We start from the raw sequence: 121,040 nt of genomic DNA on the forward strand, positions 1-121,040 counted from the left end.
TCAAGTCTCGGAAAAGGACAGGCTGAAATTAACGCAGAGGTCTGCTGCGAGTTTTAACGATACTGCGAGTGTCCAGCACACGGTCCGTTCTTATTGGCATGACATATTTTTGCTTCTAATGAGTATTAGGCATGGCAGCCTGTCTGTTCTAGCTGTCTTTTTCTTGTCTTCAATTAAGTGAGCATTGTGTATACTGGGGCCCTATTCTCGACATTTCGCCATTTTGTTCAAATTGTGACGTAGGCGTGACGTACCCATCAAGGCGGTGCCAGGTTACGTACCCACAGAATCTGATTACGTGATGAGAGAAAAAAAGTAAAAACTGATCTAGAAATAAATACCGTCGTCTGCTACTATTGGCGCCAAGTACGGAACAGAACGCCGCTTCGGGAGCTTGCGCTGAGCCTCTGCCACCTCTGCGTTGCAATCTTCGGTGCGTAGAGGGGCAGTGCGAAGGAGTGAAATATGTTGCGGCCTCTTGAGTATCATGTCGGATGTCCGGCAGCAGCTAAGGGCAGACCGACTTAGGCTACTGAGTGCGAAAGACTCGCACGTCGGTTGTCAAAGGATTCATCGAGTTCGATGCGGCGGTGCGAGCGAGGGCGCAGCCTAGACGACTTTTCAGTCGAGGTGAACTGATGGCGTACCCGCGAGTCACGAGCGGCGCTACACGCGTGCGTACTGTTGCCCAGAGAAGCTGGCGAACATCAGGAACGGGGCCAGGGTATTCGTAATGGCGTGCGTGCCGAATGGGAGCGGAAAGTGAAAGCTTTGGCCGGCATGATGCCTTTGTGGCATTGCTCCTTATAACGATCGACGACAGCTTCGCGCATTTGCTTACCAGCCACAGTTGAATGCAGGAACTAAGGCAGTTTTCTGGGGGAAAAGTCATCTCGTCCGGGCCAGGAAAGGAAGCAACGAGAGCTATATCTTTAGAGTGGTGCCGCCACTGCTGAAAAGGCGCCCAAAACGGCGCCTAAATACGCGCAGGCCAGCATGCAGTCCCTGTCTGAGGACAACGCTCGCATACTTAGCGTTGTAAACTCTGCGGAAACCCACTGTTTCTTAGGCGCCGCGTCAGCTACCGTCAGGTCAGCAAAAGTGCTAAAGCTTTTAATCGCTACGTATCGGCTTTAACAGAGAGCGGGGTGCAGCGGAGTTGTATCTGTGTGCGCTTGGAAGGCCTCCAAGATGTGTTTAGTGCTGAAATGCATGCTTGGCAAGGCAAGCCGATGTGCACATTTTAGGCAACGCGTTGCACCAGACTCTGTTGTTAGTCATGTTTGCATGCACCCGCGCACGAAACGAAACTGCAAAGCGCGGAATATCGGAGTAAATCGCGTCAAGGAGAACACACCGAGAGCGCATCCCTTATTATCAACTTAAATGTGCAAAGCCGGGGAAAAAAGATTCTTTTCTGGCATTAATAACAAACAACATAAAACAAAGGGAAAACTCCCCCCCCCACACACACAACATAATTTGAATAGAGTGTACCCTCACAAAATTCAGTGATGTACTCATATTTTGCTTCGCAAGCCTGCACGCATGCACTTTTGTGATGTAAGTGGCACATATATTACTTCATAAAAATTACAAATGTTGTCAGCAATTTTGCTTGTTTTTCCCTTCCTAGAAAGGCATCAATTTTTTCTACTTGTTCAAGTGAATGCGTAACACTCACGACCACCACACAGAAGCAGCTACACTATATGTGCGATGCAAGTAAGCGCAACATTCTGTGAGGTGGGGCAAAATTATTTTCTTGAGCACTTACAGGCCGCCTCACCTCCCTTGCTGTCCACACAAGCAACACGAGTCAGGCAGCGTCTTGAAGTTTCTTCGTTGTAGAATAACAGTTATGCACCTACCATAAAATCAAGCAGCTCCTTTAGATGCCTGATCAAGTACAGTACAGCAAGCTTCCAAGTAAGAGAGAAAGATATATGCCAGAAAAGGTGGAGAGGTCGGATAAGGAAAAGTTCCTTCACCTGTTATTCCACAAAGGGGCAGGGGAGGAACATAGAGGTAGAGAGTAAATATCGGTGACGACACCATATTACGGTAAGACACATGCAATGTGCAAGATACTTGCTTTATTTGCTTTGTTTTATGCGGTTTATGATCCCAAAGCGACTCAAGCTATGAGAGATGCTGTAGTAGAGAGCTCTCGATAATTTCGACCCCCTCGGGTTCTTTGCCGTGAACTGTCATCGCACAGTACACGGGCCTCTACCGCTGCGGCCGGGATTGAACCTGCGTCTTTCGGGTCAGCAGCCAACCACCATAACCACTGAGCCACCGCGGCAGCTTTATTTGTATGATGCAAGAAACTTAATTTAATGTTCATGTATGCACACTCATTGCCTAGTACATGTCACACAAAGCCCGAACATGTGTTTTGGGGCCAAGCATTCCGGTTGGTCTTGCACGCAGTATTTAAAGAGACAACTAAGCGGCACCATGAGCCGAAGAGCTGAAGGAGAACAAAAACATGACAGTAAACTTGGGAGCACTACAGACAAGGAGGAAATTAATTTATTTCCATACTCTGAAGGCCCGGAAGTATACAAAGAAGAGTGGGGGAACACATAAAATTGGTAACTGCTTTTTTGAATTTAATACAGCCAAATATTGCAGCAATAGAGGCAGGAACATGGCAGGAAAAACAAAAGCGTAAGATTAGACAGAAAATAGGCAAGACATTCAATGTTGATGTCGCCCTCAGGACAACATATGGGAGGCACCAATACAGACAGTGGTAGTGTTCTGGTTAGGGTACTATTAAGATAAAAGTCTCCAGGATGCACAAAAAGCAATCTAGCCAGCGACGGTAGCCACTGGCTTTCGGTAGGTTTTTTAATGTGTGCACCACATAGGATGTATTCATGATAATTAATAAACCACAGGAGATTGTTCAACACGAAATAAATTATCCTCACAGCACTATACCATACACAGCTAAAAGGAGAAGTCAGCAGTAGGAATTGCAACGATACGGTGCATGTAGACCCCTACGTGAAGACTTCACGCCACAGGGTTCACTTTTTAGCTGTGTAGTGGAGTATTCAAGGCACCCATCATGCTATAAACTTCTGCAAGGTGAGGAAAACCCTTGTTTTATAGCCTTTCAAGGCCCTTTAAGCTTCAAGAATACTGAGTTTTTCACTTCGGGGATCAAAAGCAGACCATGTGGCCTGAAGACTTGACTACAACCCTGCAATTCATTACAATTGAAGACAGCTGGCGCACCATTAAAAACCAAAACAGAAATGCCAAATACAAAGCAGAACAAGCATTCCAATTATTGATCTAGGCATTGTTTACAAACATACATACTGGAGCAGTTGCTATGCTGTTGTATTCTGCCAGAAAAATTGTGCTGCAACCATAAAAAGCACCCTATTTAGAGGATGATGGATGCTAAATGGGATTGAAATGAATAAATCAGTGACAACTAAAGCAAACCACGAGAAAAATTATTTCGCAATGTACGCAGTTGTGTAAAAAGTGCCCTAAAGGGTTGAATGCAATTTTCTCATGCATTTAGTCATTTGCATCTTTTTTTTGCCGAACATCAGCACAGCCACGCATGCATAGATAATTTTACACAGAGGTGGGATTAGACATTGGTGGCACTGACACAGTTAATCGCAAGGGAAGGCCTGAGTACTGGGTAAAGTAGACAATAAACTGGTGATCAGGATAGATGTAAGTGAAACTGGTGTATTTTATTGACTAAACAAATCAACTGTAATACAAAGGCAGAGAAAACTGCAATATGTTAGTGGAAATTGAGTGCACTGGAAGATATATTGCACAAAATTTGAGCCCCCTGAAATATTAGCTTGTTTTAAAAAAATAATTGCTTTGCTTCCAATTTTCTTTTGAAGCTCAAGCAAAATTTCGGAGCACGTCAGCTGTAGAACAAGCTTCCTTTCTGCAAAGTATCGCAACAAACACATTTGTTTTTGATACAAAAGAAAATTTCATGACTGCTGCAGGACATGTGATGGCAATGACAGTAATGAGCCGATTGCTGCTGCCACACAGCAAAAGTGGTAAAATCCCGCACACATCAGGGTCACAGAGGCAGATTTCTCCGGTAACAAGACAAGTTGCAATGTGTGAAAGAAGTGTGATGCGGTATATGTGCACATTGATAATGCCCATTTCACGAAGTGCCAAATCCAATAGATTCCTGTGTTGAATCAAAAAATAGCAATGCATCCATTGATGCCCCAGTTTTACCAAAGAAACAGGTTGAACAGATTGTCTGGAATTTTTGTCAAATTCGCCTAACAGCATTAGCAGCAGCCAAGAAACAAAGTGCCAGCAACAAGGTTGGTAAAAGCGGGGCGTTACACAGCGAAACTAATCGAACTAGCAGACAGCTGCCTTGTCTTTCATTCATACAAGCTTGGCAGATGGCAAACATGAAAGAGTTGCCTTACTTTTTGCTCAGAGGAAAACTAGTGGATTGCTGTATCACTACACATAGCATTTAAAAGCAACAGTAGAAAACAGGCACAGAGGCAAAGAAATGTCAGGAGACAAAGCTTGCATTGCTCTGTGAGCACACACAGATGACACATTAGGGGCCTCCTATCGGACGAACAGTTGCCTACAAAATCAGACTGCGCCCTGAGCAAGATGTGATAAATGACTGCATACACATCCCTATGTTTCGTGCATGTCAAGAAATTTCAGTGAAGCAGTAATCACGTCATGGAGCACAAACTTTAAACAGAAATCAAAGAGAAGTACTGGTTCAAAGCTCTGCTGGCAGGAGAAAAACATTTTGGTGACTTCCTCTGTTTCACTGCACTAAAGCACCAACATGCACATTCTGCATAAAGAGAGCACACAGCATTGCAGTACATTAAGAATTAGCAACTGTTCAGTAGCGTTAAAGCATGTGTATAAGCACACATCCGGCCAATTTGCAGATGGTAGGATTAAAGTTTCTTCTACGCTTCCTGTCACGTGAAGAACTGCAGTATTAGAGAAAAGCCTAGTCTACACATCAAACACACCTGTCATTACACACACTAGTGACAAACTGAAAGGAAAATTTGGTCCTGTTTAAAGAGCAGCACAAAAATCACAGACTTGAACAGCTTTCTTGCTGTGTGCAATGAAACTTGAAGCACAAAAAATGTTTACATAGACTGATCATAGCATGACTAGAGGTGAAAACTATGCCAGTGAGTCCTGCAGCTAAGTGCGGATGAATGCAATGTGTCGCACAGTGCAAGTTGTGATTGCCTTTGAAAAGAATCCTGTTCCATATGTACAGCACTTGACACCTGTGAAGACATCCAATGCAACCCTTCCAAAGAATGATTCTTTGCTTGAGAAGCACTCTAGCTGAGAGGTGAACGATGTTGAACCTTGCAGCAGCATTCCTCAGCACATGACTTCCTAGGATAGCAGTGATGCATCGAAGAGGCACAATATACACATGTCACCTGGAAGGCAATCAACACTGTCTTTAGTGCGTGAGCTTGAGTGCAATGCAAGTTTCATACACACAAGAGAAAAGACTTTCAAATACGAGACATCACAGGGCTGTAATTATCAAACTAAAGTTTCATGTATGACTGTAACTACTACTCACATAAACTGCTTTTGTAACAGTTATATTTTATTGGTCATCTCTATCAAAATGATGGAGGAAGTAAAACAAAACTGTGAAAACAGCTTGACTACAGCCAGACTGATGGGTATAAATAATTATTACATATTTATTTTTATTGTGTTGCAGTGAAGGCAACTGCTACACGGCACATTGTAGGGGAAGTCCAAGGTTAACTTTACCTCAGAATATTGAACTGCATTAAAATCTCACTACACGAATGCTTTTGCAACTGCATTTATCAAAATGCAGATGCCAAGCCATTGCATTTGTGTGCAATGAAAGAAAACCATAGACATGCAGACGCCCTACGAGTCACCCACATCCGCATATTGTAGTAATCTGAAAGCTCGTTGTGCGTTTTACTTTACAGAGAAGACTATTTTGAAATGCTGTTTTTATTTGCGCAAGGGTTCCTCGCTTAATAGGCTACAAATAAATATGCCACGAGATTCACAGCTGTTTGCATGTGACCAAAAAAGGGTAGGAACATAAGGGACTTGTTATTACACACCCGAAGAAAGCCACCAGCCATCAATATGAACTTTGCATGCAGCCATCTGAAGAAAGTCAAAAGCAATTTTTCGTTGCTGTTTCCCTTACCTCATCGATACTCGAGACGATGTACCTGGCACATGTACGCTGCCTTGCTGACACCGCTGTCTTCAGAAACTGCCCTTATGCACACAGACACTGATGAACACAGATGATGCACTGATGAGCACAGTCCCGCCGACAAGCCGAACACATTCTGGAAGCATGTTGCTCAGCCGGCAGACAACCCTTTGTGCCACCCTCTCATCACTCACGCAGTTGAATATCAGGTCAGTGACAGCGTGTAAATAGAGGCAAACACTGAACTAATTGGTGTCCAGACGTTCACAGCTACCGATCGCGCCTTGAAACACAGGATCAGAGTAACGGCCGGAGCACCTACAATACCATGTTTAAGGCAGACCAGTGTGCTCACGAGCTGCCCCTTGCCGCAAATCTTCTTGCACAGCCACCACACCATATATCGCTGGCCAGGCAGTCACACTCACGAACCGGGCAGTCCTTCGAAAACACTGAGGCGCACTCACGAATGCTTCGCTTCTCGCAGCCCGTGACAACAAACGGCAGCTACGGACTCAGCACCTACAATACCATGTTTAAGGCAGACCAGTGTGCTCACGAGCTGCCCCTTGCCGCAAATCGTCTTGCACAGCCACCACACCATATATCGCTGGCCAGGCAGTCACACTCACGAACCGGGCAGTCCTTCGAAAACACTGAGGCGCGCTCACGAATGCTTCGCTTCTCGCAGCCCGTGACAACAAACGGCAGCTACGGACTCAGCACCTACAATACCATGTTTAAGGCAGACCAGTGTGCTCACGAGCTGCCCCTTTCCGCAAATCTTCTTGCACAGCCACCACACCATATATCGCTGGCCAGGCAGTCACACTCACGAACCGGGCAGTCCTTCGAAAACACTGAGCCGCACTCACGAATGCTTCGCTTCTCGCAGCCCGTGACAACAAACGGCAGCTACGGACTCAGCACCTACAATACCATGTTTAAGGCAGACCAGTGCGCTCACGAGCTGCCCCTTTCCGCAAATCTTCTTGCACAGCCACCACACCATATATCGCTGGCCAGGCAGTCACACTCACGAACCGGGCAGTCCTTCGAAAACACTGAGGCGCACTCACGAATGCTTCGCTTCTCGCAGCCTGTGAAACAAACGGCTGCTACGGACGCCGCCATATCCGTGCTGTAGCAACCGCGACCGCGCGGACCGATAATTTCTTATCATGAGAGAAGCGTTTGAAACGGGAGCGCAGCTAGAGTCCTCACGCGGGTGTAAAATTACGCTCTGATAATTAAGGCTCTAAAAGGCTGCTTAATTAAGAGGTACCATTATAACACCGTTTCAATGCTTCTACATTCAAAACAACTATGTTTCGGAACAGTTTATTACTTCAAATAAGCGCCTACCAAACTACGGTGAGCTAACAGGCGTATAAATCAGTGTGGTCATTATTCGACTATGTCCACCATAATTCGACCATCTTGCGGCCGTCTCAAATTATGGCGGCTAAATGGGGCATTTTTCATCAATGGCAGCATTTCCTTTGCGTCACTAAACGTCATTTTGACCTCACTGAATTATGCTGCGTATCACGTGAATCACGTGACATTCCTCCAGCCAATCACATTCTAGGAAGCAACCCTCACAGTACGAACTTTTTTTTCTCAAAATTGCTAAAACGAGCCAAGTGTTTTCTTCCATGCCAGCTGTAGCTTCGTTTTTCCTCCACAGATATTTAAATTTACCAACCCGGCACAAAATATAACTGTGCTAAAAATCAGTCTTCAAGGACACGTCATTTTGACGTCACGGCAGAAAGCTACTTCGAAGCCTGATAGTTTCGCGCCACAAATTTAAAACTCGTGACTTGCACGTGATCGCCCAATAAGCCAATCAGAGAGACAATATGGCGGCGAACGGCGGCCATGCGTGTCGAGAATAGGGCCCCTGGTTCGCTCTGTACAGGTTGCCACACTGCTCATTAAATTTGGTCTGGTGCATATGAATAGACACAGCTACATTCAAAAGTATTTTCTGTGGAATAAGCCGTAGTCATAGTAATGTGCAGAATTCATGCACTTTCAGTATACTGATGCGAGGTGCCACGCCACTCCAGTGTGGCATCAAAATCGATCTGTAAATCTTGCTCTCAGGCCCCGTCAATCTTGTAGGCTGTTGCAGAAACAAATAGAGGCTAGTTTCTCTGCGGTTCGAGCTGTGGTGACGAGGTCGTAAAAAGCTGTTTCTTTTTGTGGAAATCGTTTGATGCTTGTCCTGTGGCATTGCTGCTATCGAAAGGGATGCCAGAGTGTGCCTTCATTGGAAAGGCAGTAAAAGGCAGTGCTTCTCAGTGATGAGCAAACCAACCTTTCAGCCCTCTTGTTCAAGGGTTCCTTCTTGAAAGCCTGAAGTATTCTTTTGCAGTACAATGAGCAGTGTATGGAGCCCCTGAAAGCATGCAGTGTGTTCCGTTTAGAAATTTTCCAGAATTTTTTCAAAGTAGAGTTGTTTGTTTCTTTTGTGAAAGCACATGTAATGTCAGCACATATGGCCACCACTCTTATGAACCATTAAAAGAAAGCAAGAACTTGTGAGCATAATTTTAACAGACTTCCAAATCTAGGACTCCGGATCGCCCAGGCACTTTTCATCTAGTGAGAAGGGAAACAGCTGCTGAAATTCCTGCACGGATTCCTAGTTGAAATGTGTCAGCATCTCTGGGTCCTACGGCCAGGGATTCCAGTGTGGTGAAACCCATGCACAAGAGTTAAGTGGGCCATGTCCCATCAAGAATGCTGCATCTGGGGCAGCATTCCACAGCTGGAGGTGTCACAAGGGAGAGTGGAAGAGGTCGTCTTGTTAATGCTCTCACTCTTGTTGTAGCTTAAAGGGACACTGAGAAGAGCTCTATCAATTTTTTTTGTTAGCAAAATCTGATAGCAAAATCTAACAGCACTAGGCCGTCAGCAATTTTTCTTAACTGCCTTGTACCTTATCTCCCGTCCCTAATAAACGATTTCCGTTAAGTAGTTTGAAGTTGCCTGGCACAGCCGGGAATGTTTCGCCGAGCGAGCGTGCGAAGAGCACAAGTGCTCTTTATACTGTGAACGGCCTTCTACGATCACCGACCATCGTGCCATCATAGTTTTTCATCGGCTGTGGCGATCACCTGACCAGCCTTAACAAGCTCCTTCAAAGGTTAACTAGCACTTGGAGTTCCTCTGCTGTTCGGCGCTTGTAAATCGAGGCACGTCAAAAACAAAGCCTCGGGGCACGCAAAGCGCATAGACGCAAAGCACCATATCAAATCGAAACTCTCCTGGCTGCCTGTGGCGCCGCCAAGCATCAGTTTTCTTTGCTTCCAACATTCAGGTTGCCTTTTGTCTGTCTTCCTTGTGTGATAAAAGTGCACTGTTGGTTTTAAAACAAAACTTACTTTAATATTGAACCGTGCAACCTTCCTTCGATAGCCTCAAAGATTCGCGACCTCCATGTAGGCAGGACAATTCCTCCAAGGTGGCGTCTCTTGTCCTATGACGTCAGCACGCTTGTACTTGCGAGATCGACCTGTGGCGGCGATACCTGTATTTTGGTTCTTGCTATTTTCTACCTTACAAGAGCTTTGTTTTCAGTAAGAGTGGCGTTCTTGTGATCAGGAGCTGGTATTTTATCGATACAAGCCAACTTCAATTTCTGCTCAGTGTCCCTTTAAGCTGCTGTTCATCGATTTTTTGTGTCATTAATGTTTCTCAACAATGCCACATCACGTCATACGCCTTTTCAGTGTCTGAACTGTGACAAGAGCATCTCCACCGCAGCCGTGGGCTCGTGCTTGAGTGCTCGCCTCGACTATGGGAGGTCGTGGGTACGATTCCCGCGGCCTCCGGTCCACCAGCCAATTAATCCAATGGGAACAGGCGGCTCCCGGCCTAGTGCTCGGCTCTGCAGGGGTGCACTGTGTAGGAAGGATAGCCTGCGCCTCAAAATTCCCGTCAAATGCGGACACAAAAATGTCACCACGTGGTTAAAACCCGCAGTCCAAATCTCTCGCCTTGTGCCAGTTACAAAACTTAACGTTCACTTCTCTAGCCTCAAGACAGATGTGCCATAGCTCTCTCCGCTCACAAACCTCCTTCGAGCAAAGTGCAGCGGTATTTTCTTGCTACCGTTGTGGCTGGCTCACACGCATCGGCAGGTGTGCATGACTGGTTTAAAAAAAAAAGATGGGACTTCTACCGCACCAGATGGATTTAGGGTTGTTTGACGCCGGAACTTATCTCTGATCCGTCAAGGCAACGGTTTGGTCGAAGACCCTTCTCCCAAGCATCTCACCCTAGATGAGCTGAGCACCATGGCGGCGAAATCTTAAAACCGGTGGGTACCCGGCGGCACTGGGAATCAAACACAGCACCTCCCGAATGTGAGGCGGATGCTCTACCACGAGGCCGCGCTTCAGTGCTATGATCTTTGCCAAAAGGCCGAGAAATGAACAGTCGAAAGATTGTTGTTCAGCGACTTACAAAGTCAAGCTGTCATGTTTTTTCCTGAACACAGTTATGGCTCAGACTAATTGTACCATTCTACATGATTTTTCCTCATTCATTGAGATGCTCAATAAGCTTTAGGATGCGATAAATTATGAAGAGGAATGACATGTGTCTTTTCATCACTGCATTTTGTGGAAACATGTTTGCGTTGTAATTTCAAATATCTGTTTTATAATTTGAACTAGTCGAAAATAAAGCATATCGCAGTACTGGCCGGCATTTCGAAAGGCCCTGATATGCACAGCATGTGTACGAGACCAGATGATGCAGCGGTTCCTGTGTCACTACTTTTGGAGCCCACATGACCAGGGTTGCTGCTCTTCCTTGGGAGTGACGTCATAATGCACCCCGACACTCAGAAACCGAAATCGCTCAGTATAAATAATGCGATAATATTTAATGTGCATATTTGAATTGCAGAGCACGTATCACATGCTGGGTGGGAGTATGCAATGTTTGAAACTAAGAACACTCCAACCAAAAATTTGATGTCTTCGCCCCTTTAAGGTTTTGGGTTTAACATATGGAGCTTGTGACCTCCTGTGTGCCAGCTTCAGAAGCCTTTCAGAAACTCTTTCATTGTTTGTCTTGACTATTTTTATTCATTCTTGGTCTCTGCATTGTACACACTTCTTTTTGTGTGTGGTTTCTCTGGCACATCTTGAACAATGTTCCTTTTATCCTTTTTTTTTAGGATCTTTCTAGTGTCCATACGCAAAGCCACTACAGGAGTGCGTGGGCTGCTGCTGTAGCCTGTTGGGAGATGTCTTTATCTTTTTTCCTTCATATGCATTCCATTACTTGGGTATTTGTTTGTGGGTTTCTCTTAGTGGTTTATTAGTTGCATTTTATTGTTCTGAGCTTGCATACTTTTTCTCTTTTCATGGCATCCAACCCTGTGTATGACTGATACTAGTGGAGGGACTGCAGCAGCCGACCTTGCATGGCGCGGCATTCTCTGGTCCAAGGCTCCTATTCCCCGTTCCAGGCTACTGGCTCAAGAATGTGCCCACAAGTCTGCACCTTGGCGTACAGGCAGTCGCATTAGGCCCACGTCGGCCAGGACTTCCTTGCCAAATAAAGTATTCTTACTGACACGCCTTGTTAGTAATTAATGAAGTGTATGAATAAATGAGTAACAACTTCGTTGGCCGTATGGAAAAACCGTTTTACAAAGCAATTTTATTTTTTTAAGATTATACCCAACCACCACATTGTTTCCTCTGAGTAACCTACTCATATTTGAGGTAAGTGCTTGCCGTGTGTCGCATCACAGTCTGAAGTGTTCCTGCAGAACCGCATAGTGCCTTCCTGTTTATGCCATTGCAGCAGAAAATGCTCCACAAAGCTAATGAAAACAAAGAAATTTCACTAACATACTGCTTTGAGACAACTTAAACGGCTGCTGAAGCCCACTGAAAATGTAAATCAGGGAATGAACAGGATGATTGTGGGCACTGCATGTGCCTACTTTTATTGCATAGGAGGGGCCAGTTTCAACTTTATTACAGGAGGGTAGTGACTTTTCTAATTGCATCATCACTGAGTGGGATGCTTGTACCCATACCACCACCTCATTCAGCACTTGAGCGATGACAGTGCTAGAGAAGCTCTTGCTGAACATTATAATCTAGGCCCTTTGAATTGAATGTTCATCGTAGGTATTTTACAAAGATAACAGCCCTAGCAGTGCTACTGGGATTGCAACTCGCTGCAAACGAGGCGGATTCTGTAGTGCTGGGCTCTTGCTGGCAGTTTGTGAAATTGGCATTACCCGAAACTGCACTGTAAAAGAGCATAAAGAAAACGATGTCTTCCGCAGTAATTCATGCCATGCAACATGACATGGAAACCATCACACGGCCAGTTAATTTATTGCCTTCAGGTTCAAGACGTCTGCCAGTTTCTATACGGTAGCTTCAGACTGTTGGACTGGAAAATTACATCCTCTTGAAGGCACTTTTTGAGCAGGAACTGGACTTGACCTGATTTTCATGATTAGTGCTTCGGGTGCACAAACTGGGTAATATCAAGCTTTTATAGTCTTTTTTATATTATAGTCTTCTCTTATTATAGATTTATGGTCTTCTCTTACTGTTGTGTCCTATCTTTCCTCAAGCAGAACTGTGGCTTGAGCTATGTGGTTGAGTGAAGTTGCATCCCCTGTTAATGTCAGATTAATTTTTTTTCATCTAACTTATCTCAGCTGCTGAGGGCCATTATTGCCAGAGGGGTATGTAAGGTGTGTACTGTACACAGACAGGGAAATCTCTTAATTCCAACCTGCGGTATTTACAAACTGGCACTTCGCTTCCGTCAAAATCGCGTATTTCAGTGCGACAAAGCTGCCCCTTTACCCTTTGTTTCTAATCAGCATAGTTTGAACAAATTTTCGGTCACTTAATAGTTTGAAGTATCGAGACGTCGAATGCCTGACCAGAGCCGCCGCGGTGTCTGAGTGGTTACGGCGCTCGGCTGCTGGCCCGAAAGACGCGGGTGCCATCCCGGCCGCGGAGGTCGAATTTCGATGGAGGCGAAATTCTAGAGGCCCGTGGACTGTGCGATGTCAGCGCACATTAAATAACCCCAGGTCGAAATTCCCGGAGCCCTTCACTACGGCGTCTCTCGTAGCCTGAGTCGCTTTGGGACGTTAAACCCCCATAAATCAAACCAATACCTGAGCATTGGTACGTGGCCATATACAGTATTGTGCGTTTTTATCGCTGACACTTTTAAAAATTTCCCCGCCTCAACCGCTGGCTCGTTTGCGGTGAAACTGCACACAGAGCTTGCGTATTATGGTAACTTTTGTATCGTAGCAAGTTTGACAATGGTACTTACTTAGTTCAGGCGCACATGATGCGAAAACGTAAGCGTCTACGTAGAGATCGGCAACCAAAACCCGCAAACGACGCTTTTTCGCTGAAGGGCGGCAGTGGCACCATCTGTTCGCGGTAGCGCAAAGCGTCACGACAAGGCCGTCGAGGAAAGCGTTGCAAGGAGCGCGGGCCGTTTGAATATGCCGTTCCTGTCGTTTCGTCTGCTTCTACTGAAGCGCTTACAACATTTTCGACCAATTAAGCGGAAAAATATCAGAACAAATGATTTAACGAGGCTTTACCTTTTAAAGAATATTGTTTGCAATGCTCGCCTCGGCGGCCTAGTCGTGACGGCTTCCAGTGCCCAAAACAGATGGCGCCACTGCGGCCATTCAGCGAAAAAGCGTCGTTTGCGGGTTTTGGTTGCCGATCTCTACGTAGACGATTACGTTTTCGCATAATGCACGGCCCAACTAAGTAAGTACCATTGTCAAACTTGCTACGATACAAAAGTTACCATAATACGCAAGATCTGTGTGCAGTTTCACCGCAAACGAGCCAGCGGTTGAGGCGGGGAAATTTTTGAAAGTGTCAGCGATAAAAACGCACAATAGCGTATATATTTCCCACCCTTTGCGCGCGCACAATTTGTCCCTAAACGTAATAACCGTTGGATATATTGTCTTCATCTTCAATACACTTGTCGCGAATCTCAAAAGTTTATTATAACGACAAATTTATATATAAGACTGCTCAAAGGGAGCACGGCTACAAAACCACCGCCGTACACACGCGCTCACTCTTCGCGCTCTTAATGCAGTTCTAATAGACTGACCGAAAGTTTGAGCTATAAAAGCGAGTACGAAGCAACGAGAATTCACTGTGTGAGCGTGTGTTCGAGGAAGGATCGCGCATAAAAGGTTTTGTCACCAAATGCACTGATCATAGTGCTTGCATGCGGCACAGCGAAACAGTGATATCGATATGAGATGGAATTCCGCATCTGGCGCTTCTAGCCCTCGCAATGAAAAGAGGCAGGATTAATTTTACCTTTGCAGAACAAACATTCCGTAGAACCCGCTGTTACGTTCGCGGTTGCTCCGTTTTTCCCGGTACGTTTTTTTTTTTCATATGAGCCAGATAGTCCAGCTGCCACAGAAGCCCCTACAACTGAAACTCGATCGCCTATATCTGTTGCATACTGCAATTGTTGCATAATTCCCTGGTCGTACGTCGCGATAGTCATCTCACGATGGTAGTTTACACCCTCCCGGAATTCGTTCAATGCGCGCGTAATGGCGACGCCGACCAGAAAAAAGCGAGACTATACACGTACTCTATATAGGCACTTGTTCGCAGCTGCGTTCGGCGACTTCTGGAAGCACCCAGGCCAACGCCAACACACTTACAAACCACTTGATTTTTTGTGCGTGTGTTGGCAGAGTTACATCGACGCTTGCGCGAACGATAGCACAAAAACGAAACCATGCCGGGGCAGACGGCACAAACAGCGCTGTACGAAATGCGCTTGCGTGGGTTCGCTCCAACAATTTTGTTTCTGCCATCCGCTTTATTCTTGTCGCCTGCACCTTAAAATACACAATTTCTAGATTCAAATACAGCGATGATTCTATGGGATTAATGAGGCCACCGCGATAGCAGCGAAGAAGCGCGCGCGCGTACCGCATCTTCGCACGCTAGAGGCATGCTCCCCTTTCATTGCTAAATTCCTTCCACAGACAGCTGCTCAGGCTAACCGAGACTCATCGCAGTGCGTTTCTGAAGGACGGTATTTGCATACGTCCGCTTTGTGCCCTTTTCCCTTGTATATCATGTTCATTCTACTTGATCGCCATTCATTGGGGGCTTTGCCATCCACTACCATTTTGTTCACTACCTCTATTAATGTTTGCTTGGGTTTTGGTCCAAGCTTTTTTATTAATATAATCGGAATACCATCTGGTCCTGTTGACGCGTCACTAGCAACTTTCTTCTCTTGTAACTCGAGCGCATGGTTGCGCTCTCTGGAGGGCCACCGCGTCCGACACGGCCGCGCATCGAAGCGAAGTGGCAGATGACGCTAAGCGTTCAACGCGTTTTTAGCGCTCGTTGAAAGCTGCCAACCAGCAGAGGTGTCCCAACTTCAAGATGCATTTTGACAAGCTCGGTATTGGCAACAAGGTGTACATTTATGACGGTGTCTCCGAGTCCGTGCAAGAATTAAAAGCATAGCAGTCACCGCGAACGAACCGGCGCCCGGTCCTGGCGTTGTATACACAAGTCCAAGCTCCCATCAGTGCGTCCGCGTATCTATTGAACAATGCCTGTAGTGCTCGCTGACGTTCGCGGTTTCATCCCAAAGAAGGAAACTGTGGAAGCTCTTTTAAAAAAACAATCAGAGTGATATTGCGGTATTCACCGAAACATGGCTGACTCCGGACAGCAGTAATGACGAACTGCTTGAAGACATGTCATCTTTCGCCATTCATAGGCTCGATGGGGCTGGTCGTAGGGGCGGTGGGTTTCTCGTGTTGGTAAAATCGGGTTCACCTTCCTTCACTTGTTGATATTGGCTACCGCAGTGAAGTCCTCTGTGTAAATATTTCGCCTCCTGGAAGCACAAATATACTGATTGCCTCTTACCGCCCACCGAATTTTGATGCCTCTTTCACCAGCGATCTGCACCAGGTCTTTCTTGAATTTAATTTTTGCTTTCCTCACGACAATTATATACTTTGTGGCGAATTTAGCTTTCCTGATATTGAATTGATCAGCTTATCTGCATCCCCCTGCCGGTCCAAAGAATTTTTTGCCCCGCTTTTACTTTTAACTTTTCCTGAAAAGTCAGCACGCTAACTCGCAATAATAACACATTGGATCTAGTCTTGTCCACCACTCCAGATTTGGTACAGTCAGTGCAATGTGTCAGTGGTGTGAGCGATCACAAAATGCTGTTATTCGACTTATCCTTCCCCAACCCTGTCCGACAACCGTCTGTCCGAAATACATGCGCGACTACAAATGGGCAGACATTTCTGGTATCAACTAACAGAAATATTTTCTCATTCTTTTCGCGAACCTGCCACTAAAATCTGTGAACAAAAACTGCTTGTTATACAAGCACAAACTTTTATCTCTGATTCACAAGTACGTCCCTCTCGCTTCTATTGATAGCAATACAGGAAAAGCCTGGTATGCGAACGCTTTGAGAAAGCTATCCCGAAAGAAAAGAACGCTTTTTTCTTGCAGCCAGGACATCACATTGTAAGCCCAAATGGGAAAAATACTTGCGTGAGGCAGTACACAAAACTTTTAAGACGCTCAAAGGAAAAGTTTCATCAGCAGGACCTACTCTGCGTCCTCCGTACCAACCCCCTAAAGTTTTGGAATATACTTACTCCTCACGAAGTAAAAGCCACAACATTTCCTTATTTAATCATGACAGCTTTCCTGTACCAAACGATCAGCGTTCTGATGCTATGAATTCATAGTTCTCTTCTATTTTCACACCTGAACCTGCCCTCAGCAGACCTACCCTGCCTCCTTTAAACTTCGCCCAGATGCCCTCCATTGATATCAGTTCCGAAGGAGTCGTAAAACGTATTGACAGCCTTAACTCTCAAGTAGCCCCGGCCCCGACAATATCCCTGCAAAGGTACTTCAGTCTACTAAAATTATTTCCAGCATTATCTTAAAGATCATATTCATCCAGTCCTTAGCTAGCAATTCGATTCCGGAATACTGGAAACTAAGCAGACTAGCTTCTGTGTTCAAATCGGGAATCCATCCAATCATCGCCGTATTTCATTAACTGCCTGTAAGATCAAGGAACACATCGTTTACTCCAATGTTGCTAACCACCTTGAAAATAACTCTCTTTTTTTGCAAGTCAGCACGGTTTCCGCACAGGCCTTTCATGCGAGACCCAACTTTGTTAATTCACTTCTGACCTTAACTTTAACCTTGACTCGTCTTTCCAAACCGAAGTAATTTTTCTGTAGTTTTCGAAAACACTCGATGATGTCTCCCACTAAAGGCTAATGTTTAAATTGCCTGCGTATTCTTTGAATGCCTGTGTATTGGTCCACTAATCTTATCCTGGATTAACTGTTTCCCCACAAACCGCTTCCAATGCACAGTCTTCGGAGAGTATCATTCCGCCACTGACGAAGTAACGTCGGGCCGTTGCTTTTTCTAATCTTCGTAAATGACCCCTCCTAAGGCATATATAGCATCATCCATTGGTCTGTTCGCCGTTAACTGCATGTTGTACCGCCACATTTCTTTTCACGATGACCAGCTGGAACAACTTACGTAAAATTGAAAATTGGTGCTCAGATTGGATGACGGAACTGGACGTAACTATAAATTAAAATTTATGCACGTCTCAGGTAAAGGTTCCAACGTTTCCTATGCATATTCACTTAACTCAGCTATCATATCACAACTTGAGTCTAGGCGACCTGATCGTCAATAAACTAACATGGAATGAGCATGTCACAAAACTAGCTGCGGACACTGCTGACACGCCGGGCTTCATAAGAAGGTCACTTTCACAATCACCGCCATCCATAGGTAAACTTGCGTACGAAACTTTCATTCGCCCGAAGCTCCAATACGCATTGACAATCTGGTCTCCTAATCAGGCGCACCTCATTAATGAAATTGAATCCATCCAGAATCGCGCTGTCTGTTTTAAATCTTCAAACTATGACATTCGCTACAGCATCAACAGTATTAATTTAAGTCATCTCTCGGTATCAGCCCACTAGCCCTTAGATGCAAATTTCCTGCCTCTGTCTGTTTCATAAACTTTACCACAACTGCCCCAATCTCTGTGATTCTTTACTAGTGCCACCAGTGCACACGTACATCATCTCGTCTGTTCAACTTTATCAGCATCCGGCGCTTACATGGATCTACACACGCATTTAACAAATATTTTTTTACCAGGAGATATTGCGACATGGAAATAGTTTCCTGAACATGTTGTAATCGAACGTATTCCTGTTAGATTTAAACAATGCCTGATGTGTCATCTGAAGTCATAAATTGTTGCTTCCTCTTCGTTTTGATTGCAGCGCCTGCATCATTCGAAGTGTGGTTTTGTACTTGAGCGTTTTGAGTTTTGTGCTTCTATTTTGGTCATCAATTTTTGTGTTCTTTTCATTCGTAACCTCCCCCCTCTTTATCTAATACCACACCCGAGTTAAGGGTATAATAAATAATGATGATGATGATCTGTTTACATTTGTGTTCCCGGCACAGTAAGCGCTTTAAGGGAACTAGTGGAAGCCTTTCATATTTATGAGGCTTACACCGCGTGCATTAGTGAGCTATCCATCGCGCTGCAGGAGCATGGGATTGGGCCCTAGGTGAGCATTTTATGAGCATAGCCACATATGACATCATCATTGTAGCCTGTATATACTGTTAAATCTCGATATAACAAAATATTCTCGTTTTCTTAACTTCGCATTCATAGAACGTCATGTATATTCAGATTCAGTATAACAATGTAGATTGTACTGCACTTTCAATGTGACGAAAGTTCATTGCTGGCTGAAAACGAACCTGCCGAAAAATTATCGCAGGCGCTCGTGGTTGAGCGGAGCCTGTGGTGAAGCGCGAATCATCAGAGCGTGTACGCAATATATGAGACCTGCATGCCCGGATTTCCCATACAGAGTGCATAGGCAGACGCACTGCTGGCCACGGCATCTGGGGTAGCCGGAGCAAGGCTGGCCGAGCATCTCCGCAACCTCGGCAGTCTGACAGATCAGCCTGTGGCCGTCACTGTCTCACCCAAAATTGAATAAAGAAGAAAGACTGGCTAATTGGCGCTATTGATTCACTGGCTGAAACATGGTAAATAGCGCTAGAAAATGCAAGGGACAAGAAAAAAATTAAAATGAGACATGCTGGACATCAACTCTATCATCACGTTGATGTCTAGCATGTGCCCCATCAGTATCTTTTCGTTGCCTTTGTATTTTTTAACGCCAGTTACGATGTTTCACCCCAAAACTGGCACCGAATGCAACAAAACGCTGCCGGTGCTCAATGGGAGCGCACTGCGTTTATCGCGTTTACAGCTGCCCAAAGCTTGGGAAAAAGGACTGGAACGGTTAGTGCTTGGCACACCCGTCAGCTGTAAAGCCAGTTGTGTGCTTCACACCTGCCAACCTCGCTGCTCACTCACATGATGTGCGTATGTGCAAGACACACACACGCGGTTACGGAGGAAAACATAAGGAGCAGGATCAGCCTGATTTTATTTCAATTGTTGGTGATTCAAGGACAGTCTTCTCGCTCTTGGCGACATGGAGAAAAAAGGAGAGTAAGGAGTGGTGGGGGTAGTCGACTTGGCCTGCCGCAACGCTCCCGTCACCGGCAGCGACTGAAGACGTCACTGTGTCCGTGGTGTGGTCGGAGCACTTACAAGATGGTGATAAGAGCAAAATTCGTTGGAGGCACTTAGATATAGCTTAAGTGCGGGAAGGCGAAAGCTGTTTGCGACTCATCGCGCTGGTTTGAATTTGCCGTGCTTGAATTCATTTCACGACAGAGGAGATGAGCAGCTGGCGCTCTCTCACGTGACCTAGGCGGCGATGTAACGAACGAACGGTAACAGCAAATAAGTCACGTGGCCCAGGTGGCGATGTAATGGACGGACGGTCACCGCAGTATGCGCCACTAAAGGCTATTGGCTTATAACCAAAACTCAAGACGGGTGCGTCGCCCTCTTTGGCCATGCTACGATGGCAGGCGAGATAGACGTGCTGAGACGGCTTGGGAACTCGCAACATAAGCAAGACGCGCATAACGCTGTTGTTCCTGGTGAAGAAATGGCAGAAATAAAGGACCATTTTAATCACAAATAGTTGTTTTCCCGTGAGCTATCCTCAGCGCGTTTTTGGCAGATTCTTAGCATGCTAAGTGACTAATTTCGATGTAGCGAAATTTCAGTACTACGATGTAAACTGCCAGTTTTACCCACTTTGATAAATCGAGGTTTAAATATATTTCTTTCTCTTATGGGTAAACGTTCTGCTAAAAGTTAGCGCCCATTCTACCTTAATTTGTGTTACCCTCTTTCTTCTGTGCTATGTTCTCTAAGCAGAAGGAACTTGCCCAGATTTGCATTATTCTTCAATGCACAACCAGTCTTCTCAGAGGCAAAGCGAAGTTTTAGGATGTACCTTCTTTGCCCAAAGTAAGCAAGCTGTCTTTACCACCTCTCATTTTATCAGGAGGCTAGTTTTATTGAGAGCAGAATAGTGGCAGCACAAGTTCACGTCACGCAGGTTATCCTCGCAGATGCCAAGGGCTGACGACCACTGCAGGGAGTATCCGCTGGTAGCCAGCTGCTTCCATGGCCACAGCTTCCTGGTTAATTTTAGAAGAGAGGGTACAGTTTGTTAATACTGGAAAAATTAAGGTAGATTTCATGAGAAGTTCTAACCTTGTGTGCATTCTTCGTTTTTAATGTTTGCCAACCTAAGGAATGCTTAGAGTTGGATGGTACTTTGTAAATAGCAGTCAATAAAGACAAATTGTGTGGCACTATTACCCTGGAAGTTTTGAATTAACTCTTTTGCAAATGGTGAGGTCTTTTACAAAAAAGCCGTTCAGGCGCCTTGCAATCATTATTGAAATGATTATATGCTGGCTTCGCAGTTCTTCAGCAATGAGCTCACTAAATTGAGAAGTGTCAGCTGCTGCAGTGTGCCTTCTTCTGATGAAGAAAAGAGTGGAGGTGAGAATGGCTGCCACTAGAATGTTTTACCCTTACCGCTACAAACACCAGCATGAAGCACTATGCGTGGTGTCTGTGCAACAGTAGTTTCATTTCCGCGGCGCCTCGGCTGTGGTTTGTACTGAATCTGCCTCCTGTAACCTTGAGCAATAGTGGTTAGGGCGCTCGACTACTCATCCGGAGTTCCCAGGTTCGAACCCGACCGCAGCGGCTGCGTTTTTATGGAGGAAAAACGCTAAGACGCCCGTGTGCTGTGCGATGTCAGTGCACGTTAAAGATCCCCAGGTGGTCGAAATTATTCCAGAGGCCTCTACTACGGCACCTCTTCTTCATTTCTTCTTTCACTCCCTCCTTTATTCCTTCCCTTACGGCGCGGTTCAGGTGTCCAACCATGTATAAGACAGATACTGCGCCATTTCCTTTCCCCAAAACCTATTATTATTATTATTATTATTATTATTATTATTATTATTATTATTATTATTATTGAGCAAACACCGTTAGCGATTTCCTCTCATGTGCTTCTTTGGAACGTTAAGAAGCCACTGTAGTACTGGCTGTGTGCTCTGTAGTCATTGTCAAGAGTAAAGTTCCAGTAAAAGCCCGAAAATAATGGCTGTTGTAAAGGGGCACATTATCTAATGCCACTAGCTCCTACATGTGGTCATCCTTGTGATGCAGTACGCCACACTCACAAGGGCTGATCGATGGTTATTTACCGGAGCCGCAAGCACCACCACTACCACTTCTCGGTGGCCACTGTCTGGCGGTGCGGTGTCTATGCCACACCAGCCATGCCTGGTAAATGTTAGTTTCTTTGTTTTGAAAGGATGAGAAAGAGATGCAACCATGAGGCAAGCTTGCTCTGTGTGAAGGGGTTTCTTTCTAGTTGTTTCTTTGACCAGTCTGGAACAATCAGGTCTAGTCTTGGACCTCACTTTCTTGTCAGGCAGAAGGAAGTCTGGCACAGGATCAAACCCGCATTTGTGCAACATCTCTGGGTGGCTGGCACAATCTGGGGAAACAGACCAATATTTGCGATCACTTACATATGTGGTTGCTACTCGATAGCAGGCTAGGAAAGTATGAAAACTTAATGCACCGTCTTCATTTCGACATCAAGCAGTTCAGAGACAAGGCAAAGGCGACTCTGTCAAGTGATATTTTCATACAGCATAGATGGCATTAAGTCAAGGGGCATGCAGATGCATTAAAGAACAAATTGTTTACTTAGGCAAACGTGTGCCCTTAGAATAAACTGGACTTGGCTGCAGCAGTAGCAAGATGCATGCTTAGTGGTCTTTGGCCAAAGAATGGCCAAGCTTGTTGGCCCTGCCATGTTTAAAATGACAATCATGGGAACATCTTGTGCTTGCTTTGTGTTCGGACATTGAATCATCAAATGACCAAATCTCATGCAGTCAGAACATTGAACGGCCGCAAACAGGATCTTGCCATCAGCTTTTGTTCCCTGGTTTAATTTAAGTTGCATCTGTGTAAGCTTTATCTTTTCCAGCTGAATTAGGAATTTCAAATTCTCGATTTCAAGCAGCTTTTCTGCCTCCTTCTGCTGTATCTTTACACGTCGAATCTTTCCTCCTGATCATCGTGCGGCAGTCATCTCCGTTTTCCATGCTATTGTTTCTAGCATGTAACTGTTACCCTGACATGGTGAATTTTAGAAAGCAGACAGGTCTCGTACCTCACTGGTTGCTCTCCTCCGCCATGGCGATCTCGCCGTCCTGAGTGACAACGACAGGCTTCTCGATGTGGGTGAATTAAGCCCTGGCTTCCAGCAGGTCTCTCATTTGAACCTCCCCGATGGTGCCGCCTTGTTTTTCCAGTAGTTCTTTAACTTGAACTTTCTCGATGCAACAGGCTGGTTCCTTCAGCAGCTTGCTAAATTCTGCCTCTTTTGATTTGTTGGTTGCTTGGTTCTCGCCTTTAACCTCCTCAACTTGGACACCTAGTTCCTTCCGTTGCTCACTGACTTAGCACCTCCACGACTCACAGGTCACCTGTCTTCTTCAGCTGCTCGCTGACTTGAGCCTCCTGCGTCCGGTTGGTCTCGGCCAGCATTCTCCGAAGCTTTCCTGCGTCAATAAGAACAGAAAGTTGGGCTAGTTGGTGTGGATTCATACTTGACTGCGCAAAAAACCGAGGACAACAGCGAACGAGGAGACACAACACAAGCGCAGACAATCAACTGAACTTTTATTCACTGAAATGAAGCTTTATAGGCGTGACAAAACACAAAAACAACAAAAGGAACCGCCACAACCAATGTACAAAGAAATCTTTCCGCTCTCCGTCGGATGTCTCGAGCAGAAAGACGTAGCAAATCCTGTCTTGACCGTGGCAGTTGGTTTTCCCTATCGATCCTATAGAGGGAAAGGGAGTTTTTCATTATGGTTAAAGGAGGCTTGTAATCTTGCAGATTCGATATTGCTCAATCACATTGTTCAAGGACACTTCTGGAAAGGTTAACTTTTTATTAATAAACAAAGAAAGAAGCAAGCAAGGAGAAAAGTTGTTTCATTCGACTGACTCGTAGTGTTACCTGAAGAAACCTGCCCTTTATTCCCACCGAAACACCTGGTTTTGAACCTTACGTCTCCACCCTCGGTGGGGACAATAACCACTTAGGTAAATTCACAAACTCCCACCCAATAAATTATTGGGGAACGGAAAACATAACCAGTGAACGATTGGGGAAAGGAAAACACAGCCAATCAATGGTTGAGAAAAGAAGATAAGTAATATCGACAAGCACTGTACAAGTATGTGCACTCTTCACCACCAAGATTTCAGAGGATTCTTTTTCCTCCCTCGAGCTTTGCGAACGCTCTTGCTTTCCCATGGGTGCAGGTTGCTTCAACCTCTAGTAAACTCAGTTTTGAAGAAACGCAACCTTCAAGGCCCATCTGTTAGGCACTTTCCCTCACATATACTGTCATCATGTACAATGGACGCATGGAGAGCATCTCTTGTACAAAGCACTGCTCGCATGTTCCTTCCCTGTGCCCGTGAGCTGAGGTTGACTCCTGCTAACGAGCAGTCATTCTTCATATCTGCAGCTAGCGGGGCAATGTCTTGTTGAGCGCGTTGTAGGCTATCAACGAGCTCCGTCATAGACACCCTATGTTTTGAGCAAAGACGTCACAGACATGGGACAAAAGCCACGTCAAACGACACGAATTAAGGTGGTTCGTCGCCGCCCGTGTGTACCCGCCTCGCCGCAAGAACGTGCGCAATGAAATGCAACCTGACGTACACACCATTCTACGAAGAGCACGCAGGAGAGGGTGAAATACTCTCACACACGTGCACTGCACGACACTCCTCTGTTGGCACCCTCCCCTGGACTGTTAACCCCACGCGTGGAACAATGTCCGGCTGCTTAGCCACCGCTGAAGTCCGTGTTTGTGTGTGCATAACACAAGCTGCAATATTGTAAGCAATGCCAGCGTCCTCTAGACATCAATGTTGTATTGCCGGTTGCGGCAGTAGTCGACGAAAGTAGATAAAAACGGCACAGGTATGTACGCACACCATGTTCTGCGAAGGTCTCAGTGCGTCTGCGATGTCTATTTCTCCACCTCATTGCCGGCTCCGAGTTGCATTAGCAGTTTGCTTATTTGGTGAACAGAAAATACTTGCGCCAACAACAATCTTATGCGTCAACGCACTTTGTAAATGAAATGCAGACAGAAAGAAGCCTACTACCTATGCTTAATTGCAATGTGGAATGAAGCACGGCACCTGGTTTACAAATTATACTCTCCAAATAATTTTAAGAGATTAAGCTGTTGAATTGTTTTGGCAAATTTGTTTTAATTGGAGAACACACGGTGCAGGACTTCACAAATTTGGCCACAACTTTGTTTCGCCACCCCACCGGTTCAGCAATATTGGGAGCGTGTAGGCATCACAACCTGAAAAAAAAAACATGCCGTTAGTACAAAAATACGAATCTTATTTGCACGGCACGAATTAAAGCGGCAAGACAGACTTTTACCCAACTGCAAAGCGGGCAAAGATGCAGCCAGAGCACTGTAAGAAGAAAGAACGCACCTCATGCACGGGACTGTAAACTTGGGCATGCATTGTAGAAAATCGCACCACTGAAATCACTTCCAATGCACTGTAAAAAAGTCAACTTATTTAAGTGATGCATAACTGTGCCAGAGATAGAACAAACGCTAGGACTTAAGGAGTGCCCCTCTCCGACTGAGGTTGGAATTCTCAATGCAGATGCAGCTATTCGGCCTGCCTGCCAGTAAGTGGTAATAGCATTTCATTAGCGTACCAACCTATCAGTTCGTGTAATTACACATTTTCTGGCATTAATAAACCAGTGAGTACTGGCGGGGGTGGAGTAAGTAGGAATGCGTGGTGCTTTGAGTGAACTGGCTTGCGCCACTCGTAGTGTGAACAGACCTACACGAGCAGCAGAGAACTGAATTTCAATGTCATCGTTCGTACTGTAGCAAACAAACGTTGCAATGATCACATGTTGATTCGTTTCGGTCACGTAGCTCGCTATTGTCTCCCTAACGTTCAGTTTGTGAACGGAGTGCTCTGTCAGTCTCTGCATCTAAACTGTCAAACTCGCCATGTCCAAGCAGACAGCAAAAGCGGTCATGAGAAACTATGCTCCCCGAAAAACTAGATATTCGATTGCTTTCTCCTATCTTCAGTGCCGGCACATTTTGCTTTCATTTTTTCATCATGCATAACAAATTCAAATCTTTGTTTACATCATTCAGATGTTAGGGGCGTAGACATAAAGCTCAAACTGCAGCTTGATTGTGCGCCTGCCCCCAGTACAAGGTTTCAAGTATTGATACTTAGCCTTAGCATATACATTGGCAACAACATAAAAAAATTAATTTCACTTGAGGAGATAATCAGCTAGACACTGTTTACATAAAAAGAAAAGGAAAAATGCACAGCAATATTCAGACATAAAAATTGATGAGATTAAGAAAATGAGTTTAGTAATGATGGAAAAACATACCAGAGCATATGAGCCATTCTTCGGGAATTCGTATGGCATGAGTGTGTTCTCAAAGTTCTGGCTGAACCATATTCATAAGGAAATGTTGGTAGATAATGCTTTTTTACCGCTTTACTAGACTGGTACTGTATTGTTGAGGTATTGGAGTTATTCTAAGGGATTAAAAGAAGGTCTAGTTGTGGCTTCTCGTGTAAGGTTAGCAATACTTCATCTTGCTCTTTTTTGTATTATATGCAGCCTGCTTAGTTTAGGGTGTAAAGTATTTCCCCAGATAGCAGAATAATATTTTAGGACAGAAGCAAACATTGAATTATAAAAAAAATTAGTTTTACCTTTTGCAGAAGAAGAGAGCGTACTTTGCTTAAGATACCAGATATTTTTGATAACTTGTCAGCAGTGCTATCCACATGTGATAATCACGATAAATGCTTTTCAAAAAAGACTCCAAGTCTTTTCACAACAGGGACAACTTCCAAAGTCGCTGGCCCAATTTTAAGTAAAAGCTCAGTATCGCACACTAATTTATTTCTTTTGTTTTGTTTATGTCGGCAGTTGATGAGTTATGCATGGGCCAGGTATTTAAAAGGTTGAAGAACCTGTTTGCTTCTTCGGTCAAGCGTTTTTGCTGGTAGAGGAGAATATAGGCTGGAGTCATCAGCATGTAATAAGAAAGTTGGTAGCAGGCCAATGAGAACGATTTCATTCATGTAGACGATAAAACGTAATGGTCCCAGTACACTTCCCTGTGGAACTCCAGCTGGAGCGGATTTTATGTCGGATAGTTTATTGTTCATTATGATTTGTTGTTTACGAAATGATAGGTACGACTTCAATATATACAGAAAAACGCCACGAAAGCCATGGAAATTAAGTTTAGCAAGCATTGTCTGAAGAATAATGGAATAAAAAGCCTTTGAGTAATCTATATATGTACTACCTCAAAGTGCGATTGCGGCGTCCACTGCCCGCCGACCGTAGCGGCCGCGTTTCTATGGAGGCGAAACGCAAAAGGCGCCCGTGTGTCCTGCGAAGTCAGTGCACGTTAAAGGTCCCCAGATGGTCGAAATTATTCCGGAGCCCTCCACTACGGCATCTCTTTCTTCTCTCAGCCTCTCCTTTAACCGTTCCCTTGAGGTGCGGTTCAGGTGTCCGCCGAGATGCGAGAGATACTGCGCCATTTCCTTTCCCCAAAAACCAATTTTCATTTTTTTCCCTTCGCGTTTCGCCTCCATCCAAACACGGCCGGGTGCTGTGCGTTGCCAGTCACGTAAAAGATCCTCGGGTGGTCGAAATTATTCCGGAGCCCTCCACTACGGCACCTTTTGATTCCTTTCTTCTTTCAGTCCCTCCATTATCCCGTTCCTTACGTAGCGGTTAAGGTGTCCGCGGAGTGGTGACAGTTACTGTGCCATTTTCTTTCCTAAAAAAAACAATTTTCAATTTGGTTTCCATTGCGTTTCGACTCCATCGAAACGCGGCCGCCGCGGCCGGGGGCTATGCGTTGTCAGTGCACGTTAAAGATCTCCAGGTGGTCGAAGTTTGTCCGGAGCCCATCGAAAGGCATCAAAACTGCCCTGGGCCTCGCACCGTACACATCCACCCAGAAAATTCTTAACACGGGGATTTCAAACACACTAGACGAGCTCATTAGACCACCAGAGTAGCACAAAAACAAGGACTCCTGCGTAGCCAATCGGGGCTAAAAATACTAGAAAAGTTAGGCTTCGAACCTCGAGCGAAGCTCGGACACAGACATAAGGAACAAACAGACGTTTCCCAACAGACATAAGGAACAAAAATTTGACTGTGCTTTAGCTCTGGTTAACCCTAGCTGAATTGCGAAAGTTTCGTTTCCTCTGCACGTCGTCTACACAGCGTCTCATTCCGATGCTAGAACTCAAACCGGCCTCCCGCAATTGAAGATTCACTCCGGGACGTGGCACGACTTCTTCTAGCCGCATCTTCATTACGACGCTTCTCGAGTCGCGCGGCGCATTCTCTCTTCCTCGCTTCATTCTGTCGCTGGTGCGTCTCTTTCGCGCTCTCCATAACGGCTACAATACACTGAAAGCGCGCATATATATATATATATATATATATATATATATATATATATATATATATATATATATATATATATATATATATATATATATATATATATATATATATAATCCCCGCGAGGCGACACCTCATCTCCCTCTACCCCAGCGGAGCACACCTGGTGGAGCGAGCGGCGACGGCAGCATCGTCGACGGCGGCGCCATCTGTTGGAGCGCGGCTGCAGCGTTGCTAGGCGATGGTGGCTCAAGGTCGTTCGTCCGCCACCGCACAGGGCGCGACGAGCCGAAATGGCTCGCTGGCTGGTGTAGTAAAGCTTTCGCATTAAAATCAAAATCCCACCAGAACCTAACCTAACCTAACCTAACCTGCATCAGCGCACCTACTATGTCGCTCCGAAAAGAAAAAGTGAAATACCTTGGAGGCTAGGAGTGCTTCATGCTGTCCTTTGTCTTGTTTTTATTCATTTCACTCGTCACAATCAGCCACTCTGTTATGCAGGCAAGAACTTGTCATTATGTGATGTTATCTTAGTGTCGGTCATGTATTTTTCGCGCCATCTTTCTTTCCATCCTGATATTTGTTTCCAAGTGCACCAATAACAATTATCAGCCGTTAGTCAGCGCGATTCCGTGTCACCTTCTTCCCGTCCTCGTTTATTTTGCGCCGTTTCCCGCCTGTCTTCTTTCCGACTTCTGTGGCGAACCGTGACCTGCCTAGAGAGTCTTACGTCAGCTATGATATCGCTCTCCATGTGTCCTCGCAATCGGCCACTCGCTCCGTCAACGACGACGAAGGTCTCCCGGTGCGCTCGGCGCCGTTCGCAGCTATCTCGGGTGCCGTCATCTTTGTTGCTGTAAATGCTTGTAAATATATTTTTTTCGCTCCAGTAACATTATTATATATGATAAAAAGAAGAGGTCGTAAGATGCTGCCCTGAGGGACAATCAGAATTACCTGCCTCACAAATTCAAAACATTGCTGAAAGATAGATTAACACATGCAAAATATAATTCCAGAGCCAAAACAGCCTAAACTCACTGCTGCCAAAATACGGCAGTCAGTTTTGCCCTTGACTACTCTCTGCGCCTGCGTATTTTTCCTGAGTTTTATTGTTCTTAGACATTCAGGAAGGGTCAAAATTAAGTAAATGGAATTAGGAAGTAACAATATTTTTCCTTGATAAGTTTTTTAAGTTGCTGGAATGAAGAGATCATTAGTGATGAAATAGTTGGAGTTGATAACTTTGAACAGATGCATTGAATGCAAACGACGAAAAAGTGAAATAATATGCTACCGCTCCCCGGTAGGTGTGTGCCTTTTCAAGGGAAGCGATAACAGCAAGTATCCGTCATGTGACCATTAAAGTTGCTATTGTTGCCAGCTTCGAGAGACAAGCTGGTGTTTCGTCTACCTACGGCGACAAGTCAACCTTTCTTCGCCGTCGACACGGTGCCCTCTCAGACCTCCTTGACCTCAGCCCCGCGTTCTTGAGAACACGACATCAAGCCGCGCTCAGCATTTTCGCCGAGAATGAGTGAGTGTGGGAACGCGAGTCGGGACCCACGAGAGGAGGGCGACAAACAGCACACAGAAGTCAACGAGAGGGACCTCAATGACACCTGCCCTCAAACGCCAACGTGGCTGAGCTCTGCCCGTGAGTTCGAGGGCCCTGAGCTGCTTAACATGGGTGTCGACGAGGCTGGAGGCCGCATTAGGACAGGCTCACTGCTCTTCGACAGAGAAGTTCCAGTCGACCGGCATCTTGAGGGCTCCAAGCACATACAAATCTCTTCGCGCATAGACTTGCCCGTGCCGCCTCTGAATGAGGCTTCTGCCACAGACGGCACCCGTGATGGAACTCAGCCACAGTCTGCTGATTCCACTGATAGCCGAACAAAGTGGTACATAGACCTGAAAATTAGGGCTCAACAGGTGAGAAAAGACTGTGGGGAGTGGGGGATGCCTCTCGCAGCGATTATGGAGAAGATGTCAGACGAGAGACTCAAGCGAATGAACCTCACTGCAAAATGTGAAGCGCTCGAAGAAGATTTAAAGGAAGCCTGGCGGCGAATAGCTGTTCTCAAGATGGCAGCAAGTGCAAGACACCATACTGAGCAAGGACAGCCGGTGCCAGATGAAACCTGGGACCGGCAGCGTGATATTAAAGAAACTCGAACCTTCCCACCACAGTCAGAAAAGAAGTCTGGGCAGACTACAATGATCTTCGAGGATCTTGAAAATCAGTTACTGCGTGGCATCGAAGACCTAAAGTCAACTGAACGCTCCCGTCGCACTGCCGAAGCAGAACGTGATGAGCTTAGAAATGTGGCGTCCTCTGCTTCCTGCATGCTTAGGTTTCTTCAGAAAAAAGAACGTAAGCTAGGGTGCATCTTGCATGCTGCCGAAGAAGCGCTCAAAGAGGAGAAACAAAACAGTCAGACAACGTGCGAGGAGCTACGTGAAGTCACAGCAGTGGCGGACAAGTTGCAGGTTGACCTGGAACATGAAACCTTCACTGCCAAGCGCCTCCAAGAAGCAGCTCTTTTTTATGAGCGCCAGAATGAGCAGCTGCGCCGTGAACTGGACGACGTGAAAAAGACCTTTTGCTCACAACTGGGGTCAGCTACAAGCCAGTCAGAAAGCTGCTCGCGCGACAAAACATCGGCGCAGGGCGCACATGCGCCTCAGTGCGCTACCACGCTGCGTGACCCGACCTTCAACAGAGCTGCCCTCCGCGAGGCCTACGTTGATACCACTGAGCCCATGTGCTCGTTTGAGAATGTGCCAGGCTGGAAGCTTCAGCTTCACGTTGAGGAAACTTCGAAGTTCCGCGAGAAGTGCACCAGTGCCCTAGCCGGTGCCCGTAGCCGACTCTTTCCACCTCGTGCTGGCCCAGTTGGTCCTTGTAGCACTGGACACTTCACTAGCACTGCTCAAAAGCCGGGGAGCCATTCTCGCCTTCCTGTGGACGAACGCCCTGGTTTGCCGGACGATGAGTTGGGCGAACAACTGGATAAACTGCCTTTGTGAATAAAGCTTCTAGCGTCGCTGAGTGAGGAGTAGACTTTACAAAGAGCCTTTGATAACGCTTAGTGTGGACATTGTATTCTTGTTGGCCACTTAAAGCGGGGGTCAATTCGTTGTATCTGGCATTTTGCCCTCACCTTTGGGATGCTCTTTAGTCACGCCCACGCTCCTCCGTAGTGTACGACGATGGCATCGGCGTTGCGCATGGAGCCCGTGTGTTTGAACTCCCTAGCCGTTTTTGGCGTCACGAAGCTTGATTTCTTTACCCGCCGGTAACTCCTGTTTCCTAAAACGGTAAACATAATGCCCCCGTGTTTCCCTCATGAAATTTCGGTATGCTTTGTCTGCCATCCTTGCTCAGCTTCCATGCTCTCAGCATCGCCTTAGTCGTGTAACCTGCTCCGGAGGTTTAAACGCAAGCTTAGTAGCTCTAAGACAACGATAGTAGTTCGTATTGTCTGGTTTTTCTTGGAGAAACAGGGAACCGAAGCTCAGATCTTAGTCGGTGAAGAGCCGCTTTGGTACTGTATAAGGCAAGAGGTTCTCTTCTGTTCCGCCTTGCTACGCCAAACTCTCTACATACGGGCACTGTTGTGTCGCTCTTCCTACGCGAACAGTCTTAAACTTTCTAGCCTCTTCCGCATTTCTATTTCCAATTTCACAGAAGTGGATAGTTACGGTGCACTGGGCGTCATTGAGGTAGACTCAATTAACCTGAATGGTCGTTAGTCAGTCAGCATCGGCCAGGCAGCCGACTTATCCTGCAGCTCGAGGCGATGTGCTGTAATTGATCCCTCACAGCCGAGAAGGGGACAGCCTGATTCTTTTTGTTCGTTTTGTTTTGCATAGGGCATTTTCCGGGGGCCGGTTTTCCGACGCACCGGCTGTCCTTTCGCTGCCCCTTCCTCCACGCCTGCTGCTCTGCTCGTTCTGTTTCGCCGATTCCACTCCAACGGTGAATGGCCCCTACCAGCCAATGCGCTCATTCTGTCCAGGATCGAGGAACAAAACGCTGCCAACTTCAAGCGCAAGTAGAGCAAGTTGATTCTGACGAGGGTTGAATTGAAGTTTCTCTGCTGCTTTCAAATCAGAGAGCGGAGGTCTTCTTTCTCTGCCTTTTTATTTTTGGCTTACCGAATTTAAAATCATAGTTCAAACGAAACAAGGAGTAGCGCACTGACGTCTGACGTGCAGTTGAGGAGCGTGCTTCTATGAACAAGATATAGACGTTATACATAGATGACTTCGTTAAAGTATTTAGTGGCCATGAACACCAGACTACAGTGTTATTTTTAAAAATGAGCCAACTGAAAAACACCGGCTTGCCTAAGTTAGCAGAGACTAGAAAGCAAAATACTGAAGTCATTGAATGAGGTCCTCATGTGTTTATAAAGATGAGAGAAACAGTAGGTTATCACCTAAAGCGCGTCTTAATACCGGGCGCGGTGAGGCTATCTGCATAACGCTAGACATTCGCTGTATTCGACCTGGACACTAGAATACATGCTCATAATTACAGGCGGTCACAGAACAAATAAATCGCTTTGCGAACACATGGAAAAGATAATAACAGTGTGAGGACGAGTTAAACGTCACGTATAGGCGATATCCTAAGAGGTGAGGGATGGGGGCGGGGGGGGGGAAGTGGAAGGTTAGAAGCACATTTGCGGGGAGGTTTGCAATCTTTGTCTTTCTTAAAGGGAAGCTGAAACGGTTTTCAAATCGCGTGAAACGCTGTGGTTGGGAAGAATAATAACGCAAGCGTTATTTCAACCCATGACGTCGCATCCGGTTTGAAGAAAAGACGTCCCGTCCGGCAATTTTTTTGCTGTTTTAGCCATGTTTGAGTCGAGCTGAGCATTGCTTTCAGTACCACTATGGCCGGTCGGCGGGTAGGGCGTGAAATCGTGTTGCAAGTGAGTAATTCGTTCTTTCTATCTTTTAATATGCACATACTGAGCGATTGCCTGGTATCTGACACTCGGCATTCCGTTGTCAACTTCCTTGCGCCCGAATATTTTGTGTTAGAAGATAACCCAGGACAAGCACGGAGCCCGCTTGCCCGCCAGTGGACCCAAAGGCCCGGAGGGAAAGACTCATCTGTTTTATCGTAAGTTCTGCCCAAAAGCTCTGTGCAGGTCTACGGAAAAGAGCAAGCGCTGAGCGTGTTTTTATATCTTTTGTCAACCAAGCCCAACGTAACTCATGGTCATGTAAAACAGGCATAATTACCAGCTTTTGCGTGCTCCCGAAAAAAGGTGGGAAACTTATTGACAACAGTCCAGTTGAACCACGACCGGCTTTATTAGTAATAAAGCCGGTCGTGAGTTGAACTAACCGTTTGTGCGATAGGTTTTGTACGCGATCCGATTTTTTGTGGCCCCGCGGCTGGGAAAGTCTGTTGAGCGTTGGCTTAATTGCACTTCACAATTGTGTGCTACTGTTACAATTCGCTTTCTAAAACAGGTGCAAAAATTGCGGCGAGTTAAGAGATTACGCTTTGGTGTCTGCAGAGCGAAACATGTTCTTTTAAATTCATATTTATTTCAGAAAACAGCACTTGAAAACTGGCAGGCAGTTTTCTGGTATGCATGGGCCTTCCCGATTCCTGCTTCGAGTCCGGCGTTCACTTGCTGGCGCAGAGACTGAACAAATGGGACGTTAAAATCCTGAGGCTGCAAAGGCTTTAAGACGCCACAAGGTGAGCCCTCCACCTTCTGTGATAATTTTAAAATGAGTGCTGTGCCACCTGCACCGAACATCGGTTTTACATGGGGAAGGTGTTTGGACTTAGGTGGCCAAGTAGCATGGAGCGCATGAGGCAACTGAAAAAGCAAGCGTTCTTTTAAAACCTCTAATCTTAAGACCTTTTTACAGCTGATGCTGTAAAGAGGCCTTAAAGAGATGAACACTGCGGACAATGTGCTTGATGTCCTTTGACTGTTTTGAAGCTTGTGAGGTGCATAAAGCTCACGAGGCACTGTTGCAGTGTGTGACAGGTCATTGTGGTGATATTAGAAGACATAGTGCAGCACAACGGGACAAAGAAAAGGAGCACACAGGATAAGCGCTCGTCCTGTGTGCTCCTTTTCTTTGTCCCGTTGGGCTGCGCGATGTCTTCTAATATGCTATACCAACAAGCCCAAACTACCACTTTGTTAAGATTGTGGCCATGATAGGTTTCTTTGATTTGTCTGCACTCTCTGCACTAGTTCTGCGAAGCTCCACGGTGGTGCCGGCAGCGTGCAGCGTCTGTTCAGAGAGTTCAAATGCAGCTTGGCGCTGGCCGCTTCCAAAACGAATGGTTGAGTGCAGGCCCGATTGTCTGATGGCCTTACTGCCGTCACGAAATTGCAGCCAACTGCACTCCGCCGACAGCAACGACCGCCAAAATCCTGAAACACTTGGAAGAATTTTCAAGCAGCAAATCGCAAAGAAGTCTTACCGTGAACCTGCTCTAGGAAATCGTCGTTTCAGAGAAAAAAAATATCGTGGCATGTCTACACACACGAGACTTACGTATTATCGCTGAAATGCTGCCCATGCGACCCGACTTGACCGCTTAGGTCTTCATTATGACGCCTCAAACAGTCTCTCAGCTCCTCCATGTGTAGGTCGAAGAGGTAGAGAAGATGTGGCATGTGTTATTTAATGAAATGATGACAGTTATTTGCTGGAAGGTTATGGTTTACGGGAGTTTAACGTCCTAAAGCGGCTCAGGCTATGTGGGACGCCGTATTGAAGGGCTCCGGAAATTTTGACCACCTGGTGTTCTTTAAGGGAGCTGCTGACCCGAAGGACATGGGTTAGATCCTGGCGGCGGGGGTCGAATTTTGATGGAGGCGAAATTCTAGAGGCCCGTGTACTGTGCGATGTATGTCAGTGCACGTTAAAGATCCCCAGGTGGTCGAAATTTCCTGAGCACTTTACAACAGTGCTCCTCATAGCCTGAGTCGCTTTGGGACGTTAAACCCCGATAAACCAAACCAATCTTTTTTTAATGAGGTGCAAGGCATTATTATACACAGATTACCACGTGGTATGCTCCTAAGGCTGCTAAATAATTTATAAATGAATTTCTTTATCGTGCAGTTTCAGGTTCAGTTTCAACAGCCGAACGATGACTGCGACCTTAAAGAGAGGTTGTAGGTCATGTGAAGCGCGAAAAACTGCAATATATTTGGTGCTTCTACATTTGTTGTCATTCCTCCTCTTGAGGAAGGCTGGCTTCAGCAGAGCAGTAAATTAAAACGATAAAGCAGCAATTATATCACAGTTTTTCTATGCCTCTAATGACCTAAAACCTCTCTGTCGTCACAGTTCTCATTCGGCGGTTTAAACCGAAACAGCATGACAGAAAAATTCGATTATAAATTATTTAGCGGCCGTAGGCGAATCCGACATGGTGATTTATGCATTGTAGTGTCTTCCGCTTTATTAAAAAGAAGAAAATATGCCACCAAAATTAAGTCTCTATGCTCCCTTAACGTGCACTGACATCGCACAGTATACGGGCCCCTAGAATTTTGCCTCCATCAAAATTCTAGAGGCCCATGTACTGTGATGTCAGTGCATAGCAAGGAACCCCAGGTGGTCGAAATTTCCAGAGCCCTTCACTATGGCATCCCTCATAACCTGAGTTACTTTGGGACGTTAAACCCCCATAAGCCATAAACCTTTCAACAAAGAACTGTCATCATTTCTTTAAATAACTAGTGCCATACCTTCTCCGCTTCTTTGACCTACACATGGGCACCGCCATATTGCTGCACCGCAGTTGCGCTTCCATTTCGGCGAGTGCAAGCCAGCCTAGAACTCGTGCTGCACTTCTTGAACTAGTGCAGAATGTGCAGCCAAATGGAAGAGACCTTATGAATATGTGGCTACTTCCTTTGCACTGGATGGGCGAGTTTTTTGTCTTAGCCATTACATAGAAAGAAGAAAAAAAACGAAACGTGGGAACATTCACTATTAAGACGACAGCTTTCACCTGCAGGCCCCAAATGAACAAAGCCTGCCTGTATAGTGAACAAAGCAGCTAGGCTATCTCGGATCTAGCAAATTATAATTTTGAAAGTGGGCCTCCTGCTGTGAAACTGGCAATGTTTGTGCCCCTAGAGACACGCAGGGTTGGGAGGCGAGAAGTCACAGGCGAATGTAGGTAGGACAGGTAGCTGAACAAGGAAGTAGTTCCCATAATTGAAGAATACATGGAAAGACAAGGACGAGGCATGTTTATTGTCTTCCTTCTATGTTTGTCGTTTTATTTTCACAAGTTAGGAGTTGATGTTGTATTTTCACTTTTTGAGAAAAATGGGAAGGGGGTTGTTCCGTCTTGAGACATGCAGCCCAAAAGACAGAGCACAGGAGTGACTCAAACAACATAAGTGTTTGCGTTCTGTTCCTACTGTTCTGTGTGCCTGTACCCCTTGCCCCAAAATGGGGCATTGACATGATCTTACGTGGGGCTATGCTGGTAAAGGATGTGTGCTGCATGCATATGGGTGTGTGGCATTCAGATTAAAGCACCAACACACGGCTTCTAGTGCAGTAGGAATTATGGGAGCAAAAAAGCCTCAAGGATGTGGATGAATAGTTTAGCTCTTTAACACGATAGCAAGGCGGGCGAGTTGGTGATACATATTTAAAAAAATTAACAGCGCGGAAAACGGGGACTTCAAGGGTAGAAAACACAGGATAAGCGAGGGTGAGTTGGTGATACATATTTAAAAATTAACAGCGCGGAAAACCAGGAATTCAAGGGTAGAAAACGCAGGACAAGCGCTTGTCCTGTGTTTTCTACCCTTGAAGTCCCCATTTTCCACTCTGTTATGTTTTTAGCTCTAGAGTTTGCCTTTTCTGAAAAAATCTGCGGCAGGAGGTTTTAATACATGTCAGCCCACCCCTCAGGTAATACTCCCTTGTGTGCCTTTGAGCTACAAATAGATAAAAAAGTAGTCCCAATTCAAACAGTATAATTTGCAACTTTGGTGAAAGATTTTCGGTGGCCCCTTCAGGGGGTGTTTGACCAGAGCTTTTAGTGATTGCTTAATGTCACTTGATCCCAACAACCCGACAGTTAATCAATTGCCCTTGTGCCTCTTGATGAGAAAATCTGAGAGGTCAAAATGACAATTTACCATAGCCGTGAACGGTAATGAGCTCGATGTATTGCCGAAGAGAACCGAGGTCACCTACTTGACAGTGGTAAGAATTTTGGGTTGGTTAGAGCATAGATGGCTTAACACCATCTTCCGTATCTTGATAGATGTGGCATTGTTGGCATGTGTAATTAAAAATTTGTTTCGGTGTGTGTGGCTGGTGAGCTGTCAGCTCGGGCATGACAAAGTTGTAAGCTCAACCAGAAGTACCTGTGCTCTTTGAGCTCAGGGCAAGAGCATTGAGCGAGGCGGCCACTGCACTATGTCCTTGTACATTTGGCTTTTTTGGTGTTCCAACTTCCTCCTTCCCCCACCTCTGTTAGGAACGTCGTCATGGGGCCGAGCGAAAGTGGTGGGGTGTAATTAGAGCAGTGGCATGACCATAAGGTCCATCCGAAAAGCACTGCGTAAGGCTTGTTTGCTGGATTGGCCCCGCAGTCAGAACTGAGGTGAGTTATGAGTGGGCCACTGAGGAAAAAGACAGTAGAACAGCGGAAAACGTGCCATGAATGGTGGAGAGCTATAGTTTGCAGGCAACCATTGATGCCTGTGTTGCCATTGTGGTCAAAGTTTTCTGTGAGACCACCAAGGGCAGCGCCTGTTCTGAACGCATCACATAGATTAGCGATCAGAACTTCAATAGATCAAAACTTCAATTTTATAGTTTCCTCATGGGCGTATGAATGCAGGAGGTGTATGAATCGGTTCAGATTTCACATTTAGACACATCAAATTCAGCAACCTTAGTACTCACAGGTACAGCAAAACCCCATTAAAGCGTACCTCGTGGCGCTGCAGAAAAACTATGTGAAAGAGGCAATATTGTCACGAAGATGACGAAGCTGTCAGGGGGAGCAGGAACGGAAAGGTCGCGTTAAAGGCGAGTGGCCATTAAAATCATCTCACTGCCATCGTTCATCGCCGCTTATTATTTGGCTGGTCGCCAAGTAACAATATGCCCAAACTGAAAGCAGCCTGAGTATATCCGTTGACCTGGTAAAAGATGATACCTGAGGTATTTCAAAGAATACGCAGGTGAAACCTTTTATTCACATAGCTACTAGCGCAGCCTCGAAGGTATATAAGCCAGGTCCCGTGTCCCAGGTGCTCTATTAATAAAGCGCAGGCGAAACCTTTTAATCACATAGCTACGAGTGCAGCCTCAAAGGCATGTAAGCCAGGTCCCGTGTCCCAGCTGCTCTATTAGGCCGTATTTGAGTGAACAAGCAAGTGTCTAGCACACGTGCAGTTTTTTCCAACAGTACGTGTTTAGCTGTCTTCAGCTTCCATATAGGCATTACTTTCATTGAATGGCGTTTCGCCAATGATGGAAGCAACAGTGTCAATACCAAACTGTGCTGAAGAAGTCTTGGACTGCAGTGTCTAATACATCACCAATCATGCAAAAAAATGAGTCTCCACAATGCCTCCTCTGCAACAAAATGCCTCCGGTAAACAGGAGGTATTCAGGAATACCTGCTCTATTCCAAGGCCTGGGTTGGGAACAGTTGAGGATAAGAGTTAATGGAGAACGCCTTAGTAATGTTGCGATTCACAAGTGATATTGCTAAGTCACTGAAGAGATGAACTGTAAAGCAAGATCAGTGAGCAGAATGGTGGGTCTAAAGAATTAAAGAGTATAGACACCCAACTTTCAGGTGCTTGTTTTTTGTTTGTAATGATTCGTAAGGCATTGTTAAACATGGATTACCACCTGGTATTCTTCTATAACCACTAAATAATTTATAATCTCATTTATTTCTCATGCTGTTTCCGTCTCAGTTTCAATAGCCGAATGAGGACTGTGACGCCAACATGTGCCTACAGTTCACGTGAGACATAAAAAAACTGCAATATAATCGCTGCTTCCACATTAGTTGTCATTCCAGCTCTTGAGGAAAGCTGGCTTCAGCACTGCAGTAAATTATAACGATGAAGCAGCGATTATATGGGCGTTCTTCGATGCCTCACGTGGCACAAAAGCACTCTTTGACGTCGCCGCCATTGTTCGGCTGTTGAAACCGAGATAGCATGGCAGAACCAAATTACAAATCATTTAGCGGCCGTGGGCAAATATTACATGATTCATGTGTAGAAGTATATTCCACATCATTATAGAGAAGAAAACATGCGACCACAATTACGTGCCTATACTCCTTTAACATGAAGAAAACCAAATGGAAAATGCTCTTGGCCATTCCCTCCATGCAAATGCTGTGTGGTGTATAATATTATGACGTGGTGGCCGGCCAAAGAGTGAGGCGCGATGAGCGATGGCAGAGATATGATTTGAATGGAGGGAATGGCCGAGTGCTCTGTACCGTGCCACTGCCGGCTTTGTCGTCTTTGTCACAATATTCCTTTTTTTCATGAACATTGTCACATGTAGGAAACTCGGTGGTGTATCATCGTTTGTGTAAGAACTTAAGGACACTGACAAGTTCCCTAGGCAGCCGCTGACCACACACCATACTTGGCAAAATTACTTTTGAAAAGTAATTAAATTTCATTACTCATTACTTTGCTAGAAATCTCACAGCAGTAATTTAATTACATTACAAATTACTGCTGTCAAAAAGTAATGACCTGACATTGCAATTACCTGCCTTAGGTAACAAAAATTACTTATTAGTTTTGATGCTAAAATGTTGCGCATTGGTCAAAGTGCAAAATTTCTAGTTTTTTGTTTGCACCGCCGCTGAGCTTGAAAATGGGCGTCGGAAATTTTGCAATTTTGCCCCTCATTAATCAATTTGAACAGCCGCTTTGCTGATGGAGATGACATCTTTCTCATATCGCTCTTCAATCAGAATTACATCGTTCGATGTGTAATATGGTCCCACCATCCTGATTTTGAAGAATTTGTCATCCTCGTAAACAGCGGGAGTGCATTGACTGCTTATCCGTGCATCATCCCAGAAGTGCACAGGGGCGGGAGAGGCTGCCAATTCTGCTGTTCAATCGATTTTTTTCTGGAGGCAAGTTAGTGGAAATACATTGCATGTCGATGGGACGCTGTTGCCTGTGTTGCCCTTGAGTTAGAAATAGGGCCTCAAATGAAGCCACAAAAACACGAAAACTCACGGCCAACTTTCTGAGGTGTGTCAGTTGCGACTTCTTGTCAGTGCGGCGATGTCAAAGTACTTGCTCAAGCACTCGCAGTACGTCTGCGCGAAGGTGTCATATGACATGCCTTGGTGATGGAGCTCTCCTGGTCGCCATGCAGTGCGTTTGTATGTGAGACCGTATGCAGTGCAGGAAGATGCGTAGCAGTCCTGTGACTGATATGCAGACTCTTCACCAAAGCAGTGCTGACGCCTGCACGCACATCACCTCTCGTCCGCGTGCGCCGCTTCCCAGGGGTGCTGGCTATTACTGGTTGTGCGCTTTTAAGGCACAAGCCTTAAGTGGCACATTAACATCGATACCCGGCGTCGTCGTCGATGTCCAGGAAAAGTGGTACACAACCCCCAATTATTGACATCATCAGCAAAGAGAAAAATTTCTTCCGAGGGTGCAGAGAATTGAACCAGGAGCCTTCAGATTGCGAGGCGATCGCGCAACCCATGGGCCACAACACCGCGTTGCTTCTTGGCAAATAATGGTTCATTTAATGTATGTGTTGCCCTATTACTCTATGCTAATAAGTAGGTGTGTCATTAGAAAGGAAGGAAACAATATAAATTAAAAAGTGAATGTTTTTCGCCTTCAAAGCATGGAAGTAGTCTCAAGTGCCCTCCGTAATTTATTCTTGCTTTGGGAGTCGCCATGGTGGCACATTAGTTATATGGTGCTCGGCTGCTGACCCGAAAGACTGTGGTTTGATCCCGAGTGCAGCAGTCTCATTACGGTGGAGATGAAATGCTATAGGCTCCTGTACTGTGCGATGTCAGTGCACGTTAAAGTACCCCAGGTGGTCAAAATTCCCGGAGCCCTTCACTATGGCGTCCCTCATAGCGCGAGTCGCTTGCTTTGGGACGTTAAACCCCGATAAACTGCATCTTTACTTTGTATATGCTCATCTACACAAACGTGAGGCCAAAGCATGGCATATACGAGAAGCATGGATTTGGTATGCAGCGAAATTAATATTGCTAGTAATTTATTGCTTTTCCGTGAAATTACTGTTTGAAAGTAGTTAATTACACTACTAAATTACCAGGCCGCAACAGTAATGAATTACATTAGAAATTGCCGAGAAAAGTAATTTAATTACTGTAATTTTATTACAGTAATTTAATTGTTGACTAGTCTGCCACTGATTTCAAGGTGATTGCACCCTGCTTTTCAATGAATGCGCAATCCTGACATCATAGCGTCTGTAAATGGTACGAGACAAGGCCTTTTGCATTTTTAAGGCAAAGGTTTGTGCCACCTTACCTTTATTTTTTTTCTCTCGCCCGCCTTTTTCCCCTTTCTATATTTTGGATGTTATGAATGCAATGTTTTAGCAACAAGCTTGAATTAGCATCTGCGAAAAATTTTTTGCTGTTCTGCTCGTGCTTGCCTCTATGTCCAGGTTTTGCGCCATTTCCTGGTCCCTGGCATTTATTGGCACTTTCACTTCATTCAAACTTTTGTGAATGTGCTGGCACAAATTTTGAAAAGTTCCTTTTCTAGGAAGTACTTGTATTTGGGCGTGTTGGTTCATATCTTTTCAGGTGGACACAGGGGCGCAACAAAAACACACGGACATAGAAGTAGACAGGGACGAGCGCTTTCCCTGTCTACTTCTATGTCCGTGTGTTTTTGTTGCGCCCCTGTGTTCCTTTTCTAGCACTTGCAAGTTGTTTTCATATTTTTTTTTCCATGGGTCTGAAGTTTCATGGCACGTCCAGCCCGTCAACTATTTCTTACCGTTTTCAGATACTTTGTCCCGTTACACTTGTGCATTGTGGAACAGCCGCAGCTGCTCGTAAGATGCTTTGTGTCCTTGCCTTTGTGCAGGGCAGCAGCGGCGTCTTCTTTGCAGCGCTCAGTTGCATGTGGGCAAAGCATCCAAAAATGATGACTAGCTTGGCTGGCATTTTCTCTAGGTCTGAATGCATCATATGGTCAGAATTTGGCAACATTATAGACATGTATACCAGGAAATCGTTTCAAAAAGTTATCCAGGATTTGTATTGCGAATAAAAATTGCACAACACGCATAATTTTTAGTTTTGTGATACTGCAGATTACACGAACCAAGAACAGAACAGCAAGGTTCTACTGTATTTCTTTGAAGGGCTTTGACGGTTTTAAAGGGTGTCTGTCAACCTAGAATTGTCAAGAGGAGGAATTTCGTTTACCTCGAAAAATCGGGGAGTTGTGAGGGATACCATCAAGAAAGTGGTCAAGTCTCGGAAAAGGACGGACTGAAATTTACGCAGAGGTCTGCTGCGAGTTTTAACGATACTGTGAGTGTCCAGCACACGGTCCGTTCTTATTGGCATGACATATTTTTGCTTCTAATGAATATTAGGCATGGCAGCCTGTCTGTTCTAGCTGTCTTTTTCTTGTCTTCAATTAAGTGAGCATTGTATATACTGGTTGGTTCTTTACAGGTTGCCACACTCCTCATTAAATTTGGTCTGGTGCATATGAATAGACACAGCTACGTTCAAAAGTATTTTCTCTGGAATAAGCCTTAGTCATAGTAATGTGCAGAATTCATGCACTTTCAGTATACTGATGCAAGGTGCCACGCCACCCCAGTGTGGCATCAAAATCGATCTGTAAATCTTGCTCTTAGGCCTCGTCAATCTTGCAGGTTATTGCAGAAACAAATAGAGGCTAGTTTCTCAGCGGTTCGAGCTTTGATGACGAGGTCGTAAAAAGCTGTTACTTTTTGTGGAAATCGCTTGGCGCTTGTCCTGTAGCATTGCTGCTTTCGAAAGGGATGCCGGAGTGTGCCTTCATGGGAAAGGCAGTAAAAGGCAGTGCTTCGCAGTGATGAGCAAACCAACCTTTGTCAGCCCTCTTGTTCAAGGGTTCCTTCTTGAAAGCCTCAAATATTATTTTGCAGTACAATGAGCAGTGTATGAAGCCCCTGAAAGCATGCAAAGTGTTCAGTTAAGAAAATTTCCAGAATTTTCTCAAAGTAGAGTTTGTTCCTTTTGTGAAAGCACATGTAATGTCAGCACATATGGCCACCGCTCTTATGAACCATTAAAATAAAAGCAAAAACTTGTGAGCATAAATTTAACAAACTTTCAAATCTAAGACTCCGGATCACCCAGGCAATTTTCATCTAGTGAGAAGGGAAAGAGCTGCTGAAATTCCTGCACAGATTCCTAGTTGAAATGTGCCAGCATCTGTGCGTCCGTTACGGGCAGGGATTCCAGTATGGTGAAACCCATACAGAAGAGTTAAGCGGGCCATGTCCCGTCAAGAATGCTGCATCTGGGGCATTCCACAGCTGGAGGTGTCACAAGGAAGTGTGGAAGAGGTCGTCTTGTTAATGCTCTCACTCTTCTTGTAGCTTGAGCTGCTGTTCATCGATTTTTTGTGTCATTATTGTTTCTCAACAATGCCACATCACTTCATACGCCTTTTCAGTGTCTGAACTGTGACAAGAGTATCTCCACCGCAGCCGTGGCCTCGTGCTTGAGTGCTCGCCTCGGCTACGGGAGGTCGTGGGTACGATTCTCGCGGCCTCCGGTCCCCCAGCCAATTAATCCAATGAGAACAGGCGGTCCCCCGGCCTAGTGTTCGGCTCTCCAGGGGTGCACTGCGTGGGAAGGATAGCCTGCACCTAAAAATTCCCGTAAAATGTGGGCACAAAAACGTCTCCACGTGGTTAAATCCCGCAGTTCAAAACTCTCGCCTTGTGCCAGTTACAAAACTTACAACGTTCACTTCTCTATCCTCAAGAGAGATGTGCCATAGCTCTCTCCGCTCCCAAACCCCCTTCGAGCAAAGTGCAGCGGTATTTGCTTGCTACCGTTGTGGCTGGCTCACAAGCGCCGGCGGGTGTGCATGACAGGTTAAAAAAAGATGGGCTTCTACCGCACGAGTTGTATTTAGGGTTGCTTGACGGCGGAACTTATCTCTGATCTGTCAAGGCAACGGTTTGGTCGAAGACCCTTCTCCCAAGCATCTCACCCTAGATGAGCCGAGCACCATGGCTGGGAAATCTTAAAACCGGTGGGTACCCGGCAGCACTGGAAATCAAACACAGAACCTCCCGAACGTGAGGCGGATGCTCTACCACAAGGCCGCGCTTTGGTGCTATGATCTTCGCCAAAAGGCCGAGAAATGAAAAGCCGAAAGATTGTTGTTCGGCAGCTTACAAAGTCAAGCTGTCATGTTTTTTCCTGAACACAGTTATGGCTCAGACTAATTGTACCATTGTACATGATTATCCCTCATTCATTGAGATGCTCAATAAGCTTAGGATGCGATAAATTATGAAGAGGAATGAAATGTTTCTTTTCATCACTGCATTTTGTGCAAACATGTTTGTATTGTAATTTCAAATATCTGTTTTGTAATTGGAACTACTCCAAAATAAAGCATATCGCAGTACTGGCCGGCATTTCGAAAGGCCCTGATATGCACAGCATGTGTACGAGAGCAGGCGATGCAGCGGTCCCTGTGTCACTACTCTTGGAGCCCACATGACCAAGGTTGCTGCTCTTCCTCGGGAGTGACGTCATAATGCACCCCTGCACTCAGAAACCGAAATCGCTCAGTATAAATAATGCGATAATATTTATTGTGCATATTTGAATTGCGGAGCACGTATCACGCGCCGGGTGGGAGTATGCAATGTTTGAAACTAAGAACACTCCAACCAAAAATTTGATGTCTCCGCCCCTTTAAGGTTTTGGGTTTAGCGTATGGAACTTGTGACCTCCTGTGTGCCAGCGCCAGAAGCCTTTCATAGACCCTTTCGTTGTTTGTCTTGACTATTTTTATTCATTCTTGGTCTCTGCCTTGTACACACTTATTTTTCTGTGTGGTTTCTCTGGCACATCTTGAACAGTGTTCCTTTTATCCTTTTTTAAGGATCTTTCTAATGTCCATACGCAAAGCCACTACAGGAGTGCGTGGGCTGCTGCTGTAGCCTCCATTTTTTGCTTATTTCTTTGTGGGTTTCTCTTAGTGGTTTATTAGTTGCATTTCATTGTTCTGAGCTTGCATATCATGCTCCATTTCCTTTCCCCAAAAAACAATTTTCATTTGTTTCCATTGCGTTTCGCCTCCATCGAAACGCGGCCGCCGCGGCCGGGGGGCTATGCGTTGTCACTGCATGTAAAATATCTCCAGGTTGTCGAAATTTTTCCGGAGCCCATTGAAAGGCATCAAAACTGCCCTGGACCTCCCCCCGTACACATCCACCCGGAAAATTCTTAACATGGGGATTTCAAACACACTAGACGAGCTCATTAGACTACCACAGTAGCACAAAAACAAGGACTCCTGCGTAGCCATCCGGGGCTAAAAATACTAGAAAAGTTAGGCTTCGAACCTCGAGCGCAGCTCGGACACAGACATAAGGAACAAACAGACGTTTCCCAACAGACATAAGGAACAAAAATTTGACTGTGCTTTAGCTCTGGTTAACCCTAGCTGAATTGCGAAAGTTTCGTTTCCTCTGCACGTCGTCTACACAGCGTCTCATTCCGATGCTAGAACTCAAACCGGTCTCCCGCAATTGAAGAGTCACTCCGGGACGTGGCAGGACTTCTTCTAGCCGCATCTTCGTTACGACGCTTCTCGAGTCGCGCGGCGCGTTCTTCTGGCATCTCTTGAGCGCGTTCTCTCTTCCTCGCTCCATTCTGTCGTTGGTGCTTCTCTTTCGCGCTCTCCATAACGGCTACAATACACTGAAAGCGCATATATATATATATATATATATATATATATATATATATATATATATATATATATATATATATATATATATATATATTGTTACGTGACGGCCAGCCGAAGAAAGAGACGAGATAATCGATGGCAATGAGGTTATTTAATGGCCGGTAGCCTAGCGCGAGCGCTCCTGCCCGCGCCACTGCACAGTTCGTCTTCTTCGTCACACTACCCGGGGCCACCGAGCGATCGTCTCGATCGGTGACAAAGAGACGCGCGAAGTGGTTACTGGCTTAAGAGGATGGTTGGACAGGAACGAAAAAGGGGTGAGGGGTGCTGGCCGCCACGATGAATAAGATGGCTGAATGATTCCTGGCTTTGAAGCTTCCGGGCCGCAGGTCGCCAAGAGCTGACGGTCGAGTTCCCAGGACGCGCCGAACGGCCTGGGCAGGGGATCGGTGTCTTCAGGTGTAAGCGCCATCTCGGGTCGGTGGGGTCGATAGGTCAGGTACTTGCGTCGGGTTCACTTCGTCGTTTGAGTGGTCGGGGCGGGGGACGGGGCGGGGGGAACAACGGCGAGGTCGGTTCGGGTCTGTAAGGCTGTGGCATGGCCGAGCGACGCACGCCAAGAACTCACGGCTGACGCAGTACGCCGAAGCTCCCCGGACCAGGATGTCGATGGTACCCCGCAATCTCCACCAAATGTTACGTGACGGCCAGCCGAAGAAAGAGACGAGATAATCGATGGCAATGAGGTTATTTAATGGCCGGTAGCCTAGCGCAAGCGCTCCTTCCCGCGCCACTGCACAGTTCGTCTTCATCGTCACAATATATATATATATATATATATATATATATATATATATATATATATAACCGCCGCGAGGCGACACGTCCTCTCGCTCTACCCCAGCTGAACACACCTGGTGGAGCGAGCGGCTACGGCAGCATCGTCGACGGCGGCGCCATCTGTTAGAGCGCGGCTGCGGCGTTGCTAGGCGACGGTGGCTCAAGGTCGTTCGTCCGCCATCGCACAGGGCGCGACGAGCCGAAATGGCTCGCTGGCTGGTGTAGTAAAGCTTTCGCTTTAAAATCAAAATCCCACCAGAACCAAAGAACATGCATCCGGTACACCATGAGGGTAGAGGAAAGAACAGAGCGAAAGTTCTGTAGAAAAAATTTCTGATGGCCTAACTCTGTTAGGATATACGTAGCGAAAGCGCGGAGACTTCTGCATCGAAAGAGTGCATTCCCTAGATGCCCCTTTATTCATGGTCAAAACTTGAGCCCTGGTGGCGGACTGGTAACGTCCCTACCTCAAACGCCAAAGTCCCGGTTCGATTCTGAGCCTCGGCACAGGTTTTATCTTTTTACTCAGTGAGTGTGCGGGGGAGGGTTCAGTGGCTCCCATAGATGCCGCAACCGTACACGTTGGTTAGCGGTTAAGAGCAGGCTCTGTGAAGGCGCGTTTATACTACGACGTACTACGTGCGCTGCACGGCGACGTCACGTCAGCCAAAGCGAGACCCTCTATACTCCAACTGCGTTTGACCGCCGAAGCGTTCGGCGGCTGGAGACTCAGTGCACGCCTGTTTTTCGCGCCGAGTGCGCCGCTGCCAGCCGCCGCCCGCCCGGCCAGACCGGTTCGGTCCCGCGGCGAGGTGCGTGTTGTGACGTCATGTGCCTCCTCGGAGCACCGCCACGGCGAAATCGCAACTTCGCGGCCAGTAAAGCTTTAGCTGTAAAAACTAGCCAACAGACAGGACGTGGTTTACACGGACGCAGCGGAATACGAAGGCAGAACAGGTTTCGTAGCACTAGCAACCAGGGAGGGTGGAGGCCGAGTCTCATGCTGCAGCATCCGACAGTGGAACGCAACAGCGGCTGAGGAGGTAGCCATTACGCTGGCCTTAACTCAACAGAATGGCCGAGTGATTATAACTGATTTCAAATCGGCTACCCGCGGAACAACAGCGCAGGTAGGGTATCTGCCGAAACAGTCAAAATTCTGAATGCCGGCCCGACACCGGCAGAGCTAATTAACCTAATCTGGACTCCAGCCCACGAGGTACTCCAAGGAAAGGAGACAGCGCACGCATTGGAAGTTGTAGAGGCATCCTTAAGTCCTGAATTTGCATACGCTTGCAGAAATTCCGCTCCTCAAACCTGTCTGCTATGTGCTCCGTCGTGTAAAAGTGATCTCTCGTTGGAATCGCATACAGTGAATGTCGCACGCAGCTAGGTCTAGATGATGACGATAATGATGATGATACCAACTTTATTTTCCACCAGATAAGGAGGCCCCCTACTCCCCCTCCCCGGCACGCAGGCCTGGGTGACGGGGCCGGGACCCCCGCGATTCGAAGCAGGCAAAGAGGTGTTGACTCCTCGCGGCTTCTTCCGCCAGGCGGATGGCTTGTTGCTGTGGAGCATATTAATAATAATAACAGGTTTTGGGGGAAGAAAATGGCGCAGTATCTGTCTCATATATCCTTGGACACCTGAACCGCACCGTAAGGGAAACGATAAAAGAGGGAGTGAAAGAAGGAAGGAAGAGAGAGGTGCCGTAGTGGAGGGCTCCGGAATAATTTCGACCACGTGGGGATCTTTAACGTGCACTGATATCGCACAGCACACGGGCGCCTTAGCGTTTTGCCTCCATAAAAACGCCGCCGCCGCGGTCGGGTTCGAACCCGGGAACTCCGGATCAGTAGCCGAGCGCCCTAACCACTGAGCCACCGCGGCGGGTCACAGCGAGCCACAGCGGCGGGCTGATGAACAGATACCTCGCTCCGCAGCAGGCCTGGCTTCCCAGGTTTCTCTTAATTTATATATATTTGCTTTAGCGCCTTGAGAGCTGGCGTATTCCCAGATTATGTGGTTGAGGGTCCCTCTCGTCCCACAGTGCTTGCACTATCGTTTTCTCTCTCATCTTTCTGAACATGATATGGCCTGACCGTGTTTACGAAGCTCCCAGCTTGCAGCCCAGGAAGCTGTCGGAATTTATCTCAAGCCCTCTACAATGGCGCATCTTTCATTCTCATCTTTCACTGCCTCCTCCATTCCTTCCCATACAGACCGGTTCAGGTGCCAACCGAGAAGTGAGACAGTTACTGGTACTTTACTTTCCTCACAGCTAATTCGGCCAGGTTTCCAAACGCGTAGCGCATTAAAAACGTGCAATACAGTGGCGGTGCGTGGCGAAGGCTGGCTACGAGACATGCTGTTGACTCCTGATGCGCGTGTGAATGTAGCACGTGTGAAAGCCGTGGCCTCAGGCTATAGATGGCGTAGATTCGGGAGTGCAGCTGGATATGTGAGACAGTTACTGCGTCATTTCCTTTCCTCAAAAACCAACTTTCATTTTCATTTTTCGTGAAAATCGGGCGAGGACAAAACACAAAACGGCGCAGCTGCAGCAGGTGGTTATTCAAAAAGCCACATCCCGTATTTATACTGATTGCTTTTGAAGCTGCTCTACCTAACAGCTAAGTTAGCAGACTAAGGTGTTGTTGAGTTGTGATTCAGCTGTGTCAGTGCGCCACATGCCTGTAAGGCCGCGCTTCATCAACGCGTACATTTTTTTCATTCCCTTAGCTTGCAGTCACTGCGGGCCTCCGGTCTACCTGGAGAGCTATCAGTGAAGCACCGAATTCCCCCTATCCGCGTGCCGCCTCCCCCTCCCCCGCAAGCAGTGGCAAAGGCGCAGGAGGCACTGGCTGCTTGACAGCACAGCTGTGACGGCCGAAGACACCTGGCTTTGTTAAGCGCAACAGGAAAGCATGCGAGGCGCACACAACGAGCACGTGGTGCCGCTTGGTCTTAGGCAGCATTCCCACGGCGGCGGAATGCGAACCACCTCGGAATGCGAACCACCTCGCATTCCGCGATGGGCCCCTTTTTTTGGCATGCTCGATGGCACCGAAGCGTCGCGGGTCTCCGCAGTCTCACATTCCTGCGGCGAGCCAGTGGATTAGTGGTCCCGCCAATTAGCTGGAAAAAAAAACGCTCCATCCTTCGAGAGGCGACGCGCGGGTGCGGCAGGGAAGGGGAAAGCATCAAGCACTAAGGGCGAGAACTCTCCCCAGGGAGAGTTTTCAGAATGTTTTCTGTATGTGTTTCTTTTTTTTTCTAGCCAAGCCCCGGGCTCGAAGTTGGGCCCAACCTTCAGGGGCTGTGGCTACCTCCATTGGTTATCGAAGCTTAGGGCGGGACTCGAAATATGACCGCCCTAAATTCTTTGTTTGCATAAGCTTTAGTATTGCATGTAAAATCATTGGAGGGCAGTCTTGTCTAGTTGAGCTGGAGGCTCCGTGCAGTGGCAGGTAATTCTGCAACCCTTGACTCTAACCTCGCGTCGATGAGTAAGGGCTTGTAGAGAGTGTTTCTCTGTGTGAGAATTGTCTTTGTCAGTTACAGCTTGACCGTCTGTGTGACTCAACTTGTAACGCAGTTTGCCCTTGTACATCTTGTAAATATATTTCCTCTTTGTCTCCATCATCTGGCGTCAATCATCGTCTGCTCCTTCAACACCGTCGAATTCAAGTTTGGAGAGGTCCGGTGCCCCTCCGAAGAAACGCAAAAAACCATCTTGAATTTACTATGCACAACTTGAATGTATTACCTAGTTAAAGAGAAGTTACGCTCACAACAAGCGCACATTTCCATGTTCTCTAGCACGGCATGAAGGAACGGCTGCGGTATCAAGCTCGAATTCGATATCACTACAGTGTCTTCTCATAGACTACCTAGCGTTGCAGGTTTCGTATTCAGTGTAACAAGTTCTATTTGGATGAGATTGCATATCCTGCACAAAGAAAAGCAATAAGGCCGAACAGGCGTTCAAGTTTCATCTTCAGTGCCAGAAACGGTCACTTAATCCACTGTACTCGAGTGCTCCTTTTGTTCACTGCCTGCAATGCTCTTGTATCGTGTCTTGTATCGTGAATGCTCTTGTATCGTGTCGCAGTTTCAAATATAGATAAGTATACAAATTTAGGCATCCAATAATGCGAGTCGCAGTAATTTCAATGTTTTTGTAGCGAAAGCAACAGTATGCGAGTCAGCAGCGCATTTCGGGTAAGCGTCGCTAGTCAGCGCATGCGCCACTAGGGCGTTCCACCGCTGCGGCGCGGCTTTCCTCAAAATTCAACTTTCTCTTTCCTCTTCCTTCATTTCTTCTTTCCCTCCCTCCTTTATCCCTTCCCTTACTGCACGGTTCGGGTGTCCACCGACATATGTGAGACGGTTGCGGCGCCATTTCTTTTACTCAAAAACCAAAGAAAACAAGTGAGCCGCCGTCGTTCTCGAGATTCTTTGGCGTTGACAACGTTGCAGAGGCCATTCATTTTCCCAAAAGGCGCACAACTGGCTCTCTGGGTGAGTGGATAGCTAAACCTCGCTTTCATGTACGTGGAATTGTTGTGCAACTCCAAAAACCTGCTCTGATAGCGTTCCGCACACTGGATATATGCAGCGCGCCCACCCTGGCAGGTGGCAGGTAATGACATCGCAAGAGGTTGGTCACCCAATGAACGCTGCGGCGTATATAATGCTTCATATTCCGGAACCCTCCACTACGGCACCTCTTTCTTCCTTTCTTCTTTCACTCCCTCTTTTATCCCTTCCCTTACGGCGCAGTTCAGGTGTCTGCCGATATGTGAGACAGATACTGCCCCATTTCCTTTCCCTAAAAATGTTGTCAGCGCTAATGCATGCAGCCTACATCTCTCTATCACCACGGTAACGTATTTCAAAGAGCGATTAACGGCGTACACTGGCCCAGGGAGCCAGATATGCGCCTTTTTTCCTCAAAATCTAGAACGTTGTCAATGGCAACGCCAATGAACACAATGAAAGCCGAGAGATTTCGCTTTGCATATCCTGGATTAGCTGAGCTAATCCACATCCATTTTTGACGGACGGGCATCAATTTTAGATGCATTCTTGACACCAATAGTGTTGTGCAAGGGCTTGACAGGGGCTAGCAAGCTGGAAATCTCTTGAACTCTGATGCACGGCTCACAGTTTTGTTGGACATGGCACCATGAGTCGTCGTCAGAAGGCTGGACCGCGCATATACTGTGGCTCGGGCGCTTTCTGCTTGCGTACCTACTTACAGCGTACCTACAGACATGGCCACCGGCCAGCAATGCTCCCGCTTGGCGACAGTGTCCCAACGAGGGTCAACATCAACCTGATCGCGGTGACCGTGACACATCATGACAATCCTGATCGTTATAGACGTTTCAGCGTCTGCTACAAGGTCTTCACTAAGCGGAAGAACATGCTGCAGCATATTAGAATTGCCCAGAAGTTGGAGGCGATAGGAGCATTCCGTAAGTGCGATCAGTTCAGCAGCGGGCTGCAACGCTGGAATGTTTGGTTCGTCACTGCTGCGTAGTACACCGATTCCCTGCCGAAAGTCTGCGACTTGCCTTTGGGAACGACAAAGGTAATTATTTCTATATCGTGTATGAATTTGCAAGCAGTCAGCTTGCTGTGACGTCCCTCAGTCTTTTTTTTCTTGGGGCAGGGAGGGAGGGGTCTTTTTTGTTCTTGAGCAAGTTTGTGCGAATGTTTGCAAGCAAACTTTTGAGTACAAGCAAACTTTGCACTCTGCACACTATGACGTAATCTTGCTGGTGTTGGCATGGCAGTGAAAGAATGACAGGCTCAAGTTAGCGAACAATTCTGAGAGGAACGCTTGAGGTTTTCTATCTTGAACTTAGAGACTCACGTGGTATTATCGCGAGAACTTCCGCTTCTCATAAATTGCCGGCTACATTTAGGAAGAAGTCTAGGGCACCACACTTAGAAAGAAAAGTGTGGCTCCTTCCTGTGGCGTCACATTTGCTTGTAGACACTCCTTGCCGAAATGACGAAATTTCGACCACCCCGGCACCCAAACCGAGCCTATATGAATCCGCCCCTCAAAAAGCTTGTACGCTTGTAGTGCACTGAAAGCCGAGGCAAATAGTGTCAATATGCGATCCATTTCAACAAATTGATATAGGACCATATAATTATTTTGGTCCTACATAAATGCAACCGCAAATAAATTTTGCGTATGGACACCTATCAAAATAGGATAATCAATTAAATAAGGTTTTTTTAATAATGGAAGAGTGTAATATGTAGGAATCTATGCCTTGCTTCATTTTCTGGTTATGAAAACGATTGTCAAGCGCTTCGGACGAATTTATACAGTGTAAATACCCACAAAGCCACACTGCCATGAAAACAGCTGCAGTGAGTCTGCGGTATGATTTGCCGGAGAAAGGGGAAGGAGCAACGTTTTTCTCATATAAGTATTTGAGAGACACCAAAAATGGAGACCCGCGCGCTTTTTCCGTACTGTACGTAATGAAAACAAGTATAAAGGAACGCCATAGCTAGGCCTCGGAGAGAACGATTAAAATCATATGGAGCGGCAAAAGAGGGAAAAATGACGGCCATAAAGCATAGCCGGCACTCTTCGAGAACGGGCGCGGGCAAACGCCAGGACGCTCTTAATGACCAGCGAGTAAGCGACCTGACAGGCAGTCGAGGAGACCGACAACAAGCAGATCCTGCTTTCGAAGCGGCCGCCACATTACAGCCTCAAACCAAGCGCCCGGCCAATAACACAAACCAAATTAAAACTAAATACACGGGGCAGTATGTTCGTACACCGTAACTAAATACAAGATCCCACTTTCCTGAAAAGGCATCCGAGTTCACACCCCCCCCCCCGCACACCGCCGCCGTCATCCTCGCCCTGAGTGCTACTGCGACGCGCCTCCTCACTCGGACCGTGAGTGATGGCTGCGTTAATGGCGAAAACGTCCCTGAAAGCGCCGCACGCCAGGGGCTGCGGTGCGCTCAGCCAAAAGAGTAAAAGCAGCCCCGCTTCCATGCTTTGGGTCACACCTGCGAAGTTCAGCGTCCGGGCACGCGTCGTTCCGCCGTTTTCAAACGACGCCATCGTTAGCTCTGCTGAAGGGCGACCTGTTGCATGTATACAGGGTCACCGGCAAGCATGTGTATCGAGCCGTCTTGAGATGGGTGTCTGTTTCATTGATCTCTAGAGAGATAGCGACACGGAGGCAGACAGTGCACAGGGCATCTTGTTTTCGCCTTCGTCGCTCGCTATAATCAGGATACGTTCGTACGCCGGCCACCGAACCGGCAACCATAGGGAATGTGCATTCGGCTGAGTGCCCCTCTGGCTTGAGAGGCCTCGCCACAACGGCGGCAGCCAGTAAATGATTCCGACCACCTTCCCACCGGCCACATGTTTCCCAGCACGTGCATCTTTGTACAATGAGAAACCATTTGGGTGGATCCTTGGCAAGCTCGTCTCCGGCAGAGTGGCGTTGCTCTATCTTCTGCGGGGAAAGCGTCATACACTAATAAAAATGAATCTAGCCCAAACAAGCATCGGCCTTACAAATACATTAAGAGCATTGAGTTAATGTTCGACCAAACAAAAATTAACATTGCTATAATGTTTTGGTGCTACCTGGAAAATTCACAAATGCAGAGAGAGAAGTGGTCGAGGAAAGGCAGGGAGGTTAACCAGTAAAATGTTCCGGTTGGCTACCCTGCACTGGGGGAGAGGGATGAGGGGAGCGTAAAAGAATAAGTAGAGAAATGCGGTCAGTAGCAATCACGACAGGCAATGACACAAGCACTGTAAGTAACAGGCCGCCGCAGATGTAGCCAGCACACCTTGACGGCTGCCGACTGCTGCGACCTGAGTGGAATTAACTGATCGAGGGCCCTCCATCACAAGGCAGTGCTGACGTTTCAGTCTCAAGAAAGGCTGCTGGCCGTTGAAGCTGATAATGTTGATGACAACGTAAGCATCGGACTTATTCTCTGAAGGATCAGGCTGGAGGATGCGTTGTGCCAGCTATTGGACAACTGCAAGCACTGGATTCAACAAATACAGCATCTGCAGTGCAATATGTGCAGCTGGCATGTGCATGCTGAAAAGCAGCACACGCATGGCATTCACGATTGGCTTTAGCATTGCAATCACTTGCTCGTCTGCGACCTGGTCCGGTTGCTGATCTACTACCCGACCAGCAGCAGTAGGCTCAACACACTGGGTGCGCGGTGCCGGGGTGGGTGCTTCGGTAGCGATGGCCAAGTCACTTGCCGGTCCCGGTCTTGGACCGGAGTTGTGATTTGTGCTTGATTAGCAATGGTCTTGGGACTCTGAGTTCGCAATACCTGCTTGGTCACTGCGGGTGTGTGTAGCTCAGGCAGGGATAGCCAAGGCCCGTCTGCGACAGCCGTCTGTGTCTTGCCAGTCATATTGCTCCCAATCCTTAAAGTATTATGCGGAGGGGCAGGACAAGTTGCGGAAATTCTTGGAAGATCCTTTCCAATGCTCGTTACACTTTTAGAAGGTCTGTGACGAGGGCGACGACGTCGTCGCACCTTAGCGGCAGCTTCTCTGTGTCTGGAATTGTCTCGTCATTTGTTAGAGTGTCGCACTTTCCCTTGTCAGGCGAGGACAATCTTTTGAGGCAGCGTCATGACGGCCGCAACAATTGGCACACGTAATAACTGTTGCCCGGCAAGAATCGTCTCTTTGTGGCTAGGTACACCGCGGGCACACGATGGGCAAATTGCCCACACTACTCACGTGTCCTATCTTTATGCATTTCCGGCACTGGTGAGGCTCGCGTCAACGGAATCATGCTCGAACGCTGTAACTAGACAACGAGCTCACATCCTCTACTGCGCAACAAAATCTCATCTTTCGTCGTCTTCTTGCACACTGTAGGAAAGTACAGCGCTCGGCTCGAACCAATTACGAACGTTCTGCAAGGTGTATCCATGGGCTTCCATTCTGTGCATGACCACATCACTGAGCTGCAACGTATTTTTCGCGGCCACCGGACAAACGCTGTAGAGTTATCTTGCATCATGAATGCAGCAAGGGAGGCAGCCAATCACTTAAATGTGGTGATACCTGTATCAATACAAGTCTCTCGTCAGGCCCACCGAGAGAACTACGGTTTTCAGTCGCCGGAGGAATACTAGCGTGCGGCAATATATGTGCCATACTTGGACTCACTCACTGCTTATTTAGCTCGCCGCTTTTCTGAAAGCAATGAGAGAAGCTTCAAACTTCTCCAGCTGCATCCATTAAAAATGAAGCACTTGAGCCATGTTGAGTTCGCTGCCCTCGCCGAAGAACTCCAATGCTTTTACGGCATCGACAACTTCAAGGAAGATGCCATCTCTTGGTACGAGATGTGGTGCAACAAAACTGGGGAGCCATCAGAAATAACTTACTGCGAGCTTCTACATCAGGTAAAGACATTATTACCCGGTGTTGCAAAAACCATTGAGGTGGCCCTGGCTTTGCCAGTACTGAATGTACAGTCGAGCGCTCCTTCAGGACAATGAGGAGAGTGAAAACCTGGCTACGCTCAACGATGACAAACAACAGGCTGGACGGCCTTTGTCGGATGAGCGTGCACCGAGAGCGTGTAATGAAGCACAGAAATGACTTTATCACCCGTAGCCGCCGCGGTGGCTGAGTGGCTACGGTGCTGTACTGCTGACCCGAAAGACGCGGGTTCGATCCCGGCCGCGGTGGTTGAATTTCGATGGAGGCGAAATTCTAGAGGCCCGTGTACTGTGCAATGTCAGTGCACGTTAAAGAACCCCAGGTGGTCGAAATCTCCGGAGCCCTTCACTACGGCGTCCCTCATAGCTCGAGTCGCTTTGGGACGTTAAACCCCCTAAACTAAACCATACCGACTTTATCACCCGTGTCATCACGCAATTCACCCAGAAATATCCGAGGCGTCTGCAGTTGCTGTTCAAGGAAGACTGAATGAGTGGCTGTAGTTGCGTGTTTGTGAACATGTTGTGCTGTGTGCTGGTCATCAATTCAGCAAGACTGAGCACTCTTCTCCACGAAGTGATAGTATCTTTTTGCATTTTTTATTCAGACGCACTGGATTTTTTGTAGCCATAAAGGAAAGAATGGTCTACACAAGGAGCGTGTTGAAAACGGTCAGAGAGGCAGCCAGTGTTTAGCTTCTAGTCCCTCGAGATCAGTGAAAGTTAGGACCACGAGAATTTTCATATACTAAGCGTGGCGCTAGGTGTAGAAGAGCCTTTTATTTGCCGTCAAGTTCTTCTGAAGGAGCTTTAATGTTAGGGAAGGTCAGTTTCACCTTCGCGGCACTTCATGAAGCTTCATGAAACGAACATGGAGGCAAGATTACTAATCACTTTTCAGTCGAAACGCCGCGCATTCAAAATACTTCAAAATACGATTTTTGTTCATGTACTCTACGCGTATAATAAAAGCTCACCTAAACATACAGATGAGCGGTATGTTTTAAGTAGCCTAAAAAACCAAATATCAACCTTTCGCGCCCCATTACCAAACGCAGCTGAAATGCATGCAGTGACGCACTGCTGAACGACTTGTCCCAAAACAACGCTGTCTGATTCAATTGCGGTATTGAGTGACTAATGCAGAGTAAAAAAAATGTAAAGCATAAATTTTGTTCACCCTCATTTGAGCTGCCAGGAATACAACTGACTATTCACGCATAATTATAACCGGTATATACGCTTTAGTTTGGGGGGGATGTTATTGAAGGAAGGAAAAATAGAAAGTTGGGGCCACGCGACGCGTGCAGTAATTTCTCTCTGGAACGAGGCAATGGTCGCTGCGCCGCGCTGGGGGAGGGGGACGGTAAAGGAAAGAGAGTAGAAATAGAGGGGTACGTGCTCGCCGAGGCGAAGTCGCAATTCCCGCAGTCGAGCAGGGAAGGGAGGCCGAGCCGAGAGCAGAGCGCCGATGCGCACTCGGCTGGGTGATGGAGCCGACTGAGCTCGCGGGGGGCGTGGCTTGAGGCGCGCGGACCGCAGGGAGGCGCAGGCTTCTGGGCCAATGGGGAGGCACCTGAATGGTGGTGTACCGCATAAGCAGATGGCGGGCAAGGAATTTGCGCGCAAAGGAAGAAGTAGGATGCCGCGAAGGGGATGGGGGCATGGAATGCCCGTAAAGAGATACAAAGTCGACCCAAGGCGGGAAGGGGTGGCGAGCGAACCAGCCCGACGGCAAGAGAGCGGGAGGCCACGGGAAACGAGGCGCCCGAAGGGGCGAAGCGGTGGCGGCAGAAGCGGATGAGTCCGGGGGTCCCTGCCCATGAACACGACAACGCAGACTACCGCCCATAGATAGTGTAGGCGTGTCAATGCACCCCGTGTTTGCTGACAAGTGCGGCCAACCCCGTGGAGCCCACGCCACCACGAGAAAACCCACAATACGAGCAGATGGGCGGTTCGCTCGAGTAGGGAATGCCTTAGAGGGCGGACGTAAGTTTTACAAGGAAATGCAACAAGAGAGGCGCAAAAGAGAAATTAGAGGGCACGAAGTGCGATCGAAGGGTGGGGGTCTGATGGACACAAAGAAAAAGCGGGCCGTTGAGGCGCGCCGAAAAGGGCGAGGTGTGAACACCCGCAGGGAATGCCTTGACGGCAGGAAAATTTGGGAGTACCACGTGGGCGGATGGCGGGCAGTGTAGTTGCGCGCACTGAAGAAAGGGAGCGAGGAAATCTAGAAGAGAGTATAGCCCCGTGCGAAAAGAGCGCGCGAACAGAATCGCAGCGTGGCGAACGGACCGGGAGGGCAAGTGCAGCGAGGCGCCCGACGGAGCGAAGCGGTGGCGGCAGAAGCGGATGAGTCCGGGGGCTTCCCATCGCGAACGCGACAACGCAGACTACCGCCCTTAGATAGCGAAGTACGCGTGCACGCACCCCGTGTGTGCCGTCAACTGCGGCCAACCCCTGGGCGCACGCGCAACAACGAGAACGCCCGGAAAATGCGCCGAAAAGCGGACTGCCCGCACGCTATAGCCACAGAGGGGCAGAATTGAGATTAGAAAAGGAGGACGACTGAATAAGAAGCCGTGAAAGTGGAATGCGGGAAAAAACCGCAATAAGGGGGCATAAGTAGCGCCCGAGTGAGGAAAGCGGGCCGGAGAGGCGCGCGGGTAGGGGGAGTAGAAATTACTCGCAAAGGAGTGCTGTGAAGGCAGGAGAATGAGAGCGGGCCAGAATGGCGCGAGGGAAAGAGGATATTAGGAAGCCCCGAAGGACAAAGTTGCCATTGAGGCAGGAGGGGAAAGCAGGCACACGAGGTGCGCGCGAAAAAGTCCCCGTTCGTCCAGAATCCACAGGGAGATGTCCGAGCAGCAGACACACGCGGACACTGCACCGTGGTAAACCGTTCGAAGGAGGAGGGAAAGACCCCGGCCGCCGGCGAGTGCACTCGCCGGCGGCCGGAAGGAAACTCACGCTTTAGATTGGGCTCGTTCTGTATAATATCACAGAGAATTCAGTAAAACATGACGTTAAAACTCTGCTTATTCGGTATAATAAGGTTGTCGCTAAAATAAAAAGAAAAACTAAGTGTCTTTCATTTATTTTTTAAGTAAAGAAGCACAAACGAAAAAGTAGACAAAAATCGTGACGTATCTGCCATATTGACAGTCGGGAAATTACCGGGAAATCAAGTGGCCAGAAACACGAACATCGTCTGAACAGGTTAAAACGCTTGTATCGGCATGCGCAACAAAGTTGGTCTGGTAGATCACGGGAATGTGGGGCAAGCGGGTTTTGATCAAGACCTGCACCACTGCAAGCTGACAACTGCAGCGGCCATGCTGCGCACACGAGCTGCCCGCGTCGAAACAGCTGCTACCATCTTAGATGTGCACCCGCATCGGGTTCCTTTAGCAAAATGTGTTAAATACCGCTAAGGAAAGCTACTGCAAGCAAATCAAAAGCGCTTCAAAGCACTAATGAATCGGGCTGCTGCACAGGTGGCGCGGAGAAGGACTGTAGGTAAGATGGCGGCTTGGTCGCTTCCGGTAAGCGCATGCAGGCGCAGTGCGCTTTGTGAAATCGGTCTAATACTTTTTGCCGGGCGTAAAATGGACAGCAGAACTTGTGGACCAGTTGGACTATGTGGGGCCGCCTTTACTGCTGTACAGGCTCGGAAGTAGGCGGCGGGTCCTGGTACCGCGCGGTCTCGGCATCAGCGCACCAACGGCGCTCACTCCTCTTGCCTTCTACGCCGCTTCGGGAAGAGATGTTTCCGGGTGGGGCTTGACGCGCCATGAGTGCATCCAGACTTCGTGCGGCCCTCTGTTTCTCTGATTCACCGCTGGGCATTCGGCAGACGGGCGCGCCTGACCCGAAATCGGCGGACGCCCTTTGTAGCAACCTACCGCACGCGGAGAGGGACTTCCGGTGGCGCGCCGAGTGGGGCATGCTCCCCACCAAAGACAGGCTCCACTCCTGGCGCTTGGTTCCAGACTCGCGCTGCATGAACTGTGCTCAGGCTGAGGCACAAACAAATATCCTTGAAGAGTGTGTTGTGGCTAGCACACTGAGCCGTTTAGATTCACGCGCTTTTTCCATCCCTGTGTCGCGCAAAGGAAAAATAAATAGCTGTTGTTTAGCTCTGGTTAAACCTGGAGTTACGCGATAGCTACAGCTGGCCGAGTGCAACTCGCTCAGTCGAATTGCAAAGTCAGTCTTTCGCCGCTGTGTTTAGCTTGGAGTTCCTTTTCCATCTTCGTCCCTAGACATGGATTCACCCTCTCCCCCTCTCCACTCCGCCCCCACTCGCTTTCGCCGGCGCGCCACGCCGCCGGCAGCTGCCACGGCAGCCATGGCGCCGCTTGCTTGCTTGCTGTTGTTGTCAGAAAAAATGTAGAGGAAAGTGCACAGGCCTGCCCACTAGCTCTAGTTGAGCCACAATCGCTGCCACGTGCTGAAAGTAGGAGAGTTAAAGATAGGAGAGCAAAAAGTTAAAGAAAAGACGCGCGCTATTATGCCCCAGGCCGATACCGGAGGCAATGCAATACTAGGCCAACCTGTGGCAGAGGTGATGCAAGCTTCAAGCACTCCGCCACATTTCCAAAAATGAGTTTAATATCTTGGGCCCAAATGGGACCCGTAGCAGATATTAAATCAGATATTAAATGCCAGCATAATGCTAGCTAGCAATGCTAGCATAATGTACGCGCGCGGCGCGCACACCAGCTGCGTGCTCTGTCCTCACTCCGCGCATGCGCACAACTGACGAGGCCGCCGGTGTCTGCTCTGCCGTCGGCACAGCGGCGAGCACACCAGCTGCGGGCTATGACGTCACTGCGCATGCGCACAGCTGGCAGACCAGTGGTGCCACGCTGACCTCGCGAAGTGGCTGGCGTATTGTAGCTATCGCTAAAAAACCGCGCGGGAAGTTAGAGCCTCTTGATGCGGCTCATCGGTCTGATCCTTTGGAAAAACAGGAATGCTGCCGTATAATTGCGCCAACCACGTCGGCTCGTGTTCCTGATGGTAGCACGTCCATCTCTCGGTGATTTTATGGGGCTACCTAGATAGCCAACTCCTTACCCTTGGAGAGCACAGCTTCCTCCGCAGGTGGTTGATGCCACACATCAAACTCAGGAAGTGTGCCGTGTCACTAGGGGCAAGATATTAATCTATGCATTTGCTACACTTTAGGCGAACCCTTTCTCTCAATTGCCCTGTAGGTTTTTACAGCTAATCTTGTTTGGCTTGTGAAGTCACAGGCCTGCGTCTCTCCTTGTTTATGTGAGAGCTCAAAGGACCATTGACTGCGCAGAATTCAATATGCTCTGTGGCCGGGGCTCCCGCGGGAGTTTATTTCATTTTCTTTCCTTCAAAATGTATGAATGAAGTCCATAAGATCTGCTTGCACAAAGTTGTGATTTTTGATTTCGAGACTTTTTCCTCCTGTACCGCACTACCTCTGCATGCCCCGTGTCCTCTGTTTGCTCGACTCTTATTTGAATCCTTGTAAGCTACGTATTCGTGTTTTTCAATAAATTTTCTTTATCTCTTATTTTATTCCATTACGTAACCACGTCGGTTACCGCGGCAATCACTAGGTTACGATTTGCCATTATAACGCATTACCCAGGGTTACAAAACGCGAGAAGTAGTCTCACACTCTAAAATCACGGGCATTGGTCCGGCAGATGGTGCCCAGAAAGCAATCATGGAGGCTGGTGGGCCTGGGAGGTCTCGTGACCTTACAGCGTCCTCACAGCCTGCCAACCAGATTGTTAGCAAACTGCCTACCGTGGCAGGTGGTAGTTAAATTAACTATTGGTTGCTCGGAAAGAGCAACCTATAGCGCACAAGGCTCAAGAACATGGAAGCGCCTGCCATCGTAGGGCAGTGGTGGATCGCTTAACCGCCGCACCACTGCGCCAGGAGGAGTATGAGGACTACCAGGGGTCTGTGAATGTAAAGTAGAGAATGACCGCTTGCATATATGGGAAGTAATCCATTACGCTTTCGCGTTACCTGTCTCTTCAATTTTTTGTTTTGCCGAAACAGATGGGCGCCTGGTTGCAGTTAAAGATTTGTAGCTGGCCATCAGTAACCGTCATAGATTCAGTACATGCTATGATTAACGCGACTAACTGATTGAAGCCCATGTTTATTCCACATTAGAATGCGCCGAAGGCGCTACGGTGGAAGGGAATGTTGTTAAGGAGAAGGGGTAAGGCTGCCTCCTTTTTATTAAAACTTCCTGGAGGCAGCTAAGTGGAGGCTGTGTGCCTCTCGAGAGCGTTGCGGAGCCGTTCGTCAACCAGCTACGCCCCAGAGTCATGGATGAACACGAGGAGTGCCCGCCAGAGCTCGATGGCACAATCTGGAGACGAGGTATCGGGGCAGGCCCAGGTCCAGATGGAAGAAGTCCACGGCTCCTGCTTAAACGTGGCCAGCACTCGAAGGCGAGGTGGTGTGTACAGAGGACATTCCCAGAACAGGTAGTTCATATTCGCACCGCAGTTGCACCTCGACCAGGAACCAGATACAGGTGGCATCCTGCCGTCCCAATGAAAACGGTCCACCAAGATAGGATTAAGAATGGTGCCTGTTTGAATCCGCCGCAGCAGGACCGATTCTCTTCGCGTGAATATTACCAGAGCAAGCGCAGGTATAGAGAGGGGGTTGCCCACAGCAGTGAGGAAGGCGGCGCAAAGTGGTTTCGTCACAGGCCTCTCCGCGATCAGATCTGCTACCTCAGCTGTGGTAGCGACGGAACGAGGAGTATCAGTGCGAGAGAGATCAGCGCGTGCTATACTCTATGAGCCTTCTCGTTTCCATGGATACCGAAGTGCGCGGAAAGTGCGAAGTGCGCATGTTACCGAATGGATGATTACATGCTGACCGCGTTCGCGAAGCAGGCATGCGTTATGCCTTATGTTCTGCATTATAGGGTCCATATAAAGAACGCTGGCGCATGCCCGGTAGGCAGCTTGAGAGTACGTGCACACACGACGGTGAATGGGTTCAGTTTCAGAAGAAAGTGCGAAAGCCGACTGCAAATAGTCTGAAATGGCCATTAGTTTGGCTCAGCTACTAGACTGCGCTCCTGCCGATGTATGGAGGGGGGGGGGGGATCGGCCCTGATTCTCTGTTGTCTGGTCGTACCACGCAGTCGCATAGCAAGTGTGGCTGCTGCCGTCTGCAGGAAGTGCAGCGTCCGTGTACAGAACACGTTCAGTTGAGGGGAGTGAGCGCCGCGCCGCATTCGCAGATGCGCATCGATATTTAGTGGAAGTGGCTTCCCTTCAGTGAGTGGCGTGGTTTCCTGCTGTGGCGTCTTGCTCGGCAAAGTGGGAAATGTGTGTACATGGTGCCTGAGGATCCGCCTGCGTTTGTGCCGCGAAGTCGCGTTTGGTGCGTGTGCGTGCGCATGTCGAGGAGCTCTGAACGGTCATTGAGCTTGCTGAAGCTCTTGAGCGCATCAAGGCGTGTGTACCCCGAAAGTCCTGTGACAATGTAACTGGCCTCATTAAGTAAGCAGTCAAGCGCGACACTCCGTACAGTAACAGGATGATATGGCAGCCCGTACATGATGCGGCGACGAGAAAAAGTATTGTTGTGTTTAATGGCACGTAGTCAGCTATGGCCATCATGCGCCAAGCACAAGGTATAGAAAATTTTTCTGCAGAACTTTATAAAATTTGCAAAAAGTGATTGGTGGTGTAGACGGCCTAAAATGTTTGTTTTTCTACCTAGTGATGCCAAAGAAAAGACAAAGCTTTAACGAAAGTCGAGTAACCTCTGCAACTATCATTGCATGTGCAAGGACGTTGAGGCTCCCAACCAATCGAATAAAGACCACAGCCTTCTTCTCAGAAATGAGAAAACAGCTGAGGTGTGGTTAAAAATGTCTCTTCTTATAAATTACTCAATATTATCAGATCTACAATTTGTTGAAAACTGCTGTCTTTAAAAACATAAAAATATGTGAAATGTGAGCAAGTGCATCTTCACCTAAGAGTGGAATTTCACCTAAGGGTGAAATTGCCTGTGTTCAGTGTAAAAAACTTCAAAATACATTTTCCTCAGTGTTCCAAGTTTTCTACATGAAAATAAAACATGGTTTATTGTTAGCTCATCTTCGCATAATTCACATTTGGGCTTCTCTTATTTCGTCAGTAGGAAATTATGTGTTAGATGTGTGGGTGTTATACGGACACGGCAGATAATCACTTCCTTGAAACGCTCTCAGCGGGTGCAGGACTTCCATTCTCATAAAACTGGTTTTACAAAGTGTATATTGTAATTCGCTTCATTGTCCCAAGCGGACTGCCATTTTTTGCTTTTTTTACAATTTACCGAGTTCATGCAATCCTTAAAGAGAATATTTTCTTTTTTATTTGCTTGCCACGAGCCTTTGAAGCGCAGAGTTCTGCTCTCTCGTTGTGTCAATTCCGAGATGACTCGGCACCCAGCAAAGTTTTATATTTTTTCCTTGAGCTATGACTTTTGTTATGTTGTGTATGATGTCACCGTGCATCGGAGTGATTGCATTTGTTAGAGTGGAGAGCGGCAAGTAAACTGAGAGAGTGTGTGTAAATAATACTGTTTCTGAGGTTCTCATTCAGTATTTTTCTTGAACTATGACTTTTGTTATGTTGTGTATGATGCCACCGATCATCCTTCTCTTCATAAGCACATCATTTAATACTATACTTGCCAAATGTCTCATTGTTTGTACACCAAGAAGTTACTTTGAATGGCACTGAGACAAAAGTAAAAAGAAAGGAAATCAGAGCTAATGCGACAGTGCAAAGCAGACGTTCAGAAGAAAAGCCGTGCGCGTTGTTGCGCTAATTAAGGATTGGTCGGCAGCGTTCTGAAGGTCACACGTTCCCCTATGAAATGGAAACGGCCAAAAACCATATTTATATTTGGCTATGAGGCCTTAGCATGCCTGAAATGTCATCGTAACACGTAGGAATGTAAATTAACTATGCTTTATATAAACTGCTGCAATATACTGGAAATCGAAGCCATGACCCATGGGTTGCAAGTCAGATACGCTACCCCTAGGCCAAAGAGGCACTTTCGTTCTACTTGGTTAAGGAAAGAGTTCGAGTGTCTTCATGTGTTTCACGTGTTCTAGTGTGCCTGCTTAAGCATGCTAATGAGTATGTGTGATTAGAAAGAGGCGTTAATTACGAAAGATTGCAGCAAATAACCATTAACGCTGTGGCGTCATACCCTTAAGGGATAGCTTTAGCGTCACCCTATTTTTAGCACGTTGCCTACAAGGTCCATTCGGCGGTGCCAGTTTCCTAATTACTAATAATTTTGCGACGACTGAGTGTCACTGGGTCGGACGCGCCAAGGCAGAATGATAGCTTCGCCTTACGGCACTTGGACAAGACTTGTCGCAGTAGCGGAAATACTGATGTCCGAAACCACAAAATCCGCACCAGCGCTGGTAGCGCCAGTTTTAGACGTGTTCGCTATGCGTGCTTCCCATTCGAAACTTCCAGCATAGAGTTCGATTAACAACACACACATATACCTGATCAGATGTTTAGGGGAATCCACCAAGGTGGAGTATATTTGTAATAAGGGTGCATTACTCACTGGCATCCACCCATGCACAGCCATACCACTACAAAGAAAAGCTATACAGTGTTCTCAGGAACTTCGCGGTTGAAGAAAAATTCGTCCTGGTCCAGGGTACGAACCCGGGACCACAAATTAAGCGGAGAGTCACTCTATTACTGCCGTTTCGAGCATGTCGAATCCCCCCGTCCCCCTCTTTCGCTACCTCTTGCTCCCGCCTCCGCTTCGGTCCTTCCCCAGTGCTTCCTACTGCACCACTACTCCTGGCTGGCAGAAGTGATGACGGAGAAACGTTTCCTCCTGCTTACAACCTTAGCAGACAGGATGCCGAGCCACCGAGTTACAGCCAGCGTCTGCAGCTCAAGTCGCCGGATCTTATCGCACTCTTTTGTGGCATAAGAAGTTTTCGGAGCATACAATGCCTGGTCACATAGCATCTCCAAGCCGAGTGCCACAACTAGGCTTCCTGTAGACAAAAGCACACAAAACCAAAAAGCACGCATATAAAGAAGCATAAACGCCGCCAACTGTTCTCCAGTTTCTGTTTTGGCATGCTAGAAACACGATGCTATTCAACTACCCCACAATAACAATGATGCTTGCACTGCACGCCTGATTTTACAAATCTTACAATGATGATACAGCTCTCGACAAATCAGTCGCACGCTAACACAACTAAGGTTCTAGCAGCGATGAGAAACTATAATTAATATGATTTACTTTTAGAACGAGTACAAACTTTCCTTTCCTTTATCGATCCATCTTTTTCGACGTTCCCATCGTAGCGCTTCTTGACGTCATCCGGGAGTTCGCGCCATGTTTCGTCCGAGAAGTATGCAGGCTTCCAGCGATAGTATTCTCCGGTGGGCACTTCTGATAACAAAATCAATAGAAACGGAAGAGCATTGATAAATGTCGCACACGAGATTAAGTGTTTCCTTACATTGCAAAAAATACGCGCGCAATGCGGCCCTGATGATAAGCCGTGCCACTGCTTCCTGGCAGCTACAGCTTCTCAGTCAACAGTGAACCTATTCTGCTGCAGTGAAGCAGGGTAGAGTCCGAGCGGCAATCTCTATTGAATATCCAACCACATGCAGCCTTTCTCGCATGCAACACTCCTGTGCGCATATATCGCTATGCATGACCCAATCCTTTAAAGGACACGAGCTCACATGACAGTTCCCGCAATGAAGACGACAGCAGCACTGTAAGGGGTTGCCTGAGGAGAAGAGGTTACGAACAGAGGAAAGCCGTTTTAATCGCGGGCACCTGCGTCTACCCTGTGGTAGTTTGACGGAGAAAAGTGTTGAAAATTGGAGCGCCACAATATCTGGGAAACTCAAAAACCATGCACACCTTAGGACGTATGTGCTGGTAACGCTTTCACCAGTCATCTTTCCAGTGGCTGCTGTCGACACACAAAAATGTGGAGCGTAAATGGCATCAACTGGATCTAACTGCAATGATGTAAATTTCAGACATAAAGTATACCTGCTGTGCACTGTTTACAGCTAAGGAAGCTCTTTTGATGCATGAAGTGTGCATTGTTATAAATCAACAGGCCTCGTGGAGAGAATAGTAATTCTAGACCTCACTCTTCTGAAAATTCGGACTTACACAGACGCTACAAAAGCCCCTGTACGGAGATTAAAAGCAGACCCCATGTGCTCTAAAATTTGGACAAAGGCTGCACCGGTAACGGCGCCACATCGCCACCATTACTTCTCCACCTGCTTGCTCGCTTCCGCGCCGGTTTCTGCTGCAATTCATCGTTTAGATTGAATACATTTCAAACCTAGCGCTCGCCTTATTCGGCTCGAGCGCCGATGCCCTAGCCCCGCCTGTAGGAACCAAGTGTAGTCTCTCACATATCTAATGCGTGGTGCATGTCCGTAGCATTCCTTATAAGCTCATGCCGAACACAACCAAGGGAGGAGACACGGAGAGGACAAGAGAAACAAGTGTCCCGCCTTTGCCACACACCGCGAGCTACCGGGAGCAGCTTTTCCGGCAAGCAGACAAAGCGATGATGTCGATGATTACAATGGCTATTAATGTCAATAAATATCATGAAGATAACAGTACTGCTGGATCATGATGGCGTGTATTGATAGATGAGTGCTTGTGCAAAGGGGCTCAGAATGCGATTTCGCAGCGATAGCTCTTAGTGCCAATTCTCTCGTTTCGTGGCATGCAGATGTGTCCTCACAGCAAGACATATGAAATCATTTAAAGAGCGGCAATACTGTTAGAGGCGCGACAGGCGACATCAGGGTCGATATAAAGGCAAGCTTTAACTGCGCATCGTCTAATGTTATCGACATGCTTCGATGCTCCTCTTGTCCGAAACAATATATCGGGTAAACCGGGCAATCAATGAGCGCCAGAATAAATGTCATCGAGCTGACAGCAAGGAGCCTACAGAAGGCAAAGGCTGAACAATTTATTCATCATCATCATCAGCCTGACTACACCCACTGCAGGGCAAAGGCATCTCCCACGTCTCTCCAATTAACCCTGCCCTTTCCCAGCTTCAAGTCAAGTCAAGTCAGTTTTATTTACATCATTATGATGTGGGCAGGCTCAGGCAAAAAGCGAACGATTTTCGCTTGAGGGAGCCCGAGCCCCCCTACATGGCGTACAGCAAGGGCAAAACTTTTTTTTTTTTTAAAAAGTACGAAATCCACACACGCTACCTAACAGAATATAATACAGGAATTTCAGAACAATCGATATAAACTCTTGGTACATGTTCATTAATACGCAATACATTGGTGTTAACATAGATGCAAAAGTCATTCGTGTCACACTTTTCACACAAAGGGAATACAGTAGCTTACAAAAAATGATTTCTTAGAGTTTGTGTACTAGATGTTTCAAGAGAAAAACGTTCAAAGATGAATTTGTTTAGTAACCTTGGAACTGCATGACGCATCATCTGTCGACCATGTTCTGTACGGCAAAAGGGAATGGTCCAACGTTCGTGTTTTCGAAACGAGTATGGCGTTGAGTTTGTTTCGAGGGATGACAATGCTGTCAAGAAATTGTCACCGTGAGAAATGGATTTTTTATATCTTATGGCTAAGAAAAATTCGTATAGCTTATGAGCGGGTATGATTTTGAATCTCTTAAACAGTTCTTCGGTATGTGCGAGGTAGTCAACATTTGCTATATAACGTACTGCTTTCTTTTGCAGCATGTATATCTTGTGCAGGTTAGTTTGAGTAGTAGAGCCCCAGACAAGGAAACAGTAGTTAACATACGACATGAATAATGTGTTGTATATTATTAATTTAATCGATACGGGTAGATAGGAGCGAAATTTCGCGAGAATTCCGACGCACTTTGATAAATTGGTTAAAGAGAAGCTAATGTGAGGGTCCCAGCTCATGTTCTTGTTAAAGAAAATTCCTAGTGTTTTTACTGTGTCAACCACCTCTATAATAGAGTTGTCTATTTTTAGCCTAAGATCTGATGTAACGGCACTCTGCCGGTAATGAAAAAGTACCGCTTTTGTTTTTTTACTATTTATTATCAAGGAATTTGCTGCGCTCCACGATTTCAACTTTTCTAACACACTGTTTGTGTTTGAAATGAGCAATGGAATATTATTGCCACTAAATAAGAGACTGGTATCGTCTGCATACAGAACATATTTTGGAAGGTTACTGATATTTGTTATGTCGTTTATGTATACAATAAACAGTAGCGGTCCTGAAATGCTTCCTTGTGGAACTCCAGTGGTTATAGGTTGAAGAGTTGAAACATGCTGATCTATTGTTACACATTGATATCGATGCTGTAGGTAGGACTTTAGTAGACAAGCTGCAGTGCCACGGATTCCATATTTTTCTAGCTTGTTGAGTAGTATTTGATGGTTTACACGATCAAAAGCCTTCGAGAAATCCACAAAAACACCTATGCACATCTCCCTATTTTCAAGTGCCTCCAGGATTATCTCTTTTTGCATTAGTAAGGCTGTTTCAGTAGACCTGTTTGGGCGGAAACCATGCTGTGACGGATTAATGAGGTTAAGTTTATTGCAAAAGTTCATGAGTCTTTTATGAATTACTCTTTCTAGGCCCTTAGAAAAAATCGGCAGAATAGAAATCGGTCGATAGTTGGACATATCGTATTTATCGCCACTCTTGAAAAGTACAATCACTCTGGAGATCTGCATTAATTTGGGAAAGCAACCTGTTGATAACGCCAGATTATATATATAAGTCATTAGGGGGGCAATTACGTTCAGCACATATTTAACTGGAATAATTTGTATGCCATCAATATCACGTGATTTGCTATTTTGCAACGAGTTGTATATATTACATACCTCGCATTCATCTGTCGGATCAAAATAAATGCTGCGGCTATTCCTAGGAATTGTGCTGCTCAGAGATTGAGGGTTTTGAGAACTGCTGACATCTTTAAAAAATTTGTTAAATTCTTCGGCAAGTTCTCTACCATGTATGCGGCGGCCCTGAAAAATGAGATCTTTGATAACTGGCGACGATGGTGTTCTGTTTAGCAACTTGTTTAGTTTTTTCCATACGTCTGCACTATCTTTACAGGATTCTTGTTGGAACTGATGCTGCAAGAAACGCCTCTTTTCATTTCTCAGGAAGGAATTCAGCTTATTTCTATATTGCTTAAATATTTTAAATCTAAAAGTGACCTCGTTTTGACAAACTTTTTATATAATCTAGCCTTCTTTTTTATTCGTCTTAAACATTCACGGCTGATCCAGGGCTTTCGGTTGTTATGATGTGGCTTTAAAATAATTTCTCTAAAATGTTCACAGTAAATTCGCTTAAAAATGCATATGAATGTTTCATACGCCTCATCTGCAGTGTCACAGTGGAATACAACATCCCAGTTTTCATTTACAAGACTCGAGTAGAAAGATTCCAAGGTTACAGGGGTGATGTTCTGGACAATTACTGTCGTCGAAGTTTGCGCATGCGTTCTTTTATCTTCACATTCAACAAAAAGGCATATGGGAAAGTGGTCGCTCATGTCGTTACATACAACTCCTGATATTACTTTTTTGCATCAATGTTAGTGATAAAAAGGTCTATCAAAGTTTCTGTGTACATTGTAACACGTGTTGCAGTTTTAGTAAAGATAGCATGACCATTTGCTTCTACTGTCAAAAGAAAGGTCTCCTGCGCAGGGCAAGATTTTAGCACATCAACGTTGAAATCACCCGCAAGTAATAATTCCAAATCATTTACATTCACGTAGTTGAATAGCAATTCAATGTGGGAAATGAAATTATTGAAATGACCGTTTGGTGGTCGGTAGATCACGCAGTAAATGTAGTTTCTCGATTTCAAGCATAGGCATTCAAAATCTTCAGTCAACAGAGACAGTTCAGGAATTATTTCACATTCTAGATTATTTTTGCTAAGGATTTCAATCCCCCCACCTTGTTTATTAGGTCTGTTTAGGAAGAAACTATTATATCCATCACGCCTGTAAACCTATGTATCCGTTGAATACCACGTTTCTGTCAACATTATTACGTCGAAGTCAAAAACAAATTCATTTAGAAGGATAGTAAGCTCATCTTTATGCCTTGCTGATCTAATGTTCAGATGAAAGGAACTCAAGCCAATTTTTCTCGATGTATTAAACGTGGTGTTTATGTCGAATGGAGACTCTGCCATTTTACAGGCGAGATGCCAAATGTAAACAAGTGAAGACGCTTAAACCATTTTTTCCACGTCCTGAGCATTGCGAAGGTACAGAATCGATGACGACTCTTCCTTCCTAGCAAGAACCCTACCATTGCTTGTCCAGACAAATTTCCACCCGTTTGCTTTCTTTTGTTCAATAGCCATGCCAAGTACTCGCTTTAGCGCTGGACAAAGATGCTCGTTGATGAAAAGGGGCGAGCTCGGTGAAAAACCCAGGTCCTAAGTTGACAAGCGCATTTTACGTGCTTTTTGGAGCACAGCGTCTCGCTTGGGACGGCTTTTGAACTGCACAACGATATTCGGTACAGCGTGGGGGTTTTTTGTAGGAACGCGATGACAAATTTCAATGTCGCCTTTCGCAATAGGCTCCTTTAAAACCTCCCCTATTTTATCAAGAGCATCAGGAAGGTTTTCATCTTCAGAGAAAGGTATCCCTTTAATCTCAAGGTTCCGATTCCTTGAATACTGCTCCGAGAAAGTCACTCGATCCTCGAGCTGTAAAACTTGCGTTTTGAGCGCTTCGCAGACTTTTAATAGCTTTTCATTAGCCGCTTGGAGCTCTTTGTTTACTTTTGTGAGCTCATCACGTTCTTTCTTGCTGTCCTCGAATTCTTTGTTGAAAAATTCGAGACTTGCTTTTACTTCCCTTAGCTCTTTTCTTAGATCCCGTTCAAGTTTTGCTTGAAATTCGCGCATTTCCTTCCTAAGTTCAGTACATTCACCCATCTCAAATGCAACAAAACAGTGCACACAAGCAACGGCGTTGGCAGCAGTTTGGGCAGAAAGGACAGAAATGGAATTTCACTGTATGCAAAACGTTCTAACCTGCAATGATAGCGGACAAGATTTAGATGGTCTTGTCGGGCTGCCCTTGCTGCTACCAAGTGATTCCTCGGTGGAAACGCGACCCTTTTTGTAGCAGGCGCTTCCCTGGTGGACGTGACGTCACCGGCGTATTGTTGTCGTCACGCTGGCTGCCTTCCTTGCCGACGCTTGCTTCCAACACCGATGAAATACTGGCCACGCTCTTGATGCTGCAATGATAGCGGACAAGATTTAGATGGTCTTGTCGGGCTGCCCTTGCTGCTGCCAAGGGCACTTTGCCTGACACAAGGACACTTTGCCTGCAAAATTCTTAAACTCATCCCCCCATCTAACCTTCTGCCGCCCCCTGCTACGCTTACTTTCTCTTCGAATCCACACCGTCATCCTTAAGGACCGGCGGTTATCTTGCCTGAACCGCGCCGTAAGAGAAGCGATAAAAGAGGGACTGCCAGAAAAAAAGAAGGGAGAGGTGCCGTAGTGGAGGGCTCCGGAATAATTACGACCACCTGGGATTTTTAACGGGAAAGGAGGGGCTGACAGAGGAAAGGAAGGAAAAGGTTGGTAGTGAAGGGCTCCGGAATATTTTCGACAACCTGGAATCTAACGCGCACTGACATCGCGTTTGCCCCGCCGTGATGGCTCAGGGGTTAGGGCGCTTGACTACTGATCCGGAGTTCCCAGGTCCGATCTCGACCGCGGCGGCCGCGTTTCGATGGAGGCAAGACGCAAGGCACCCGTGTGCTGTGTGATTTCGGTGCACGAAAAGAAAGAGCACGCGTCGGTCGACTGGTTCCAACTGGGCCACTAGCACTGCTACAATAGTGCGGTCGAGCGGCTGGCAAGAAATCGAAGCAGCCACTGTGCAATACAGTTTAAGCGTCAGAGGCATCTCTGGGAGTCCAATGTGCGCTCATCCATACTGCAGAGCCATAATCACCACAGGCGAAAAACAGGATACGTTTCAACTGTTTTTTGTTCGCCTTACATACCTTCCAAGCGACACGAACAGATTAGTCGAGGAACAAATTTTGTTTCAGCTGTGGATGCCTGATTTCCGGTTTCACACGGATTATTAATGCGTTACTGCAAACGGAAAGGGCGAGCGATGTCCGTCATATAGTAAGTGGCAGGTGGCCCATCCGCCACATCGCTTAGCCCAGAAATTCTGTGCAAGCGCAGGTTTAAAGGATTGCACCTACGCACTTTCCGCCCTGGTGGTTTAGTGGATAGAGTGCCCGGCTAATGAGCCGGATTTCCCGGGTTCGAACCACACCGCGGTGGCCACGTTTCGATGGAGGCGGGACGCAAAGGTGCCCGTGTGCTGTGCGATTTCGGTGCACGTCAAAGATATTCAGGTGGTCGTAATTATTCTGGAGACCTCTACTACGGCACCTCTTTCTTCCTTTGTTCTTTCACTCCGACTTTTATTCCTTCCCTTACGGCGCGGTTCCGGGGTCCACCGAGATATGCGAGACAATCACTGTGCCATTTCTTTTACTGAAAGACCAATTTTCAATTTTACCCACGCACTGATCCAACGTAGCATGCATGACGCGCAGTTGGAGGCGAGCGAGGCGTTCCTCGGCGAGCTACGCTCCCGGAAGCGCGTAGCCCTGGAGTTGTCGCTGTTCGGCTACGCCTACAGGCTACGCAACACTGGGAGCTACGAGCTGCGAGCCAGCGTCCGTGGACCCGCGCCCCCGAGACCGTTCATCGACGAGCGCGGGCTTCTCGTCTATTTCGAGGTGCTTATGTCGCGTCTTTTCTACGCAGCCACCGATCCTGGTCGTCGCCTTGGCCACTGATCGCTTCTTCGCACGTTTCACAATACCACCGCAAATGGCACTTATCATCGATAGATATACAACTGAACCTCGTTTTAACGAAGTGGTTCTTCATAGCCCATATTGACCGCGCTCCCAAGGAGAATCGCCAGTGCTTAGTTGTATTCAATTTTTCGCTATAAACCGTTTCGTCATAACAAGGTTCGACTGTCACTTTCTAAAATGGCCGTAGAGGATCTGTGTCCAGGAGGGTTTCGTTTCGTCCGGTCTATAATTCGGCTAAGATGCGTGCGCAACGGTAGTTTTTCTTGCACTGTCAATTCTAGGGCTGATATAGCCTGCCTTATGGCAAAGTCACTTCTCTTCACTAGGTAGAGAGCATAGGAGAGGTGAATATGTTAAAGCGTTGTCGTTGTTAACGCCGCCATGCTTGCTTAGCCATATTATCCATGCGGTTGGAATTACCGTAGTTAGCGTGCTTACCGTACGGCGCGGTGCTAAACACTGTATTACCAGATGCAACCATAATAAACGTGCTACAGTTACAGACACTCACGGCGCTTTTGCACAATGTCTATGCACACAAGATGCCGACTGACCACGTGCATGCGGTGCACGCGTGCGCAGATCTGCCTCGAATTCAGCTCCGATTTGTCGGTGCCACTGTACAACAAGGAAGCCGACTGCAAGATCGCCGTCAACCGGGACAAAGGACAGTGGATTGGCTACGACAACAATGCCACCATTCTCAACAACGTCTGTGCGCGTATCCTAGCTCGCAATGTTTCTGATTTGCGAAGCGTCGCACTCAATCTACTGCTTGCCTGTAAAACATATCCGTGAAGCACGCCTTGAAAATCAGGGCGGCGCATGCATCAGCACATTCCGGAGCGGTGGCTTGCACTCACGTCACAGGTAGTGGCCGCCGTGCTTGAGACCACGTGTACAGCGAAAACCTACACAATTCTTCCCTTATCGTCACCTGCATTCTGTAACCTATACCCCGTGCTCTTTACCCCTGTCTTGTTATTGTAGCATCTGAAGTTCCGCAACGCAGAATTACGGCCATAAAGCTTTCGCGGACGTATGCTGGAGCAGCTGTTCAGGAGTGGAATTACCCTCACGCACTATTGCGATATGCTTAAGCTGGGTATAGACAAAGTTAGGTTGTCACGTCGTCTCTCACATGACCAATGCATTGCTGACACGTTGATGCCACATCACATAACTGAAAGCGCAAGTCACTGTGCTGCGTTCACGGCCTGAAGGTACGTTTCTGAGTTATACGAGCTTTAAAGTCCCAAACTCTATACTATCAGCCATGAAAAGAAGGAAGCTGAGGTGGAAACACAAATAAAACCAACATATTACCTCCTGGAGAGTAAATACAAGCGAGGTTGATTAAGATTTCAGCAAAAAGTTTTCGCACCTTCGAAATCAATAACAGGAGCCAGCATTGAGCTTCCCCTGGCTAGCAGCTTCTTACAGTGCTGTTTGTGGCTCAGTTGTCTTGTTTGCGTCTCATTTCTTGCTACGAGGGACACTGCAGTGGAAGGCTCCATAAATTTAGGCTCCCTGGGGTTCTTTAACGCGGCCCCCAGTCGCACAGCAGACGGTTTACAGCGAGAGCTGTCGGTAAAAAGACCACCAAAAAATGGCGTCGTGCGCCGTCCACACCGTTAACCACTGCGGAAGAAAGAGAGGCACACCACCTTCCGCGCTCAAGGCGGCTGGCGAGACGCGCTTTGAAAGTTTGCGGGAGAGGAGAAACGGCGCGTCAAGAACAAGCACTTCAGAAGATAGAAGCGAGAAAGAGAGCGCTGTCGCCACTGCACGGGAGTAAAACAGACAGGAGACATTTACAATCATTACAGTGACCGCAGTGGTGTGCTGTTCGTAGCGGAAGAACCGGTGTTAATGTGGAATGAGGTAAACGCACGGTACGATCGACAGCGCATTCAAAGCAGCTGTGGGGGTGTAAAAACACTTCATGACAAATGAAGGTCATGCACACGTTAAGTTGTACTAGTTACACACACCATTTAAAGAATTGCCGTTTACGCTGAGCTGCGAAAATTTAGACACCTAATCGTTATAAGCTGTGACAATGCGGGAACATAAGAACCTCACTGTGAGGTGCCATGCATGACTTTGCACCTGCCAGCCGTGGCATATGACAAGGTTCTTCCAACAGCGGTCATCTTGCTGACTTTCTCACCTCTCCCCAGGAAGAGGAGAGGGTGATGCTCATTTCTGCACTGCCGTCTGCCAACAGTGGCATGCCGCAGCTGTCTCTTCTATGTTCTTGGCAGGTGGCTCTAGCATATGCTAAGGTGCCAGTTTTTACCTTGCTGGTCGCAAGGTGTGACACCATTGGTGAGTGCGGGGACATGGGACTCTTATGCTATCCATAAAAAGCTAAACGCAGCGGTAGCTAAACTTTGCACATGGCCAGTAAAACCACGTGGAAGCACCACATGCGCGAAACGGGCTAACAGCTGCCACAGAGTTTAGCGTTTCTCACCTTCATTTAAATGCGGTCGACACAGCTGGATTCAAAATCGCAACCTTGGGCTCAGCAGCCGAGGCAAAAGTGAGTGAGCCGTCGGACGGGTACGCCTTCCGGGTTTGTGTTTACGCCTGGAAGGCAGTTAATGGTCGACAAATACCGCGCAGGTGCTGTTCGCCAAGCGAATGCGTATGGGCAGTATCGCCGTGGTGACCGTTGACATGGACGACTACAACGGTAACTGCGGCCAGCGCAATGTGCTGCTGGGACAGCTGCACAACGCGCTCAACGAACTGGACCGGCCCATCAAGAGGCTATCGGCGAACCTCAGCCCGTCTGAGTCAGCGTCGTCGTCAACGACCGCACCCGCCGCGGTGGCTCAGTGGTTAGGGCGCTCGACTACTGATCCGGAGTTCCCGGGTTCGAACCCGACCGCGGCGGCTGCGTTTTTATGGAGGAAAAACGCTAAGGCGCCCGTGTGCTGTGCGATGTCAGTGCACGTTAAAGATCCCCAGGTGGTCGAAATTATTCCGGAGCCCTCCACTACGGCACCTAATTCTTCCTTTCTTCTTTCACTCCCTCTCTTATCCCTCCCCTTACGGCGCGGTTCAGGTGTCCAACGATATATGAGACAGATACTGCGCCATTTCCTTTCCCCAAAAAACCAATTATTATTATTATTATCAACGACCGCCGCGTCCCAGAGGACTGCTGCTACGCCGAGCACCCAGATGATTCCGGTTAGGCCCAGAGGGCACATGACAATCGCTGGGTTCAGCGACCGCGAGAAGCGTTCACACTGCACAGGGATTCATTCAACTGCATAGGGCCTCGCTTACATCGTGGGCCAAGATTGAATAAATACCATGTGGATGTAAAATATAAGTTTTACATTGAAGGCAAGATGCATGTCGGTCTTTGTAGTATGCTGGCGTGTTTGAATGTATCCAGAGACGATTCATACAGCAAAAGCTGTCTGAGCAGATGAACAAAGAGATTTTACACCCGTGCACATTGTAATAACGAGTACTTTTCTTCACTGACGGCAGACGAGAAGGGTCTGCTAGCAGATGGGGGAAGGCTACTGGCCACTGCCTTTTTATGCGCCCAAAATAGACAGTCGGTTGTGAGGCAGATGTATTGGTGTACTCCAGACTGTTTTGACCATATGGGGTTTTGCAGTGTGCACGGAAATATAAGAATACAGGTGCTTTTAACGCGATAGCTTTAGGGAGTTCATGTGGCATTCGACGTCGGCATCGGCCACAGTAAGCGAAAAATCTCCAGAGAAGCAACTTAGAAGGTGGGTGGGTCAGCTAAGTCATGTCGCCTTGTGGCGGCATCACAACATGCCCACAGGACTGTGCACAAACTGCCCACCGTGGCAATTATATTAATTATTGGTCGAGAGAGGCTGCTGAGAAGAGAAACCTGTATCGCACATGTCCCACCAGTGGCAGCATCGGCCTTCACAGGTTAGTGGCGCATTGCGTAACCGCTGCCCTACTGCGCCAGGAGTGGTATGAGTACTCCCAGGGTTCTATGAATGCTAAGTACAGGATGCCCAGTTTTGTATATATGGGGCATTGATCCATTAGCTTGCGCATTATACCTTTATGGTGAGGCTTGAGTGCCCCCCGGTTTTTGAATATATTTTTGCCTCATTTGAAATATGGTTATTGCAGCTGGGATATAACTCTCAAACATTGCCGCAGTGGTCAGATACTACAGCAACCAAAACCTATGATCATACATGAGAACCTTCAACAGTATTTATTATACTTGCAACAGAAGTTGCCATCGATACTCTGATGGCAGTATCATGTGCAGGTTGGTTTGCATCCGCCATGTTACAGCATGTTGCATCGCTTAGCATTTATGTGCACCACGCAGGAATGAACAGGAGCGCTATATGCACTGTTAACATGCGCAATGCCCAAAGTAGACAATGGACCAAGCACCATGTTCATGTTCCGAAATGAGATACCGTAAACAAGTCATTTTTCTCAAGGTTAATATTTCACACATTCAGGCAAACTCACGATACCGGAATATTTCGAGAGTGCTAAATTTTGGAAAGGATAAGGGAGAAGCTCCTTAGTGCTCCTTTTTACCACATTATTCACGGCAGCAATTTTTTGCAATGTGCTGTTTATGTGATTCTGGACAAAACGAGAAAATTAGGCATTCACAGAAATTAAAGGTGCCCAATATAGGAATCTGAACTCGTCTTTTTATCACGGGAACTCTATCTACACATCCCGGGCATTATTAGAAACTTAGATCGGATTAAGCGTCCCGGCTCCCCCCTTTTTTTGAACTGAACGCGCTAGGTAGGCGGAGTTAACCAACGCGTCGAGTGCCTTTGAGTGAGTACAGTGGCAGCTCACTTTCGCTTTTATTTAGTTTTTATGTTTTTGTGAATAAACAGTTTAAGTCACAGACAATATACCCGAAAATTAGGCCCGCGGAAATAAAGATACACGTGGACTCTGATTTACGTATCACTCCACCAATGCCAGAGAGACAAGCCGCCGCGGACTCGACGCGTTAGTTGACTCCTCCTCCCTACCGCGCTGAGTTCAAAAAAGGCGCGAGCCGGTACGTTACTTCTGATTTAATTAGGGTAATTGGAAGCACAGGACAATAAATAGAAGTTTCTAAGAATGCCCAGAACGTGTAGATAGAGTTCCCGTGGTAAAAAGCTGAGTTCAGATTCCTCTTCAGTGCAACTTTAAATCGTTTTACAACATAACAGAGGCGAATGGGGCAACTTGTCCCTAACGGTGCTAAGTAATCTCTGATCTTTATGATGATACTCATGGATAAAGCTTGAGTGTGCCCACCCACTCTCTCAGCACAGACAAGAGCCAGAACTTTTGCAAAATATTTTTATTCCCAATGCATGGCGAATGGCTAAACAGGCTTAAGCAATGACAGGGGACAAACCATCCTCCACACCACCGTTATCTTTGGTCAGCGCAGATTCATAAAGGTCTCTTAGAGGAACAGCCAGACTCTTAACCGAACAAACCAACACCACTATATGAAATAAGGGGCAAATACTTTACACAACAAACGTATATAGAAGACTGTTTCATGACTAACAAAAATATTGGTGTGCTCATAAAGTGCATAAAATATCACAAACACAACACAAAATGTTTGTATGGAGCCCATTTAGCTCATGTTCATTTCAGTGGCATGCAGCATAAGAGCAAAGCTGTCACCACTCGTGTATGTGGCATTCGTAGTTGCATGTCAGCCATAAGGTAAACCATCAGTAAAAGCTTCATCGCTCACTCTTTCAAAACTCCTTGCAAGGCTGGAAACCTTCCTCACAACCAATTCATTCCCTGTCTCCTACTCCCAAGCCTGAGTTACCACAGCTCGGACTCCTTGTCGGCTGAAGGCACTTCGAGCACGCATGGAGAGTCCGTCAGCCTTGCTACCCGCTCCCCTTCAACCACATCCCCAATGATCCACGCTGGGTATCCCTCCTGCTGCTCACTTTCTTAGCATTATGCTTTGGCATTCTCCTTTGGAAGGCACATCAGCAGACCACTCGAGAAAGGGAAAATGCAATTCACTAATGCCATACATTTCAACGGTATAAACTGTCACTGCAACAAACGAAATAAACTTGAAATGAAATTGCCGCTGTTTTGCCGCAATTCCTCTATTGCTGCTAAATTGCTGCAATTCCTGTGTTATGATGATAAATATATTATTATTGCACTCCACTCCTTTTCTACCGCCCAAGGGGCCTTTTAGTTATTGAAATAAATAAATAAATAAATAAATAAATAAATTCTATATCCTAATATATTGGCAAGAGGATTTGAGAAAACACCCAAAATGATGCTTTAACACGTTCATTGCATCTTGGGTGACCGGTGGGTGATCCAAGATACTGAATCGCACGATGAATCCGTCGCTATGCTCTGATTTATCAAAGAGCCTGTGGAAAGGACACACGCCACGTCGCTGTAGCCATTTATTGGCGTTTCCAGGAAGTTGTAATTGCCAAGTAAAAAAAAAGTTTGCAACAATAGCACTAAGGGCAGCGTTATCTGTGTGAAGACAAGAAATTTTCTCTATGTGAAGCCTCAAGAAGTGCCAAAGACCTCCCTACTCTGCCCTCCACAAGAACCATGCATCCATCACCAACCCGCCTGCCTCCACACACCAGAAGCCCATGCAGCAGCAGAGCAAAAAAGCAACAGTAAAATCAAATCCAAAGACACAGTGGGAAAGTCAGCTGCCCTCCAGAAGCATCACCAACCGGCCACAGCCTCACCATGCCCCCTAGCTAGGGGGCTGCCAACCTAGACACCTTCAAGAAAAATTCTGTTGCCGGTGCAAAGCATCAAGGCAATCACTCTAGTGTTCCACCGATGGCGTTCTTCTCCCGCTCGAACGCGAGCAAAAGCACCTCGCGGAAAGACGGGTAGACAACGATCTCCTTGAGGCGCTCCAGCGCCCAGCGGCTCCCGGTGACCATTAGCTGGAGAAACCACTCGTCCATACGGTCCGTCTTGAGGTCACACTGGATGTCCTCAACGCCGGACCAGTCCATCATGATCTTCTTGATGATGTCCTCGTAGCGGCGCAGGATTTCGAAGAATTCTTCGTCTTCCCGGTTGATGTAAATCCTGGGGACAGCCAACAGGTTGACAGACTACTATTAACGCATTTCAGGATACTGCGGTGAATACAAATATCGATCCACTGCGAGTAAGGGTGCTTTAAAAAAGCTGTAAATTCGCAGGTTGGATTTGCGAAACATGCAGTGTCTGTTTCTGTAAACTTCCTCAATAAATGGCACTGAGACGGCGTATGCCTATTTTATAGCACTTCTCCAAGCATGCAGGTAACGTACACACGTAACAAACGGCAGTCACACAGCCTGCCAATTGGGGCTCATGGCACGGTTCGTTAGCGTTTCGTTAGAAAACACCTCAAGGAAAGCATGAAAGCAAGGCATTGAGGAGGGTAATGAATATAGACGATTATGGCCGATTGATGCAATATCTAATGAATGTGCAGTGTATTCCCAAGCAACTAGGCCTCACCAATTGGCCTACATCTTTGCTCTCCTTAGACTCCTTGTGAACTGCGTAAGCATGTAGCGGTGCGCACGGAAAAATGTTCACAGACTCACGGACGTCTTTCCTGTGTCAGTGGTGTTCTACGTTAAGTTTCCGTAGAACATGAGCACAACGTAAGCCCTCAACAAAGGTGACGCGAATGTTTAACGACCAATTCCGGGTTTGAGTCAATAGGAGAGAGGAGCATTACTGGTACAGAATTCCCAGCAGTACCCTTGCTCAAAACAGGAATCGATGCCTCCGCTGCTGCCTGGAAATCTTTAGAAGCTGTCTGCTACGTATTTTGATTGTTCTCCCCTTTAAAGGGTAACAGAAAAAATTCTGTCAGTTTCTTTGCCTTGAAAGAGGTCCGCAGGCCTAGTAATCATGACAATGAGCTCGACCCACCGCTGCACAGAGACAATAATTATTTGCAAATAATTTTGTACAGGCAGTTTTAATCTCCATCTGAGGCTTAAGTGCGCCTCGATGTCAGGATTGCCTGGCCAACCCGGACATATTCCTGATGATGTCGGCGACACCGGAAAGCACCAAACACTGGTTGTTCACAGGTTTCACAGGCGAGTTCGGTAACGTCACAGCGTTAAGGGCAAATGCACCTTGACGTCACTGGATTCATTCAGTTCTTCAAGCGACGTCACTCCTGTTTAGAAGAAAGGTGTGAAATATACCTGATCAGCTCTGTGGAGGGGCACCCCTCGGGTGCCCTGCGCAGGTAGGCAAGGTTGCCGGACATGGAAAGTCGGTTGAGCGTGATCAGGGCCAGGTGTCCCAGCCGGTAGCGGCGCCGGCACTCCTTGGAGATCACCTCCCCGTCGCTTCCGCCCTGGAAGATCTTGAGGCACCATGCGCACGCAAAGCGCAGGCACAGGATCACCAGCTTGTGCGGCGGCATGTCCCTCGAGATGGAGCGGGACACCTGTGATGGGAGGTGAATAGTGAGCCTCCACCGATAACTCCCCCACGCTGAGGATGGCACACAATATTTAAGTGCATTTATCTACGAATACGTTTTTCTTGGTAGAGCGATGACATTCGCTTACTGTGTTACCACATAGAGTCGCCTTCACTTCATACTGGGAGCGTGCGAAATGTCTTGAAGGAGCTTGTAAATACCCTCTCAGCCTACTTAAGCTCTCGGGATTTTCACAAAATAAACCTCAATCCAGGTTACGTGCCCAATCGTGCACATTTCCCTGTTGTTTGAAAAAAAGCCGAACATAAGGCAGGAGAAATCGTCAGTGTAGAATGACTGCTCGTTATTACTCAGTTATGACAGCGGAGACGTACTATCCCAGTCGTGATCGTACCAGCCGATTGTCTAATGCAGGTGCGTCTACTTTACCGCTGGCCAAGTGCAGCTCATCCGCTACATGCGCAGTACATGGGTGCTATGTTAAAACGTTATATTCATACCACACAACACAAATTGGCGCCTATACCGAGTTACAAGGTCGTCATCATCATCCTGGTAGACCATCGACGCAGCTGTGATATCAGAACACGAAACAAAATGCCAGCACTTCGCAAGCTTCCCATACAACAGCACATGGCGCCTCCTTTCAAAGCTGCCACATGTAGCTGTATGCTACGTTTATGTTTAAAAAACAGACTGAGTTTTGTTCAAACAGGAGAACCACATTGCTGCCTCTACCCCGCTTCTTACGGCCGTTGGATGGCGAACTCTAGCCAGCAAACGGCGATGCAGAAAAGAGCCTTATGCACGAAGCACATAAAGGAGCCAAGCCCTCTAGCTTGTAGGTCTACTCTTTGGTCTCGTAGCCCAGGAAATCCACCCAACGCAGCTTTTTTGCTGGCATCACGCACCTTAAAACAGGCCTCGCGCATGATACTCTTGTAGACGCCCAACTCCTCTGTGTTCTTGACAAAGAGAAACTCGCGACTGGAGTCGATCCAGTCGTACATGAGCCTGAGCAGGTTGGTCAGCACCTGCGTGTCGCCGTGCTGTGTGCCGTCCTGGTCGCCGCCACCAGGGTGCGGCAGGCCAAGCAGCAGCGCCCCGAGTCGTTGGCAGAAGCTGTTGCGCGATGCCGGCACAGGGAGGCAAGAGGACGTGTTGACCACGATGCGCATGAGCACATCGTACACCACCCAGGGGAAGCTCTGGATGCCACCTTCGGAGGACTGAAGCTCGTACGTCACCTGCTCCCCGACACAGCATAATACATTTACAATGTGTCTTCCACAAGGTGTTAGCCTTAAACTAGTCGCCGTAAGGTGTTCAGTATGGAGTCGCGTCGAACGAAACACGCCGAAGCAAGACCATGGACCTTTGGCAAAACATGCATCGCAGTGAAATATCTTCAAAAAACGCTGAAAATTTTGCGGAGACACTGCACCTCCACCTTTAAAGGCGTGATGTGACATCGGCTCCTTTTGCACACGCAGACACGCACACTCAACCGCAAATGAAAGTTAATTTGTAATACAGATATATCTCCTATCTTGCATTGTGACACCGCCCGCAAGCTTAACACGATTTATCGAGCGTGTCTCTTCGAGTGACATCAGCACCGTTAACGACGATAGAGACGGCAGGCCATCCTATGGCCACCCGTTATCGTCAGCCGCTGCAAACACACTGTGCAACATGGTCTCAGACATAACGGCCAACGCTCCGTGGCACTGGGGTCAGTCCTCCAAGCCACATGCTTCACCATCCGCGTTAAATCTGCGGGTGCTGGTATTCCTCCCTGAGATGTTATTTCGGCCATTAAGTTCTACATATGGCTAAATAACAAAGCGAAGGACAAAGAAAGTGAAACGACTACAACACCGTTGTCAAGATTATAAAGCGGCAGCCTTTATCGTTGCGTTCATGAGCCATATCTTTTTTCGGCTCGTTTGTTCGAATGCCCAGCTTCCCTCAATATGCACTGACGATAGCACAGCTGAATACCAGATTGAAAGCGCAGTACGCCTCACCTGGTACCAGGCGGAGGCCTTAAGCTTCTCGTGAGCCTCGTCGAGCTGCTCAGAGAAAAACTCCTCGCGCGTTCGGCGCACCACATGCTCGACCTGGCTCTCGAGCACCATGGCCATGTCCGTAGGGTCGTTCTCCTTCATATATTTGCTGAGCTTGGACACAGCCCCGGAGAAAGCCTCGCTTTCGGTTTCGATCCGGTACGACTTCAGCAGTGCCCGAATCTTCTTTGCATACCTGGAGCAATGAAAAAGGATGAAGCACTGTCACTGAACTGTGATTTGTGACTGGAAACGGGGAGGGAGAAGTTTGCTTGGCTGATGTGTTTTGCTGGCAGCTGCTGTTCTCTGGTTCTCCTGGTGGTTCCGGCTTGTTCATCATTGGTGAGCCCGCACTATGTGAGGGGGTTTTGGCCAAGGTGTAGGTTAAGGCACAGTTCATGTGAATCTGACGGTGCGTTTTGCTGAAAGATGTCGTTGACCTCCCCAGATGAAAGGTTGGCAGCTTGGTTTGCCAGCTTGCCAGCCCAAAGCCTGCCGCTTGAGTCCTTCCAAAAAATGGCATTGATGCAATTCCCGTGGTTCTCGTCCCAATCGGTGAGGGTGCAAACAAAATGAAAACCCCCAAACTAAGTCAACAGGAGCTAAGACCATTGACAGTCCATTATCTGCAGATATCTGAAATGCGTCAATTTGGCCATTCAGGCATTGTGTGCAAGCCCTCAGGCGCCTATTGTGTTGCTAACTTGCTTTAGTGCAAAATTTCCAGCTCATTGCCGGTGAAAGCATTCATTCCTGAACAGCTTGCATGTTTCAATGGTATCGTACGTGGTGTTGACCCAGCACCGTTTCTGCACGAAATTCTAGAATTTCCGGATGCAGGACTTGGGGTCCTTTCAGTCTACCGCTGTAGTAGAGAGGCAAATGGCTCACGTCTTGCTGCTGAATCTGTAATAACAACTTTTGCTGGCTCTTCCTGCCCTTCTGAACTAAAATCTGGCCAATTGTTTATTTTGTGGACCCACTAGAACCCCGCCCTCTTCAATGCATCAACTGCTCTCGGTTCGGGCATAGCGGCAAAGCATTCAAGTCGGAGACCCCTTGCCGTTTATAAGGAGAAGGTCATTCTGCTGATAACTGCACCTCAGAGCAGCCTCATTGCATCTGCAGCAACATTCACTCAGCTGATGATGCCAATTGCGCAAAACGTAGTGAAGAGCGTAGCTTGTTGGACATTATCAAAGAGAACCGGTGCTCTAGAGTCGATGCCTACGCTGCTCTTAACAGGAGTCTCATACGCTAGTCGTGTGCGCGCTTCTGTTGGGGAGATTGAGTCCAACTTGACTGCCTCAACTGTGACCACAGTGTAAAAAGCCCTAAATGATGTGGTTGAGCGAATGCTGAACACATTTTCTGAGGCGGTGGCTCAGTTTGTTGTAGTTCAATCTGTGTCACCATCAACAACCGTCCTTTCAGCAACGTCTGCATCTGTTTCAGCTTGTGCAGGACCACTCAAAATCACCTCCTGATGCACCCCAGGTCCCACCTAACATCTCTGTTCCTAGCAGTGCATGTCACACTGACACCTGCACACAGATGTCGAAATGTCGTGCCCTACGCTCAAGTGCCTTCCTTCCTCGTCAATAATTCTAGTTCTCCACAGATGAAAGCTAAAAAAGGACCACCCAAACTTCTTCCCCATGTTTACATCCTTAAAGAGACGGTTTCTACCTCTTCAATTGGTCATTAATCATGGCAGGTATTAAAGTGTTAAATGGAATTGCCGATCCGTATTGTCTTCTCTTCCAGATCTAGAAATACTTATTCACAAACATAAACCTGATATATTGTGCTTCTACAAGAAACTTGGTTATCACCTTGTAAATCGTTTTAAATGAGGAACTTTCGAGTTTTCAGGTCAGATCGAAATGTTGGCAGGGGAGACAGATTGGTAACCATGCTATCTAAAGATTTGTGTCATCAGGCATCTATCTCTAAGAAAATTCTCCCTGACTGTGACCTTCTAGCGATCAAAATTTTATTTCCGCATTGCGTCGATATTACAATTGCTAACCTCTATTTTCCTTTAGGTGCACAGAGGACAGACTCTTTAGACAGCTTGGTGACAGGCACAAGCAGTGCAGCCATCGCAGGGGATTTTAACTCTCACCATGGTGACTGGGAAGTCGTACTGATTCCTGTGGCAAGCTTCTCTGGTCGTGGCTGTCTGCAAATTCTGTACGCTGCTGCAATTCTAGAGAAATAACCTTTATGCGAGGGGTTTCTCGCTCTACCATTGACTTAACAGTATCAGCAGGTAGGCTAGAGGTGACTGACTGGTCGACAGAGGATTCGGGTACATCTAGTGATCACCTTCCTATAACATTCACTATCCGGTTATCTCCGCTCAAAGCTAGTTGTGTAACCCATAAAATTGTCAACCACCATATCTATAAAAATCTGACGTCTTCCTCATTTAACTCTATAGTACAAGCTGGGAAGACAGAGCTCAGCAGACGGTTTCATTTTTGTAAAATGCAGTAGACCTCTCAATATTCGCTGTACCCACAGCAGTCTCTAATAAACAGCCGTCTCCTTGGTGGACAGAAGAAAGTGAGAAGGCCTATCGTCGCAGAAAAGGGGCCTGGCACCGGCTATTCTGCAACCAGAGTCCAGCTAACCGGTTTAGTTACAAATTCTTCTCAGCATCTTTCAAAAGAACTGCAAAAGCCAAGAAGGAACATAACCAAAATTTAAACACATAAATTTCAAATCCTCGCAATCGGAAGGCCCTGTATAGATTCATGGCGCATAACAAGAGTTCAGCAGTCTCTCTCCTCACTAGTTCAACAGTGTTATCACCACAAAGGCTCAGGAAACCGTGGAGCGTATTGCTCAGGGATTGCCATTACGCTTCCAGATGCAGAGAAACGTCCCTTTGTGCACAATCTCACCATCTTCGAATTATACCGAGGTTGATGCATCAGAGCTCCTCTCAGTCCTGGCAATGTTGCATCCTGCAGGTCCTTGACCAGACGGTGTCACTGTTGGTACGATTAAAATTTTACCCCAAGATTTTACAAGCGACCTCTTAGATATGGTCAATGCTTCGTTGGAAAATGCATCGATTCCAAACATTTCGAAGACAGCGGATGTGATTTTATTCATGAAACATTCAGGAAAAGGATACATCTTAGATAATGTTTGGTCAATTGAGCTGACTTCAAACTTAGTCAAATTATTAGAAGGAACAGTGCACAGTCACTTCACAAAACATATTCATGACGTCAATGGTCTCAGCTCAGCCCAGATTGGCTTTCGCCGCGGATGCTCTATATGGTCCGCACATGTGGATCTAGAGAGCAGAATTCGGCTTTCGCTACACAGAAGGGAAGTTTCAGCTTTGGGCACTCTTGATGTAGCACAGGTCTATGACAGCGTAGAACATACTTTTTTGCTTAACAGACTTGCTCAGTAACAACCTCCAACCTGCATTTATGCGTGCATATCTGAATTTCTCAAGGGCATATACCCTTATTGCACTGAGTGAACCCTATGTTCTAATACATATTATCAATGAAGAGGTTTTCCGCAAAGATCGGTGCTATGCCCGCTGCTTTTTAATATTTTGCTCAGTGGCATCAACATTCGTACTGATATAATTCGTCCATTCGTCCTGATATGTGATGTATGCAGATCACATAGCTTTTTTCGCCTCGTCCAGGGATATTCATTTGCTTTACCAGATTCTGCAGGGATATTTGGATGCTCTTAGAGTATGGTTGCAGGGTAATAATTTAACCCTGAATGTAGACAAATGCAGCGTTTTGGTATTTCCTCCAGGCACGCCTTTGCGCATTTCATTAGTCCATCACTCTAACCTGATTCCACAAGTGGAATCCGTAAAATATCTAGGTGTTACTGATCACCCTGCATTAGATTGGAGCCTTCTTAAAGGAGAACGCGCTCCAGGCCGGCTGACAAGAATCGCCTATAAAAAGTTTGGGATGCGCCGCGAAACATTATTGTTACTATACAAAGCCTATGTAAGACCTATACTTGAATTTGGTTGCATTCTGTTCTCTGGTAGCGCAAACTACAAGATTCAATCCTTAATATTACTAGAAAGGCGAGCTCTACGTCTCTGCCTTGGCCTCCCAAAATAATTTTCAAACGCCCTGCTTCATCTGGAAGCTCATATCCCTGATTTAAATTCCCGCTTTCAAATATTCACGGTGCGAGCCTTCCTCAAGTCGATGGACCCGGTGACTAATGTCAGCACTCCTATTTTTGTGTCTCAGCCGGCCGTATTGTTTTCTCATCATTGGCCACGGTATCAAATGCCACAAATTATGTTAGTACAGAACTTTTTAACACCGATTGCTGTTGATCGCAGTTCTTTCCAGTGGGTTGACGACACGCCGGCAGCTGTGGAATTCCATTTTGACCACATCTTCCCATCTCATGCAAAACACATGCCAGCAAACATTTTAAATGGTCTTCTCTCTGATCACATAGAGGAATACCCCTATCATACGGTGCTTTCTACCGACGCCTCCGTCAACTGCCAAAAAGCTGCAGTTGCCATCTTTTCACAGCTTCTGGCATGGAACTATTCTGCCCGCATCCCAGATTATATTCCTATATTCTTTGTGGAATTTTTGGCTCTTGGAATAAGCCTGCACAAAATTCCATGTCATGTGTCTGACGTTAATATCCTCGCTGATTGTTTGTCAGTTTGTCTCCCTTGAAACTTCAAAAAAGATTTTTTGAGCCGTTTCCTGCGATTTTTGTCCCATGCACGTTGAAGGATGTCCGTTTTGTCTGGGTCCTTGGCCATACAGGTATTCATTCAAATGAGGTGGCTGATTACGTAGCAAGGTCGGCTCCTGACGGCTCATTGACACTTATATGCCCCGAATGTCAGCCTGCTGGCCATTTCCAGGTTTCAGTGGTTCCAACACATATCAGCCAGGTTACGTGATTCCCTACTAAATAACACTAATTATCAGCACTTAGCATATAATTGGAAAGTCCGTTCATGTAAAACCAGGCTGTGTAAGTAAATATGACGCGGTTGCGGTGCAGGATTCCCAATTTGAATTTATATCTATGCAGGTGTGGGTTGACACCAAAAAACCCATGTGACTAATGCGGGGAGGTTGAATCTGTTTAGACCATTTTCTCCTCTACTGTACAAAGTTCGCACTTCAGAGAAAGATTTACCTGGAGGTCCCTCTCTCCAGGTTAGGGCTCCCATTATCTCTGCCAAAGTTATTATCGTTTGGTGCGAGCACCAAAAGATTTGCATTGGGTTCAATTTTTGGGATTCTCCATGAATAGATAATTGCAACTGGTAGGTTGATTTGCTAATTCTTTAGATATTATTCGAGCTCTTCTTTTTCTCACCAAAATACTGTGTTATTTGACTTTAAATATTCTTCCGTCAATTTGATTGATACATTTTTCAAAATACATGCTTGGTGCTAAAATTGTGTCGTAATCTCCCGTGGAAATTTCTTTGATTATGCCACTACACCTTGGACAATCCCCCCCCCCCCCGCGTGGGTATGTGCCATGTTTACTGAGGTAAAGAAGAACTGTGAAGGTGAAGCAGGCCACTAAAAAGGATGAGGTACTATCACTGAACTATGAAGCTGACACAAACGGAATATGATGGTGGACTGTCAATGAACTGTGCAGGTGGTGCAAGTAATGGAAAATGCAAGCAACCGAAAACGATAAGGTACTGTCACTTAACTGTACAAGTGATGCGAGCAAGCACGGGAATTTTTAACAAACGGTCCTAGTTCGGACGGCTGCAACCATGTGGAGATAAAAAATAAAAATGAGCAAGGAAATTTTGGTCGTTCGGTGCATCCCATTATTTTTCTACGGCTGTCGGAAATAGTTGGCATGAGCGCAGGAAGCATTTTTGCAGGTCAGAGTTTGCAGCCAGAAGAAAGAGTCGGCCACGATAATAACTATGTTCGAGCAGAATCTCTCAGGACTCTCCAGTTTTCACAATATTACAAGCTTAATATATTCCCATTGAGTTACGCCGTGTTTCCTGCCGGGGGATAAAAGAAGGCGCTAATTGTTGAATGCCTAAGACCTTCAACATGTTGCAAGAAGCTGTGTACTCTCCATGGTATATAAAGTTGTCATTATGAAAATATTCAGCACCCTTCGTTGAAGCAGTTGTGGTAAGGTCAGTATGAAGCTGCTGGTGCCTGCTATTATAGAGACTTGGCATTACCGTAGAGAGTGTTAAATAACAAAACCTTGTCAATGAAATAGAACTGTGAGCACTAAATTGGGGTAATATTTCCCCACGTGCTATTTTAATTCCTTACAGGCCTCGCCAGTGCAAAAACAGATTATTCACAACCCATGGCTCCGAAGCAGTCTGTGCTTCAACTAACTGAGAGAGGCCTAATACGACAAGTGATTTCCATGGTTTTATGACCGCATTTTTACCCCACAGTAGTCAGAGCACATTGGCCTAATAAGATAAATGATGCAATTTCAGCCATCTCCTTTAGTGCAACACACTTCGTATAGTGTAATGTTCAGAGGCATTAAAGCGTACCGCTTATAGGCGGACGTGGCTTCTTTCAGGAACTGTTCTCTTCCCTCGAGCAGCAGTCGGGGGTCCGGAAGGCTCTCTTCCACCACTTCAAGGCACTCGGTGCTCAGTTCAACCTGTTCATCGGAACCACACAAGGATGACACAACAGTGTGTTGCGCGCATTCAGCACATCAAGACTAAACAATGCAAACAGCATCCGTGAACGTACAATCGGGGACAAAAATTAACTGGCCTCCTTTTTCAAGTTCACCACCATGCCACATTGCATGCGAGCGCGCATGACTGCGCACTGGTGGTGTCGATCCTCGGCGCGAGGGACAGGCCAGTTACTTTGGTCCCCGATAGTCGAGGAGCACTGGTCCTGAGACCTCATAACTACTGCTAGATGCGACAAGTGACAAGATTTTCCCCGTGATAATACTGAACGGTAGTCGGTAGAGAGCAACCGAGGGCAGGTTAAACAAGTCAAAACGCTTCTACCTAGCAACACTGGCATGTAGTATAGAAGCTCATTAATTGCACCCTGATGATTGGTGCTCCAGCAATGACACACAGAACGAAAAACCCAAACAGGCCGCCAGAGTTCAACGGACTTCTTGAGCATCTCGAATACAAACAAACGCTACAGTTCTACTCGTCACTGTCGATGAACAAAATGTACAAAGTACATCGCCAGAAGCAGCCATGGGGTATATCTCGAATATACTATGTGCTATGTACATAGAGCAACGTATTCAGTTCCGACCATCAAATATATTGCTAAATATCATGTAAAAAGCACGGCCGCAACAAATTAGTTGCTTATGCAATGATCGACATGCGATCATTCATGAAAACATATAACCTTCATGTCAGAAGCTTCACGGCTCTGTCATAGTTGATGATGTTATAAATTGAACCTGCGTAAAGACCGACAGGTTCATGCAAGAGCTCCAGTGGCCCTAAGCTACAGGTTGATGCAACGTTGCTCAAGTGTTTTCAAACTGGGATCTTGCAGATTCCAGCTTTGAAGCAAACATCGACACTTTCAGAAGTCCTGTCGCTCATTTGAAAACGAGAAACCTAAACATCTTGGAACAGTCACAGATGAGGCCCTGAGATCTAAAACCTGAGTGAGTAGTCAGGGAGTAAAGGCAGCGCCAAACAACACAAGCCAGGAGCAAGCACGAGTTTCGGAAGAGACGTGTGCATTATGAACTGCACTATCCTCGCAAGCAGAGTTTTTTGTTTAATTCCGCCGTTTTCGCCATAAGAGTAACTGCAGTCGCCTGAGCCACAAGTTGGCAAACGCGGAAGTATACCTTTTTGCAATTTCGGTAGAGCTGCCCGAGAACCTTGCGCGAACAGTAGGTGTTCTTCGTGTCCAGCTTCTCCATGAAGTCCGGGTACATGGGTGGCTTCTCAGAGTTCTGAAAGCCCTTGAGGTCACCGCACTTGGCGAAGTCAAGATTGACGGCACATTTGCGTGCCAGTTCGCGGCAGCGGTGCGAGTTGATGCCGCTGTCCAGTATATCAGCCCAGACGAGGTGCGCGTTGGCAATCAGGCCGATCTTGTCACCCTTGATGTACTGGCAAAAGAAGTCCACCATGTCCTGGACCTGTGGCCACCGTAAACGAATGGCAAGTTCTCTCGTGAGATGGAGGATATACAGATTTCATGCCCCGTCCATTTACATTCGTCTGAAAACTGAAGGTCAGGGTCTTTACACGTGTGCAAAATATTTGGTGGCACCTTTAAGGGGATGAGCACAAGCGGGAACCTTTTAGGCCTGTGCTGCTCACTTTACTTTTGAGCCGGCGAGAAATGTAGACTTTTAGCAGCCGTCCCCTCCCAGTCAACTACGTATATACTAGCAAAGCCGCGGCAATGCGTTACATGTGCTTGTTTTCTTACACAAAGGTGTCATTATTTAAAGTGAGCCATGCTGCACACTCTCTTGACGTCTTCACTCACATCTCGCCGGAACTCAGACAAGTTTGTTCATAAGAAAGTTTTGGATGATTTCCTTAGCGAATAATCATCTGCTTGGATAGGTTCGGTTGTGTCGACTTAGCTGCGCACAGTCATATTGGTTAACATCCAGGACACACATATTAGTAAACCTCAATACTCAACAAGACACACATACTGGTTAACCAACATGATACAATTAGCCCGACAGCTCGTCTTATTCAACTATGGACACAGTCCGATGGTCAAGCCACCGCTCTCAATCTAAAATGGTCAAGAAGACGCAAGGTTTGCAAGGTAATGTCACCATTGAGCAAAGAGCATTGCCTCTTGCGAGCGAAAAATGAGCTGCCAGGAGTCCTTTATTTCTGCTTTCTACACGGAAGTAAAATTTCGGAACGTAGACAATAGGTTCACCGCTGTTACAGTCTATTGTACAATGGAACCAAAACTCGACTACAGCCTCTTTTCGAACCAAAAGGCCGCATCTAGCAAATTAATACTCCATTACAACCCATTTGTGATCAATGTTAAAAATACAGCGACAATTCAGATTTCGTCGTATTCCACCGCTGACCGTTGATGTAGCTGAAAAATTTCGAATATATTTCATTATAGACCACACTGCAGTCGGTACAACTGGACTAATAGCACCTAAAATAGTTTATCCAGAATTATGTAGCCCTTCCCCAACCCCACCCCCAGACTAAGACTAAGCAGACTAAGAGACCACAAAATAAGCAATATTGCTCACCCCAATGGACGCCTTTCGTTCCTTTGGCGGGTCGCTGTGGTAGTGCATAGGATTGCAGTTGTTATTGAAGATGAGGTCCTCGTACCACAGCACTGAGTACTCGTCACCATCCAGGTCAGAACCTAAGCACAGGTAGAGACCACATTAAGGGGTACCATTGGAAACAAGCTGCGTCCGGCCGTCTGTCAAAGCAGTGATGGCGAAGGTCCTTTCTTAATGACCCAATTAAACGGAGATCAGTGAGTGGAGGAATAGTTGCGACGCCGAAATGAGAAACTGAGAAATATTTTATACCTCAGGTAATGGAACCTCACAGTACGTTTTTTCTCACGCTGTGACTGTGCTCACAACATACATCAGTCAAAGCCCGCAGAGTCCTGGCCTTGGCAGAGCCCTGACCTAACGCGCACGTAAACTAAGGCACGCTATCCGTCACAAGCACAGAGAGCGACGGTTACATCCGTCTCCGCATAGCACAGTGTCAACAGGGAGCGCGCCAGGAAGGGTGCGTACCGGCCATCTCGTCGGGGTGTGGCCGCTCCCCCTTTTGAGGGAAGACAATGCAGTCGCGCACGTGATGCAACTGCGGCACATTCACCGCCTCCAGCTTCCGGATGTCGCCCGGGTTCATGCACGGGTTCTTGGTCACGATCACGTCGCCTGCGTATCCCACCGTGCATGGAATACTCAGTGACTTTAATGCAAAGTGCGGCTGAAAATTCAGGTGAAAAAAAAAAACAATCTCATGCGTCAACCTTTCGGCTCCTCTGTGCGATGTAACGAAAATAGAATAGTCCTTTCATTCCAAGCCAATGAATAAAATGTATATACTCGCGGACAGCTTTTTGTGGCTATGCAGTGAAGCTACGAGGGCGACGCGCAAGGCTTTCCCATGCGCAGTCTTACCGCGCTCTCACGAGAGAGAGAGATAGGCATTTAAGCTGGCGGCGAGTATAGTATGCTGTTTCGGCTCCAGATGCCGGTTCCTCAAGATTACCGCGATTAGCTGCGCACAAAGCACGGGTACCTCACCACTGTATATATCTATTGCGTATCCGGTGCTGCCAACATAGAAGCATCGATCCGTGCAAACCACGGATATCTCACAAAATATATCCGGGACATTTCTTGGACAACTCAGCATTAGTAAGTCCTAGCTTCGGCTTCAGATATGAGAAGGCCGTAACCAGAGAAGGAGCTCGTAAGCGAGGCCAAAACAAGATAATTTCGGTCAGAATCAGCACACGAGAAAACTAGACGTGCGTTCATGTATACAGACTACAATAACGTGGTAGCACCGTCGGAGAATTCTACTTTTAGATCCGACTACAAGAATCTATATTTCTGCGACAACAGCCCTCGAACACGCAGCACGTTTGCATATGCCTTCGAAGCATGTACTCGGGCACTTTATTCCCCTACCATTTCAACCACGTTCACATTAATGGATCCTTTCGAATAAAATACTAAAGGTGCTGCCTAAACGCACCGAGACAATGCTGCGCTATGCTTGCTAGCACGAAAATAGGTTGCTGTGATACCTTCGAGGATGGTCGCAGGGTCGTTGACCTTGTACCGCAGCATGTCGTTCGAGTACTGGACAAACACCTGTCCGTACTCGAGCGTGCCGGTCTCGTCCAGCACGCCGAACATGGTGCGCCCGTAGTTCGGAGGAACCAGAATACGAGCCTTGGTCCTCAGTTCCTCTGCAAAAGGTGTATACATTATCTGGCGTGAAGAGGCAAGGGTTCGTCGTTCACACATGCTGTTGTAGAGAAGTTCAGACAAGCTCCCTGAGGGCCATTCAATGCCTTACGAGCTGAAGTTCTTTGCCTCAGGAAACATTGATCTTTATGGGCAATCTTTGACTTGACCATAATCTTTGTCGTCAATTCGCTGAATGTTAAGCCCGTCATTTCGCTGCCGTATATGCGTTTGTGGGCTATTACAAGGCTCGTACGCGGGTGCAAAACATCTCTGCTGTTCACTGTGACACTGATTGAAGGCATTTAAGACCAGATACTACCTTCCAGAAATGTGTGGTTATGCTAGATGCAAAGGGAACGACTGTAACGATTACCACAATAGGCTGGTTAATGCAAGCGACAGGTTCTCGATGGTGTCACCTATAGCATTTAATCTATTTTCCGTAACATTAACATTAGCCTCATAATAAGAACCTTATTTTTGCGCTAAACATCGCACAAAACTGACAAGGAGGATCCGGTGAAGAAATTGAAAATTTGAGATAACTTTGAAAGATCCCGGAAATTAGCGTAATTAATCGGCAAAAGGACGAAGTCAGGGCCAGGGTGCTGCTTCTCTACACTTCTTCCCCGACGACAAAATGAACAAAAGCGGTTAAGTTCATGTGTTTCACTCACTCAGGACCTTCTTGTTGACGGCGCAAACTAGAGCCCGAAAGAAGGGCTCGACTGTCAGGTCGATGCCCACGCCGGCCAGCTCCTTGTACGGGAGACGCAAGGCGCAGTAGGAACGGAGAACCTGCACAATTAGTAAGGCGCACAGTTTCGTTATCAGTTTACAAGCACCTTCCCACTTCATAGGTCGTTGACCCTGTCTCCAAAACCCTGAATCCATCCTTCAATGCGACTAAAATGGGATCGGATGTCGAACATGGGTTTCAGTAATTCGACTAAAATAGGATCAGCTGTCGTATATAGGGTTCAGTTATTCGTCTAGTATGGGATCGGCTGTCGTACATGAGCTTCAGTTATACGTAGAACAGTGCACTGACACCACACATGGCACAAAAGCTGCGAAGATGAAAAAAATTTCTCACATGCGCGGCCTCATGGGGATCCATCATGCTGTCGATGAAGGAATCGAGGATTTTGTTCTGCAGCATCAGGAACACCTCGGCCTTTATGCCGCTCTGCTCCAAGATGGTGATCATGGGACGGTTCAGGTAAAGAACGCCTGTGAGGAGCACGGTAAATCATCACGGGCGTAAATATACTGTCGCGGCAGCACGCTCAAAATGTAACTCTGTTGCAGTAATCTATTCCTACAATTTGCAATGCATGTCACAGATTATCCTCACTAATGAATCAGCGACGTCCACCGCAGAAGGAAGGCGTGCCCTTTCATGCTTTGTAACATACTGTGGCTCAATGACTATGCCTTCTGTCTACTTGTGGTAGCGAGGAGCCAAGTACAGAACAGTGCACAAATGCCAAAATTTCAAGCTCTAAGTCCGCTGTGTAAGTGCAACACTGAGAGGCAAATGTACATTTAAATTTTCGCACAAATAAGCAGTCTTTCGTCGCTATCCATTCATTTGGTATTCATTCCAGTGGGTAGAAAATAAGTACCCCTCCCGTATTCTGGCCTTTCAGTTATCAGGTTTATCTGACCCAGAGGAAAATTTCGTCTACAATCCTGCTTCACGTAAACTTTTCTCGATGACTGTTCGTGGCCACGTGAAAAAACGGCACTACACTTCAACAGAAATTGTGGGGTACTCTGCACGACAATTCATTGTAAGCGTGGAACAGCACCCCGAACTAGGGATCCCTGAAAATTCGCTAAGATGCTCATAAGGAGCCCAGCGCAAGCCCACTAGGACACAGCGTAACTGCAGTCGGATACAATTGAAGAACGAAGCGGCTTTCTCCCATAAAAGGAGCCACTTCCAGCCAATGGCATCAGCAGATTTCCATGACTCTGCTAGCGTGACATGCGGGAAGCGCCAGATGAAAAGAGATTGTCCATCCCTCTTTGGTCGGGGACAGTCCCCTCCCTGCATTGTCACGCCGCTCCTTGCGTTGTCTAGCTAGCAGGGTCATGAGAGCCGGCCGTCGCCAATGGCTGGAAGGGAGTCCTTTAACTGACAGGAAAAAGTCGATTCGCTCTTCAGTTGCATCCGACTATAGTGGACTGCGGGAGAGAGCACGGGAGAATTATGTGTCTCTGTGTCCAACTGCTTCTCTAAGCGCTTTCTGTCGATGGTCGCGGTCATAGGACATGAAGACAACGCACGTGGCTTGCTCGTCTTCAGCACGTATAGGTCGGAGTGGTCCGAGTGGAACTTGCGCATGCTCTCGCGGAAGACGATGCGGCAGCCGCTCAGCGTCGGGTCCAGCAACAGCATTCCCTTGCAGCCACCGTAGCGGATTTGTACAGCGCACGGCTCCTCACCCTCCTCTAGCTCCAAGGCGTGGTGGACCTGCGGAAGGGCGGACAATGAAGGCTTCTACGAACGGCTATGTACTTAGGTCACTCCATACATTATATTTTAACAAAAATAGGAAAAACCGCCAGGACCTTGTCTTATGCGGGAGCTGCGGGATTACAAGGTAACCAGTTCCGTACCGGTACAAGCTTTCTCCTGGCGTTGTGCTCGTGTTTCACGTAATTAGGGTCACAATGGCCAGATCCGCTGGGTCATCATAACCACAAAGGACACATTGCCGAGAGCACCGTCCCTGGACTTTCTAAACAGCAAAGAGGCGAGTTTTAGTCAGGACATAGTAGTCACCACCAATGGCGACACTGCCTGCCGCAGAGGAAGTCTCGTATACAGATATCGCTGCAAAAATACCGTCCTATGCATCACAGGTTTCTGTAGTTAATGGAGCAGAAACGTATCTCATGTATGGTGGATGACTAGACATTGGACTTGGGCAGCATTTGGACATTGATGACACGTCCACTGCTCACAATAGACAGGGTTCATGCTGGTGTACATGACAAAAATTCCAGGGTTTTCAAGGACTTTCGAAGCCCTCTGCGTGATTTTCAAGGACCACATTCGCAGTTAGAAATCCAAATAAGACAGATGTTCAGCGGTAGAAAGAGGTGTGAAATGATGAGAATTCACTGAAAAAGGGGATTGTCATTGGAGCCAATATTTTAACAAAGAAACTTGTCTTCGGATAAAACGATGGCAACAGCATATTTCCTTTTTCAACCACTTCTCATCATTGTTTGTTACACGGATGACCACTTTCAGTTTGTTAGATGATGCAAACATTTATTCGCTAATGAAGCAAAGCAAACACTCAATCAGTCCTTAGGTGGCCCCAATTCGCTTCTCCTCAATTTTTATGTCTATGTCCAAGACCTCCTACTGCTTACTCTTGGCAGTCTTCCTTAGGATGTCCGACTTCATGATGCAAGTCAGGCCACTGGTTGCCTCTGCTTTTTCTGCATACAATTCTGCTGAAGCTGTCAATCCTGCAACTACGGCTTCTAGTTTCTTTTTCCTCCTTCTGAGAGTTTCAATCTCTTCATCAATGCACCGTTTTTTCCGCTGTTTCGCATCTTCGCGCTCCTGCTTTTTATGTGTTTTCAAAAAGGCACGGTATTGGCTCTTTGGAGAAGTCACAGATGCTCTCAATTCCTTAGTGATGGGAACATTGAAAATGCCACCTGCTACGTGTACAGCATCACAGCTAATCCGCTGTGAAATGCCCTGCGTCCATCACAAGTCCATGCTTCTTGCACGCATCCATCAAGTTTGACGACTGCGATGGCGCTGTCTGTGGTTCATTAGCTTGACATTCAGATATCGTCACGAAGCTCCTTACCATACAGCTACTCCCGGCGGCTTGCATGTGCTCTCTATGCTTTGCACTTTTTAGATGGCTTTCTAGTGCCGACTCCCCCATGGCAGTGATGTCGAAACACTTACAGCAAACTTTGCATTTTGCCTTATGCGGATTTGACATGTCCGACGCAAGCCACTCTCGTTAGTCGTCGTTGTGCAGCCATGACCTCTGAAATTTGCATTTTCCGGGTATTGTTTCCACGCACGTTGACTGGCACACACTACGCTGCAGATGCACAAAATGTCACGATACCGCCGCACACGCACACCCAAGCACTACACGGGCAATAAATCTCGCGATACAACCGCGCATACACATATCAGCGCTACGCGCGCAGAAAATGTTACGATGGAACAGCACACGCGCGCATAAGCGTTACACGTGCTCAAGACGTGACGATACAACCGCACACGCAAGCGCTAAACGCGCACAAAATGTAACGCTTCGACCGCGCAACCACACACACAATGGCGGCCATTTATCTACTCAACTGGAAAGTGGATTAGATTATATTGGATCTTGGGGCTTCTAACCGGAGGACCTTACACTGAAGTCCTAGCCAACTTTTTTGGGATGCTACGACAGAGTCTGCCCCGCCGTGTCGTCACCACCACCCATCACTTGAGCCTATTCCAATTTTCAAGGCGGCGTTTAGTTGTTTCGACCGCTCTGGCCTTGGAAAAGGCTTCTTGCTCATTCACCTCGCTGTCGGTCGTTCCGCCCTCTGTCGGCTGACCTGAGTCGAAACCTAGCGCCTGCAGAAGGGTACATGTATTCGGTTGGCAGGGGTGGAGTGATCTACACAACAGAATAACATGTTCTATCGAATCCTCATCCTGCCCACACATTGTGCACATGATGTCCGCATTGATCTGGCCGGATACCGGGCTTGCCACTTCTTCGTGCGCAGCACCCCCGCTCGAGCCCCGAAGAGTAGTGCACTCCTAAGGTACCACTGCCAAGGGAGTTGTCGTAGAAGCGCTCAAAAAGGCTGCGTTCCAATACTCCCAAGTAGACGGCTACTTAGACGTCTAGCCGGACAGCCGCCATCTTGGGACGCGTTCCATTTCTCGGCGAGGCAGTCTCATAAGACTGCTTCGTCGAAGTCCACATCGATGCAGGCTAACTTGCTGTCTAAAGATGGCGGAGCTGATGTACGCGGATGAGCGAGTCGTGCTCTTGCGGGCGTCGGACTGTACACGGAGTATAGGAAAGGAAAAATGTGAGTCATTCTATTATGTTATTTGGTACGCAAACTAGTGGCTAATTAATCTTCGTGGACGTGCGATTCCTAGAAGTGAATCACGCAGGAGAAAATCGTGCAGTTGAGAGCTTTGCTACAGCAGCGGACGCTGTAGGTCTGTTTACGTGATCCGGCATCTGACGATGCCGGATCTTAATTAGCACCTTTATTTTAGAGAATACTGGTCGCTGTCGTTGGTTTCCTCGACGGGCGTTAAGACGGCTGGCGTGACGGTTAACAAATGTGTTCTTCTGTTGCTGTATTAGTTGCATCAACTCTTTCGCGTGCATTCTTTTTTATCTCTACACTCTCAGAACAAATACACCGGCATGTTGCGAATTGATTTTAGTCTTACAGGATTAAAGATCGCTGCTGTATTTAGGTCTCTCGCTCTCTCCGAGTGCCACGTAGGGCAGACAGCAGGTTTAATGTCACGTATGTGTTTTCCTTTTGCAGTGTACATTAGCCGTATCGCATTTCGCGCATATTGATTACAGTCTTTCGTATTCTTTCTTATGTTTACAGGACCGTCTGAACGAGCACGTTCGAGGAGCATGTACAGTTGAGCATCAATAATAAAAGAATAATCGCATATCTCTTTAGCGTCGTCTTCGGAGAGCGGCCCCGTTTGCTACAAGTAGACTGACCGATAGGCACATCCACCAGTCCGGTTTACGCGCAAAGTCATTGCAGAAGAAATGTGTAAACTTGTTGAAAACACGTTTTTAATTATCGTTATTGCTCACTTTGTGAAAAATAGTAGTACAACTGTTCATAAGCTTTAGTTACATTATTATGCCGCGAGGCGGCGTGAGCAGTAGACGAGTTCCAATACATGGACATGTAGACTGCTTCCTAGAAGTCACACTAGACGTCTTGTTAGACGTCTAGAGTATTGGAACGCAGCCAAAAAGTACGCAGGAAATGGTTGAGAGGAAACGGTAAACAAGCCAGCGTCACTGTGGCTAGACGTTCACGAGCGTCCGCTAGGCACGCGCTTACTTGACTGTACGAAACTTACACTCTATTTTTAACAAAATCGCAGCGGGATTTCAGGTGGGTTGATATTTTATTATATACAATCACTTAATGTTTATTAAAAATAAAAATTTTTAAAATTCAAGGGTTTTCAAGCATCTTCAAAACTTCCATGACCTTCAAGGCCTTGAAAACAGTCCTATCAAATTCCAGGGTTTTCAGGGGTTTCAAGGACCCGCACGAAATTATTTAGACATGCGATGGCCCCTCCTGTCCAAAAGAAGCGAAGCATTATCATGGGCGGCAGAGTTTTGGGATATTGTTCCTGTCAAGAAGTTGGATCGGATGAGATGGCTGTGGGAGACGCGAGGCATGAAAAAAGGCTTCTGCTATTAACAAAAAAAAACTCGCAGGACTGTGCCCCCCCCCCCCCCGTTAAGTGCAAAGTGAAACCATCGGTCAAGCTCTGTCTGCTTCCGTGACCTTCGGGATCCCGGCCGACGGACAGACACACTGCGGAGGATGACTACTTTGAAGTGCGGATTTGACTCGAGGTAATGTTTTCTCTCGCTCCCTATCTCTGTCACACAGGACAGTTACCGGGTGTCCAAAGCGAATGTATGAGCGTTGGCAGCGGTGTGACAACAATGAATTTTTCAGAAAGCCCTGCCGCTACTTGGCATGCTGCCAATTTCTCTAGTCGATTCATGTCGAGGCATAGTAATTGCGCGGGAGCGTGTTGGCACCAGCGAATTTCGTCGCTACCCGCGCGGGAGCAACTTAATTGGCGTGCGGGCAAAATCGCCGCCGGCACAGCCACGCTTGTCTTGGTGACCTGAGCGACACATTAGCAAAGGTTGTAAGTTTAGACTGGTTGTCGATAAGGACGATAATATACATACCTTGCGCAGCAGGCCGTGCGATATTCGCCCTATGCCGTCGCTGAAGATGTACTCGCGATGGGAACCATCGCTGCTGCGGCCAGGGGCTGCGTGGCGGATGTCCGGTTCCACAGACGTGTTTTGGCTCGGGACCGTTAACAGACCCAACGACTGCGAAAAAGCCTGCATGCAGGAAAAGTGGTCTCCCGAATGGGCCATTTTGCCATAGCTGGCTGGCTATAATAATGGTGATACAGAATTCATGTTTGTGCAGCTGGGAGTTGTGAAATTTGTGAAACCTTTCGCAAATATAGAGAACATTAAAGAGTGGCTTCTCAGCAGTAGAAAGTGTGTAATGGAAACAACACCTCCATAATAGGCATTGGTACTCCGAAAGGAGGCTGATTTGCCTGGTTAGATCTCCGGACACAGTCCGTGCAGTGTCGTAATTATTTATGAACGCTAGTCTTACTTTCCATTCCCCCTCTGGAGCATTTTAACACTCCCACATTCGATTCGAAAACGCGCAAGGCATAACTTATGATGTGGATAATTTCACAGTCAGATATGAGTCACTGCACATGGCGCCTGATCCCTGCGGACCGCTGATCAATGAAGGGCTCACATAGCTACAATGCGATCCAAACATATATGGATTAACGCAATGCACCTGGCCATGAAAGTGTGATGAATGATGGTGAATGGCAGAGACACTTGGCTCAACCTTCTTGAAAACAAAAGCTCCGTTACTAAACGTGAAGAAGAGATTCCCTCACATACTTTCGTGCGATTTAGTCGCTTTTCCCGTCACCTCTCTCAACAAGAACGTGACTGGCCTCTGACCTGTCCAAGCCGTGCCATGAACTTGGGCACGCTGACGATGGTAGAGAGGTCGCCGATACCATCGCGTATCTGCTCCGCGGTGCGGCCCTGATTGTCGTGCGCGTAGAACCAGACGCCGTGGCTGCGTAACTGGCTCGTCGAGCAACCCAGGAACATGAACCGGCGGCCACCAATCTTCAGGCCCGACGACAGCGGAGGCTTGATCACCTACAGAAAACAAGCCCAAGGTAAAAGAGAGGAACTAAATGGACGGTTTAAATTGTCATTTCAAGGATCCCATCAAATGCATCATTTTCCTCAGTGTTCCTATCAAATATCTTCATGCAGTTATGTGCCCTCCTCTGCACTTCAGCTACATGAATCCATACAGCAGCGGAACGAAAAAGCGACGGTGAAATCAAATTAAAATAGGCAAATAGAAGCTCATCAATGTGAGACTGAAATGTAGCACTACTGCCAATATAGATTTGTCGCATGGCATTCTGATTCCCTGTGCCCTTAAGTGCGAAAGGAAGTATCCGCAATCCTCGGGTATCAGCGGTGTCTGTGCGTGTGAAGCCTTTCAGTAGCAAGTGTATTACCGGCTCACTAGGTGAGTGGACACGCCAGTCGCACTGTGAATAGGCGGCGCTGTTCACCTACAATTTGAGGCAGTTACATGCCTTTCCTTCTCTCAAAACCGGTGGCATGTTTAGAATGCCAATTTTGAGTAAAGGGAGGAACATAACTGGATCCCCGAGTAAGAGGACACCTCAACAGCGCTCTGAGCTACGTGGCGGTGGTGTACATGTGAAAAAAACAGTGCTTTCGCACAGTCTTTTGTGCTTAGCAATGCTAAACCGCCAGCCATTTTTTTTCCTTGAGACTTCAGATACTGCATTTTTGCAAAAATTAAGCACGCTACAGCTACTTGTTCACAGGGCGATCATGAACCCCCCAACAGCGTACCGCGCTGAGAAAGTCGTCCTTGCAGGCACCCAGCGAAAAGGAGATGAGCTTGCAATCGTCGTCCCGCACGACGATGCGCAGGGCGTAATCTGGGTCGCAGTGCTGAAGCAGGCGGCTCTTGCACACAAGTTGAGGGGGCATGTAGACGCGCCGAGTGGGAGTCAGGATCACCTTGCGCACCTTGACCATGTGGGATGGTAGCTCCTGGGCGATCACCGAGCCTGTGAAAACGTCGATGCGCTGCCGGTGCGCCCGATACCGGAAGTACAGGTGCTCCAGGGCACTGCGGAACCAGAACACCTGCGCGGTACCGCGCCACAAGGACACTGTTCTTGATATGCTGGATATATAGAAGCGTTGCACAAAGATCGGTAGGAAAAAGAGGCAATAGTGTTGATGTACATAAAGCATTGAAAGGAACTGTAGTCCGAGAAGAAATGAAAAAAAATTTAAAAACACGATTATGTTCAGGGTTCACCGGCACTTCTTATGTGTAAAGTGAATTTTTTTCCTCACTTTCCGCTTAAAATGACACCTTGAGATCAAGCTCCACAAAATTGCTAAGCTACACACCGTTCACTTATTTGTGTGCCCCTATTATCACACAGTTAGCATACTGCATTTCTGCATGCATTCTTTAACCGATCACATGTCTTAATACCGAGTTCCTTGTGTATCAAACTGAGCTCCTCGTTCAGTTCTGTAATATCGCGCACTTGTAGCCACCTTAAAGCAGCGCAGTCTACACCATGTCATGCAGCTCTGCACGAACATCAGAGGTCTCCCAGGCGCCCGCGTGGTGTTACGCTTAGACCTTTTGAATAAGCGCTCCCTGAACGTCCGTATGCACCGTACGCTAGCACAGTGAAAGAGATAGAACGACGTATCCCCTCATTTGTTCGCAACCGTTCAAAGAGCAGCTATATTAATATCAGCGTGCACACATTCCAATGCTATTTATCCGACGATCAGGCACACAATAAAAAATTTCCGACAACGGTGGCTCCCATGCATGAAAGCAAGCGTTATCCACATTTTTTGCGATATGCTGGGAAGACACAGGAAACCAGACTTTGAATTTTCTAACGAAAATTCTCGTGAGCAAGCTTGGTCACGGCATGCAAAGTGCCGACAATAATGCAGACACAACATCTTTGGAAGGCTCAAGTGAAACTTTGCTAAGAAAGCAGCATGCCACTTTTCGATGCAGTCTCTGGTAGTCCCCACTTCCGCTACCATTGCCCTACATAGCCTGCAAGCCGCCGTGAAGGAATGAGGCGGAATGCTGATGCCAACAGTGCACTACACTTGTAACAACTTCATCGGGAAAGAAGCAAGTGCCTCTCAGGTGTTCATCTTGCGGAAACTCGAGGAGGAGTTCAGGAGAACAACCTGCCGGGCTATTTGTTTATGCATGTGGTTTACTGGGAAGCGCAAAAAACGGACGAGGGACGGAATAGGGGACACAAGCGCTCGTGAACGTGTTTCTGTGTCGCCTAATCTGTCCCTAGTCCGTTTTTTGTGCTTCCCAGTAAACCGCATGGTGGAGGAGGTCCATCGCTTCTGGTCGGTCGCGCGTTCCCAAGAAAGAGGATATTGCAAACTTGAATGTAATTTCTTTCAATTTAATTTTATATTTCGTTACACTGGCTTCCTAACGTTGCCACTGGCCTAATTTTACCGTCACTATAAAAAAAAACAGGTTCCACTACTGCACACGAGCGCGTATAGTGTTGTCATGGGCACGAACTGAACATGCTCTGCTACATAAAACACATCTGTAGTTACACTCTTCAATTTTAAAAAAAAGCTAACAGAGGTTTAGCGCTTGCTTAACCTAGTGATACGAGCGAAAGAAATTGTTAAGCAAGGGTACATATGGTTTGGCCCTGGAGTCGGTCTGGTGCGCGTTATCCATGGCAAGACAGAGACCAAGCGCCAGCGAAGCAACTGCGTTTGCAACATTTTGCTAGACACGTAACAGAGCAGCGAAGAGGCCCGGAGCGAGCGCAGCTGTGGCGAATCCACAGCGAGTTACGTATTATGACGTTCCTTGCTACGCCTTCGTTGCGCCGGTTCAAGGTGAAACGCGCAGTAAACTTGACCTTGGGAGTTGTGGGAAGAGTCGAGCTTTCGCTCTAAGAAAACCGCTGTTCTGCTGCTGCCTTCAGTACAGAATTCTGCAATAAAAGCTTACTTAACATAGTTCAGAAAACAAATCTTACTGAACGCCAGGCCAGGTGCGAGGCGAGCGGGCTGCGGACGTCAAGAGGGCCCTTAAGCTTTTGTTGTTAAAGCCAGCCTGAAAAACCGGGCTCTCACCTTTCCCTGGCTAAGCGAGAAATAGATCTCGAAGAGGGCTTCTTCCAGGGCACGGGGACACTCCTCGGCGCGCGCAGACAACTCGAGGAGCGTTTCCCGGCAGCTCTGAGCATCCATCGCCAGCTCATCGGTGACCTGCAAAGGTGGTAATCCAGGTGTTGCTCGTCCGCGTTCGACAGTGCAGTTTTCAAGCGCCGTTCGAGTCGTACGCCCGCTTAATTCTACTTCGCTTCGGGAAGCTCCCAATTGAAACCCAAAATGACACCGTAGGTCCGCAAAAATGCGCGCATGGAATAGTGACGCAGTTTTATATTTACGCCAGGTCATGGCACAGCGCGATATGCCAAAACCGCCAACGCAGCAAATCCCCGAACGAAGGCCATCTTCATCCGTCAATAGCGTAGATCCGACCCATCGGAGTAACCCTTACTTTGGAAGCAATATGCATTCACTCGTGATAATCCTTATTGATTCTGCATTTAAAATGGTATAGTGTGGTGTGGGGGGAACGTCCCGAAGCGACTTAGCCTATCAGGGACGTTGAAGTAGGCGACTCCAGAGTAATTCCGACCACCTGGGGATCTGTAACGACCAACGACAGCGCACACCGCACGGGCGCTTTTGCGTTTCGCCCCCACTAAAGCGTGGCAGCCGCGACCGGAATTGGAACCCCGGTCCTCCGGGTCAGTAGCCGAGCACCGTAACCACTGAGCACATGCGGCAGCTACGTTTAGAACGTACTTGACATTAATCTTGGAGGTCCTGTACATGTAAATTATGTGATGTACTTGATCCAATTCCAACGGGTATAGAGACACGCAAAGGGTGTCTTGTACTGTCTGTTTTGTATGTCTTTTAACTTATTCTACAGAAAACGAGAAGTTTGAAAGTGACAAGAACAAGAAATGTTCAAGAGGATCGAAGGTTTCACGCCTACGTCCTGGAACATTTCTAATTCGTCAGCTTTTGACCTTTGTTCTTGGGGTAGAGCTTACAAGAAATCCACGCAATGAGTTAAATCCCTACCTGAAAGCTCTCGGACCAGACGCTGAGCAAGGCGTACACGACGCCGAAGTCCTGCACGCTGGGCCTGGCCACTGCCTTCAACTCGCGCGCAAGCAGCTCGCGCACCGGCGCGTAAAAAACCTGCGCGTTTTTGCGCGTGCGCAGGATCAGGTTGCAGAGAGGTGCCCAGTGGCGTGGTCCACTGAGCGTCAGGCGCATCATGCGACTTCTGCCCAGAACGTCGGAACCGCACTTGAAGGGTCCTTCACCGAACTCGACGGCCCGGTCCCACGGGGTGGTGTCGGACAGGTCGAACTGCGACAGGAAAGGTGGTGGGTGAGCAAGCTGTAGTGCGGCTTATTTTGAGGCTGACACGAATCAATTTATTATTATTTCATGGATCAAGGAACAAACTCAGGTTACTGATGTTCTTGTTGAAATCAAGAAATCAAGAATAGCATTGCAGTCCATTGGCAGAGCTCGTAATGCGAATGCACGATGACGGATGGTCACTTAAGGTAACAGAGTGGATTCTAAGAGAAGGCAAGTGTAGCAGTGCGAGGCAGAGACTAATATGGGCGGATGAAATTAGGGAGTTTGCAGAGATAAGGTGATCGCAGCTGCAAAGGACAGGGTTAATTTGGGATAAGAGCAAAATCCTCTGTCCTATGCTGTCACAGTTACACTACTGCTGCTGCTGATGATGATGACTGACCTAAGTTCAGCGCCCATCATCTACACTAATGGCTGTATTAAGAAGGAGCTTCTAGAGCCACCACTGTCATAACTTTCAATGTTTGTGTAGCAAAAAACAGTGAGGTCACGACTGTACTGCCACACTATCACTATGCCCTGTGAATGGGATAAGGATATATGGGCTCTTGCCCCGTCAAATTAAACTATTGGCATACCGGCGTAGTCGTTTTGGAATTTTTGTGTGGATTCCCATTCCCCGATGTCTGTTACTGCCTCTCGAGAAAGAAGGGGAGCGGGACATGGTTGAAGAAAAAAATTCAGATACCAGTAACTGGAAAACAAAGGCTAGGCGGTTAGAGTGAAAGTACACAAGGAGCAGAGGACGCAGAAGCGAAAGGATGTATGTCCACTCTTGGTAGTGGTCGTGAAGCTTTACACCACGCTCTTTTAAGCAGCAGAAGTCTGGTGACGCCTAAAATACGTTTTACGCCCATTAACATCCCCTTCACCACAGCAGTCAGTGGTCCAGTTTTCTATACAGCTTTCCTTGCAGTCCTGCAATTTTGCGTGTTGCCCCACGGCTGCCCTTTTACGCAGTGATGTAGAACTCTACGACTAAAGGAAACTGCAGCGGAAGGGGAAACCGTAAGAGTACAGGAGTGTGTTTGTCGGCAGGTTTTTTCTTTTAGTCCATTGAAAGCAATTAACGATATAGCGCTGCTCACCTGTGGCAGGTAGTCGCCCTCGCGGTTGCACTGGCTGGTGGCGCTGTTGCCAGCGCACACCTTGTAAAGCAGCGGCGGGTGCAACAGCTGCAGGTAGACAATAGTGGATGTCGGCGACGTCTTGCGCAGAATGATGCGGCAGATGGTCGAGTACCGCACCAGCAGCCGGAACAGCGTGGAGCTACGCTTGCGGACATCCACGAAGTACAGGTACAACCCATTGTAACAGTGCTCAAAGTGCGCATTGCACTGCGTCACCTGGTGGAAGAGAAGGCATTCAGAAGAAGGGCCTAAACCGAATTATTCCGCTCCGACTGCGAAACTGCCGTACTTTTTAAGTATGCCTATCCATGTTGGTACAGTTTTGCACTTGCCAATTCATGCAGCGTGGCTAATACGTTCCAGGCCCTTCAAGAGCTTTATGTACTGTAAGCACAGTATATCAAACCCCTTCAGAGTCCTCTTTTAAGACTGAGGATACATTTCCTCATCATTTGCGATGTCATGCAACCTAGCCGCGTCACCCCAAATCGCTGCACCGTAAGAAAAATTGGACGACGAATTGCAGGTCATTGATACAGGAAGGAGTACATAAAATTGGTTGTTTGAAATCATCCACGCAGTGTAAAGCACTCTCCCTTCACCTCTCACTAGTGTTTCTAAATCTTTCTGGATCCGCTCTCCACAGAATTAAATCCCCACAGCAATTTAGGCTGCGCGCCAAGCAAGCAAACTAGACATGTAAGGAACCAGATGAATGGATAAGGGGCCCATGTGCCAAAGTGCGTGACCACCAGGCCCGAAGCTCTGCTTTGCCATCGCGTATCCAAAACCTGTCCAGGAAAAAAGGGTTAGATTTAATGTGCCTATGAGCTGCCACTGCCTTCCAGAAAAATGATGCATTGACAAGTCCTGACTACCCTTCTCATATCCCTCTTGCGACTGGGGCTCTCAGCATCATCGAAACTATTTGCCCAGCAGAAAAACACGCTGCTTTTAGGATACGACACTTTATGTCCTCACAGACTGCAATGCAGTTTATTCCCATGACCTTCCACCATGCAACCACCACTGCCATAACTCAAACTTCTGGACGGACGCCGTCAGAAAACACCCTACAGGAACATCATCTCACCTTAAAGCCTTCAGATGAGGTCAGCTCACTGTTGGGACAAGGCGTCTTCGCAGATGAGCTTGTTCCATCTGAAGGGGAGCTAGACTTGACCGCTCTTCCCTTCTTTCCCCGCTTCCCAGACATTGATTTGCCGGAGAGGGAGGACGAAGACTTGGCAGACGAGAGTGGCGATGGAGGAGGCGGCATGGTGTAGGTGCTGTCAAAGTGCGCCACAAAAGTGTTGTACCCGAGGAAGCAGCCGAGGGCGAACGCGTTTACGGGTACGTCCTTGTGCTCCGTGGCTATCTGGGTGCTGTACGGGTCGCAGAACACCTCGAGCTCCTCGGATGCGAGCCACCATTCTGGCGGGTCGGACTTGCCCGCAGCCGCGCCGTTATTAGAGGCGTTCTGGCATTGGTCGCACCTGCGGAAGTGAATGTAAAATTGACGCGCGGAACCAAGAGCTGGTACAAGCTTAAGAAGCCATATGTTCGAACACAAATGGCGGTACTCTCACCACCCTAGCCACCTCAATATGGCGGCTATGAGCCCGCAGAAACCGATAGTTCAATAATTGCACCAGGCAAGAAATTTTGAATTGAAATGTCTGCATAAACACGCCCCCCCCCCTAATTTCTGAGACTGAATAGACGGAGATGCCGATAATAATTTGCGCAGTAAGTTGTTTATGAAGCTCTACAACCTCTTCCTCTCGATCACCATATTCTGAGCAGTGCTTCACAATTCATCTGCATTGCTCAAATGGCACTGCAGTCACCTTAGTTCCAGTGCGCACAAATCTGCTAACCTCCGACTTTTGGACCCATGTCAGCGCATATGAGGAGTTTCTCAACTTACGCGACAGTAGAGGCCTAACAATATGATTGTTGAGGCCGACCGAAGACTGGCTAAGGGGAAAGCCAGAAGTACTTGTCGCGCACTCACCACTTAAGTACGATATGCATGAACGAGTCCCTGGGTGACCGCTCCAGTTGCAGCGTCACGTTTGCCGTCCAAGTGGGGCTCTCGTAGACTGCGACCTCGCCACAGTCTCCGGCCACCACTTGGCCCACGGCGCACTGCAGACCGAGAAGCCGCCGAAGCTGAGACGCTGTCGGCGTGCCCCAGCCGGAGTCCAGACAATGGACGCGCAGCGCCATCTCCCGGCAGTTGTCCTCCCGGTCGCGAGCGCAAAACGCGGTCGTCGGTGCCATCGGCCCCGGAAGAAACGGCTTTGCAGTAGGCTCCATAGTGGCAGGTGACTATTGTGCCATTTCAAACTCGCCGACTGGCTTCTGAGTTGAGTTCAACTATGTCTTCTGCTTGAGCGGTCACACCAGAAGACGGACGGGTGGACCTGGAGCTCCTCGCTGTCTTGGCCTTTGGTGCGAACTGCGAAGAGGCTTTGCATAAGTAATTAGGGCTGAATACAGCAGCTGCATTATGGGCATGAGTGACAGCATCCCTGATGTTGGGCACCACGACTTCATTCTTGCATAAAAACTGTGATTGCAGTTAACACACACCCGCCGCTGTGGCTCAGTGGTTAGCGCACTCGGCTACTGATCCGGAGTTCCTGGGTTCGAACCCGACCGCGGCGGCTGCGTTTTTGTGGAGGCAAAAGGCTAAGGCGCCCGTCTGCTGTGCGATGTCAGTGCACGTTAAAAATAATAATAATAGTTGGTTTTTGGGGGAAAGGAAATGGCGCAGTATCTGCCTCATATATCGTTGGACACCTGAACCGCGCCGTAAGGGAAGGGATAAAGGAGGGAGTGAAAGAAGAAAGGAAGAAGAGGTGCCGTAGTGGAGGGCTCCGGAATAATTTCGACCACCTGGGGATCTTTAACGTGCACTGCCGCCGCTGCGTTTTTATGGAGGAAAAACGCTAACGCGCCCGTGTGCTGTGCGATGTCAGTGCACGTTAAAGATCCCCAGGTGGCGGCGGCTGCGTTTTTATAGAGGAAAAACGCTAACGCGCCCATGTGCTGTGCGATGTCAGTGCACGTTCAAGATCCCCAGGTGGTCGAAATTATTCCGGAGCCCTCCACTACGGCACCTCTTTCCTGTTTTCTTATTTCACTCCCTCCTTTATCCCTTCCCTTACGGCGCGGTTCAGGTAGCGAACGATATATGAGACATACTGCGCCATTTCCTTTCCTCAAAGACCGATTATTATATGGTTAACACACCGATACCACATACTGACACATTAAGCACCGCATCCTTCTAGTCTTGTTCGGAATCGCAGAGGGGTCTAGCCAATTGACGAACAACGAACATCTCGCAAAACGCCCTATATGACTTCTGCAAAAACCAGAGGGTATCGGGATTCTTGCACCAGAAAGTTGGGCAATCGGCGCGTCGGATGAGGGTTCTTTTCTTCCAAGTAGTGTCCATCGATCAGGGAGGTGACCTACCAAGGTCTAAGGCCTACGTAGACTGCGAAACGGCATCGGAGCGTAGTGCTTCGGATGAACGACTGCCACGTGGGGCACTGCTATGTCTAGGTGGCCTAAGCAAGGCACCGTAGCGGAACGCTTCCGAAGGATGACGAACACGCGAGGCAGCATGTTTAGGTGGTATAGGTCGATTACAGGCCGGCACCTTAGCGGAGTGCTTTCGATGAAAGATTACCGTACAGGGCAACATCATGCCTAGGTCGATTACGGGCCTGCACCGCAGCGAAGTGCTTTGGGTGAATAACGAACACATGGGCACCTCGGCATCGCATCGGTATGCTTAGAATGAATTGAAAACACGAGCAGCCCCACTCGCCAATGGTTGCCCAGGGCCGACAACGGCGCCACACCGCCGCGGAAAGCTTCGGATGAATGAAAAGCTTGTAGGCCAGAAATACGTCAAGGGGCAATAGGTCTATTATGGGCCAGCACCGTTTTTCCGATGAAGGACGAGCGCGTTGAGAATCGCAAGGACTTAGTTGATTACGGCTCTTCATCGCAATGGAGTGGTTCGGAACAACAGCTACGTAGCGCATAGTCAGTGAGCGCCGAAATCATAGCTTGAGACCATTTTCCCACTTTCGTCTGCATTGGCATGAGCCCGAGCAACGAACCGGAGATCTTGTCATCGAGCAGGGCGCCGCTAAATTCTAACAAGCCATGCGGTTCGACTACCTCTCCTGCCTGGCGCTGCTTCCATTGCTATAGTTTCAAAAGGGCAAGGATTCATGAAGGCTCAGATTATCATTTGTTCACACTCTTTGCAGCACAAAAGATTTGGCCGAGGATTTGCTTAGCTAATCCAGGATATACAAAGCTGTTCATTAGCGTTGCCACTGACATCGAAGTCTACGTTGATTTTGAGGAAAGGAAAGGCGCATAGCTGGCTCTATGGGTCAGTGGGCACCTCATTCGCGCTTTGAGGTACGCGGCGGTGGTTAGAGAGATGTGGACTGCAATAATTAGCGCTGACAACGTTGTGGCAGACACGCGGCACTGCAGCAATAGGCCGCAGCGTTCATTGGCTGAAAAACCTCCCGCGATCAACCAATAACTGCCACCTGGCAGGGTGGGCCATGCCAACGTACATTCCAATAAATAAAATTGTAGAGTTATGCTTACGGGTTTCAGCGGAAGCCGACTGCCCCTCCCCCACCCCCGGCATACGAATTCTTTCAACACTCTCTTTCTTCCGATAGATATGGCCGCGTGGTCGACCAACGCGCCGGCATATCGGTCGAAGTAGTTCAGTAGTTCCGTCTTCGCCACCGCTAACGGTGTGTTCTTGTTCAGCTCGATATCACGATGCTTTCGACTTTCCCGTCGGAATGTAAATATTCACTTCTGCCGGCATGGCGAATATCCGAGCACCCCACAGCACACACCTTTCGCAATATCCGACGTGGACTACCACACACCTCGTTAACGCGGCATTCGAATGCGGGCACGTGCGCACGGCTGCGTATTTTGAGGAAAGTGCACAGTAACTTTCTCGTATTGCTGTGCAAGACTTAGCAGCAGCCCTAGCTGGAATTGCGAGGAGGACAAGGAGGAAAGGAAAGACGCAGTATGGAGCCGCATGGGCGTGCGTAGGCAGGAATGTGAAATTGAATGAAGAAAGATAAAAAGACATGCCACGGCTTGCCGAGCTTGCTGGCGGAGCCCTCCGCTACGCCACCTTTTTCTCAGTTACTTGTTTCACTCACTCCTTTATCGATGCCTGACTGACACATGTTCTGAGCACTGCAAGCATAGGTTGTTCTCCATATATACGTTTTGCCAATGTCAGTATTACAAGTGGCAATTTATACTGCACGTTAAAGTACCCCGCGAGGTCTGAATTATCAGGAGCCCTCTGCTAAGGCACCTCTCTCTCTTCTTTCACTCTCTACTTTCTCCCTTTCCCCATTGCACGGTTGAGGTGTTCACCGATATGTCAGAGATTTAACCTACCTTTCCTTCCCCCCGCAATTTTTCTTTCTTTCCATCCCGCGTCCTAGAACTCAGCAGCGGCACACTGTAACCACTATGAAAATGAAAATTGCTTTTGGGGAAAGGAAATGGCGCAGTATACGTCTCACATACCGGTGGACACCTGAACTGCGCCCTAAGGGAAGAGATAAAGGAGAGAGTGAAAGAAGAAAGGAAGAAAGAGGTGCAGTAGTGGAAGGCTGCGGTATAATTTCGACCACCTGGGGATCTTAAACGTGCACTGACATCGCAAAGCTCACGGGCGCCTAAGCGTTTCGATGGAGGCGAAACGCTAAGGCGATGTCAGTGCACTATCCCTGCCCCGGATTAGGGGCGTAAGGTTTAATAGTTTTCTTCATAACCAATAAGCCACAGCAGCAGATGGGTTTTGATATCACGTGCGCAGCTGCACCAGCATCAAAGTACAGGCAACAGCATCGAAGAAAATCTCTGGACAGCTCGTTTGGGAGCACGTTGCTAGAGCACACCGCAGGGTAAACGGACGGGAGGCCGCCCGCGTCCAGTACCTTTTAAAGCTCTAGCTTTTAAAGCGAAGAGTCATGGACCTAACCGACGATCACGCGACCACTCCTTGCCCATAGCCGGCGACTCGCGCTAGCTTGGTCCTAATCACTCGGGGCAACAAAAGAAGTCACAAAAAGGGCTATAAACAACGACAAATGCGTCCCATAATGATAATTGGTATTTTGGGGAAAAGAAATGGCGCAGTATCTGTCTCATATATCGGCGGACACCTGAACTGAGGGAAGGGATAAAGGAGGGAGTGAAATAAGAGGTGCCGTAGTGGAGGGCTCCGGAATAATTTCGACCACCTGGGGATCTTTAACGTGCATTGACATCGCACAGCACACGGGCGCCTTAGCGTTTTTCCTTCATAAAAACGCAGCCGCCACGGTCTGGTTCGAACACGGGAACTCCGGATCAGTAGCCGAGCGCTCTAACCACTGAGCCACCACACCGGGTACAAACGCGTGCCAAGATAACCTGCTGTGACTGGACGACGCAGCGTTCTGCGTTCCTGTGCAGTACCAACCGCAGCAGTAATGATAGAGCTACCACAGGCGAAGTGGCACATAAGACTCGTTGTGGAAGGGTCATAGATGCAGCCGAGGCAGAGCGACATGCTCGGAACGCTGCACGTAAGTGGGAAACGGGAGCCACAAACGTGCTGCGTGTCTAACAGAAGACGAACGCTGTCGGGACGCTGCAATGCATCTCGAAGTCCTACTGGCCTCACGTTTTCTGGTGGCATATTTTAAAGAAAACTGTGCGGTCATTGCAGCTGGCGCGAGCAGTCTTCCACGCAAGGCTAAATAGGCATTCGCGATAAAGGGCGCCGCTGTCGCGGAGCAAAAATTACTCACCTTAGGCAAAACAAAGATCCCTCGTTGAACTCAAGCTTCTTTAAGAGCAAAATAACGCAAGGCTGGCCACCCGGCGCCGGTCGTGACAGGGCCTTAGCGCAGCCAGGAAGGCTTGAGCACAGGACCATCCAGAGAACAAGCGATAGGCCTACCGGCCGCAATCCGCCAGCTGCCGTGACACAACGTGCGAGCGTTCTTGGCAGCAGCCGTTCTACGTGTGTATGAAAATGTTGATGATGATGATTATGATGTCATACGAGTTTATATGTCATTGTTGTTAGCCTATCAAAGTATCAAAGGATAGCACATGCCCACACTGGGGGATCGGCCAAGAATCGGGTGGCTGTTCGCCTGCACTCAGTTATTAAAAACGAAAAACACGCGGCAATGCAACACCGGTGGATTCTACCTCATGAGCAGAGAAAGGACAAGAGTTTTGATTTCGAAATAAATAAATAATAATAATACTAATAATAATGTGGGGATTAAAAAGAATTATTAAGTCAAAATGTAATGATTTGTAGCAAAGAAAATTTTGTTACACATAGCAAGGCATACGGTCCTTGCCGATGGTACGTGGTCCTGAACCGAGCCATAAGGGAAGGAATAAAGGAGGGAGAGCAGCGATGAAGCCACTCACTCCTTCACGGTTGCCATGGTAACGGCGCATGAGCACAATTGGCCTCTCCCATGTAACATGGTATCGGCGCATACGCACAACTTTCCCCTCGCGTGTACCACGAAATGCTCGACTGGTAGCCTAGTGTAGCTCCCGCTACAAAACATTTAGGACACACAGGTCCTTGAGCCCCTGCACGGCCTCACTGCACTCAAACGTTCATGTCCCGTATAACAAGTGGCAATTTATAGTGCAAATTAAAGTACCCCGCCAGGTCTGAATTATCAGGCAGCCTCTGCTACGGCACCTCTCTCTTCCTTCTTTCACTCTTTATATACTTTCTGCCGTTCCCCACGGCAGGGTTGAGGTGTTCCCCACGGCAGGGTTGAGGTGTTCACCGAGATGGTACGCTATCCTTTCAAAAAACAAAATTTTCTTTTCATCCCCCATCCTAAAGCTTAGCAGCGGAACACCCCTAACCACTATGAAAATGAAATTGGTTTTTGGGGAAAAGAAATGGTGCAGTATCTGTCTCACATATTGGCAGACACCTGAACCACACCTTCAGAGAAGGGATAAAGGAGGGAGTGAAAGAAGAAAGGAAGAAACAGGTTTCCTGATAGCCGTGCACTGTGACACCTGCATCAAAGTACAAGCAGCAGGCATCGAAGAGTCTCGGGAGCTCATTGCTGCAGCATGCCATGGGGCAAACGGAAGGAAGGCCACGCCGCGTCCAAAACGTTTGAAAGTGCTAGCTGTTAAACAGAGCCATGGACTTCACCTATGATCACGCGACCACTCCTTGCACGTAGCCGGCGCCTTGCGCTAGCTTCGTCACAATCACTTGGGGCGTGCAGTGGCAACAAGACAGCGCTAAAGACAACGCCACATGCTACAGCAACCAAAGCCCATGATCAGATATGGGAACCTTCAAGTGTTTAATGCACTTGCAACCGAAGTTCCCATTGTTACTCTCACTGATGGCAGCATCATGTGCAGTTTGGTTTGAATCTGTTTTGTTACAGCATGCTGCATTGCCTAACATTTACGTCCACCACGCAGTAATGTGCAGGAGCGCTATATGCACTGTTGACATGTGCAGAACCCAAAGTAGACACTGGACCAAGCACAATGTTCATGTTCCGAAATGAGATGCTGTAAACAAGTAATTTTCCTCAAGCTTAATATTTCACAAAATCAGGTAAAGTCCTGAGGAATAAATTTTGGAAAGGATAAGTGACAAGCTCCTTAGCGCTCTTTTTAACCACATTATTCAGGGGAGCAATTTCTTGCAATGTGCTGTTTATATGAGTCGTGACAAAACGAGCAAATTAGGTCTTCACAAAAATTCAATTCAAAAGTCGTTTCACATAAAATTGGATGAAGCAACCTGTATCTAATGGTGCTAAGTAATGTCTGCTCTTAATGATACTGATGGGTAAAGCTTCAGTGTGCCCACACACACTCTCAGCAAAGACAAGAGCCAGAATTTTTGCAAAATATTTTTATTCCCAATGCATGGCAAATGGCTGAGGCTTAGCAATGAGAGGCTGTGAGAGATGCCCACGGGAGACAAACCATCCTCCACACCACCGTAATATTCAGTCAGCACAGATTCATGAAGGTCTCTTCAAGGAACAGCCAGTCTCTTAACTGAACAAACCATCAAAACCACTACTATATGATAAAAGGGGAAAATATTTTACATAACGAATGCTTGTAGAAGACTATCTTTCATGACTAACAAAAATATTGGTGTGCTCATAAAGCGCATAAAATATCACTAACACAACACAAAATGTTTGTTTGGAGTCCATTTAGCTAACGTTCATGTCAGTGGCATGCAGCATAAGACCAAAGCTGTCGCCACTCGTGTATGTGGCATTCGTAGTTGCATATGACAGCCATAAGGTACCCCATCAGTAAAAACATCACAGCTCACTCTTTCAAAACTCCTTGCAAGGCTGGAAACCTTCCTCACAACCAATTCTTTCCCTGTCCCCTATTCACAAGCCTGTGTTACCAAAGCTAGGACTCCTTGTCGGCTGAAGGCACTTCGAGCACGCGTAGAGTGTCCGTCAGCCTTGCTACCCGCTCCCCTTCAACAACATCCTCTATGATCCACGCTGGGTATCCCTCCTGCTGCTCAATTTCTTTGCACGATCCTTCGGCATTCTCCTTTGGAAGGCACATCAGCAGTCCACATGAGAAAGGAAAACAGGAAACTTGTAACTCACTAACGCCATAAATTTTACGAGTGCAACCTATGAAATAAACTTGAAATGAAATTGCTGCTGTTTTACCACAATTCCTGTATTGCCGCAAAATTGCTGCAATTCCTGTGTTATGATTATATATTTTTCATGCACTCCTCTCCACTAATGCCCCCAGAGGCCTTGGAGGTACTGAAATAAATAAATAAATAAAATAAATAAATAAATTCCATATGCTAATATATTGGCAAGAGATTTTGAGAAAACACCCCAAATGATGCTTTAACTTGTTCATTGCATCTTGGGTGTCCGGTGGGTGATCCAAGATACTAAGTCATGCGATGAATCCGTCGCTATGCTCTGATTTATCAAAGAGCGTGTGGAAAGGACACATGCCATGTCGCTGTTGCCATTTATTGCCGTTTCCAGGAAGTTCGCATTGCTAAGTAAAAAAAAATTTTGGCTACAGTTGTACTAAGGGCAGCGTTATCTGTGTGAAGACAAGAAATTTTCTCTATGTGAAGCCTCGACAAGTGCCAGAGACCTCCCTACTCCACCCTCCACAAGAACCACGCATCCATCACCAACCCGTTGCCTGCCTCCACACACCAGAAGCCCATGCAGCAGCAGAGCAAAAAGAGCAACAGTAAAATCAAATCCAAAGAGACAGTGGGAAAGTCAGCTGCCCTCCAGAAGCATCCCCAACCGGCCACAGCCTCACCATGCCCCACTAGCTAGGGGGCCGCCAACATAGACACCCTCTAGAAAAATTCTGTTGCACTCGGCTTTAAGTAAAAGCATTCATTAAAGTAAAAGCATCAAAGTAATCACTGAGCGAAAATCCAACTGCTATTACAGCGTTCTCGCATCAGGTTTCATGATTGTCCTGTCAATTTTGTTTACTTTTCTCCTGGTACTACTCAGAGCAAAGCATCTGAATTACATTAAAAAAATCTGAAAAGAGTTTCAACTAAAAGGAGACAACATATCTTTCCAAGGAACAACTGGGGATTTCCGACAGGAACACCATCACTTTCATGTAACTCTAAACTCTGCATACATTTTAGCACTTCCTGACGGTGAAAGTTTGAAAAATTGTGTTGTATCTATTTTCAAGAAGCTGTGAAAGACATGAGAAGGAAATCCTACAATAGAGAAAAAAAAATTCGACTGATTGTCAGTCAGTGGCTCAACAGAGGTCTCGGCCGAATGCCCGTGCGTTAGTTTGAAGGAGGTGCCCGTGGCGGCCAGCAGGGCAGGAAATTGGCTCTGATGGGCAGCGTGTGGATCACAAACCGCACTGAGCGCTGCTGCATCTGCACCAAGTTCTGGGTGTGGCCGAGCAGACCGAAGCCTGTCACGCCTGTAGCACCGTGGCAGCCATGCTTGTGCATCAGCCGAGCTCCTGGAACAACAAAGGCAAAAAATTTGTTTTAACACAGTTTCTGCACAAGCAGGAGCGAAGTGAAAGTCAATGCCTACTTGGTCACAAAATACACAACTGATGAATAGTCGTACAATGCCTCTCATTTCATGATA

General features: G+C 47.3%; 2 protein-coding genes, 1 long non-coding RNA gene and 3 pseudogenes across 3 annotated transcripts; 1 reads left to right on the top strand and 5 right to left on the bottom strand.

Moving 5' to 3' along the window:
• Nucleotides 1-2,520: 2,520 nt before the first annotated feature.
• On the bottom strand, nucleotides 2,521-6,759 carry LOC144112747 (uncharacterized). The gene is made up of 2 exons (XR_013310438.1): nucleotides 6,242-6,759; nucleotides 2,521-5,471 (listed from the first exon to the last, which is right to left on the bottom strand). It is a non-coding gene; the product is annotated as an uncharacterized LOC144112747 (long non-coding RNA).
• A 54,512-nt stretch (nucleotides 6,760-61,271) lies between these two features.
• LOC144116649 (U2 spliceosomal RNA) lies at nucleotides 61,272-61,448 on the bottom strand (annotated as a pseudogene).
• Nucleotides 61,449-63,018: 1,570 nt separating this feature from the next.
• LOC144133123 (uncharacterized) lies at nucleotides 63,019-64,354 on the bottom strand (annotated as a pseudogene).
• Nucleotides 64,355-74,426: 10,072 nt separating this feature from the next.
• On the top strand, nucleotides 74,427-79,099 carry LOC144133203 (chitinase-3-like protein 1). Its single transcript, XM_077666134.1, has 4 exons — nucleotides 74,427-74,627; nucleotides 75,294-75,422; nucleotides 77,343-77,560; nucleotides 79,069-79,099. The coding sequence occupies exons 1-4, from the start codon at nucleotides 74,427-74,429 to the stop codon at nucleotides 79,097-79,099; spliced, it is 579 nt and encodes a 192-aa protein (XP_077522260.1).
• A 1,880-nt stretch (nucleotides 79,100-80,979) lies between these two features.
• Nucleotides 80,980-112,068, bottom strand: LOC144133269 (uncharacterized). The gene is made up of 20 exons (XM_077666258.1): nucleotides 111,800-112,068; nucleotides 110,876-111,278; nucleotides 109,741-109,998; nucleotides 108,341-108,634; nucleotides 107,315-107,449; nucleotides 104,993-105,292; nucleotides 104,045-104,251; nucleotides 103,223-103,384; nucleotides 98,529-98,715; nucleotides 97,330-97,466; nucleotides 96,911-97,031; nucleotides 96,068-96,232; nucleotides 95,040-95,186; nucleotides 94,527-94,648; nucleotides 93,123-93,419; nucleotides 91,822-91,934; nucleotides 85,233-85,467; nucleotides 84,114-84,449; nucleotides 82,958-83,205; nucleotides 80,980-81,830 (listed from the first exon to the last, which is right to left on the bottom strand). Exons 1-20 carry the CDS (start codon nucleotides 112,066-112,068, stop codon nucleotides 81,554-81,556), a joined length of 4,413 nt encoding a protein of 1,470 aa, XP_077522384.1. The 3' UTR covers nucleotides 80,980-81,553.
• A 7,248-nt stretch (nucleotides 112,069-119,316) lies between these two features.
• LOC144133332 (inactive selenide, water dikinase-like protein pseudogene) overlaps nucleotides 119,317-121,040 on the bottom strand; it is a 2,938-nt pseudogene continuing 1,214 nt past the window's right edge.

The sequence above is a fragment of the Amblyomma americanum genome, chromosome 1 (assembly GCF_052857255.1).
Source record: "Amblyomma americanum isolate KBUSLIRL-KWMA chromosome 1, ASM5285725v1, whole genome shotgun sequence".
Classification (NCBI taxonomy): Eukaryota; Metazoa; Arthropoda; class Arachnida; order Ixodida; family Ixodidae; genus Amblyomma; species Amblyomma americanum.

Excerpts from the sequence above, each read along its gene's own strand:
- LOC144133203 (XM_077666134.1), top strand. The coding sequence starts at position 74,427 with ATGCATGACGCGCAGTTGGAGGCGAGCGAGGCGTTCCTCGGCGAGCTA. Across the intron at positions 74,628-75,293 it reads GGCTTCTCGTCTATTTCGAG|ATCTGCCTCGAATTCAGCTC; the intron begins GTGCTTATGTCG and ends ACGCGTGCGCAG. Across the intron at positions 77,561-79,068 it reads CCCGCCGCGGTGGCTCAGTG|GAATGAACAGGAGCGCTATA; the intron begins GTTAGGGCGCTC and ends TGCACCACGCAG.
- LOC144133269 (XM_077666258.1), bottom strand. The coding sequence starts at position 112,068 with ATGGCACCGACGACCGCGTTTTGCGCTCGCGACCGGGAGGACAACTGC. Across the intron at positions 97,032-97,329 it reads ATCCCCATGAGGCCGCGCAT|GTTCTCCGTTCCTACTGCGC; the intron begins GTGAGAAATTTT and ends CTAATTGTGCAG. Across the intron at positions 95,187-96,067 it reads CCCTGCGACCATCCTCGAAG|GCGACGTGATCGTGACCAAG; the intron begins GTATCACAGCAA and ends TGGGATACGCAG.